The 132,293-nt window shown below is 52.9% G+C and overlaps 2 protein-coding genes across 9 annotated transcripts; both read right to left on the reverse strand.

Annotated features, from left to right (window-relative positions):
- Nucleotides 1-4,063: 4,063 nt before the first annotated feature.
- On the reverse strand, nucleotides 4,064-85,486 carry ARHGAP23 (Rho GTPase activating protein 23). Of its 6 annotated transcripts, none has more exons than XM_049702703.1 (24): nucleotides 85,463-85,486; nucleotides 51,930-52,091; nucleotides 49,344-49,371; nucleotides 47,931-48,026; nucleotides 47,652-47,730; nucleotides 47,434-47,488; nucleotides 43,226-44,390; nucleotides 41,446-41,601; nucleotides 41,119-41,230; nucleotides 40,918-40,975; nucleotides 39,355-39,498; nucleotides 34,093-34,410; nucleotides 32,746-32,807; nucleotides 32,351-32,481; nucleotides 31,578-31,699; nucleotides 29,805-29,960; nucleotides 24,828-24,906; nucleotides 22,579-22,652; nucleotides 22,265-22,354; nucleotides 21,130-21,255; nucleotides 13,926-13,967; nucleotides 13,269-13,365; nucleotides 11,161-11,192; nucleotides 4,064-6,642 (listed from the first exon to the last, which is right to left on the reverse strand). In XM_049702703.1, the coding sequence occupies exons 1-24, from the start codon at nucleotides 85,469-85,471 to the stop codon at nucleotides 5,608-5,610; spliced, it is 4,428 nt and encodes a 1,475-aa protein (XP_049558660.1). In that variant the 5' UTR covers nucleotides 85,472-85,486; the 3' UTR covers nucleotides 4,064-5,607. The 6 variants fall into 6 exon arrangements, with proteins under 6 accessions (XP_049558660.1, XP_004282749.1, XP_049558659.1 ...); XM_004282701.3 differs by lacking the exon at nucleotides 85,463-85,486 and adding an exon at nucleotides 77,278-77,387; XM_049702702.1 differs by lacking the exon at nucleotides 85,463-85,486 and adding an exon at nucleotides 56,993-57,016 and having other exon boundaries at nucleotides 34,093-34,161.
- An 8,866-nt stretch (nucleotides 85,487-94,352) lies between these two features.
- SOCS7 (suppressor of cytokine signaling 7) lies at nucleotides 94,353-127,405 on the reverse strand. Of its 3 annotated transcripts, XM_004282699.3 has the most exons (10): nucleotides 126,269-127,405; nucleotides 118,393-118,457; nucleotides 115,967-116,071; nucleotides 115,417-115,518; nucleotides 114,401-114,531; nucleotides 113,769-113,937; nucleotides 111,174-111,302; nucleotides 104,691-104,826; nucleotides 104,121-104,274; nucleotides 94,353-100,118 (listed from the first exon to the last, which is right to left on the reverse strand). In XM_004282699.3, the coding sequence occupies exons 1-9, from the start codon at nucleotides 127,231-127,233 to the stop codon at nucleotides 104,151-104,153; spliced, it is 1,926 nt and encodes a 641-aa protein (XP_004282747.2). In that variant the 5' UTR covers nucleotides 127,234-127,405; the 3' UTR covers nucleotides 94,353-100,118; nucleotides 104,121-104,150. The 3 variants fall into 3 exon arrangements, with proteins under 3 accessions (XP_004282747.2, XP_004282748.2, XP_033266607.1); XM_004282700.3 differs by lacking the exon at nucleotides 115,417-115,518; XM_033410716.2 differs by lacking the exons at nucleotides 115,417-115,518; nucleotides 115,967-116,071.
- Nucleotides 127,406-132,293: the final 4,888 nt, after the last annotated feature.

Raw genomic sequence — 132,293 nt, forward strand, 5'->3', positions numbered from 1 at the left:
GGAGGGGACTCAGCCAGAACACAAATACCTGAGCAAAATCGAGGCAGACAGTGAGCTGTGCCCAGGCGTGCAACGGCTGTGGCCTTGAGTAATGGGGACCGCTTCAGAGGGTGCGACCAGGCCCTGAGGTCACATGTGAGGGGAGATCTTCAGAATGGACAGGGTGGCTGTATGGGAGCTGGTAGCTTAGTGTCCCACACAGAAGGCCCTGAGGTGGGAAGTCATCTGTGGGTTCTAGAAAATGAATGAAACCCAAGGAAATTGAGAAGGGGAAAGGGGGCATGACATGACATGGGAGTGTGAGCAAAGCCCATCACAGGGGGTCTTGGATGAATGTGGTGAGGAAGGTGGATTTCCTCTCAGAGCCGTTGAACCAATAGGAGGGTTTTAAGTCAGAAAGTGACGTGATTTGATGCTGTTTCAGAAGTTGCCTGTGGCTGTGGCGTGATGAGGTGGGGCGAGGGCAGGGCGGGAGGGAGAGCAGAGCTGTTATTTAGGGGCAGGTACAGATGACGGCTGCCTGGACTCACTCAGAGCAAACAATCTGAGGGCTGAGGGAAGGAAACTGAATCTCAGAGACTTTGTAGCTACAAAGTGATGGAGCTAAGACTTAAACCCACGACTTCTCTCTCCCAATAGCCACGCTTTCTTAGTGCTTTATAATACTCATCACTACACTTATTAAGTGTTCGTTTAATCTTCATCACGTGGGCTCTGGGTATTATTGCCTCCAGTCTACTGATGCGGAGAGTGACTGAGCAAAGGATTTGAGTGACCTCAGGTTAGCCTCAGAGCCGGATCCTAATTCATAGGAGGAAAGGGACTGCTTTACAAATAGAAACCTGGGAAACCCACATCTTCTCTCCCTCACTGCACATCTCTGAGTCCTCTGGGTGTGTTCTTCCTCTTTGACCTCTGAGTGGCTTAAGCGATCCCAGAGCTCACAGGGTAGCTGAGCGCCATCCCCAGTGCTGGGGCCCTGGGCACGAGGCCACCATGCCCATTAGCTGACACAGGCTCCCTTGACACTCCCTGACGCCGAATGATTGACAGCACTCATAATGACACCTGGCAGGGAGCTCCATCCCATACGCCTGGCCACAGTGCCAGAAATTTCACTCAAAATCCACAGACTCTCTGCTTCGGCTCAGGCCTCCATCATGCCCACGTCAGGGAAAAATCCTTATTCCTCTTAGTTCAACCCAAAAAGATTTGGAGTTTTCCACAGAAATGTTTCCTGTGAAATATATGTCTATCCTTATGCCAGTACCACATGTCTTGATTGGTAGTAAGTTTTGAAATTGGGAACTTTCAACTTTGTTTTCTTTTTCAAGATTGTTCTGGCTGTTCTGGGTCCCTTGCATTTCCATAGGAATTTTAGGATCGGCTTGTCAATTTCTGCCAAAAAGACAAAAAGATGGGATTTTAATGGGGATTGTGCTGAATCTACCATCTTAACAACCCAGGGTCTTCTGAAACATGGAATATCTTTACATTTATTTAGATCTTTTAAAATTTCTTTCAACAATGTTTTAGTTTTCTTTCTTTTTTTTTTTTTTTGCGGTACGCGGGCCTCGCACTGCTGTGGCCTCTCCCGTTGCAGAGCACAGGCTACGGACGCTCAGGCTCAGCGGCCATGGCTCACGGGCCCAGCCGCTCCGCGGCATGTGGGATCTTCCTAGACCGGGACACGAACCCGGGTCCCCTGCATCGGCAGGCGGATTCTCAACCACTGTGCCACCAGGGAAGCCCTTAATTCCATTTTTAAATTGTTCATTGCTTACAGAAATAAAATGGTAGGAGCAATAAAGTTTTTTTCTTGAGGTACAATTGACATACAACATTATATTAGTTTCAGGTATACAACATGATGATTGAATATTTGCATGTATTGTGAAATGCTCACCACAATGTCTAGTTAACATCTGTCACCATCCCTAGTTACACAAAAATTTTCTTGTGATGCGAACTTTTTTTTTTTTAATTTTTACTTATTTATTTATATTTGGCTGTGTTGGTTCTTCGTTGCTGCGCATGGTCTTTCTCTAGTTGGGGTGAGCAGAGGCTACTCTGTTGGGGTGCACAGGCTTCTCATTGCGGTGGCTTCTCTTGTTGTGGAGCACAGGCTCTAGGAGCGTGGGCTTCAGTAGTTGTGGCTTGCAGGCTCAGTAGTTGTGGCGCACGGGCTTAGTTGCTCCACGGCTTGTGGGATCTTTCCAGACCACAGATCGAACCCGTGTGCCCTGCATTGGCAGGCTGATTCTTATCCACTGCGCCACCCGGGAAGTCCTGTGATGCGAACTTTTAATATTTACTCTCAAGGGGATTCCCTGGTGACGCAAGTGGTTGAGAGTCCGCCTGCCGATGCAGGGGATACAGGTTCATGCCCTGGTCCGGGAAGATCCCACATGCCGCGGAGCGGCTGGGCCCGTGAGCCATGGCCACTGAGCCTGCGTGTCCGGAGCCAAAAAAAAAAAAAAATTGATCTTTATACATTATAAGCCTGTCAACACAGTCTTGTAATTATCATTTTATGCAATTGCCTTTTAAAGACAAAGAGTTAAAGACAAAAAAAGATTTACAAACAAAAATGTTTATACTGTCTTTTATAATGCCTATGTGTTTCCCTTACTGGTGTTATTTCTTTGTGTGGAGTCAAGTTACCATCTAGCGCAGTGGTCCCCAACATTTTTGGCACCAGGGACCGGTCTCATGGAAGACAATTTTTCCACGGACTGGGGCGGGGTTGGGGGGTGGGGGCGGGGAATGGTTGAGGGTTCAGGCAGTTAACGCTAGCAATGGTTCGGGTGGTCACGTGAGCGATGCTGAGCAGCAGGTGAAACTTCACTTGCTTGCCTGCCGCTCACCTCCTGCTGTGCGGCCTGGTTCCTAACAGGCCACGGACCTGTACTGGGGACTGGGGACCCCAGATCTAATGTATTTCACTTCAGCTTGCAGGACTCCCTTCAGTATTTCTTATACGGCACGTCTGCTAATGACAAATTCTGTTTTTCTTTACTGGAGATGTCTTCATTTCTCTTTGTTTTTGAAGAACACAAGGTTTTGATCCATTCTCATCCAAAACCTACTACAGCTTGAAGGTGGCCCAGTTGGCAGTAACCCTGTCTTTATGTCTTTTCTCAGGGCTTAGATTTAGCCTGGCTTCACCACTTAACTAGCTGTGTGACCTTGGACAAGTGTGTCACCTCTCCGTGCCTTAGTTTCCTCATATATAAAATGGAGATAACAGCGTTGTGGCCAGAGCCCCAAAGAGTGTTGGAGGATTAGCTTAGGACATAGAAAGCCCTTGGGGCTGGTGTGGGCCCACAATAACACTGGCTCTAGCTCATTTGCCAAACAAAAACAAGCTATGGGGCAGAGGTGGAGGAAGGAAGGGGATTCGGTGAGCCACTAAGCTCTTCCCAGTTCCGGGGCTCTTCCCTAGGTTCTCTTTGACAGCTGTCATCTGTTTTTCCTACCGGTGGCTACTAGGCTCATCACAGGCAGCCTGGAAGCTGGCAGGGGCAACTATAGAGACATGACATGGAAGGAAGCCCATCCCAGGTTGTAAGGCCTACACATGTGAATAAGACAAAGGGCAAAACGCATACTGTCCTCTTGGGATATCGCCTGGATCTGGAGTGCCTATGATGACGGCTGGCCGGGATGGACCCCATCAGTGGCCTGGGCCTTGCCCGAGCCTCCTCTCTGCTCGGCAGCACCTCTGGGCCATTCTGAAGTTCCAGACAGACCTGAGAAGGAAGGTGCCTGTGCACCTTCCTGGTCTCTACAGGAAAAGACAGAACAGGTGCATGAAAATCTCCTGCAGCAATGAGGGTCAGTGCCCTTCCATCTTGCTTCTGTGCCCAAGGCATTGCTCAGGCCAGTCTCCCAGGACACCTATAAGCCACCAGGAAGCAAAGGTTTGTCTCCATTCTGCCACCACCTGGTCTAGCCCCACTGCCCTCCTTCCGTGGGCCACAGGTACCTCGCTCTTCCCCCATCCTAGCCCCGTTCTTGCCCTCTCCTCCCTCCCAAACAAGTGAGACAGCTGACTCATGCCTCGAGGAAGGCCATTTATTTCCAAGATATAGACTATACTTTTCAGACAGGACTTTTCAGAAGCAGGAAATCTTAGTTGTCGCCTAGAGAGGTGTGTCGAGGACACAGTGAAAGGAGACATGCGGACGTGGAGCAGAGGCTTATCCAACACTGTTACAGCACTTTTTTAAATGAGCAAAACATCTTTAAAAATCCTTATAAATTCTTTATAATATGTTACACATTTAGAGACAATATTTACAATAAAGGATGAGGGAGGGAGGAGCGAGAAATCTACTTTACAGCAAATCTTTGCATAAAACAAGAGGACTGATAGACGTGGCAGTGGGTTCACAACCCCACCTGGGCTTCCCTGGAATGAGTGAGGGCGTGTGTGGGGAGGCCTGTGATCTGAGGTCTATTTACAACTTGTGGGGAGAAGAGGGGGCTGGGTCCCACCCACCCTTCCAAAAGGAGCAGCCCGGCTGAGAGCTCATCAATCAGTGTGTCCGCATGCGCGCGCACGTGCGTGCATGTTGAGTGGGGGGAGAGAGAGAGAGAGAGAGAGACACCAGGGATGTTTTCTACGCCCCCTCCTAAAGGGAAGAAGGTTCGGGCCTGTGTGCTTCAGCTATGGAAGGAGCAGGCACAGCTGGAAGAACAAATAGAGGGGCAAGAGGTCTAGCAGGGGTGACCATGGACCCTCCCCAAACCGTCTGGGGAACAGGCAGATTCCCGTGGTCAAACCACTTGGGGAGTGTGATTTAGAGATTGGAAAAAGGTGGTGGTGGGGGAATAACCCTGGTGAGTCTCAGTCCTGCCTCTTGAGAAGGTTGAGAAGTCCTACCCCCCTTCTCTGGCGCTGACAAGCAGCAGGGGGGCAGGATCCCTGTGTGCACCGAAGGCAGGGAGCCCCGGTGGGAGCTGGGTTTGAAGGGGGCAGGAGTGGCAGAAGTTGCTACTGGGAACACTTTGGGACAGTGACTACACACACTCGCACACACCACGCCCCTCCCCCCATGGACACCACCACCCTGCACCTCCTCTCCCCAGACATACATACACAACCGCCCTCCCTTAGCTGGCAGCTAGGAGCTAATTGCGGGGAGGTGGGCAGAGGAAAGGAGTGAAGAGCCAGCATCACCCAGTGTCTTTTCTTTAGTGTGAGGCTTGGGGGGTCCCTATCCACACCTCATGGCCGACAAGGGTCCCTAAGTGCGACACAAAGGCCCAGAAGGGCACACTCTGTCACTTATCCAAGGGACAGAGAACCGCCCCAGGAGCCCTGCCCAGAGCCTCAGCAGCCTAGCCCCTCTCCGTCTCCTCAGCCCCGGAGCCCCCCTCCCTCCCACTCACACTCTGCGTCCAGTCCCGTCTTCTCTGCCCGCCCCCTAGCAATTCCAGCGCACAAACCAGAGACACGGCCTCAGCGCCTCCCACTTGCACCCGTATGCTCCCAGGGGCAACAAGGCGGGGCGGAGGTGCAAGCAGAGGCGATTCCTGGGAAACCAAGGGGCTCCGGGTGGGTCAAAGGGGCGCTCGGCGCGGAGGTGGAGGGAGGGGCGGTCACAGACACTGATGGAGGCGGGAGGCGGCCGAGCGGCGCGGGGGCTGGCTCTGCAGGGCCCCTGGCTCCCCGGGCGCGGGCGGCAACGAGGCGGCGGTCGACGGAACCCGCGCCTTGGTGGACTCCAGGCTGCTGAGGCCCGAGTCCTTGTTGTCACTGTGCGCCCGCGGGCCCACGGGCTCCGGGGAGCCCCCTCCGCCCAGCTCCTTCCAGTCGTTGAAGTTGAGGTCGGTCAGCGGGCTCTGCACCACCACCGTGTGGCGGCGCCAGCTGCTCCGGCGCCGCCGCGTCTCGGGAGACAGCGGCCGCCTAAGCCGCACCGGCAGCATGTCGTCCGCGGTGCCGCGGAGGCGCAGCCGCAGCGCCTCGAGGCGCGAGGGCCGCGAGCCCAGCGCCGCCGCCGCCGCCGCCAGGGCCGCAGGGGGACGCAGCGACTCCTGGCTGCTGGACGAGGCGGAGCCCGGCAGCCCGACGGCCGCGCCCGCGCCCTCGCCGTCCGCTCGGCTCCGGGCCAGGCGGCGCCGCGCCAGGGTGTCGCCGGGCATCAGGTGGTGCGAGCTGAACGAGGGCTGGCGCTCCGGGAGCCCCCCGGGCCCTGCGCCGCCCTCCGTGTCCGTCTCCACGTGGCTAAGCTCGCTGCGCTCGTCGTCCGCCTCGTCCCCCGCGCCCGCTCGCCGGCCCCCGGCGCCCGAGCACACGCTGCGGTCCATGGTGGACAGAGTGGAGTAGCCCGAGACGATGGAGCGCGTGTCCGCGGCCGGCCGCTCCTCCAGCGCCGCCGGGGGGCTGAGGCGCCCGGGGGCCTCGGGGGCGGCGGCGCCCGGCCGCTGCCCCTCCGGCCGGTCCTGGGCCCCCGGCGCCGGCGTCCCCGCCCCCGCCTCGGGCTTGTGCGCCTCCTGCTCCGAGTCGTCGTCTGTGCTGCTGCCCAGCCCCCGCGCCTCCCGCCGCTTCTTCCTCTTGCGGTTGACCGCCGAGATGAAGGAGATCGCCAGCATCTCCCGGGAGTACGGCTCCTTCTTGGGGGCCCACGAGCCCTGTGCGGGAGACAGGTCAGTGTGCTGGGGGCGCCCGGAGAGCCTCAGCGCCCTCCAACGTCCCACCCCTACACCCCAACACCACAGCACCCAATCTCAACAGGTCCAAGCCCAGCACTCTCACGTCCGCTGTTCCTCCTGGACGGCTGTCCCAACTGGAGTGTCACTATGCACTCTAGAGACTACCCCTCTGCGCCCCCCTCAATCCTGAAGCCTCCTCGGCACCTCCTCCGGTCTTAATCCAGGCTCTCAGCTCTTTCCTGCGAGCTGGGGGCTGGTTTCTCACCTCGCCCCAACTTTCAATCCATTCTCTACATCCAGTGCTGCATAAATCCTTTTAGACACAGCTCTCCTAATAATAGACTCGCAACAGCGAATGACACTCGACAGTTTGAACCCATTTCACATATACTATTCTGGGTTATAATACCAGAGCCTGCAGGGACCTTTCTCGGACCACAGCTCCTCCCTCCCTCCCTTGCCTGCCACTCACTCACCTGGGAAACCTGACTTTCCACCTACTCAGTAGGTACAGGCCTCTTCAGGGCAACCCGCCCAAGCTCATTTCCTTTCCCACCGCACCCCATGCCATTTCCACCGTCCCATCAGCGCCCCACCCTGACAATCCCCAACCCCAGATCAATCCAACCACCAGCTCTGTTGCCAAAAGTGACTTAAAAATCCCGCACAATCCGATGGTTTGGATTGAAGCTGCTCCCAAACTGTGATTTACAGCCCCACGGTGGGCAACTTTCAGCCACTGCTCTCATTGCTGAGCCCCATGGGTGTTTTTTGGTCCTGGCCTTCCAGGATCCCCCAGCAGAGCCCAAGCTGCCCATCACTGCCTCCTCCGACCTGGTTTTTAATCCTCCCTTTCTGGCCTCTCCTCTCTTGGGAGGCTCTTCTTCCTCCTCTTACTCTTAAGAAGCCGTGTTCCCAGGGCTCTGTTCTCAGCCTCTGTCCTCTCTCCCTGGGGACATCCTGCTCCTGAGGTCTCCCTTGGCCAACACCAAACTCTGTCTCTTGAGCTCCAGAACTCTTCTTCCAACTGAATCTGTCGCTACCAAGGTGTCTGCCAGCACCTGAAACTCACCTATCTGGAACCACATTACGCTCCCTACCCCCGCCCCAAACTACCTCCATCCATGTCCCCAGCTCAGGGTGATTTCTCTGCCTCCTCCTTCTTCCCTCCTCATCATCCTCTGTTCAGACCTTCACTCTGCATTCTCTGGGCCCTTCTGCCCTCTCCTAATAGAACTCCCTGCCTCCACCCTAGCCTCACTCCAGCCCTTCCTCCTCAGGAGCCCTTAGTCCTTCTAAGGCAAGGCAGAAATCTAATCGCCTCCAGACTCTGCAGGACCCCACCCCCACCAGGATAAAGCACAGACACAGGGCCCTTCACAACCTGCCTAGTGCCCCCCCTGCCCCAACACAGCCTTCACTCTGGCGATGCTGCCCTCCGACCCCTCCCTCGATAGGACTAGCATTGGCAGCCCTTAGTCCCACCCCCCCACACACCCTATTTATGGGATGAGCTCTTACTCCCTCTACGAGGCCCAGCTCAAACACGGCATTCTCTATACAGCAACCTCCCACCCAGCTCTCCCTTTGGCTGATCTGGGAAATCTCTTCTTCTCTCCTCATAGGCCTTTGAAACTACACATACACCAGCTCTTCTCATGTCAGAATAGCTTTGTTTCCATATCATCTATTATCAAACCCTGAGTTCTCTGAGGGCAAGGTCAGTGGCTTATTTGTGTTTGCATCCATGACTCCTAGTACAGTGCCTGTCACATAACAGGCACTTGAGAAATGTTAAGTGAATGGGGTGAATGGGGTCCCCTGAACATAAAAAGCCCTGTAGAAACGGATGCTGGGACTGGTCCCCAGCTGGGCTGAAATGACCTGCCCTTGCATCCCTTCTCACAGGTCACCTCCTGATTCAGCTGCAGCGTAACAGACACACCTCGGAGATGCTGCAGGCTCAGTTCCAGACTACAGGAATAAGGCAAATACTGCAGTAAAGCGAGTCACATGAATTTTTTTGTTTCCCGGAGCATATACAAGTTATGCGTACACTGTAGTCTGTTCAGCGTGTGCTAGCATTATGGCTAAAAAAAAGTACAACCTTTAATTTAAAAATACCTTATTGCTGGGCTTCCCTGGTGGTACAGTGGTTGGGAGTCCGCCTGCCAAGGCAGGGGACACGGGTTCAAGCCCTGGTCCAGGAGGATTCCCCCATGCCACGGAGCGACTAAGCCTGTGTGCCACAACTACTGAGCCTGTGAGCCACAACTACTGAAGCCCACATGCCTAGAGCCCGTGCTCCACAACAAGAGAAGCCACCGCAATGAGAAGCCCACGCACAGCAATGAAGAGTAGCCCCTGCTCGCTGCAACTAGAGAAAAGCCAGCACACGGCATCGAAGATCCAACGCAGCCAAAAATAAAATAAATTTATTAAAAAAATACTTTATTGCTACAGAATACCATTAGCTGAGCCTTCAGGGAGTCGTAATTTTTTGCAATAGTAACATCAAAGTTCACTGATCACAGATCACCGTAACAAATATAATTATCATGAAAAGGTTGAAATATCGCAAGAATTATCAAAAACGTGACACAGACATGAAGTGAGCAAATACTGTTGGAAAAATGGTGCCAAGAGACTTGCTCAACATAGGGTGGCCACAAACCTTCAATTTGTTTAAAAAAAAATGCGGTATCTGTGAAGCACGATAAAGGAAAGCGCAAGAAAACGCAGTGTGTTTGTAGTGGATGGAGACATAGAGCTGCCTCCCATGGCCACGGCACTCTCTCACATCAGTTAGTTTTGAGAAAGCCGGAGACTGTCAGTGATTCAGGATTCACAGGCGTGCAGCTCCTGGGCTGTGTCTGCCCACACAGCACGACTCCAGAAGGCACCACCTGCAGCACTGCTATGACCAGCGTGAGGCACGTGGTGGCCAGCACCGCTTTCTGCCTCTGCTCTCTGAGAGACCTGAGAGGCCGCTGGGATCATCTGATCAAATTACCCTCTCATCCTGGCTAGTTACAGAAGCAGTGAGGTCAGAATGGTCACTTTCAGGGAATGCAGAGGTCAGCAGGTTCACATAAAGGTTGAGGGGGTCAGTCCAGGAGAGGCTACAGGAAACCAGGGGTCTAGCACGAGCAAGGGGTGGAGGTGATCAGGAGCTAGATTCAGGTCACTATAATGAACTTGCTCCCCGCCACAGCAGTCTTGTGATGGAGTGAGCTCCCCATCACCAGAGGTGTGCCGGCAGAGGCTCTATGGAGAGGTTACAGGGGTCCTCTGCACCAGACTAGAGCAGCCTTCTTTCTGTCCAGTGCTTTCATCTGACACATAATGAGCTAATGAGCACCTGCTTGGTGTCAGGCACACTGATCTCACTGGGACTCAGCCAGTGCTTAGAGATCCAGAGAGAAATGAGCCCAGTTTGACCAGCCAACATTTAGTGGACTCCACTACTATGGACAGAACTGTTCCCCCATCAAATTCATATGACGAAGCCCTAACCCCCAATGTGATAGTATTTGGGGTCTTTGGGAGGTAATTAGGTTTAGATGAGGTCATGAGGGTGGGGCCCTTATGGTGGAATTAGTGCCCTTACAAGAAGAGACACCAGAGAGCTTGCTGTTTCTCTCGCATGCATGCTCGGTTTCTGCTTGCCATATGAAGACACAGTGAGAAGGCAGCCGTCTACAAGCCAGGAAGAGCGCTTCCACCAGAAACTGACCATGCTAACATCTTGATCTTGGACTTCTAGCCTCCAGAACTGTGAGAAAATAAATTTCTGTTGTTTTAAGCCACCCAGTCTATAGTATTTTGTTATGGCAGCCTGAGCTGATTAAGACACTCTCCTGGCCTTTGGGCTGCCTGGGGCAGGCATCCTGGCCTTACTGGTTCTGTCTCACAGGGCAGGCTCTGGAGCAGGCAACTCACTGCCTGTGAGACCTGGTTCAAAGAACCGGCTTGGGTTTCATTGTTTTCAATTTCATTGATTTCTGTTCTTATCGTTATTATTTCCTTCCTTCTGTTGGCTTTGGGCTCTGCAAAGACCTTAAAAAATAATTATTATATCAGACATATTTGTTGTTAACCCCACATTTGAGGATAACTCTTATCCCCATAAATAGTATGAGCAAGCTGAGGATCAGAAAGAGGTTAAGTAACTTGCCCAATGTCCCAAAGCTACTAAGTAGTGGAGCCAGGGCTCAGGCCCAGGACTGTCTGTGCTTCTAACTGCTGAGCAACACTGCCTCCAGGCCACCTAACTCCCAAGCCGGATCCTCTACTACAGCAGTTACCTCCCCAAGCACTGCCAAGGTGAGCGACTTCTCAGCTTACCTTGGACACTCGGTATTTCCCACCTTCCTTCCCAGTGACTATCAATCTTCTTCAAGGCTCCAATCACAATTCTCCCAACTCCCTTGACCAAAAAGCAAAGTGGGCTGGCTTGTACAGGGATATAACTTTCAGAATTGCCGTGGCACTTACCTTGGACTTGGCTGAACTACAGGTGGTAGAATCTATTGTTGAGAAAGGAAAGAAAAATGAAAGTTGGATTGAGCAACAGAAGACTGAGTCTTGTAAACACAATTCCCTCTCCTCAAAGGCTTCAGAAACCAGGGAGTTTGGAAACCTGAGCTCTCCCCAGATCCTGGGAGTGTGATGGGCCTCTGATGTCACTTCCTATGGGATAAGGATGGAGCGGAGAAGGATGTCAGTAACCACTTCCTTTTGAGGCAGAAAGTGACATCAGGCTGCCAGCCACTGGACCCTCATTTGCTCAGGGTTAAGAGCAAGGGGGACTTTTCTTTGGCCTAGTTCCTCTCCCCTCCCCTCCTATCCCTGTTACTCTGAAGCACTGGAGAGAAAATGCCAAATATCAGATGCAGTTCACGGAAACCACAACAATGAAACACATCAAATCACAGATGCTCTGGAGAAATGGAGACCACACGGTGCACAGAGAGGTGGATGCCCTAGATCCACCCTCCCCCCAGCCCCACTCCCAGGCATGAGAGGGCAGAGGGACCATGTGAATGATGCAGGACAGGGCAGACAGGAAGTGGGCGGGGCAGGAAGTAGAGAGGGCTGGTGATTACAGCCTGGAGAGGTTCCACCTCCAGACCTGAGGTCAGTCTGCCCTCGTGGGGCACGGCTGCTGTTAATAATCAGTTACGAAGGGATGCGGGTCCCACTCCCCTAATATCACTGGGGTGGAGAAGGAACCAGAAACAAGTCCTGGCAGTGCTGTCTCCAGGACCGGGGAGGGAGCAGGCCGATCCCAGGATCTCCCGGGGTCCCAGGGGGCAGTGGGCAGGTGCGGTTAATCCACACTCTCCGGCAAGCAAGTTAGATGCCTCCTCCCCAGCCCTCCCCTGCACACAGTGAGAAGAGCAGACGGGCCAACCACACGGCGACACACACAGGGCAGGAGAGTGGCAGCAGGTGATTAGAAGAGACCGGGGGGGGGGGGTCCTCTCTGCCATCCCCACCCCCATGTCCTCTGACCCCCTCCCCAGCCTGCCTCTTGCAACTAGGGGTGCTGTGGTATGCCTCTGTCAGAGACAGAAGCAGTCAAAATACTAAGGGCGGGTCACCCACAGGTGGTAGGAGTTAGTGGCTCGAGCCAAGAAGGGACTAGCCGTTCCTTTGGCCCTGGAGTCCTCCGCTATGATAAGGCCAGAGGCCTGGAAGCAGGACTTAGGGGCTGAGTAGCCAGGGGCTCTGATTTCGGAAGCAGGAAGAGCCAACCCTTGGAGGCGGCTGAGGCAGGAGCTATAGATATACAGAGGCTTCCAGGGTAGCATCCCTGGTGTTCGGAGATGCTGGGTCCCACTACCAGCAAGCGTCCCCCACCCAGATAACCAGAAGTGGCCGAACTCGGCAGAGAGAAAGCCACAGAGCGTGGGGGACTGCAGGAGGGCAGCCATGCAGTGCCCAGACTTCCTGGCAAGAGGGACCAGACGTGGCTCCAACAAGTGCCTCCTTCCTCCTGAGAAGGGGCTTCTGGATGGGACGTGGGTGGGGGTAAGTTGTTAACAACTGTGGGTAACTGGCATGTCAGGGTGAGGTCCTCATGGCCCCGGACCGTCCTGCCTGCCCCTCGTGCCTGCCCAGCCTTCTTATAATCACCCGCCACTGTTAGTGACCGAGGCCGCGATGCCACACTGTACCCGTTAAATCTCCAACAGGTCCGCTGGAGGAGGGAAGGGGAGGAGGAGAGAAGGGGCAGGATCCAGGGGATAGGGGGAGAGCACAGGGAGAAGAGGGAGGAGGGGTGGAGGGGTGCAAGGAGAAAAGGAAGAAAAATTAAAAAGAGGAACGTGCCCAGGACACAGCCCATGAGAAACAAAAAGCTCAGGAAAGCAATCAGTGAAAACAAAGCCCCTGCCCAGCCCGGCGTGGGCACGGCTGAGTCGCGGAGGAGGCAGCACACGGGCAGGCTGGGCCTCCCCAGAGAGGCAGAAGGCCCCACCACAGCCCAGTCCAGAGGTGCGGGCAGGAGCAGGGAAGCTGGGCCCCTGGCCAGCCATCTGGGACCCTCGGGAATGCAGATCCCACCCCCTCTCCACCCCTTCCCAGGCCCCTGCTCTCACCTGAGCCTGGCTCACCAGGGGGCACTGTCCTGCCAATGTTAGGCAGGAGGTACTCGATGTTTGGCACTGACTGAGGCTCCCTGTCGTCCACAGGGGTCTGCAAACAGAAGGAGGGTCAGCCAGCACAGCCTCAGTTGTCTGACTGCAGACCCGACGGAACGGGGAACCCTGAGGACAGGGCGCAGGTCTCCTCCATCAGACCGGGGCTCACCCGTGCAGGGAACGTCTCCTTCATCAGCCAGGCGCTCGAGTGCAGGTCCTACGTGTCCCCCATTAGACTGTTTCGTGCCTTCCCCCCCCACACCTTGGCTGGACCCTAAAGGCCGGAGCTGTGACTCCCTCATCAGACTGGACCTTCCTAAGCCCTCTATCCTCCTCGTAAGATTGGAGGACAGGGTCTGCCTTTGCTACTGGACTAAGTTTCCTTAGGGCAAGGCCTCTATCTCCCCCTCAGACTGGGGCTCATGAAGGTGAGGACTGTTGTCTCCCATCAGATTGGAAGCTCCGGAGGAGAGGGCTTATGTTCCTTCCATCAGACTGGGATGTCCCAAGGGCAGGGACCTTCCCCTGCTTCAGTCTTGCTGCCCACCCCTCCCACCTGGGACGAGGGCCCACCATCGACCAGACCCCACCCCACGGGCCCTCTGCACCACTCACTCTCTCTCCCTTGTCCTCGTTGTCGCTGAAGAACCAGTCTGACTGCAGAGGAGACAAAAGGAAGTGATGGAATCAGCGTGGGAAGGAGCTGAGGGAAGACAGGGAGACACGGGCTCCCAACCTGCTCAGTTCAGAGGACCCACTCAGACACACCTGATGGAAAAGTCTGGACCCCAGTGTGGAAAGGAAATGCAGCCTGGAGTGGGAGAAGGCCTGAGCACAGATGGCTGGCTGGCTCAGGGAGAGCTTCTCTTTGCCTGTTTTTCACTAAACACAGTCCCCTGCACGTCACCTGAAGCGACGGGGCAGCAGCGCCATCTAGTGCCAGCCAGGTCCACTGCGGGGACAAGGCCAGCCGCAGTGGCTGTAGCTGCAAGTACCCAACACCAGCCTAGGCTCCACACTGACAACAGGGGTGGAACCCCCCCACCCCCCCGGAAAAGGCAAGTGCCTAGAGGAAGGTGTTAGGAGGTTCCCTGAGGGGCAGGCAGGCAAGGTTTTCTCCTAAATGCCAAACAGAATAGAAAATAAAGTAATAATCCCACTCAAATATATTTTGTGAAATTTGAGAATCTTGAAGATAAAACTCTAAAAGTTGGGCTTCTCTGGTGGCGCAGTGGTTGAGAGTCCGCCTGCCGATGCAGGGGACACGGGTTCGTACCCCGGTCCGGGAGGATCCCACATGCCGTGGAGCGGCTGGGCCCCGTGAGCCGTGGCCGCTGGGCCTGCGCGCCCGGAGCCTGTGCTCCACAGCGGGAGAGGCCACGGCAGTGAGAGGCCCGCGTACCGCAAAAAAAAAACAAAAAAAACCTCTAACTCTAAAAGTTTTCTGAGGAACAAAAACAGATTGCTCACACGTGAACAAGTATCAGCTTTAACTAGAACTTTCAGCAGCAACAGACACAAGAAGACAAGGAAGTAATATTTTTGATGTGTTTCTGAACTACAAGTGCAGGGATTTTGAACCTAGAACTTTATACCTTGCTAAGCTCTCATTTAAATTTGAGTGTGAAATAAAGCTATTCTAAGACGTCAGAAAGTTTGCTACACAAAGACTATCTTAACCGAGTACATGAGCAAGTAAAGAAATGAATCCAGGATGGAACAAGAAGTTCTAAGAAGTAAGGATGGATAATAGCGTAGAAAAGTCAACTGTTATCAAACTAAGCAATGATGCACACACACACGTACAAACACAGACAAAGTATACCCATGACAATCTGGAATTCAAATTCAGAGGGAGAAACCAGTGACAGGTGAAAGTACACTAAGGTACTTGGCTTTTAGATGTGGTGGAAGGAAGATGTGGATACTGATAAGCTCTAGAAATTGATAGTAAAAATTAAACGTAATTACAGGCTTTTGCAATTGTATCGTTCAACGTAAGTATGGGTTTTATAAATTATGTAAGTTTTATATCAGGAAAATAAAATGAACCCATCCAAAGCAAGGTAGAAAAGACCAAAAAAAGGAAATAAAATGAAAATGTAGTAAACAGAAAATGACATTTAAGATGGCAGAAATAAGCCCTGACAGGGACTTCCCTGGGGGCACAGTGGTTAAGAATCTGCCTGCCTATGCAGGGGACACGGGTTCGAGCCCTGGTCTGGAAAGAACCCACATGCCTCAGAGCAACTAAGCCCGTGCACCACAACTACTGAGCCTGCACTCTAGAGCCCGTGAGCCACAACTACTGAGCCCATGCGCCACAACTACTGAAGCCCGTGTGCCTAGAGCCCATGCTCCGTAACAAGAGAAGCCACCGCAATGAGAAGTCCATGCACCACAACGAAGAGTAGCCCCCGCTCAACGCAACTAGAGAAAACCTGTGTGCGGCAACAAATGCAATGCAGCCAAAAATTAAATAAATAAATAAGTCCTGACAGTACAGAAATTACAAAAAAGTAAATGTGCTAAGCTCACTAACTGAAAGTTAAAACACACAGAATGTTATATATATTTAAGGATATCCTTATACTTAAAATTAGCATCTAGAAGGTGGATTGAAAATACACACATTAACCTATCAGAGTGGTAATTATTGGGGGGTGGGCAGAGTGGGCTTTGGAATGAGGCAGGGAAACAAGGAGACTTGCAAGGTTGATTATGACCTTGGGCCATGAACCTCAATTATTATTCATCATGATCAGGCATATGATTAACTCAAATAAGACAGAAGAGAAACAAGAGACAGAAGAGAAAAGAGAGATAGAGGATGAGGGAGAAATGCAGGATCTGGAGTCAGCTTCGGGCTTAAGTCCACATCGGGTAAATTACCTATTTACTTATCTTTAAAATGGGCATAATGTATGAGTATCTACTTCTAAAACTGTGGTGAGGATTAAAATAAAATACTGTATGGCTGTTATCTAAAAGACAGGAAATAAATAACAAGTGTTGGCAAGGATGTGGAGAAAAGGGAACCCTCCTACACTGTTGGTGGGAATGTAAATTGGTGCAGCCACTATGGAAAACAGTATGGTGGGTCCTCAAGAAATTAAAAATAGAACTACCATATGACCCAGCGAATCCACTTCTGGGTATTTATCCGAAGGAAACAAAAACACTAACTTGAAAACATACATGCGTCCCCATGTTCGTTGCAGCATTATTCACCACAGCCAAGACATGGATGCAACCTAAGTGTCCATCAATGGATGAATGGATAAAGAAAATGTGCATATACTGTATGTGTGTGTATACACACACACACACACACACACATATGCAGTAGAATATTATTCAACAATTTAAAAAAGGAAATCGGGGCCTCCCTGGTGGCGCAGTGGTTGAGAGTCCGCCTGCCGATGCAGGGGACACGGGTTCGTGCCCCGGTCCGGGAGGATCCCACATGCCGCGGAGCAGCTGGGCCCGTGAGCCATGGCCGCTGAGCCTGTGCATCCGGAGCCTGTGCTCCGCAACGGTAGGGGCCACAACACTGAGAGGCCCCCATACCGCAAAAAAAAAAAAAAGGAAATCTTGCCATTTGCAACAACATGGATGAAACTTGAGGGCATTATGCTAAAGTGAAACGACAGAGAGAGACAAACACTGTATGATCTCACTTATATGTGGCATAAGAAACCCCCAAATTATCCAAGTTCATAGAAGCAGACAACAGACTGGTGGTTGCCAGAGGTGAGGGGGTGGAGGGTGTTTGAGATGAGTGAAGGCAGTCAAAAGGTACAAACTCCCAGTTATAAAATGAGCAAGTCCTGGGGACGTAATGTGCATCATGGTGACTATAGCTAATAACACTACTGTATATTTGAAAGTTTCAAAGAGAGTAGATCTTAAAAGTTCTCATCACAAGAAAAAAGAACTTGTCACTGTGTGCGGTGATGGATGTTAACTAGACTTATTGTGCTGATCATTTCACAATCTATACAAATATGGAATCATTATGTTATACACCTGAAACTAATATAATGTATGTCAATTACATCTCAATTTAAAAAACAAAAAAGAAATACCATATGTAAAACATTTAGTACAACACATTAATGTATAATAAATGTTAGCTCTTTTTTTTTTTTGCAGTACGCGGGCCTCTCGCTGCTGTGGCCTCTCCCGCTGCGAAGCACAGGCTCCGGACGCGCAGGCCCAGCGGCCATGGCTCACGGGCCTAGCCGCTCCACGGCATGTGGGATCTTCCTGGACCGGGGCACGAACCCGGGTCCCCTGCATCGGCAGGCGGACTCTCAACCACTGCGCCTTCCTGGACCGGGGCACGAACCCGGGTCCCGTGCATCGGCAGGCGGACTCTCAACCACTGCGCCACCAGGGAAGCCCAATGTTAGCTATTATTAATAAAAGGTGCAGTCCCCAGAGACAGGCTGACCAGAGGGAGCCCTAAGAAGCCAGCCTCTAACTCGGGTTTGAGGGAACCTAAAAGTGCTCTGGGAACCTGGAAGTCTACAGGAAGCTTCCGGGTGGCCCATGGTTCTCTGGAAGAATTCATGCTAGCTCATGCCACCCTGCTTTTGCCCATGCTGTTCCCTCTGCCTGGAACATTCGTTCTCCCTTCTCTGCCTGGCTAAATTCTTTGTGTCTTTCAAAAACTCCCTGACTATAGTCCCAGCTCTACGCCCAGGGCTGGGTTGGGTCTTTCCACGGGGCTTCCCTGGACATAGCCCAGAGCATGAAGAAGTGATGTCTTCAGAGCAGGGCCTGAGTTCCATTCATCTCTGTGTTCCCAGCACCTGCGTTTGTATCTGGCATGGAATGACGATGTTGGTGGTGGTAGTGATGATGATAGTTAACTTTTTTTTTGGGGGGGGGGGGTGGCACGCCGTGCAGCTTGTGGGATCTTAGTTCCCCAACCAGGGATCGAACCTGGGCCCCTGGCAGTGAGAGTGTGGAGTCCTAACCACTGGACCGCCAAGTAATTCCAAGAGCTAACTCTTATATAACACTACCTAACCAGGCACCATTTTAAGTGCCTTACAGATAACGACTCATGCAACCTCAATAACATTGTGGGGTAAGTACTATTATTATCTCCACTTTACAGGTGAGGAAATGGAGGCACAAAAAGAATAAGTACTTGTCCAGGATCCCACAGCATATAAGGAGCAGAGCCAGGGTTCAACCTCAGGCAGGCTGGCTCCAGAGGCAGTGCCCTGAACCTCTACACCGGTGCTTCTCAACTGGGGCGACTCTGCCCCCCGAGGGGGCATTTGGCAATGTCCTGAGACACTTTCAATGGTCACAAGTGGAGGGATGCTCCTGGTATCTGGCCAAGAGATGCTGCTAAACGTGCTATAAGCCACAGGACAGCCCCCCACAAAGAAGAATGATCTGGCCCCAAAGGTCACTAGTGCCAGGCTGAGAAATCCCAGGGTACACATGGTGGGAATCAGCACATGTGCCGAGTGAATAAACGAACAAATGCCTTGGCACGGTCTTCGTTTGGGCTCCAGCTGACTCAGTAAATGTGAGTATGAGCTGGCTGCTGACTTGCTCATGGGCAGCTGAACAGCCGGGTTTGCTCATCTCCATTCTGCCATTATCTTGCCGTGTGACCCCCGGGCAAGTCACTGCTCCTCTTTAGGCCTCAGTATCCACCCTCTGTACGAGGCAAGGTCAGCTCTGCTGCCTTAAGGCCCCTTCCAGCTCTGCTGTCCAAGCGTTCCACAGAAACCAGGAGTCCTAGGCAGGGAGGCCAGGTGATGGTTGCAGCTGAAACTCCCAGCAGGAGGTCATGTCGCCCACCAACCGTCCACTGAGTGGCCAGGGGTTCAGAGCCAGAGCCAGAGCAGTCTCTGTCACAAGTCCCACCCTGCCTGAGCTCGTGACTACACCGCTCCCTGGCTGCAGAGCCTCTTATGTGGGCGGGCTCAGCGAGCTCAATGTGAATTGAGGGGGTAGCTCATTCCCTCGACAATAGTCCGGGGCCGATCATGTTCTAATGCCAAGGGGGCAGAGACTGGAGGGTTGCACGCTCAGTTAGTTCCCAGGAAGGAATCCCTCAGTGGGAAAGCCCAGACTGGCAATAACCGCAACAGCAATTCATTCATTCATTCATTCAACAAACACTGAGTGTTCACCATGTGCCAGGCTCTAGGCTTGGTGCTGGGATTACACGTATGAAGGAGACTGATGCGCTCCGTATCCCCCGACCCTGCCCAGAGAAGGAGCTGCCGTTGGCTGGGGACTTCCCCCGGGACCCTAAGGGAGGGTAAGTGGACACACTCTGGGCCTTCCTTCTCCCTGAAGACTGCTGTTCCTGACATCCCAGCTGACCACAGGCCTTGGGCTTCCTGGGGCTTCACTAGGAGCCAGGGCTTCACTCCCAGCTTCACTAGGAGCCTCTCTTCCCCACTGCCCCGCCCCCACCGCAAAGCATACACTCATGGGGACCCCGACGGCTCCCTGTTGGTTTGGGGAGCTGAAATTTTCCAAGAGAGACAGGCTTCCCCAGACCAAGGCCACATCAGGATCCCTGACATTGCTCACCAGCCCTGGCCTCCCTGACAGCTCCGGAGTGGGCCTCTGGGCTGGTGATCCCAATGTTAGAGTGCGAACAGGCCTCGACATACCCTCTTATGGCTCAGGGCCCTGACACGTGGTGAAGGAAGGAAACAAGCAGACAAGGCCAGCCAGCATGACCAAAGTCCACCCATGGCCTCACTCAGCTAACTCTGACCAATCTCCCTCACTCCAAAGCCCCCAGGAGTCAGACCTCCCAGTTGGTTGGGGAGTAAAGCTCAGGCTTTGGTCAAACAGTCCTGGCTTAAAATCCCGGGGCTGCTACTTGTTAGCTGTGTGACCTTGAGCAAATCACATTGCCTCTCTGAGTCCCCCAGCTTCCTCATCTGTAAAATGGGAGTAACATGACCTGGTTTCCCTTCCCTAAAGTGTTTATGAGGTAGGGGAGGCTGAGGTTTCCCTTCCCTTGACCAGCTGCCAATCTTATTTCTCCTGGCAGGAGGGTTCTGGTTCCATTCTTTGTGGACTAGACCACAGGCCACACCAAGATCTGGAAATGGAAAAATCTATGATTCATAAAAACATCTCTGAGGGCCCCAGAAGGGGGTGGTGCTGCCCTGGGTTTGGCTCTGGAAAACCAAGGTCTCCTGCGCCCTCTGCTGGCCACTCTGGGTTCTCATCCCGTGATGGATAACAATAAGAATTCTTAGAAACACCAGGCTCTTGGGGCCTCCAGGCAGCCGTGAGAGGAAGGTGACCAGCCCAAGACACACTGAACATGCAGCCAGGATCCTGCCCCAGCCCATCATCCGCCCTGCGACATCCGCCTCCCCCTATCCCGGGCATCACCATTTTCTCCCTGAAGTCTCAAGTGGGCCTGCAGGGAGAGCTCTGTCCCTACCTCTGCACCTGTCTGCCCGTTTCTGCCAGGACACCTCTCCTGGGGGCCACCTTCTGAAGGCATCCCTTCTTTCACCCCTTCTGCCCTCCAACCCGGCAGCACCTTTCCCTGACCTTTCTCCTCCCTCCGACCCTCACATGCATCTTGGAAGCGCAGGGCCTCCTGATTCTCCTGCTGGGGATGCAATATCCCGGAAAGACGGGGATTCAGGACCCATTCCCGTCTGGCCTTAAAATGCAGCCTACTGCCTCTGAAGGGCACCCACCATCTCAGCAGCATTTCATTCAGCTGCCTCATCCTTCCCCGAGCACATCCACCCGGGCAAGCGGGAGCCAGGTGCCCAGGGGGACTTGGGCCAGGGCAGCTGCTTACGTGCTGGATCAGCGTCTCCACAATCTTGTAGCGGTCAGGCATGTGGGTCACCATATCCGCCATGTTGTCCTCGGACGTCCTCACCAGCGTTGGCCCGAAGACTAGGGCCAGGTTCCGGGGCTCCATCTGGGCAGGGGAGGGAAGCGGATGAGCATCAACACCCCTGTGAGCTCTGACTGCCAGCACCCCAGGCCTCCCTCACTCTGGGCCCTCAGGCCCCCAGCCCGACCCCATCCTGAGCTGACCCTGGCTTAGGGGCTGGATGCCTCCTTGCTGGGCATGGAGGTGCCTGGTAAGTAGAGAACAGGCCAGCTTTCAGCCCCACTCACGCCAGTCCCAGCACTCGTGGGCAGTTCCCCACCTGCACACCCACGCTATGCTTGCTCGCAGTGGGAGAAGCCAGAGTGAGGACCCATTGGAAGTTCCAAGGGTGTTTTAGGACCGGGAGGAATCCTATACCTCCTCTCATTTCCCCCACCCCTCCACCGCAGAATCAGAAGATATAAGGGGTTTGCTTAGGAAAAGGCAACACAAGGGATCTGAGCTAGATCAGAGGATAGATCTCCATCAGACCCAGGGCTCTGAGGCTCTCTGCTTCAGAGGGAAGACCCTCAGAAATTCAGGAGATGGCTCTCCAGGGAGAAGCACGGGCCAGTATGCAGGGACGGGATGGGGACAGAACAACCCTTAAGAAGGAGGGCGTGGCCAGAGGGGCTTGAGATGATCTAACCTGGAGGAGCTTAGAATATGCTGAGGAGGGACTTCCCTGGTGGCACAGTGGTTAAGAATCCGCCTGCCAGTGCAGGGAACATGGGTTCGAGCCCTGGTCTGGGAAGATCCCACACGCCGCGGAGCAACTAAGCCCGTGCGCCACAACTACTGAGCCCATGTGCCACAACTACTGAAGCCTGCGCACCTAGAGCCCGTGCTCTGCTACCGCAAGGAGAAGCCTGCACACCACAACAAAGAGTAGCCCCCCCGCTAGATGCAACTAGAGAAAGCCCGCGCGCAGCAACAAAGACCCAACACAGCCAAAAATAAATAAATAAATAAATTTATTTTAAAAAAAAGAATATGCTGAGGAGACCCTGGCAGGCTTCCCTCCCCCACACTTCACATCAGGGCCTCCACCCACCTTGTTTTTCTCCGAGTGGTCAGCTATGGTCTTCAGATGGCCCACGAGGAATTTGAGTGTTTCATAGTAATGTCCTGGCAGATCCCGGATCTGGGTGGGAGAAAGAAGGGGCGTGGGACCAGGGTGTGATGACCTCCACCTCCCCACCGTACCCCAAAGGGGCCCCGCTGCCATATCTCAGCGGGTCTGGAATCCACCCTCTAACTGCCCCCCCTCGCATAGATGGAGAAACTGAGGCCCTGAGGGGAGAAGGGCTTGCTGAGGTGCTCGCCCTGCGCAGTCTGCGCTTTGCCCAGCAGCACCCCTCTCCTCACCAGCTTCCGCAGAGTCTGCATCCGCTCCCTCGAATCTTCAATGCGATTGGCCTCGATGAAGTCATTGTATTTGTCTAGAACACAGTGAGAACTCTTTAGAGAGGTGGGCCTCCAGGCTGAGGAGGCCCTGCCGGGAGGTCAGTGTTTTGTGCCGAGGCTGTTCCACTCTGGGGGGGACTCTGTGGCCTTGTGTTCATGTGACCAAACCCACCACGGCTGCCCTCAGGTGCGCAGCTGACCTGGGATAGCCCAGGTGTGTTTGTTTGGGAAGAAATAAGATCTCAGCTGCCTACTGATCCTGGAAAAGGGGTCCCTGCCCCAGCCTCCAGGACAAGGACACCACAAGGTTGGAAGAGAAAAGAGAAGGTTACCTAGAAAGAGGGAGAGGTCTTTCAGCCTCCAAATACCCTTCCCCCTCTGTGTCAACGTTCCCCCAACTCCCTTCAGAAAAAGTCCATGGGAAACTTTAAAAAATGGGATGTGTTAAGTTTATCCTAAAATTCGTCTGGAAGAATGATGAGGGAGGATTTGCCCTGTTAGATACTGAAATATACTAAAAAGACAGCACAGCTAAGGCAGGTGATGAAGGATCAGGACAGATAAAGGCAGCACTTCAAGCCAGTTATCTTGTTGGGAAAATAAATCCATTTCTAGCTCACATAATACACAAATAAATTCAACTGCGTGACAGAGCCAAAAACAGAAGTTATTAAAATATTGGGGAAAAATAAGAAAATACTTTTATAATCATAAGGCATTCTTAAACATGAGATACAGAATCCATTAACGGTTAACAGCTTGACTGTACATAAAATAACTGTTTTCAATTTCCATACTGAAAAGTTAAAAGGCAATGGCAGACCAAGAGCAAATATTTACAAAAACTAATAAAGGGTTAATATCCATAATGTACAAAGAGCTTGTCTCCTACAAATCAATAGGAAAAAAGACCAAGAACCCAGTAGCAAAATGGGCCCATAGTCTGAACGAGCAGCTACAGAGGAAACGGCACAGGCCAATAAACTAGTGAAAAGATAGTTCACCTCTTAGTAACGACAGAAATGAAAATGGTAACGATAGTGAGATGCCGTGTTCTCTCTCCGATCAGCAAACGTTTAAAATATTAATAACATCCAGTGCCGATGGGGATGTAAGGAAGCAAAATCTCTTACGCTGCTACTGGGAGTGTGCACTAGGGCCGCCTCCCCAGAGTCCAACTTGACTTTAGCTTTCAAAATGTTTTCCAGGACTTTAACCCAGCAATTCCATGTCTACGAATCCACCTCCAGGACCCTGGTCCAGGTGTGCAGGAACGTAGGCAAGGAAAGTCACTGTAACACGTTTCGAAATAGCAAAAATGCGAAGACAACCTAAACAGCTAGCAGTAGGGGAGTGATTAGACAAATTACAGTCTATTCAGCCTAGGAAAAACTATGTGGTTGATTTAAAAGAAGAATGAGGTAGAGCTCTTTGTACTGACACGAGTGAGTCTCAAAATTATAAGTCTCCTTCTGTTAAGAACTCAAGCAGTGGTGTGCTGGAGCCGCTCGTCCGCATGGGCTTCTGACAACCAGCTGTGTTTGGCTTTCATGTTGGTGACAGCAAATTGGGAGCTTGAAATCAGCCGTGGTGGGAGTATTTATACCATGGAAACTGGAAAATGCTACACATCACGGCTTTTTTCCCTTGAGAGCCAGATGTGAAACGTTTACCAGTGCGCCACTGAACCCGCCCAACTTCAAGCCCTACATATGCGAGTGTGTCTTTGTCACACGTGTAGGAGGGTCTGGAAGGAAACGCAATGCACTGTTAATAAGCAGCTCAGCAAATGGTCAAGAGCTGGGCTCTGGAGCCAGATGCCTGGGGCTGAACTCTGGCTCTGACACTTACAACCTCTGTGACCTTGGGCAAGTCACTTAACCTCTCTGTGCCGTAGTTTCCTCATCTATAGAGGGGAAATAATAGTACCTACCTCATGGAGTTGTAGGGAGTAATGCCTGGCACAAAGTAAATGCTCAGAAAGTGTGAGGATAACCTCTGCGGACAGGGAATGGGAGGATGACAGGGACCCTTGTGTTTACTTGATTCATATCTGTACTACCTACGTTTTTTACAAGCATGTGTTTCTTTTGTATTAAAACAAAAACCCCCGAAGTAAAACCAACACACCCCATTTAAAAAGTGGTCAGGATGCAACCTAGACAGGTATTCCCTCCTCCTCCCATCTTCCACTTCCACCCCCTACTCACCATCGGTGAAAAGAGGCTCAGGCAGCTTTCGGAAGAAGGACTTGAGCAGGCTGCTGATCACGTTGAGGTCCTGCCAGCGCTGGGGAGGGGCAACGACATCAGGCCACAGGCAGGGCCCCGCCCAGGTGCCCAAGCCTCCACACCCCCAGGTTCAGAGCCAGCCAGGCCCCGCCCAGGTGCCCAAGCCTCCACGCCCCCAGGTTCAGAGCCAGCCAGGCCCCGTCCAGGTGCCCACACCTCCATGCCTGTCCAGCCCTAGAGCCCAGTGCAGCCCGGCTTGGGCCCTCCCTGGGACCCACTCATAGCCAGCTCTCCCCAGACCAGGACTGTCTGGGCTAAGAAGACTCATCACAGTAGAAAAGAGTCCCCAGCTAGGTCCTAGCCCCTCCACCACCTGGCCCCAGCACCACCCTGCTCCAGCCGGCCCAGTGGGCTCGGACATTTGTCCACGCAGAGAAAGAAGCAGGTCCCTTCCCTGGTGCAGGCACTGTGGGGGACAGAGGTGAGCAAAACCCATCCCCGCACGAGCCTGCCCACTGGACCTCCATTAGGCCTGCTGGTGCCAACTCCTGCTTCCCAGCGCCCCCCGCTTAGGGGAGTCATCCCGGACCCCTCTCCTCATCCATGACACAGCTCACGTTCATGCCTGGTGGCTTCTTGTCCCAGGCCCTTTGCACTGGCTGGTTCCCTCCACTAGAACTCGCCTCCCCCTGCCCTTCACATGACTGGCTCCTCCCGAATCTAAACGTCTTCGGAGAGGCCTCCCCCGACCCGACCCTCGCGGCACAGCTGCCATCACCACTGCCTGCCGTCTGTAGCACAGCCCTGACTTTTCTTCCTTCTGTGGCACTTCGCGCAGTTGATCATTACTGTATGCATTCGTTTCCTTGTTCCTGCCTGGCGGATCTGTAAGCCACATGAGGGGCAGGGATCCTGTCTGTTTTATTCCCACTGCGCTCCTATCACCTAGCCAGCCCTATTAGCCTGGCACTTAAATGGTCTCAATCATGAATTCTCAACCAGGGCGACTCAGCCCCCAGGGACGTTTAGCAGTGTGTGGAACCGTTTGGTTTTCACAAGCGGGGGGTGCCACTGGCATCTAGTGGACAGAGGCCAGGGATACTTCTAAACTTCCTCCAGTGCACAGGATAACCTCCCACAAAAAAGAATTATTCTGCCCAAAGGGTCAAGGTTGAGAATCTCTGATCTAAATAAATGGTTGTTGAATACAAGAATGAATAAAAGAATGGCTGGCTCAGTGTCTCTCCTGTCCACCAGGGGGCACCATCAGCCTGCACAAAGTCAAGGATAACTCCCTTGAAAGGAACTGCTCAGAATAACTCATGTCCAGAAAGCAACAGAATACCCCCAACAGAGACACACAACTCAACAATATACACACTCATTACCATGGGTCCACAGCTTAATGCCAGACCGTCCAGAGGCTCGATGGGAACGCTTAACTTCCAGCACTCCCCGTGACAAATGACACAAACTGATGTCTGAGACAAAATCACACACCCAACACACACGGCACGGCCCCACCCTGGTCCCTCTTCTCCCTGGACGAGGCCCAGCTCATGTGCACACCCAGTGTGGGCTCCTGCCCACCTCCCTCCACTGCCTCCTGGCCCTCATGTGTAGGCTCTTCTCATCTCCCAGCTGCCAAACCCAAGGCCTTGCCCTGTCCTTCTTTTTTTCTTTCCCCCCATTGGAGAAAAATTTATCAAGGCTAAAGACTGGAAACAACCGAAATGCTTAACTACTAAAGAATATGTAAATTATCTGTGGAATATCTGTATCATGAAATAAAAAGCAATAAAAAATATATGAACTCTAGATTTTTCAACAAAAGATGAATTCCACCAATTATGGACGGTGACAATGCCATTTTTGTTGTTGTTCTGTTGTTGTTACTTACTCCACCTTTATTGAGGTATAATTAACAGATGAAAATTGTATATATTTACGATATACAATGTGATTGATTTGATAAATCTATACCCTGTGTAATGATTCACGCAATCAAGCTGATTAAAACACTTATCACCTCACATAGTTACCTTTTATTTTGTGCTGGGAATACTTAAGGTCTAATAGCTTAGCAAATTTCAGGTATACAATATTTAATTATCGTCACCATGCTGTACATTAGATCCCAGAATTGCCCTGTCCCTTGTGACCCCTCCTATGCCTAAACATCTGCCCCCCCCATCCCCAGCCTCACCTGAGCTGCCCTCTCCTTCTGTCCCACTCAGAGCCTGGCCCTTGCAGTCCCCATGCCCACCCTCTCCCCAGACGGCAGCTCCCTCCGTCGTCTCACCTCTGTGCCCCAGCGTGACCCCACGCTCACTCCCCAATTCACCCTCGGTCTAGTGCCTGATTATGCATCACCCCCATGTGGGTGACTTACCACCACTCCAAGTCCAATGTGGTCCCTACCTGACACATCCTCCCTCTCCTGCCCTACTCCCCTGGTCTGCCAGGGACAGATACCACCAGCCTGCAGCTCAAATTTTTAGCTCTTTGCTACCCCTCCTTCCTCCCTCTCATGCAGCCAACTCCTAGAGCTGCTCCCATCCTCCTTACCCCCTCCCCCTGGGACCACCAAGACCTCCTGACCCCTCCCACAATATCGGTAATTTCTTCCCTAGATGCCCTGCTCTGGGCCTCCCTCATTCATATCCATTAGGCATAAGCTAAAGCACTATTTCCTCAAACCCTACTCTCATTTATGCCTCCCCAGCTGAGGAACCATCAAAGGCTCCCTACTGTCCATTGGCTCAAGGTCAAAGGCTTTAGTGAAGCCATCAAAAGCCCTCTGTCCCCTGCCCTGGGCCTCACCCTCTCCACTGCCAAGCCCAGGAGGTGGGTCCATTCTCTGTCCTGACACTCAGACCCTTCTCTGGGATTTTGGAAAATGCTGTCACCTGCTGCCTGGACTGCCTTCCTATTCACCTGCCCCTTCCTATTCATCCTTCAAAGATTTCAAACACCTGCTCCAGTCCCTAGCATCCTCTCCTTCCTCATCAAACAATCTGGTCCTTGATGAGAACCAGCTTTTTCTCTTGTCCACTATTTCACACGTACTCATCTTGTCTCCCTAGCTCCTTCCCAAGGACAGGAAGACTATCTTACATTTTCACATACAGCTTCAGAGTACTGTTGACTCATGGGACTTCACTGTCCAGATCCATGGTTTTCCAAAACATCTTTTCCAGCAGAGTGCTTTTTGTCAAGTGAAACGATACATGAAAACCCAATATGAAAAAAACCGACATAAAAAAGCAGACAGAGCAAAGCAGGTTACTCTAGATGGGGGGTCCTGGCCTCCCACAGCACCTCTGGGGAACCTTAGGGTTCTGGGAAACACTGCCCCTGCTGCAAACTCTTTTTTTTTGTTGAAATATTTATTTGGATATTTTCCCCAGTTCTACTGAGATATAATTGACATATAACCTGCTGCAAACTCTTTTTTTTTTTTTTTTGGCTTAAATAACAGAAATTTCTTTTCTCACAACTCTGGAGTCTGGGAAATCTAAGAACAAGGTGCCGGCCCATTCAGTCTTTGATGAGGGTTCCCTTCCTGGTTTGCAGGCAGCCACCTTCTTGCTGTGTCCTTACAAGATGGAGCAGGTGAGGCAGGGAGCTCTCTGGTGTCTCCTTTCACAAGGACACTAATCCTATTGTACCAGGGCCCTGACTTTATGACTTCATTTAACCTTAATTACCTCCTAATCGGCCCTATCTCCAAATACACTCATCTTGGGAGTTAGGGCTTCAACGTATAAATTTTGGGAGGACACGATTCAGTTCACAGCACAAGAGAAAGAGGAGATGATTGTTAGAGCAGAATTCTGGAGGAATCCAGAATTCTCCAAAAGAGGACTGTGAACACTGTTTAGAGATATTAACATTTCTCTCTATAGCAGAAATGACGAGTTGTAGTGAAAGTACGGAAACATTTTTAGACAGGACAGGCATCTCGGAAGTCTGCATTAGATGGCCTAGATCTTTGGAATGCTGCACTCTGCCTCCTTGGTCTGCCGTTATCCACTTTTCAGAGTTATTTGATAGTTACTTTATATGTTCTGTCCAGGATTATTAGATGTAATCAGTAGGAAAGACTGGACAGAGTGTGTTTGCTCTATCTTAAGTGGATCCAGAGCCCCGGTATGTAATTTTTTATTCCTGCTCTAAACACATCATTTTTTTAAATTGAGGTCTAGTTGATGTACAGTATTATATGTTTCAGGGGTACAGCATAGTGATTCACAATTTTTAAAGGTTATATTCCATTTATAGTTACTATAACCTGCTGCAAACTCTTGTGTGGTTGTCAGATCCCTTCACGAGCTGCTCTTGTCTCATCTGATCAACGACCCACGTTGCTGTCCGCTCCAGCAAACACCATATACTCCCCTTCTAACCAGGTGTCTGCAAACCTTGGCCCGCAGGTCAAATCCAGCCAACGACCTGATTTTGTGTGGCCCTTGAGCTAAGAATGGGTTTTGCATCTTTAAAAGATTGTGAAGAAAAAGAAGGAAGAGAAGGAAGAGGATAAGGAAGAGAAGGGTTTGCAACAGACCATGTGGTAACCAAAGCCCTGGAATACTTGCTACCTGGCCCTTTACAGAGAAGGTATGGTGACTGCCGGCAAACCTTAGGGGCCCACGCCTTTCCCCAGGCTGTTCCCTCTGCCTGGAGTGCCCTTTCCTGGCTTTCGCTGGCTTTTCGTGGACTCTATTCATCCTCAAGGCCCAAAAGACTGTCACCTACCAGCCTCTGCCTCCAGGCTCTCAGGCCATGGCTGCAGCTGGGGTGATGCCCTTCCTCACGGCTGGCCTGCAAAGGCAAGTTGCGTCTTGCCTTGGGGCCCTGACCCAGTGCCAGGCACACCATAGGGTACAATGAACACAACAGACACCACCACATTGGCCCCCCTTCCATAGGCCGACGCCCCCCAGTCACACTCACCTCATCCTGCAGGTTGATGTCCCCGGGGCCACGGTTGAGCTGCTCCTGCAGGCTGGACACCACTGCGTTGTTGCCTGGCACCCGGTAAATGCCTGTGGACTCCAGCCCCCGTGCCTCCACAATGCGACAGCATGCAGCCACGATCAGGGGGACACGCTGGGGACACAGCAGGGCAGGGGTGTTAGGAAGAGTAAGAACAGCATTCTCTGGGAGAAAATACTTGCAAATGATACGACCGACTAATAAGGGATTAATAGCCAACATACATAAACAGCTCATACAACTCAACATCAAAAATACAAACGACCTGGGAATTCGCTGGCGGACCAGTGGTTAGGACTCTGCACTTCCACTGCTGGGGGCCCAGGTTCGATCCCTGGTCAGGGAACTAAGATCCCACAAGCCGCGAGACACGGCCAAAAAAAAAATAATAATACAAAAACCCGATTTAAAAAATGGGTAGAAGAACTGAATAGACATTTTTCCAAAGAGGAAATGCAGATGGCCAAGAGGCACATGAAAAGATGCTCAACATCGCCAGTCATCAGGGAAATGCAAATCAAAACCACAATGAGATATCAGTTCACACCTTTCAGAATGGCTGTCATCAAAAAGGCCACAAATAACAAATGTTGGCGAGGATGTGGAGAAAAGGGAACCCTCGTACACTGTTGGTGGGAACGTAAACTGGTGTAGCCACTGTGGAAAACAGTATGGAGGTTTCTCAAAAAAACTAACAGTAGAGCTACCATATGACCCAGCAATTCCACTCCTCAGTATATATCAAAAAAAAAAACAAAAACACTAATTCGAAAAGATACATGCACCCCAGTGTTCACGGCAATATTATTTACAATTGCCAAGATATGGAAGAAAACTAAATGTCCATCAAAGATGAATGGATAAAAAAAAAGATGAATGGATAAAGGAGATGTGATGTATATAGATATCTATATATAGATATCTCTCTCTATATATATTATACACAATGGAATACTACTCAGCCATAAAAAAGAATGAAATTTCGCCATTTGCAGCAACATGGATGGACCTGGAGGGCACTATGCTACATGAAATAAGCCAGAGAGAAAAAGCCGAATACTGTACGATCTCACTTACATGTGGAATCTAAAAAATAAAACAAACTAGTGAATATAGCAAAAAAGAAGCGGACTCACAGATACAGAGAACAAACTAGTGGTTACCAGTGGGGAGAGGAAAGAGGGGAGGGGAAGTATAGGGCTAGGGAACTAAGAGGTACACACTATTAGGTAGAAAATAAGCTACAAGGATATACTGTACAACACAGGGAATATAGCCAATATTTTATAATAACTATAAATGGAGTATAACCTTTAAAAACGGAATCACTACATCGTACACCTGTAACATATAACATTGTACAGCAACTACACTTCAACAGAAGAAACAAAGAACAGCATTCTCCACCAGTGGGCCAGAGGTAGGGAGGACAAGATGGCGGCAGTGCAAAGCCGGAGCCCAGAGGTTCTGGTGGTTACTAAGGCTTTCACTGTCTCCGGTCTGGGAGCAGAAATCGCACCAAAGCCTCGCCATGATCTGAGAAAGAGCACCAGCTGGGCGCCAGGGATTCTGGGCTCTGTCTCAACTCTGCTGCTCCCTCGCAGGGCTGCTTCCCCAGCTGTGTCTGTGAGACGTGGTGGAGAGCTGGCTCCAAAGTCCCTTGCAGCTCTGACTCTCTGTGTCTCGGTCTCCCCACTTCCCTGCTGGCTCTGGAGCACGGCGGGAACCCACCTGGTTCTCTGTGGCTGGCTGGCACTCCTCCAGTCGGACCCCAAATGCCCTGGGGGCTGCCTTCTTGTTCTTCTTGATGATGTTGATGCCCCAGGGGGTTTTGGGGGTGGAGACACTGTCATCTGGGGTTGGGGAAGGCAGAGAGAGGCAGGGTGAGCTGGGGGCCCGGGGAGGGGCAGCCACTGCACTAGGTCACACACACTCACACACCACATTCACACACTGGACGTATGAGGACTCCATCAGAGAAGCAACCGGGATGCTGAGGGCTGATGGCAAATTATAATATCCCAGCAGAGAAGGCCGAAGAGATGAGGGTGTCTACCTACCCTAGAGAAGAGAGGCCTCAGAGTAATATAAGGACTTCTGTATGGCTAAAACAACAAGGTGGGAGCCATAGATTCTGGTACAGCCGAAGGAAGAACTTTCTAATGGCCAAAAGTGTGTGAAGATGGAAAAGGCTGCCTGCAGAGAGGATGAGGCTCCTGCTCCTGAAGGGACGCAAGCGGAGACCGGAGGACCACACAGCTGGGATGTCATGGAGGGAAATCAGGCTCCGGGCCCTTCCAGCCCTGAGATCCTGAGGGCCCCCGGACCCTCACAGGCGTGCACACATGGGCAGACACACGAGGATAACCGTGGCACACACCTACAGGCACACACACCGCCTGACACACACACACACAGGCCCTCTGCTCCCATGCAGACCCACAGGCTGACCCGCCCTCCCCACACATGGGTGCACACCACCCCCTTAGCAGCCGCCTTCCTACCCTTGCTCCCTGCAGCCTGGTCCTGAGTCCTGAGGCCACGTGCTGTACTCTGTTTGAGGAACTCAGACTTGAGGCCCCCCAGGCCACGAGAGCCTTTGGGGGAGGAATCAGCTTTGGGCCCAGAGCTATGGCTGTGTGGGAAGAGGGGAGAGATCTTCACTGGGGTGACCCAGCACGCCACCTGCCCTGGCCTCCCACCTCTTCAGACCTCCCCTCCATCCCGTCCGTGCCCTTCTGGGGACTGGAGGCCTCAATGCCCCTGCCACCCTCCCTGCCCCCAGCAGAGGGCAATTCAGGGGCCACCCTCAGGTCTGAAGGTGGGTCAGGAGGACGACCTCTGCCCAAGGTGTCTCCCACCCCATGGCCAGGACTGCTCCATGAGGGCTGGGCCTCACCTCACTTTGCGATAATCATTAAGCTTCTTGCTGATCAGAGCTTGGTTGGCACAGCCGGGGTCCTGGAGGAGGCGGAAGAGAAAGCAGACCCCGTCAGTGCCCATGGCCAGCCCACCCAGGGCTTCTCCGTGGCCCCTGCCTCGGCCTCGCCTCCCCTCTCCTCCACCTGCCAGCTGAAGGGTGCAGACCCTGGAGCGAGGAAGACCAGGGCCGGACTCCCGAGCACCCCCTCACCAGCTGTGTGACCTTGGGCAATCCACTTAGCCTCTCTGAGCCTCAGTCTCCTCAGCAGTAACATGGGGAGACAACGTGGCACCCTCAGGGTTAGGGTGCGGAATTATGCACATGGCACTCATCACAGTCCTGGCAAGGCACCGATGAGGTGCCCCACAAGAGGCAGCTATTGCAATAATGAAGTTGACTTGGGACCCTCAGACAGTGCCTGTCGGGGACAGCCCAGCCAGTCCCCCCAGAAAAGGGCCCCAAATTTCAGGTGCTTTCCTCCTTGCAGTGAGGAACGACAATGTCCTGGGGAGGCAGAGCCTGGTTCAGTGAGATGGTGTCCTCAGCGTGCACTAGCACCCCTCTACCTGTGGCCAGAGCAGTTGCACATCTGGACCAGGGCCCAAGCCACACCATCCTCCTGGCAGAGACCGGCCGCCAAGCCCAGGACCCCCACATAACTCTGCGCAGGTGTCCAGAGGCACCTGGCGGAGGGGGTGGGCGGAGGCAGGAAGCCCAGCCCAGGCTCCTAGTGTGCAGCTGCAGCTGCCCAGGAGGGGGCGTCACATAAAAATGCTCCTGGAGTCCCTGCCAAAGCCCTTGGCTCAGCCCCTGCTGCCTGCTGCCAAGGCCGATCCTCTTGGCCTCCTCCCAAGGTCAATGTGTTTGTGCCCCTGCAGACAGGCCAGCCCTGTCAGAGGGGCCAGCCACAGTTTTGGCCCAGGGGCACCCCTTTCTGTAATAATTCCACAGGAGACCCCCGCCTCCCAAACCTCCAGCAAGAGGCTGAGGTTGGCCGGGAGCTGACCCCTCTGTGGCAGAGCCTGCCCAAGGCGGTCATAACGATGACGATAATAACAATTACTGTCGTTCCTGCAGCTATTATTGTTCCTGCCAGTCATGGAACACTAAAGACGCCAGGTCCTCTGTGAGCCACTGCCCCAAGCATCGTCTCTTCACACCAAACCCTTGGAGGGCACGGTTGCAAGGGGTACTCCTGTCAGCCCATTTTATGCAGGAGGGGACTGAGGCTCAGAGCGGTGAAGGGAGGATCCCGGCAGGCGAGAGGCGCCCGGGGCCTGCCCTGCCCTCCCTGGCCCGGCTGGGGCCGGGCCGGGCCCTCACCTCGCCCTCGGCCCTGCTGTTCTCTCGGATCGCTCTGATCCAGCCCAGCATGTCATCCCGGTCCTCAGCCTGAAAGAGATATTCACAGAAGTCAGCGGTGGTCAGCCGGAACACGTGCCTCCTCTTGGTCTCGCTGTAGGAGATGTCCACCAGGCAGGAGCCGATGCAGACGGGCGCCGCCTCGTCCTCACCTGCGACGGCCGCCGCCGCCCCCGCCGCCGCCGGCCCGGGCTCCCGCCGCTCCTTGCTCAGCGAGAGCGAGCGCGCCCGCAGCGCGGCGTACACCCGCTTCCACTGGCGCAGGCCGCCGCCAGCTTTCTGCAGGGAGACACGGGGAGAGGGGGAGAGAGGGGAGGGGGAGGGGGTGAGAAGCCAGGCCTGCCCTCCTCCCCGACCCCAGAGCCCAAGGGGGCCCTAGGCGCTGCAGACAGTGGACAGCAGTGGGGACCCCACCCCACTGGCCGCCGGGAGCCCTCTGCTCCACTCCCGCCGGCACCTGGGGCAGCCTCCTGCCCACAGTCCCCCAAGTCTCTCAGCCCCTCACCGGCCTGGACACCCGTACCCATCGTTCTCAGTCCCCGCAGAGGGCCCCCAACCTTCGCTTTACCGCTCCTCTGCCGTTGGCAATGCCCCAGAGAACCAGCAGGGGGCTCCAGAGGGCAATCGGGCCCCCCCACCAAACATGACCCACCTTACATAAAATCCTCCTAAGCCATTCCTGGTCCACATACTGCTTCCCTCCGGGCAAAGCTAGTCAAAAGTTGTCAACCACACTTGCTCTCCCCGCTTCTTTGCCTCTCACTCAAGACTCAACTCAGTATCCCCTTCCTGGGAAGCTGCTCGCCAGGTCACCCAGGCGCCATGTTGCCGAAGCCAGTGGCAGCATCTGGGCACTTCTCAGCCCTTTGCTTAGCCTCTCGGTGGCATATGACCCAGCGAGCGGTCACTTCTTCCCTCTCCAAACTCTCTCTTGGTACCAGGACCCTACGGTTCGTGGTTTTCCTCCTAACTCCTCTGGCTCCTTCTCTGGTCCCCTCCACCCAACATCCTCTACACCAGCGGTTCTCAACCAGGGCAAACAGCCGTCAGGGGACATTTGTCTGAAGACGTTTTCAGTTGTCGCACCTGGGGAAATGCTATGGCATCTAGTGGGTAGAGGCCAGGGATGCTGCTAAACATGTCGGATGCCCAGGACAGCCCCGCAGCAAAGAATCATCTGGTCCAAAATGTCAACAGTGCTGAGGCTGACAGTCCCTGCCCTAAAGGAAGGGGAGCTCCAGAACTTTGTCCTCGGCCCTCCTCCTCCTGCATGCCTCCCCCATGATGCCATCCACACCCATGGCTTTAAATCCTGTCTGTCTGCTGATGGTGATGCCCAGATGTACCCCTGGCCCAGCATCTCCCCGGAGCCACACTCCAGTACCTCCAACTGTGTGCTCAGTGTCTCCATTTGCATCCCACGGGCACTGCAGGTGCCGCTTGCTCACTACGGGGGCCCATCAAACCTGTTCTCCACCCCCACCTCCATCTTTTGCAGCTCAGTAAATCCACCCAGTTGCCCAGAAACTTGGGAGCTGCCCTTGACTCCTCCTCATTCTTCACCCCTGACATCCAACCCGTCAGGAAATCACAACTGTTCTGCTTCCAAAATATCACCTGCCTCCATCTTTCCTGCCACCACCTTGCCCACACCATCAATACCTCTTGCCTGGACCACTGCACAAACCATCCCAGGCTCCACTCTCCTTCCTGCAACCTCTTCTCCACGCAGCAGCTGCAGTGGCCATTTGAAAATGTAAACGAAGTCCTGTCTCTCCCCTGCTTAGTGCCCTCTCATGGCTTCCCATCGCCCTTGGAATCGAATCTAAGCTCTTCTGTGATCTGGTCCCTGCCTCTCCTAACCCATCCCTCTTTCTTTCTCACAATGTCGAGACACAGGGGGCTTTTCCAGTGAACAAGCCAAGCCTTTCCTTTCCCGGGGCCTCTGCATGTGCTATTCCTTCTGCCCAGAGCCCCTTCTCTTGCTTCTCCACGTGGCTGCTTCCTTCTCGCCCTTAAGGTCTGAGCTCAAGGTCATCAACATCACCTCCTCAGCGAGGCCGCCTCTAAGCATTTTTCCCCTAACGGCAGCCCCCGGCTTCCTCCCAACTTAAAGGCAATCACATCACCCTGTTCATATTCCCTGAGTGCCCACTGTAGTCTCAGGTTACTGGCTGTGGGTGGCTTTCTCCAGTACAGAGAAAGCTCCTGGCGCAGGGAGCTCATCTGCCCTCTTACCTCCATACTCCTGGGCCTAGAGCCATGCTGGCACAGGGTAAGTGCTCATCAATATTTACTGAATAAATGAATTAATCGGCCTCAGAACACCCTGCAGGCGGGGGTTCCATCTCCCCCATCAGATCAAGGGCTCCTTTCCTCTGGCTCACGGCCCACCTACGACTCCACACCCAGCCCAAGCTTCTATCTTCAGAGCAAACCAGATGAGGAGACTTCATGGCTGGCAGGTGAGCATAGCCACAGCCAGCCATGAACCCTGCCCATCATCACATACCTGCTGGACCAAGGCAGGGACGTTCAGAGCAGGAGACAGTAGGGCCCTCCAGGAGAAGTTTAGTGTCAGAGTGAGGTGGTGACAAGGGTGCCCCTTTGAGACTGAACCAGCTAGGTGACCTTGGATAAGTCAGGCCCCCTCCCCTAGCATCAGTATGCCCTACTGGTAAAAACGAGAGGTGAGCCAGCTGGTCTCCACGTTGCATCCAGCTCAAACGCTGGGTCTGTGGCTGCAGGGATGGGTCATACCCACCCACGCCCTCCTCCGCCTGACAGTCAGTGGTCTCCAAAAGAGACTGGGAGCTGGGGGCGGGGAGAGGCTGGACTTGCTGAAGCAGACAACATCTGGCTGGCGATCAGGACCCTGGACAGACCGAGAGACCAGATGGGAGTGGAAAGCCCTCTCCTTCAGAACCGACCAGTGAGCAGGAAGGGGCCAGGTCCTCTCCCTGCCCAGGAGACACTGCGTCTGGGCTGCCAGAGGCCACCCAGAGCTGGGGGCAGGCTATGGGGCAGGCAGAAGTCAGCAGTTGTCACCAGGCCCTCCGAAGGGCTCAAGCCTCGGGCTGGAAGTCTTCGTCCACACCTGGCTCCTCCTCCTTGGCCTCCGTCCCCCACTTCCTCCCGAGGCCCGGCCGTCTCTTGCTTTCTCCCTCAGTGTTCCCGCGCCCATGGCTGCAGGTGCTTGTGTCCTCTCCGATGGACAAATGCCCTCCCCAGGTGGACCTCCTCCCAATGCCACACCCTCAGAGCCTCTGTTGCCAGGACACCTCCGCAGAAGTGTGCGCCAGGGCCCTCGGACTCCATAGGCCCCAAAGGAACCTCTTGGCTTCCTCTCCCCAAACCTACCCCTCCGGTGCCCTGTGGCTCTGGGAAGGGTCCCACCACTCTCTGACCGCACAGCCCAAGCTGGGACCCCAGGAACCTCCTCCATCCTCCCTCACCTCCCAGCCCTCCGCCCGCCCAGGCTTTCCTTACCCCTGAATCTCTCTAAGGTGTCCCCTCCCCTTGGTCCCACTCCCCTCGCTCACCTGGACAGCAGCAATGGCCTTGTCTCCTCCTGTCACAGATGCAACACTTACCTCCTGGGCTCACACCTCCCACACCCCACCCTTAAATGCCTGCAAAGGCTCACCCTGAGCGATGCGCCCGCGCCCAGGCGCCCGACACCCCACCCGGCTTCCATCTCTTGCCCTGGCTCCCAGCTGCCCAGCACCCCCTGCCACCCTGCTCCTAGCCGTGCAGGAGGGCATCTCCCCTGTCAGACCACACCCCCACCTCCCTCCTTTGTGTGGACTCCCACACACCCTTCACAGCCTTCCAGACACCCCCTCCCACCCTGCTGAGGTCAGGGTTATACGCTAATATATGCCGCTCCCCTGAACTCCCCCATCACAGCAGTCAAGCACTGGTAACTGGTAAGCAACAAATGCCTTCTCTGCCCAGCAGGAACCCCAGCAGGGCAGGACTGGCCTGGCTCCCTCACCACTGAATCCCCGGAACCTCAACGGAGAATTGGAGCAGGGTAGGCTGTTCATCATTATCTGCGGGCTGGACGAGGGCACAGATGAGTGCCGCTCCTGCCTGGACTACACTTCTCACTTCACCCTCACACTGGCCCTTGGAGTAGAACAACACTGTCCCCATCTTACAGATCAGAAAAGTGAGGCTCAGACGTTAAGGGGGTTGCCCTAAGCCTTATGCTTGATAAGTGGCTGGGCAGGAATTCCAAGGCTGTCTGACTTCAAAGCTTATGTTCTTTTCAGGTACAAGGCCCTTAGAAGGCAGGGTGGAAAATTCAAATAATAGCATTAAGCAGGATAGCTGCTCCCGGGGGCCAGGCACTGGGTGAGCGCTTTTTGCTTAGATCATCTCATTTAATCCTCAGCAAGGGTGTATGAGCTAGTGATTATCATTTGCTCCATTTACATACGAGGAAACTGGTAGGTGAGCCAAACAAGCTCCCCCAGCAGCTCATGGCACAGTGAGGAGCCAAGCCCAGGCTCATGCTAACCTCTCTGCTCCACTCTGCCTGGGCCGCTCGGGTGACGGCAGTCGGGCGGCCTCCTCCTCCCTCTTCTGCTGCCTGGAACCCGGGATTGTACTCCATGGACCCAGGGGCCCCGCCTTCTCCCCTCGGGATCCTGCTTACCTCCCGGCCTCAGGCCCAAGCCCCCTTCATCTCTCACCTGGATCTCTGTGGCGGCCCCAAACCGGTCTTCTTGCCTCCCTCCGGCTCTCTCTTAATTCACTCCCCAGGAAGCCCAGTGGAAGAGGCCCCAGGGGCTTTTAGTTGCCCTTAGGATGAAGACTAGAACCTTTGCTGGCCTTGAAAAGGCTAACCTCTGCTTTCTTTTGGGGCTTCAGCTCCCCTAAAAGAATCACGCTGGCCTTGCTCTCATTTTCCATGAGCCCCAGTGGCCATTTTGGGGGTGATCTGCCAACCAAGGATCAACCATGGGATGGTTCTGTCAGAATTCCAAGCACAACTGGATCAGATCCACCCCACAGCAAAGACCACCTCTCTGGTTAACTCTTTTTCATGAGTTCTTTAGGACCCCCAGGAAGTTCTTCCTAGCATCTAACCTCTACCCCTCATGCTGCAGCCTCAGCTGGCTCTCCTTAGCTCCAGAGGGTGGGTGTAGGAAAAGCTGGGAGTTCTGCTGGAGCCAGCTTCCATCCACCTCCAGCTCATTCCTCCAGCCATCTTACCTTCCCCTTCTTGGTGAGGACCTGCTTATAATACAACCAGCCTTCTCTCCTGATGTCGCTGAAGGTTGCGTCCGAGAGGTCAGAGGTTGAGTGTCGCTTGGAAGGAGCGTCAGCGTCTTCGGAAGTGCCCCAGCTATCCAAGGACTGCAGAGAGACGACAGAGGGCAATTTAGGGTGGCTCCCACAGTGCCAGCATCTCAGAAGCCCCATGGACCATTTGCAGCCACAAGGGCCTGGCATATGCCTGTGCTACGCTCTGCTGTGCTGTGTGGCCTCATGGGCCTTGCTTACCCTCTCTGACCCATCTGTGTTGAGGTCATGAGACATATGTGATGGGGAAGCCAGAAAGGAGGAAAGGCTATGACCTGCAGGCCACATGCCTCACCACGCTTAACTTTATAGATTTGAAGGAACTAAGGAAGCAGAGGAAGTGATTGTGTCCACATGGAGTTACATAAACAGAGGAAGTGGGAACATCAACAAAGACCGAGTTAGTGGAGCAGGTAGTCATGTCCACAAGGGGTTAAACAGAGGAAGTGATAGTGTCAGCAGGACTCCAGCAGTAGAGGTGACAGGTCAAGGGATAGTTAAGTAAGCAGAGGACGTGATAAGGAATAAGCCAGGTGACATTTAAAATCAATATGCCTTTTCCAACCCAACCATAATCAAAAAGATTTAAGGTCATTTCAGAACTGATTCTATGTCGGGACTTCCCTGGTTGTCCAGTGGTTAAGATTCTGCTCTCCCAACGCAGGGGGCCAGAGTTTGATCCCTGGTCAGGGCACTAGATCCCGCACGAGGCAACGAAGACCCCGCACGAGGCAACGAAGATCCCACGGGCCACAATTAAGACTCGGCACAGCCAGGTCCCGAGGCTGGAAATTTCACCCTCTCCATCACTCTCAACCCTGTGTGTCCCCCCCCTTTCCAGGGTGTCCCCTGTCCCCTGAAGACACCATGCAAATACTGACCCAGTGCCTCCACTGTGTAGGCACTGTTTTAGGTATGCGGAGGGGTCAAACAGTGAATAAGACGAATGAAATCCCTGCCCTCATGGAGCTTACATTCAAGCTGGGGAGCCAGGCAAGAAAGGAGATGCACGCACAAACTGTGTAACATGAGAAGTGCTAGGAGAAGAGCAGAGTGGTGAGGGGAGGCATGAAATATCAGGCATAAAGGCTGAAATTTCACAGAAGGCCTAAAAAAATCGAAAGAAAGTGAAAAAAGTGAGTCATGTGGCATGTGGGCCGTGGAAAGGGCCTCCTAGACGGGAGATGGGGGAGCGGCGGCTGGAAGGACAGTGCAAAGGCCTTGGGAAGGAAGGCTCACGGTGTCTTTAGGTGATGACTGAGCCCACAGAGAGGGTGGGTCACATGGCCGACACGAGGTGAGTGCGGGGACAGCCGAGGCCGGAAGGAGATGGGAGCCGGAGGGGCCCATTTCGGGTTGCAGGAGTCACAGGCCGGGTCCCTCTGCCAAGGTTGGACTCCCCAGCTGAGGGGTGGGCCCCTGGGCCCCTCCCCAGACCTCCGACACCCTCACCCACACACACGTGCCGCTCACCCCATCAGTGAAGAAGCTTCGGAGCATCCGCAGGCTGGGCACGCGGTTCGGCAGGCGCCTGCGGGGTGAGGACAGAGGATGAGGGCTGTGGGAGGACCTCCCACAAGCCCCAAGGCTCAAAGGCCCTCTGGGGGTAAGCAGGCTGCCCCGGTGTGTAGACGACCCCAGGGCCAAGAGCCCCTCCACAGCCCCCATCCTCACCGCAGAGCCCGGCCCTCGTCCCGGAAGGTGTTGAGCCCGTCGTCGCAGGACTTGGAGCGTTCGGTGGTGATGGCCAGCAGGTAGGAGGAGCGCCGGCCGGCCTTGATGCTGCCTGTGAAGCCGCCCACAGGTGCCCAGGGTCAGCGGGGCAGCAGGCGGGGGCTTCCCCAGATCCCTCCTGTCCGGGCAGGGCCAAGGGGGGACTCTCCCCGTGGGTCCCCAGGAGGAGCAGAAGCCAGTCGGAAGAGGCCAGCCATCAGGCAGCGGGCACCCCTGGGACCAGGCAGCAAGGGAGTGGGTGGGGCTGGGGGTGCGGGCAGCACTCACTGCAGTCCTGGGAGTAATGGCGGCCGAGGGCAAAGGTGAAGGTTGGGGAGGAGGGGCTGGTGCCCAGGACAGGGGCTGAGTTCATGGCGCTGGAGACCACAGCAGAAGCAGGGACGTGCTTGGCTTGGAGGTCAATGCTGGGGCTGGTGGGCTCATCTGCGAGAGCGGAGGGAGCGGTGGGTGAAGCTATCAGAAGGCTGAACCTGTCTGTCCCCCCGGCCCCAGCCTCCCATCCGGGCCGGGACCACATCCCCAAGGACCCACCATGGGGGTCCCAGAGCCACCCCCAATCTGCAGACCCTCCCACTGTGGTCACGGAGGCTCAGCCTCTGCCTCCTCCATCACACTGAGGGCACCAGGAGTGGGGTCGAGCCATCTCTCTCAGTCCTGGCCGGGAGGCAGGCCTCTCTGAGGCCATGGCTGGTGTCTCCCCCATTAGACTGGGAGCTTCTTGAGGATAAGGACCATCTCCCCCATCAGCTGGGGGCTCCTTGAAGGTGGCTGCCACGTCCCCCCCCCCCCCAAGACTGGAAGGACACTGAGACTAAAGACTTTACCTCCCGCCCTCAGACTGGGAGCTTACTGAGACAAGAGGCTGCGTCTGCCCTGTTAGACTGAAGGCTGGCTTGGGGGGCCAGGGCTGTGCCTCCTCTCCTGGCCGGGGCTGCTTCTCCGCCACTCCCACGGCTGCCCTAGGGTGAGCTCACCACTCTCAGCCCCAGTTACCATCTCTGGGCTCCTGCACCCCAGTCTTCCTCCCGAGCCCCTAGACCCAGCCCGGTTCATTCTGCTCCCTCCATGAGCGCCTCTTATTCAGCCGAAACCTCTTCCTGCCTCGCTCCCTCTCTTTCCCAATATGGAGGTGAAGCTCCACCCTCCCGTAAGGCCAGAAACCTGGGAATCACTGACCCCTCCACTCTCTTGCCTCTCCCTTACCCAACATCTATTCTAAAGGCAGCAAATTTTCAGTATTCCCTCTGCTCTCAGAATGAAATCCCAACTCCCCAGTGACTGACAAGGCCCCACCAGACCTGTTCCGATGACCTGGAAGGGCATCCTACCTCTCACTTCAGGGTCTTTGCATATTCTAGTCTCTCTCCCTGAACATGCTTACCCTGACTAACTCCTTCAAGTCTTAGCCGAAATTTCCTTTTTCTCCAAGATTCTCTCCTTGGCCACCATGCCCCGGTCTATCCCTTCTCTGCCTCCTAGAGCTCCCTGTACTCCTATCACACACCCATTCAACTGGATCGTTCTTGTCTGATCATCTGTTCCCATGGTTGGATCACACACTCCAGGAGAGCACGGAGCCTAGCACAGTGCCTGACACAAATATGTGTTGGATGGATGGAGGGATGGAGGGTGGACAGAAAGAACAAAGAGTGAAAGGAACAAAGGAAGGATGGAAAAGAAAGAATGAAAGGATGGAAGGACAGGTGAAAGGAAGGAACAATGGAAGGAAGGAGGGAGGAGGAGGGAGGGAAGGAGAGAAGGAAGGGAGGGAGAAGGGAGGGGGAAGTAAAGGTGGATGGAAAGAAGGCTGGAAGGGTCAATGAATGGGAGGAAGGATGACGGGATGATGGGAGGGAGACAGAAGGATGGATGGAGGAATGCAAGAATGGACAGTTGGATGGACAGACAGATGGACGGACACAGAAACGGGTTGACCCCATCAGCACCCAACCCAGAGTTTTGCCCATGGTGGCAGGTGGGTAAAGTCCAACAGGGCACAGAAAACCAAGTCTCCCAAGACAGCCACCTGCTGTTCACCGTCACTCACCGATGAAGGGAATGGAAGCCAGAGAGTCGTCAGTAGTGGCCAAAGGGGCCACCTTTCTGCCCAGGCGTTCCCCTCGCCCACTGGCCTCTGGCTCTGGGGACTCGTCACCAAACCCAAGGTTCATCTGTCTGGAAGGGGGCAGCTGGACCTTGCGGCCCGTTGGAGGCTTCTGCCTCAGGACCACTTCGTCACGGCGATCCTCGGCGGGAGGCTCCAAGGCCCTGGTGCCAGGTTCTGGTCGGACAACTCTTGGTGGTTCAGAGGCCTCCGGTGGGAATGGTGCAGGGGACTGGGCCAAGTTGAAGGTGGGCAGCCCCCCAAAGGGCGAGTCCCGGAAGGAGAGGGCGTGCAGAAGTCCAGTCCGGCGCTGGAATGATGGGCTATAGCTCCGGTATCCGATATACCCAGCGTCATCCAGGCCCTGCAGGCCAGGCGGGGGTGGGGCCTGGGGCCCGGGCAGGTCCCTGGGTGGGCAGGCAGGGGTGCGGGCAGACGGACGCTGGGAAGCCCAGCCACAGCGCTCGAAGCGGGGCGACACCAGTGCCCCTGGCCCAAGCGCCTCGGCTGAGCGGGTGGCCCGGCTCAGGTAGTCGTCTGAGCGAGCGCGGAGCCGGCCCTCATGGCCCAGCTGGCTCAAGGCACCCTGGGAGGTGGAGCAGGGCCACGGGCGGTGGGCAGTCACATCCTCCAGCCGGTCCTGGGAGGCACTGCGGGCCCGGGGGGGCATGGCGGGGCACCGTCTCTCCCCCGCCCTGCGGGGTACTTGGTTCGACAGCCAGTGTGACAAGGCCTGCTGGCACTCCAGTCTGCTGGGGGGCACCCGGCTGCCAGGCTCCGGGAAGGCACGAAGCGTCCGGGGCTCCGAGGGGAGGTGGGGGAAGGCACCAGGGCTGGGGCGGGGCTGGCTCATCCCCAAGGAAGGGTTGTCCGGATGGGAGCGGGCAGTAGACGGGATGCGGGGCCCCGGGTCACTCCAGGCAGCAGGACTCCGGGGGTCACTGGGCAGTGCTGAGAGCGGCTCAGGCACCATAGTGGCCCAGGTAGAGACCCGGGCCGGCGGGGCGTAGGTCTTTCGGGGGTAGCAGATTGGGGGTGGCTCTGGGATGCTCCGGGCCTCTCCAGAATACGGCTTGTTCCCCTTCAGGTAGGCGTCCTGGGAGTAGGCCTGGCCAGGGACACAGAAGCAGGTAAGCAGGTCTGAACAGGCCTCACAGGGGAAGGCTACAGCAGCCCCTGGAGGTCAAGGTCTCCAGAGAAGGGGACTGAAGGGAGGGGACCAAGCAGGGGGAGTCCTGAGTGGGTGGGGGTGAGAGGGCATGCTCCAAAGAGAGTCGGAGGGGGGGGACAAAGAAATAAGAGGCCTTTGAGAGTCTTACACACACACACACACACACACTCTTTCTCTCTCTCTCTCTCTCTCACACTCACTTGAGAAAGAGCCAGGATTTTTCTAAGACTTATGACAAGGACTGCCTTTAGCCACAAACATTCCAACATCTGTTTTCTGGGGTCCTCCCCCGATGCTGGCCTCAGCTGCCTCCCTGCTTTCTTACGTCCAATGGTGCCCACAGACCCTCGGGTGGAGCTGGGAAACCTTACCAGAGACCAGTCAAGGTGGCAGACGACAGGGGAGGAAGCGGCCTAAGGGGTGTGTCCAGGGTGTGGTGGGCTGGGGGTGGGCAGGGGCTGGGAGAGCCCAGCTGTCCCTCCATCCCCTGGATGGGAAGCTGAGGGCCCGGCTCCTGGGCCACTGGGGTGAGGAGGAACTTGCTTCTCTGGGCCAGGCTTGGGGGAGGGGCCAGACTGGCTAAGGGGCCTTGGGCCACCTTCTGGCACCCCAGGCCTGGAATTTGGCGCTGGGAGCTGAGGCTGACGCTGCATTGCTGAGGAGTGACAGGGCCGGGGGCTGGGGGCCGGCGCCCAGGCCCAGCCAGAAAAGGAGGCGGCCCCCAGGGACAGCAGCCTTGTGGCCCTGGCCTAGCCTGGCCCATGATGGGCTGCCCGGGGGCCTATCTCAGGGTGAAGTATCGAAGAGGGAGGGTGAAACCAAACACACATACACACACATCACAAGGAGACACAGGAAAATACACACCCAGAGACACACTCACACACACATAGAGAAACACAATGAGACACACACACAGACAAATAACTACACCTCCAGTCCCAGGCACACACATCATGTGATGAGGACGAGCTAAACCACACCCCTACTCAGTCAGCCCGCTTCGGACCCACACGCCGGCCGGCCGGCCGGGAACACTCACGTACCTCTCCCTCCTGCCATCCTGCCGGCTCCCCGGACTCCCCACATCAGGGCAGTGGCGGCAGCATCCCGGCCCGCCTCCACCCTCCCCCCGCCCCCCGCTAAACCCCACTGATCACTGTGCCGGCCCTGGCCTCCGTCCCCCCAGGCTGCCCTCCCCGCGGCTGCCCTCGGGCCCCCACCGGCTCTCTCGCTGGCGGGAGGAGGAGGGAGGGGAAGATGGGTGTGGAGGGGCCTCGCCGCGTCGGCGGTGGCGTCAGCGGCTGCCGCGGCCCCATTGGCCTCCAGCATTGGCTCCCAACCACAGGAATGCCTGGGCCCCACCCTCTGGCCAGCCAGAGAGAGGGGGGCCAGCAGAGGCCCCCAGATGCTGACATCTGGGTCTGCCTGCCCACCCGAGCCTGGGCAGCAGAGCTCAAGGCTGCTGTCCCACCCTGCCCCCTCCGGCTGGAGAGAGCAACGCCCCAGGTCCCGCCCTGTCACACCCCATCCCCCCCAGCACACCGCCTGAGGGCGTACGGGCAGGGCCCTGGAGACTTGGGGAGGGCCGCCCACCCCTCTGGGCCCCCGCCCCTGCCTCCCCCTCCCCAGGAAGGGCAAGGGGACAATCGAGGTCACGGGCTGGAGGTTCCCAGAGGGGCATGGGGCCAAGCATGGCACTGTGATTACAGTGATTGTGAGAGCACATCCAGGGCAGAAGCCAGCACTGCAGCTCCCAGGACCTCCCAGGCTTGGCCCTAGGCCGTCTGGGGGGGGGGCGGGGGGGCGGGGCAGTGACCTCGGGGGCAAGCAAGTTGGCATCTGGCTGGCACCCAAGAGACCAGGAAACTGGGCACTGGGCAGAGAAGACTGCTCTGGACTTGGGGTCAGAGCTGGGGGCGAAACAGAGAGAGACAGCATGTGTGTGTGAGTGTGCGTGTGTGATGCGCACGGAGCGCGTGGCATAAACGGGTACACATGTGAGGGCAGGGTCCGCCGCGTGCAACGTCTGTGGTGCCTGCTCTGTGAGCGGTGGGTGAACGCCGAGTGCTAGCTGTGACAGAAAGGGCATTTGCACTCGCATCGTGATTGTGGAAGTCCGGGTTGCTGTGACACCGGTGAGCGCACGCGCCTGTGCTGGGATGGAGCAGGCTGCGCGATGTCTGTGGGCGTACGTGTTGTGACAACAGCAAACATCTGTGATGTCCTAAGTGTTCGTGTTGTGGCGATGAGAAGTCCAGGTGTATGTGGTGGGACACACTGCGGTGTTGTGTTGTTGGGATCTGAGATGCTGAGGAGTGTGTGGTGCGCTGTGACGTTTGTGGTCGTGGGTGTGGGGTAGTGGGTGCCTGTGTGTAGCACTGAGGGGTGGTGTGTATCGTGGTAAGTGCCTGGTATGGTGTGTCTGGCAGGTGGTGTACGTTATCACATACTGCAGTGTACGGTGTGCTAGTTGAAGGGTGGGCTGTGTGTGGCTGTGTATCTAGTGTTCTCTGCTTATGTATTGGGTGGTCCATGGTATGCAGTGTGAATGGGAGCACACGAAAGTGGGGTACTGTGTGTGTGTGTGTGTGTGTGTGGACACATCTATAGAAGACACGCTCACTCGAGGCCAGGCAGGGAGTGGTGTGGGGAACAGGTGTCTCACGGGAGCCACAGGAACGTGCCAGTCTGGCAGGGCCCACTGGGCCACGCTCCTTCCGAACACCCTGGCAGGAATCCTGCCGGCCAAGGCCAGCGCCTCCCCCTCCCCCAGCACAGCCCCGATTGAAGCAACCAGCAGCCCCAGCCCGGGACGGGCCTGGCATCCCCAGTTGGGCAATGCCGGGCTGGTGCTGCCCCCACACTCACTCCTCCGCCTCCCAGGGGGCCCGATGCAGGAGGGAGGCCCAAGGAGAAGGGCTGCATCCTGCCCCCAGCACCCAGGGTCCTCCACCTCAGACAGCAGGGCAGGACTCACCAGCTGGAGGATGTCCTCGTCCTTGGGCATGATGGAGAGCTCCAGGGTATCATCGCTACAGAGACAGGGCAGGGGGTCAGGCCAGGCTGAGGCAACAGGGTCTGGGAGAACAGGGATCCTGGTCGCCAGGGCACCACCAGGGCCAAGGGGGTGGGGTGAGTAGGGACTTGTGAGTGGGCTGGGGGCTCTCGTGGGAGAAGGGAGGCAGGGGCGCTCACCTATTCTGGATCAGAGCTATGACCTGGGAGTAGGTCTTCCCGATGACGCTCTCCCCATTCACCTTCACCAGCCGGTCTCCTGGGGACCAGGGACAGGGCCACAGGTGAGCAGGCCAAAGGGTGTCAATGGCCCTACCTGAGAACCCCTGTACCATGTAGGGATGACAGTGGGGGACAGGAGCCTCCCCAACACCTGGATCCCCAAATTCCATCCTAACCAGAGGGTAGGAAGAAGAGACCCAGAGCTGTGCGCTGAGCCATGAAACTGGGACAGCTCACCTGTTCGAAGCCCCGCCCTATGGGCAGGGCCATCCTCCTTCACATTCTTGACGAAGATGGTGTCCATGGGCTCCAGGCGGTGCCGGGGGGAGGGTCCTGGGGAGCATCAGCCAGGTTAGCTGGGGGTGGCTGCTGAAGGTCACACCCATGCACGCTACACACACAGGGGACACACACTCAGACAGTGATCGCACTCACACGGACACAAACACAGACCCACACATCCACAGGGACAGGGATGTACGGGATCAGACAACACACTGCTGGGAAAACGAAAACACACGGAGTCGCTCCCTAAATGGCTCCTGCGTCCCAGCACTGTGCTAGAAAGTAGACTACAGAGGATGGACAGACCTGGCCCTTGCCCTTCCCGAGCTCACGGTCTAGAGGGGCAGACAGACAGACATGCGCACGCGCGCGCGCACACACACACACACACACACACACAAGTCACAAGACAAAGGAAGGGTGCCATGAAAGCCCTGAAGATACACAGCAGGGAGGAAAACCCACACACACAGAGTGTCCACACCCAGACCCAAGGAGAGCCAAGCAAGACCCTGAGGCTCACAGAGACCCAGCACCTGCACCTCCCACCCCACTCCCTCCCCCAGGGTCAGGGCACTCCAAGCAGAGGCCTAAGGATCCCGGGACTGGCACTCGGCCCTTCATGACATCATGTTACACCCCAGCAATACTCCTCTGCTGCTAAGTGCTAACTGCTAACTGTTAACTGTCTCCACCAGAGAAACGGGCCTGCTCTAGGTCAGCTGGTTCCTCCCCCAGCACAGGCCTCTGCAATGGGGATTCGGGAAGACAGTGGCCCCATGGTTGCCCAGCAAAGGCCCCAGTGGCAGAGAAGGAAGTCTGCCTGTTCAAGGGGTTCTGTGTTGAATACCCCGGGAAGCCTGGGTTCCAGTAAGGAGCCGTTTGGGAGAGCAAGGGTGACAGCCAGGGGAGTTAGGCTCACATCTGAAAAGAGAAAGACCTCAGGGCCCCCGTCATGCCCCGAGAACCCCAGTGTCTCTATCCCCAAGGATAGCCCTTGATCAGCGGCGCACTACCTCCCGCCCCAAGGGCCCTGCAGGCCCTGCCTCTGCCTCCATCTAGGCTGGGAGTAACTCCAGGGCAGGGGCCAGGGCTTAGAAACCTATCTGCTCCCCAGAACGCCACCCCCAGCGCACAATGGACAGGCCCAGAGGAAGACAACTGTGAGAAAAGAAAGGGAGGACAGAGAGAGTGAGCAGAGGTTTCGAGCGGACACACAGGGAAGAGGCAAGACAGGGGCATCAGGCAAGGGTGGGGGGCGCAGCAGAATCCAGGCTGACCTGGGGGAGAGGGAGAGACACCAGTGGGAGGACCAGTCCCAGCTCAGCCCCAGCCCCTGGAGCCCAGCCCCCTGCCACTCCTCACCTCCTCCTCGGCCTCCATTCTCTTCCTCCTGCAGGGAACAGAGGTGGGTGTGGGCCCTCGGCAGCACAGGGGGAGGCCCAGCTCCACCTGGGAGGGCCCCTTCAAGCTCCCCCACCCAGCTGCCTCCCCTCTTATCATCTTTCAACTAGCCCAGCAGCCAGAGGGGGTGGGAGGGGTGTCCACGGGGAGGTCAAGTCCCAGGCAGCGTCCCCCGGTGACAGGAGCCCCCTCTCACGCCTGCCGATCCTGCTGCATCAACATCTCAGCCGTCCGAAAGGCCCCGATCCAATGGGGGACCCACGACCCCTTCCCTTGGGGAGCTCGAAGCCCAATGGGGGAGGGGCCAAACACACTCACACACAGACAGGACCCAGGCAGACACAGATAAGCAGGCATGACAAGTGCAAACAGTGGCTATCAGCTCTTAGAGCATGGGGAGGGAAGGCCTGATTAGAGCCCCTCTGGGAGGGGGTTTTAAGGCAAGTTTGACGCCGGCTGGGAGAAGGCATTCTGGGTGAGGTGAGTGGAGTGTGCTGGTACTTGGTGGCAGAAACAGGACTGGATCAACTGAGCTGAAGCAGAAGGAGTGTCAACACCAGCAAGTGACAGGAGTCAGACTAAAGCTTTCAGCTTTGAAAGGAGAGAAAGAGGGAGCCAGTGAAGGTTCTTGAGTGGGAGAGAGCAGATGTGAAAATACTTCTGGTGTCTAGGTGCAGGGCTAAGAAATGGAGTCGAGGAGACCCACAAGGAAGGTGTCTGGGGTCATCCTGGTGAGTGAGGGGGCGGGGCAGGGCACTGCATCTGGGGAGGAATCAGGAACAAGGGCAGGACAAAGTGAGAGAGACAGGCCAGGCCAGCAGGGTGTGGCATCTTCGAGTTGGACAGGACCTTTGGGGTCGTCTTGTCTAATCCTCTGTACAGATCATCCACTTCACAGATGACAGGGTGTGACTTGTCCAAGGCCACTCAGAGACAACAGAGGAGCCAGTGCTGGAACCCAGGACTCTTGGGCATCCCAGCCAGGACAGGAAGGCTGCTGGGCTCTGCTGGAGAGCAGTCCCTCTGGCCCTGCCCTCCCGTGCGGGGAGTGTGCCCGCTGATGTGAGCTGCCAGCACAGTGAGTGGGTCGCAGAGGCAGATGGGTGCCTTGAGGTGGGTGAGCTCCCTGTGGGCTCCCAGCCCTGGGCATGTTCTGGAAAGGGATGGAGCCCGTCCCTGGCTTGCCCTGCCCCAGGGTCTTCCAGCCCCCCATGTGAGCGAGGTCTCTCTGAGACAGGTCCACCACCCAGTCTAGACCACTCAGGCTGTGTCTGCAGGGTCACCCTCAGCAGGGCTCCCTGAGAGAAGGTGGAAGGGCCAGGAAGGAGGGACATTCTGGAGAAGGAGGGCTGGAAGGACTGGAGGGAGGTTCCAGGGAATTGGGAGGCTGGTGTCCTGGGGCATAAGGGGTGAGGCAGGGCCCCTCCCACACACCATCAGCCCCCACTTACAGCCAGTGCAAAGAGTTTATGCAGGGGCCCCAGACTCAGGGACAGGTGTGAGAGCTGCACAGCAACGTGTACACATGAAGCGTATACACAGACACGTGTCTAGATATACACGCATGCACGTACATGACTAGCATACCATGCACGCACGTGTGCATACAAAGAGACACGTGCAGGCACACAGACACAGGCAGAGAAATCCAATGCCTTGGTTCTCTGGCAGGTGGGACTAAGCTCCCCAAGGGAGAGTCCCCCAACAGCTGTGCAGGCCGGTCCCAGCCCTGGGGGAGGGGAGAAACAGGTTCACGGACTCCAGAATAAATCTTTCTCCCCTCCTGCTGGGAGAGAGGTGGGGGAAGGGAGCCGGCCCCTCCTCGGGAGCCCTAGTTCCTGCCTAGGCCCCCCTCATGTCCTCCTGTCACGGACCCCCACCCCCAGCCCACACCGTGGATTAGGCTGAGTAGCCCTGGTTCCTGGACTCAGAGAACTGGATGTTCATATGAGGGTTGGAAGGGCCCTCAGGGGTCAAATAGATCCATGCCCTCAGGAGATGGCAGGAGAAATGCTGCCCAGAGAGGGTGAGCCCACCCAACATTCACCGTGAGTTAGGAGTTGTGCCAGGACTGGAACCCAGGTCTCCAGCCCATCCCAGGGCTCTTTCCAGGCCCAAATCTGAGGCCAGCATGGGCCTGGGGCGCTCTGGGAGGGGTCCCGGAGGACAGACTCCCGGAGAGCTCAGGCTAGGTAGAGGCAACTAACCCAGCTCAGAAGTGGCCACTGGACAAGGGGTGCCCGGAAGCCCATCTCTCTGAGAAGCTGTTCACCTCCCAGAGGCTGAGAGTTGGGGGGGGCATCCCGGCTCCCCCACCTCTAGCTCCTTGCCCCAAGCCAGCCACAGCCCCTTCTCCTGAGAAGACTGAGCCCAGAGCGGGAGGCGGCTTGTCTACGATCACCCCACACAGATGACCCAGCCAGGGCTGCCCCTGCCTCTCGGTGACCCTCTTGTCCAGGCCACCAAAGCACCGGAGAGGGGACAGCACAAAGGAATCCCCCCTGAAAGCTCCCTCAGGCCAGGCCGGCAGGGGCACAGGACGTGTACCTTCAGGCTACAGTGCACGGCGGACTCAGGCGGGTACACGATGAAGTGGCGCAGGGTGAAGCCAAAGCCGTCCTGGAGGCTTTTGTGCAGCCGCAGTGTCCTCGGGCCCTGCCAGGGGAGGGGGCGCCCGGGAAAGCACCCATCTCTTGGGCCCAGTGGCAGCTGTGGGAGCACAGGGAGCCAGGGTGAGACGCCAGTCTGCACACTGCCTCCTGCAGCCCAGAGGACCTGGGGGGCTGCCAGGTGCACAGACCCTCTTGTGCCCTGACCGAACCCCTGCTCTCCCCTTCCTCCTTCCCTTCCCCCCTCATCAGCCCAACAGCTTCTTCCTTCTTTCTTTCCTCAATCCCCTCACAACACCTTGTGAGCAGGGAAATAACAGTGCAGCGAGCCACGTGTCCATTCAATTCGGTTCGGCCAACGTTCACTGACTCTGGACACACAGCCTTCCGGCCTGGGAAGTGTCTGCCGCTGTCTGAGCTCATCCCCGCCTGCTGCCCAATCTCACACATGCACACACGCACACCTATGCAGACACAGACCCATCCATACACACTCATGCAGACAGGACACATCCCAAACACCCAGACAAGCACACTCATGTGCAAAGGTGCACAGACACACCGATGAGCACATACATGCTCACTCAGGTAGACACACGCACACAGCACACACAGGCGCAAAGAGACTGACACACACGTGCATCCTTCAGGAGCAGCAGCAGGAACAGGTGGGGGACGACGAACCACAAGGGAGCGGACTGGACATCAGAGAGTCCACTGACGGGACTGAGGCTCGGAGCCCAGCCCAGAGGCCTGGCTGGTTCACCGGAACTGAGTGGAGAACCGGGTGGGGGGGGGGAGGGGAGACACTCCGCTGCCCTCTGGCCGCCGCACCGGAATACTTGGGACTCCCCAAGATGACAGGGCAGAGGGTGTCTGAAGACAAGGGTTTGGGGGCACATGGGTCTGTTTCTGAGGCAAGAGGGAGAAGAGGAGGATGGTGCCTGAGAGGGGGCTCCCTTCAAGTGCCCTGCTCGGACACAGAGGGAAAGTGGGTGACAGGAAGGTGTCAGAGAGATGGGTACACAGGGAGGCAGACGGCAGGCTGGAGGACATGGGAGCCACGGACAGGCTGCCTAGTGAAAAGCCAGGAGGGCTCCCTCGGGGGCTCTTTAACCCCTGACCTCGGGCAGCCTAACCTACCTGGTGCCCCTAACCCAAACCCCTCAAAGGGCAAGAAGCCCCTCCCCCACCCTCAACAGTCCTCACCCCCTCATTCCTCCTTGGCACCAGGCAGGAGCCTTCAGCTGCGGGAAGACAGGCGCGGCTGGGTGCAGAGGGAAGACCATCGGTTTCGGGGTGAGGGGCTCCCACTTCACTACGAAGTTCCCCTGGCTTCCCCAGCTCGAATCCGCCACTCAAATGTACTGGTACTGAGAAGTCCCTGCATCCACCCTCCTGCTCACACATCCGGCAGAAAGAGCAGGTCCTGTGCCCAGCCCTAAGCTAGGGATTTCTGCGTGGGGTGGGAGGCTGGGCTGCATGAGGCGGGAGGTTTGGGGAGGGGATATCCTCAAATCTCAGTAGATTAAAGAAAAACGTAACAGAGGCAATAGGCTTACTTGGTACGGTCCCAGAGGACACAGCCAGGTGGAAGATACGAGGAGGCCGGGTGAAGCTCTGGGCCAGGGAGACCACTCTATAATCACACACTTCTGCAAAGCTACCCGGATGAGGCTGTGAGTTCTCTGTCCTCACAAGGGTCCAAGCAAAAGCTGGACAACCCCCACCCAGGAGGCCTTAGGAGGACTTAGCTGGGATTCTGGCATCGGGCAGGAGGCCCAGTGATGGCCCCTCAGCTCCTTCCACTTGTGGCTATAGTCTGGCTATAGTCCTAGACCCATGGGGGTCTGAGGAGCCCAGAGGAGAAAATTCTCTGGGAATTCTGCTGAGGTCTGAAATCCCCTGGATTTCCTATCTCTACAGACCTGGCAAGGAACTGATCAGGGAGGGAAGAGGGCCTCAGGGGACCCTCCACTGCTCCCTCCTACCAAAACCCCTGCTCTTCCCCAGTGTGGGGTGCCTCCCCTGCATGCCCTCCACCCGGGCTCTGGGCTGAGGCTGTTCACAGGGCCTATTGTTTGCTGGTGTCCTGGATTAAGGTTTAAGCCACCAGCTGCCCCAGTGACGAGAAGTGGCTGGGACAGGTCCCCGCACGTCCCCCACCTTTCCCCCAGCACACATCCTGACTGGAGCTGCCAGCTGCCTGGGGGTGCCACTCCTGGGGGCGGCTGGGGCGGTTAGAGGAGGGGCCTGTAATCCAGGGCAGTGGGCATGCCTTTCTCTCTCAGGTCCTCTCCTCACCCAGGCACCACTGGTGCCCCCTCCCTAAGCTCTACCTCTGCCTTTCCTCTTTTCCTTCCTTCCACTGCTCCTTCCCCCATCCCTGCCAATGAGGTTCCTGAGAATGTCAGTGTGGTAATCCCCCACCACAGCTACCACACCCCTGCCTGAAGAGGAGACACTGAGGCCCCCATCAGTGGCCAGATTTCGCCGCTCTCCTGTGGGAAGCTCTTCCTTAGTTTTAACCTCAGTCCTTCATTCTGTTATACATGCATGTTTCCTCTCCTCTCCTCCCCTCCAACCTGGGACAATACTGGGTCTTGCTCTCATCTTGAAGGGGAGGGAGGTGACAGATGCAGAAACAGAGAAGGGAGCAGCAATGGAAGGTGATTAGATTGGGAAGAGGTACAGTTCACACACATCCCCAACTCTGCTGTCTGAGGTAGGCACAGAGACAAGGGGAAGGAGAGCGAGAGGCTCAGAAGACATAGGGAAATCACTGATTAATGCTCCCAGGCCCAGATCTATTTCCAAACACTCCCACTCTCATGTCAGGAAAGAAAGAGACATCTAGAAATACAACTGATGGTGGGAGAAGGGCAGGTGACCCCAGGGCCACAAATTAGACAGAACTGGACACATGGTGGGTTGGCAACACCAGGAACTAGAACCCAGGAGTCCTGCTCCTCCCCTCCCCCAGAAGCATAAAGAGGTCATTGCAGGGAGTGCAGCTTTCATGCTGGGCATGGCGCCCACTGTGACTCACGCCCTACCAGCCTGGTCGATCCCCAGGTCCCCACCCCCCTCTCCAGCCCTGTCAGTCCTCACCCTGAGATCACTCATTACCTGCTGGGGCCCATTCTGCCACCTCAGCCTCCCTGGCTCACTTGAAAACCCTTGTGTGTCTGCGCCCAGGTCCCCTACCAGGGAGACGGCAGAGTGATGCCCCTCCTGCTTCATTAGGGTACCCCTGCATGGTTCTGACTCAGGGTCACTGCCAGCCCAAACTCTGCAGGATTCCATGTCCTGGCATCTCTTCAAACAACCCTGGTCCCTTTCATTCTTCCACCGCCTATAAACCAAGAGGCTTGAGCCCACTGGAGGCCACCAGCAGACTCAGGGCTGTAATCCGGCACCGCTGGAAAAGCTCTCAGCCACGAGCCTGCCGCCCTCACCTACATCTCTCCAGCTTCTCACTCACTCTCCACTCCGGAGGGGATCGGTTCCCAAGCGCAGGGCGCACACAGCTCAAGGAACGCAGGGAGTTGGTGGCCCGGTCCCACCCGCCGGGGCGAGGCCTGCCCGGACCCCTGCCCCTGCCTCCGACCCCGCTGGCCCCCGAGGCGCTCACCCTGGCCGGGCGCCGCCCGGGCGCGCGGCGGTCGCTGTGGCTGAGGCAGGGCAGCCAGAGGCAGCGCGGCTCCGGGGCGCTGCAGTCCACGCCGACGGCGCGCTCCCAGCGCCAGCCCCCGGCCCCCGCGCGCTCCACGCGCCACACAGCGCTGCCCACGAGCGCCGCGGCCGGCGGGGGCCCCCGGGCCCGGCCGCCGCCCCGGCCCCAGCGCGCCGTGTGCCGGGCTTCCGGAGACTGGCGCGCTGCGCGGGGGCCGGCGGCCGCTCTTCGGCGCCCGGCGGGCGGCGTCCTCGGCCCCCCGGGCGGCGGCGGCGGCGGCGGCGGGCGGGCCCCAGGGGTCCCCGCCCGTCCCCCGGAGCCACGGGCCCGGAGCCCTGGGGCCCCGAGGGGACGGCCGGCCCGCGCGGACGGCGGCAGGACGGCTGCAGCAGCTCCGCGCCTCCCGCGCCTCCTGGCCGAGGGCGCCTGAGCCCGGACACGCCGGCGAGTCTCGCAGGGCAGACGCCTCCCCCTCCGGGGCGGCCCCTGTGCGCGGCCGCCCCATCCCACACACTCACACCCCCCACACACGAGAAGGCCTGCACAGAGCCCCCGCAGTCACACACACACACCCCACTCACACAAAAACTTACTGTACCTGCCGGCGCACGCTTGCTTATACTCCTTCCAGTCCAAAGCTCAACCAGCTGCCGGTGCCCCAGAGAAATACACATTCCCACGCGTACACATGTCAACACACACCCAACCCACCTTTACAGACCCGCACCACACACACATCTAGACAGCCCACACCCTCCCCGACACACACACAGTCACTCACTCCCCCTCTGTCCACATACCCTACACACACAAACACACACACACTATTCCCCTCATATAAACATTGCACGTGGCCATCCTTCTGTATGCGCACACACACTGAACACCCTCCCATGGGTACGATGGCCCACACACCCCACAGAGACACATTTGCAAGCATACCCACTGTGCCCCGGAAAGCACACCAGACCCCCACCTGCCCACCCATACATTCCACACACACCCCCCAGAGAGACCCACAAACCCCACGAAGGCACACACCTAGAGGACGTGCACACACTACCCAGCACACCCACTCCATGCATTGCTGCCGTGCCCCCTCAGGTCTCACACACACACACACACACACACACACACACACTGCCCTGCTCAGACAGCAGCGCTCTCTCATAATCACCCCACCTCAGAGTCACGTTATACCCTTCCCACCACCACCTGTGGGAGCGTGTGACGGACCCTTTTCCCCAGGACTCCCTGCCCATCATGCTCTACCCAGAGGGGCCACCACAAGCTGACAATGGGCTCCAAGCTGGCCCCCACCTCACCCCTAGCATGTGAGTCAGACAGGAAGCCCCAGTCCACGGCAGACCCTGCCCTCCGCCCCTTCCTGGCTCTCTCTCTTCCCAGGCCCCTTCCCGGGTGGGGCCGACAGAGGCCTTGGCTAGTAGGCGTGTCATGGCCACCCCCATTTCTATCCCACTTGACTGTCCACCGTGGGCTCCCCCCGCACAGCCACTCCCCGGGGCCTGGGGCCACTGCCCTGACCTAGTTTTCGGAAAACAACAGAAGCCCAAGAGCACCCAGCTCATTGGGGCAGCGCTGGGACTCCAAGTCCGGAGACCCTCATTCCAACTTCGGGTCTTATACCTAAATATAGGTATATTATTTATATAGCTATATATAAATATAAAAATATATATAAAATATATATATATATAAAATACCTATATATAAAATACCTATATATAAAAATACCTATAAATATAAATATATATAAATATAAATAAATATAGGTATATCTAGCCAGCATCCAGGTAAGGGAGGCTGGGGGCAGAGGGGAGCAGATCCAGCCCAACCCTGCTCCCAAATCTAGGAGTCGGGGGGTGGGGGGGGAAGAGTCATAGGGTTGGGCCCTTGGGGGGGAAGCCAGCAGAAGGGAGAACCAGGCATAAGAGTCAGCTCCCCCTTCCCTCCCTCGTCCCGTCACCTGCTGTCCCCAGCAAGGACAGGCCAGGATGGAGGATCCTGTGGGGGGAGGTAGAGGAGAGAGAAAGAGGGGCACAGAGAGGAAGGGAAACCAAGGGGAGAAGGAAGAGAAATAGAGGACCATGGGGGTGGGCAGGAGCGGGGGTGGGGGGTGGAGGAAGGGTGAGGGTGAGGCGTGTGGGGGCCAGGGAGCGGTTTTGTTCTCCTGTTTCCTGTTTGCCGCTTGCTGGGCCCCCTGTGCAGGAGCTGGACCCCCACCCCCACCCTGGCGGAAGCCGGAAGGGAAGAGCGAGGCTGCCACCAGCGCTGAGTCAGGAGGGCTTGGGACAGAGTGGGAAAGGACCGCGGTCAGGGGTAGCAGGACTCCTGGCATCTCCATCAGCACCTCCCCCGCCCCCATCACTAGAAAACCGAGGCTTCTGGGTCAGGATCATTCCTGCCTTTGTCACGCCCTCCAAAGACCAGGGCCTCAGACCAGCTGGAAGCACCACCGAGAACGTCCTCAGCCATGTCAGACTCTGCCGCCCCGAATGGAGGGCAATGACCACAGGGATGTCCTGACTCAGAGTCTGACCCGCTTTCCCAGCAGGCAGCCAGTTAGTCCCCCCAGCTGCCTAGCTTCCTTTCCTCTTGCTGCAAGTCCAGTCCCTGGTTCTGAGGAAATAAGACTCACTCTCCCGTCTCATGCCCCATGGAGCCTCTCATGGCCAACAGGTGCTGCTGTGTATATCTGGATCAAGAATCAACCTCCCTGGGGCTTCCCTGGTGGCACAGTGGTTAAGAATCCGCCTGCCAATGCAGGGGACACAGGTTCGAGCCCTGGTCAGGGAAGATCCCACATGCCACGGAGCAATTAAGCCCGTGAGCCACAACTACTGAAGCCTGTGCACCTAGAGCCCGTGCTCCGCAACAAGAGAAGCCACCGCAATGTGAAGCCCGCACACCTCAACGAAGCGTAGCCCCTGCTCACCGCAACTAGAAAAAGCCCACGCGCAGCAAAAATAAAATAAATAAATTCATTTAAAAAAAAAAGAATCGACTCCCGCCCTCCCTCGAAACTGCTAAGGGTTCTGAGGGCTGGCTCTGAGGGCTGCAGGGGGAGGCGAGGTGGAGAAGCAGCGCGGGGTTTCTGTATTCAGGGCAGCAGAGACCTGGGAAACGAGAAGCCATCTGTGACGCCCATCTCCTGCCCTCTAGTCTGGCAGGGGCAACAGGGCCCCCAGAAGGAGGCAACAGCCTCCTCCAACACAAACCCACACCTTCCCCACCCCACCCACTCCACCCCAGCTTTCTCCACAGGCCTGTCAGGAGCAAGGTACACACCGCAGGGCCTAGAAACTTATACATAGTTTGAATAGATGATCTTCCAGGCCTGGGGAGCCTCTCGGCCCCCTCCCCCATTTCCTTTGGGAAAGGAATGTGGGGTGGGCCCCAGAGTGCAGTGGGGGAGGGGGCCAAGGGCTGGGAAATACCAGGCGTAGCTGAGATTCTATTCCAGGCCTTCCTGCCTGGTGTGAGTCCTCCTCCCCTACACCCTCGCCAGCTTCCTCCCCCCAAATCAGGAATTACCCCGCTGAGCAGTCCCTCCCATCAATCCTCTAGTTTGACCAGCTTGCAAAATCCATTCAACCTTATCTTCCTGAAGGTCCCCTGCGGAGGGCTTGGGGACTACACCCCCAAAGGGAGGGCATCCGGTCTTCCTCTCTCCACGTGAGATTATCATCCTTTACTGTTTGAAAGCACTTTCACTTTATCTCATTTGACCCTTACCCTAAGAGTTGAATATTTGAGATTGTTTTTATACCCGTTTTTCAGATGCAGAAACTGAGACTCAAAGAGGACAAGTGACTGGTTCAAGGCTTGCTTTTACTAAGGTGGGACCATCCCAGGGTTCTAACCCCTAACTCAGATCTCTTTCCATTATCCTCTCATTTATGTATTCAAGAACCACGACTTGAGTGCCTGCTGTGGGCCAGGGGCTGTGCTGGGGGCTGGGACACCTTAGAAAAACAAGATGAGTGTAGACCTTACCCTCAGGGCGCTTACCGTTCTACTAGTGTTGTCCTAGCTCCTGAGGTCTTCAGGGGTCCCCAATTCCAGATCCAGGCCCAAGCCAGCTGCCTTCAGCCCCACCAAGGGAGACCCCCATACACATACCAAAGGAGCCCCTGTGTCAGGGGTTCAGGGCCTCTTCTCTCTGGGAGCGGACAGTTTGTTTGAGAGCGGGGTTAGGGGCCTCCCAGGTAAGCCTTTGAAGCAGAGAGTGGGCTGAGCTGGAGGAGCAGAAGGCTGCAGGCGCCAGCCTGACAGCCAGAAACTGGGGAACAGGGAAGCATCCTGCAGCCCAAGGGTCAGGTGATAGGAGAAGGAGGGAAACTGATACTGCTGAAGGGCGTGTGGCTCAGGAAGTGAGAGAGAGGGGTCCCAGGGTCAATTCGCCTGCATTTCCTTCCTCTGCTTGCTGTGTGCCTCCTCCCAGAATGCAGCCTTCAAACCACAGGACAAACAATGCCCCCAACCCAAGAGAATCATCCGGCATTTCTAAAGCTCCGACTGCTTCCATACACCCATCGCACACTATCAGACTGGGACACCCCACACGCACAACCTCACACACAGACGGAGCAAATCCCCTGCCAGCCCGTTCATCCCAGGCATGTAGGCAATGCGATACCCAAGGCATGCCCGCCCTGCCCATGCCTGGGCCTCTGACCCCTGCCCCAGTCTCTCCTCATTCAAGGGCAGCCGCCCCCTCCTTCCTCCTCCACCCTCCTGCCCCACTCAGATGCCTGCTTCCCAGCACCACTTGTGTGCAGTCCCGACGTGCCCCAACAGGCCAAGCGGATGAGCCGGCCAGGCAGGCCCGGGTCTCCCCAACACCCTCAATGTGCAGATAACCCCGCGTCACCGGGAACCTGGGAACCCCACACTCGGTCTAGCCTGCGGGCAGCGGGTGATTCAGAGGGTCTCTCCAGACCCCGTGCTTTCCCCATCCAGGGCCAGTCTTGCCCTGAGTGAGGGTGTTGCGACACTCCTCTCCCACCCTGAAACTGGGCCCAAGCCAAGGAAGGCTGGGGGAGGGGCGGGTGAGAGAAAAGGGAGGAGGAAGCACTCGTGATGCCAGAAATCAAGGAGGGACCAACACAGTCCCAAGCAGCACAGAATCCCCTAGTTCTTCTGGTGGCAGTACGGCTCAGGGGTTAGCACGTGGGCTCCAGGGTCCTCTGGAATCCAGGACTTCTGGGACTGAGTCCTATCCCTATCCCTTTCTGGCTGTGAGACCTTGGGTGAGTTATTTAACCTCTTTGAGCCTCAGTTCCTCACCAATAAAATGGGAATGACACTAAGTTCCACCTCATAGGTTCTTAGGAGAATTAAGTCAATTAAAGAAAGTCTTGAGCATATAATAGGGGTTCAATAAATGCAAACTTTTGTTTGTTTTCTTTTTTAAAAAAATTTTTATTGAGGTATAATTGACATGTAACGTTATATTAGTTTCAGGTGTACAGCATGGTTGGATGTTTATGTATATATTGAAATGATCTCCACAATAAGTCTAGTTAAACATCTGTCACCATACTTAGTTACAGAAATTTTTTCTCGTGATGAGATCTTTTAAGATCTATCCTCTTAGCAACTTTCAAACATGCAATACTCGATTATTAACTATAGCTGCCATGCTGTACATTACAGCCCCAGGACTTATTTATTTTATGACTGGAAGTTTGTACTTTTTGACTCCCTTCACCCATTTCACCCCACATCCCCGCCACTCTGGCAACCACCAGTCTGTTCTCTGTATCTGTGAGCTTGGGGTCTGGGGGGGTTTTGTTTGGGGGTTCTTTTTAGATTCACATATAAGTGAGAGCATACATAAGGTATTTGTCTTTCTCTGCCTCATTTCACTTAGCATAATGCCCTCAAGGTCAATGCAAGATGTTTTTATTGTCTTTTGAATAGTCACACTCTCACACACCCAACCACACTCACATTCAGACATGCAGACAACTCAGCCACACGTACACAAAGACAGTGACACATGCAGACACTCAAGGAGGTCTGTACAAACCCAGGCGAACCTACTCATGAGGTCATCACCACCACCTCTCACTGCCTACCCCCTACAGGCCCCTATGTGCCCCACCTCCCCCTAATAAGCAGGGAGGAATCATCGGGAGCCCCCCTTCCATAGCAGAACTTCGGCAGGCCCAGAGCCCTGTCAGTAGGCCATTTGGGAGTGAGGAAGGGGCGGGCGACATGAGACCCCAGGATGGAACCTGCTCCCAGCAGACAAGGAGGATGGCAAAGGTGCCAGGCTGGCAGGGCCCCCTCCTAGCAAGAGAACCAGTTCCCTCCTCAGGGACACCAGAGGGAGGAGAAACTAAAGATGAGTAGCTTTCCTCATGGTGGGAAATGAGTACTTGCAGAAAACGGTGAGTCTGGAGCCAGCCACAAAGTAAACAGTGGGGCCATCGCCCAGGCAACCGTGGGCCAGCGTGGGCTAGGGCCCACCACAAGCCCTCTCCAGCCCCTGATTTACGACACTCATCAGCCCCTTGACTGTCTCAAGGCATGCCCTCCACGTATCCATTCTGGTCTCTGGGCCTGTCTGGGGACACCCCAAAAGGAAGAAGTTATGCTTCCTCCATCAGATTGGGCTCCCTGAGAGCAGGATTGTTGTTTTTGTTGTTTTTGCCCCATCTTAGTCCAGAGTCTCCCAGAGGTCATGGCCTGTGTCTTTCCTCCTCAGATTGGAGACTGCTCAAGGGCCTGGCCTGAGTCTCCCACATTAGACTGAGAGCTTCCTAAGGACAATAGCTACTAAATTTTCAGAAATGTATTTGTGGGCTTCCCTGGTGGTGCCGTGGTTAAAAATCCTCCTGCCAATGTAGGGGACACGGGTTCGAACCCTGGCCCGGGAGGATCCCACATGCCATGAAGCAGCTGAGCACATGGGCCACAACTACTGAAGCCCGCATGCCTAGATCCCGTGCTCCGCAACAAGAGAAGCCGCCACAATGAGTAGCCCCTGTCATCGCAACTAGAGAAAGCCCCAACGCAGCAACGAAGACCCAACGCAGCCAAAAATAAATAAATAAGCTTTTTTAAAAAAGTAAAGAAATGTATTTGTACCGCTAGAGTGCTTTGTCCATAGTAGGCTCTCAAAAATTATTTGCTGATGGCGAGAATGTGGAGGAATTGGAACTCTTATGTCTTGCTGGTAGAAATGCAAAATGGTGGAAAACAGTATGGTGGTTACTCAAAAAATTAAACATCAAATTACAATATGATCCAGCAATTCCACATCTGGCCATGTACCCAAAAGAAGAGAAAGCAGGGACTCAGATATTTGTACAATGATGTTCATAGCAGCATTATTCATAAAAGCCAAAAGGTGGAAACAACCCAAATGCCCAACGACAGATGAATTAGATAAACAAAATGTGGCACAAACATACAGTGGAATTTTGTCTTCAAACTCTGACACATGCTACGACATGGATGAACCTTGAAGACATTATGCTAAGGGAAATAAGCCAGACACAAAAAGGCAAGTATTTTATGATTCTACTTATATGTGATACCTAGATTCATAGAGACAGTAAATAGAACGGTGGTTGCCAAAGGCTGCGGGAAAGGGGAATGTAAGTTATGGTTTAGTGGGTACAGAGTTCCAGTTTGGGAAGATGGAAAAAGCTCTGGAGGGGCTTCCCTGGTGGCACAGTGGTTAAGAATCCGCCTGCCAATGCAGGGGACACAGGTTCGAGCCCTGGTCCGGGAGGATCCCACATGCCGCGGAGCAACTGGGCCCATGCGCCACGACTGCTGGGCCTGCGCTCTGTAGCCCGCGAGCCACAACTACTGAAGCCTGCGCGTCTGGAGCCCGTGCTCTGCAGCGAGAGAGGCCACCACAGAGAGAGGCCCGCGCACAGCGGCGGCGGCGGCGGCGAAGAGTGGCTCCCGCTCGCCACAGCTGGAGGGAGCCCGCGCGCAGCAACAAGGACCCAATGCAGCCAGAAATAAATAAATTAAAAAAAAAAAAAAGCTTTGGAGGCATGTGATGGTGAGGGTTGCACAACGATGTGAGTGTACTTAATGCCACTGAACTCTACACTTAGAAATGATAAATTCTGAGTTATGTATATTTTGCCACACACCAAAAAAAATGGCAAAGTCAGAATTCAAATGAAAAAAATATATATCGTTGAAAGAAGATGGAACAAATGAATGGGTCTTCCAATGGGCCCCAGGAGCAGGCCCTGCCCACAGAGACTGCCCAGGACAGCTGGGTACCTCCTGCCGGGAGGACCTTTCCCTCCCACCCCGTCCATTGTGCCTTCTCAGAACCCCTGCTGTCATCTTTGAGGCCCTAGTAGACCGAGCACAAGGGGAGCTCTCAGGCCTCCAGGGGAGTCTGAACCTCCCACAGAGTAGGTCCTTGGCATTGACGAGGACCTACCATCTATCGGAGGCTGGACTGATGGACGCACAGCCCCTGGAGAGGCCACGTTCCAAGGTGTCAGAACCTTGGAAGAGTTTTTCTAGCAAAAGCCAGGCTAAGTATGGGGTTCCTGACCCCCTGAGGCCTGACACTCCCCCCAGCACACACGTCTTTCCCAAGTCTACATACGCTTACACACCACCCGTAACATATACACACATACCAGGGTGTGCACATAGAGGCAAGACCCCGTTCTTGCGTGCTCTCTCGTGCACACGGTCCAAGAAAACCATGCCTGAACGCTGAAGGATGCAGTCTTGTCAGGGACGCAGGCAGGTCCCGTGTGCGGGAGAGCCCCCTGGTGGCCCAGGTCTGGCACACTTAGCTCCCTCACAGCCCAGAGTGGGCAGGGTGCCCTCATTCCTTCCACCCCACCTCCCCCACTGCACTCTCCAGGCCCCCAACCAGGCCCCAGGGTCACCCTCCCCATCTCGTACAGAGGAGCAGGGTCTTCTGCAGAAGGACAGAGCAACTGTGGGAAGGGTCTCACTTTAGTTGGTCAAGGAGTCCTGGAGAGAGGCCAGAGCCCTTTTTCAGACAAGATCATGTTAGGGACAGTCATTCCTGAAGGCCAGAAAATGCCTGCAATGACTCTTCTCCAAAATCATCGTATCCATTCTTTGACTCCACACTGAACAGCTCATTTCAGAGGAGACTGGGGGAGAACTCTGGCCATGGCTCTTCCTATTGTCCCCCACACCTCTCTCTGGAAATGCTTCCTGTTATCTGACCACCTGGGCAGAGGCAACAAATGCACCTACTGGTTTCTTCCAGGGGATCGCTCAGTCCAAGTCAAGCTGAGACGTCATCCCCTCCCAAGGCAGGTCTCAGCAGATCCCCAAAGTCTCCCCAAGGGCACATGGGGCTCCCTGCAGGGAGAGGTTCTCAGCTCCACCCCTGAAACCACCCCCCCCATCACCCCAGGCCCTGCTCAACCTGCCCAGGTTATCCCTTCACCCTGCCTAAGAGTTGAACCTCTCCCTAATCCAGCCCATGATGCCGCAGAGGCAGCTGGAAGGGTGGAAGGGATGGATGGTGGCTCTGCAGGGACAAACAACCTCCCCTGGCTCCTGCCTGTGAGGGAGCTGAGATGATTTCTGTGCTGGGCTCTGTGGTCAGAAGAGGCCAGGCAGCAACGCCTTCGGCCCCAGATCCTCCCCCTTACCATGTGCCTGGCTCTGCATTTGGGGACATTGTAACGGCCACAGCAGTAACTAACATTTGTTGAACCCTCACTATATGCCAGGCACACTTCCCATGCATTACCTCATTTAACAGCAGAGCAGCCTCTTGGGATAAGTGTGACACACACCCACACACCACCTTGGCCTCTTGGGTCCCCCACCCAGTCTGGTGCTAGGTAGGGAATGCTGAGCTAACCCACAGGGCGCCTAGGGGTGGGGGATAGAAGGCTGGTGAGAGAGAGACCACTGGCCCAGCATCGAGAAAAGCTGATCTAGAGAAAGGGTCACACTTGCCAATGGTATTGGCCCTAGTCCTTTTCTGGCTGTTTGACCTCAAGGTCACACAGGTTTTCTTATTTCTTCAACTACAAAATGAAGCTAGGGATAGCAGCCTGACAAAGTTGCTAGGAAAGCATTCTGGGAACCAGTAAATGGGAGGGGTTATGGCCCCAGCCCTACATCCCACCCATCAGAGTGGACTCTGCTTCCCAAATATCTCCTGAGTCCACCCACTTCACCATGTCCACTCCACCCCAAGTCTCCATCACTCCTCTGGCCCCTTACAGTCCAGACTAATTGTTTTAATACTATGACCACCAGGCCCTGTGGGACGTGCCTCTGGGTTCCATGCCCACCACACCCCCTTTCTCTGTGCTCCAGTTACCCTGGCCTCCTTCCATTTCCTTTGCGGACCAGGCAGCCTTCCAGCCTCAGGTCCTTTGCACATGCTGTTTCTGGAATGCTGTTCTCTCTTCCCTGGCTCCCTCCCTGCCTCACCAACCCACACCCTAATTAACTCCTACCCACCCTGCAGTTCTCAGCAAAAAAGTCACTCCCCAGAGACACCTCCTCTGGCCCCCAGACCAGGTCAGGTCCCTTTGCACCCTCTCACAGCACTCTCGAGATGGTGCCTGTATATTTATGAGGTTATTTTGACCAACATCTCCCCCCTGGGGCTGTGAGTTCTGGAAGGCTGGAACCATGTCTGCTTTGCTGGCAGTCAAATCCACAGCTCCTGGCATGGCACCTGGCACAGATTGGGTGCTCGGCACACTGCTTCTGAATGTACAGGAATGAATGAGCTTCTCCTCAGAGAAAGCAGATGGTTGGCAAACCCCCTGCCCCCAGGAAAGGTCTACCTGGGGCAGAGGCTGCTTCGCATCTTTGTCCATCTTTCTGTATTCCCTGCTCCCTCCTCAGTAGGAACCAGATCCAGAAAGTGGGGGGTGCTGGAATAAGGGAGTAAGGGGTGGGGAGAAAAGGGAAGCTGCTTCATCTCTTTTGTAGGGTCCGCTGTCCCTTCACCTCAGCTGGCCAAGCCCTTGTCCACTCAGGGCTGGTCCACCACATCCACAGTTCCCTCTCCCTGGAATATAACATTTGTCTCTCTCCCTCCCCCACCTTCCCTTAACTGATCCCTTATCCTCGAGGTCTCAGCTTGACTGTTTCTGAAAAGCTTCCCGGACTGCAAGCTAAGGAACTTGCCGGGGTGCCACAGCTAGCGGCAGCTCAGATTCAAGCTCAGGTCTGTCTGCTGGCAGAGCCCAGGCTCTCAGCCACCTCATTATACGCCTCATTACTACCAGTTTCTCCCTGGAGGCCCGGCCGAAAGACACTCCCCCTCCCTAGGCCTCAGTTTCCTCCTGTGGGTTCGGCCAACCCTAGATTTCAGGAAAATTGGTGGAGATCGAAGGTGGGAGAGGAGACAGAGGGAAGAGTGAAGAGAGGAGGAAGGAAGAGGGAGGGAGGAGCAAGGAGGGGTGGCAGCCGCGGGCCAGCCAGACGTGAGTAACGCCAAATATGCGAACTACGCCAGCCCCTGAGCTATGAATAGGGCGGCCAGGCTGGCCGCCCAGGTCTGCCCCTCACGCCCCGCAGCCCCCCAGCCCAGCCCTCCCACGCCAGCCCTGCAGAGGGTCCTGAAATGGGGCGGAAGCCCAGGGGGCACTCTTGGAGGCGGAGGCTGAGTGGCAGGAGCGAAGAGGTGTGGTCATGCAGATGACATGCAAATAGAAAGCAGCTGGCTTATCTGATTGGTGGGTCTCTGTCCTTCCGGGAAGGTGGTGCTAAGGGGCACTAGACCCGCGCGGGGCCCCAGCTCACAGCGGCTTCCACCCGGGTAGCCGCGGTTCCCAAGCGGTCCTTCGGGTCACCCCTTGGCTGAAGTCGCACTGATATGTGCAGCCTCTGGAGGCCTCTCACCCTGTTCTGTCAAGGTCCTGGTAAGGCTCTGCTGCTGTGATACCATCCCCTCCCACCCCAGCGCCAGGTCAGCCTCTCCTCCTTGGAGCTCACATGTCTGACAGACAGCGGGGCACTTGGGAAATTACAACAGTTCCATCCCTGCCTCTGGACCCCCTTTCTTCATCAATGACGGAAGTGGGGAGCACTTCCCTGGCCCAGTCCAGCCCCTTGTGTGCCCCCAAACAAGTCAGTCAATCTCAGAGCCCGGCTCCTCTTTCTTTCATTCTGGCACTATTGATAGGTGTCCCGGAGGGCGAGGCGTCAAAGAGTTGTAAGATCAGGTTCCCAGCTGTGTGACCCCAGTCAAGTCTCTTTCCTCTCAAGTCTCCTCAGTTGTAAATGGGGTCCTTGAGGGGGCTTAGTGTGGAGTGCCTAGCACATAGAAGTTGTTCAACAAATCTTAGTTCAGTAGTCCACAAAGGATTTTTTTTCATTAATTAAAAAAAAAGAGATTCTATGAAGAAACAGACATGAGACAAAATTAAAAGGCTGCAGAGCGTAGTGTTTAAACATTCCTAAACAGGATTCAGAGGAATCTGGTTTTGAATCCCAACTTGAATCCCACTTCCTAGCTGTGTATCCTTTTGGACTAGTTACTAACCTCTCTGAGCTTCTGTTTCTGCGTTTATAAAATAGAGATAATCTATTCTCCATGAGGTTGTTGTTGTGCAGATTAAAGAGCTAGTGTGTATAAAGTGCTGAGCACAGCAGTGCCTGGCACTGGAATGTTCAATAAATGTTAGTTGCAACCAATACTCCTATTATTATCATGGGGTTTTCACAAGGCAGTGCGAAGTGCTATGGAAATTTTCAGTTCATCAGTCAACAATATTCATTCAACTTGGCCTGGTCTAGGAGCTGGAGATAGAGCAGTGAACAAGACAAAAGTCCCTACCCTGATGGGGCTTAAAGTCTAGTCCCCAGAGGAGGAAATCCCCATATATTCGAGGAATTGGTGGCTGGTGGGGGGAGGGGTGGCAGATTTACAGAGAAGGATATTTGAACAGAGCCTTGAAGGATAAATAGAAGTTTGTGAAATGGAGAAGGCAGGGAAGGCTAAATCAGACAAGGGGAAGAGATGGCACGGAAGCTTCTGGGGAGGGGAGGAGGGCGATGCATCCCACTCCTATCCTCTCCTCTTCATCTCCAATTCCACGTTTAGCCCTCATCAGCTCTCAGCTGGTCTGCTGCCTCCACTTCCTGACACCTTTCCACGGCTCCACAGTATCTACGGGACCAAGTCAAGTTCCTTAGTATGGCATGAAGGATCCGCCATGATGACGGACGAGAGGGACAGGATCTGGCCCTCATTGGCCTTGACAATCTCATCTCTCTTTACTCTCAGTCTTGCTTTCATTGACCCCACAAGAGGCCAGGCTGTCTCGCACCTCCTTGCCTTTGCTCACGCTGGGTCCTTCTGCCTGGAATGCCCTGCTCTCCCTTCTCCACCACCCCACCGATCCCAGCAGGCATCTTTCAAGCCTTGGCAAGCCTCACCTCCTTGGTAAAGTCTTCTTCCCCTCAGAGCTGGAGCATCTCTAGAGGAGGCAGGGACTCAGCCCCTGTTTACTGCCAGAGCCATGGGGTCCTCCACACCACTCGTGAGCAAACCCAGACTCCAGGGAGGCATAGGGAAAATCCCTGTGCAAGCAGAGTCACGGAGAAGCAGAACATAATTGTGCTGCCTGCATCCACCACCCTTCCCTCATTAGGCCAACCCCTACTTGGATTTCAAGGCTCGGCTGGGGGCAGGGGGAAGGGTCCACTTTCCCAGGGTGGCAGCTGTGCTCCCAGGCTCTTCCTTGTCAGGGAATGTAGCCGTGACACAGGACAGCCTTAGTTAGGATTCAGAAAGACCCAGATTTAAATTCGGATGCCGGGTGACCTTTGGTGGAGTAATTTAGCCTCTCAGGGTCTTGGTTCTTATATCAGTAAATGTACAACCATTTCATGATGGTCCTTGAAAATTGATCAAAAGAAGTTTCGATAAAGAATCCTCAGCTTAACTACTGTTAACTATTGTTTGGAAACGAGATGAGAGAAAGGAGATTAATCATATCACCAACTGGTTTTTAACCGATCCCTATAGCAATTCTCCCCAGTGACACTGTTTCCATCTGTAAACTCCTGTTACCACTTTTGTGACCTCATTCACACTCAAATGATGTGAAGACAGGGTCTGTCTAACTGGGTCTGTCTCCCCAGTTAGATCAGGCCAATTTTTATGATAATATTTTGGGGGGTGGCAAGGGGTGTTCTAGACCGGCAGATACTGTAGATGCGCATCTCAGAACCCCTGAAAAAATCTTAGTGGAGCTTTTGGGTGGTGAGAAAAGGAACCCCTTGAGAGCCGGGCTGTGTCATACCCACCCAGGTCCCAAGACCCACAGAGCGAGCCTGGAACCCAGAAGGCACAGAGGAAATGGTCACCAAATGAACAAAGTATGGTTGGCATGAAAATCTAGCCACTGCCTGATTTTCCCAGGCACTGAGCCTCCAGTTTCTGGAGTCATGGGCCTTCTTCTGCCCCAGGCTATAATTAGGGAGAGGACACTCTCACACAAGCCAGGCCTGGGAATGTCCTCAGAGCCCTGGGCCACACCCAGTCTCGGATAATGCTTTCCCTAGCACTGTGGGGACCATAGCACCTGGGAGCCACTGGAGGAGGAAAAGGTCCCAGTTCGAAAGGAAGAGGGCCCTGTTTCTCATCCCACCAGCAGTCCTGGCCTTGTTGTGTGACCCCCATTTCCTGGCTCCCACTCTCCCCTCTTGCAGACATCCCAACCCCTCCTGGGCTCTGGGTCCAACCTCAGCTGCCCCCTTATCCCCTCACCCACACCAGGTGCTGCAAGGCAGAGATGGGGCACGATGCCAAATGAGGGCTCAGCTCTTCGGATGCCAGTGCAAGATACAGGAAAGTACCAGAATTGCCTGCAGCCCCCAGTCACGGCCTGGGTGCTCAGCTCCCTCCTCCCTCTCTTGGGGAGGAACCAGGGGCCGTACCCTCAGAAGAGGAAAGGGAGATTTGGAAGAATCTTCCCAAGTACAGAGAGTGCCGTGGCGCCAGGGGAAGGTGGGGATGCGGGGCATGAACCAGAAAACAGCCTCAGGGTGGGGTAGGGGTCTCACCTGGGCACCGCCAACAGAAATTCGCCCCTTCCTTTCCCCCGGTTCATGGAATCACAGCAGGTCAGGGCTGGAGAGACCATGGGCACTTCTCCACTACCCTCGGATTAGAACTCAGCAGCCTGAACCCACTTCTCACCTGGCGTCCAACCTCCCTCTTCCTCCCACTTTTGCCTGTCCCTTCCCCTCTGCTTCTAGTCCCTTGGCCTTGGCCTTTCTCTAGGCCTCAGTTTCCCTTTGAGCCAAGTGGGGAGGCAGGGGAGGGGATGGTCTCCAATATCTGTCCAGCTAAAACTTACAAAGATGTTCCCTTTCTCGGGGGCATCTCTCCCCACTCCCTCGCTCTCTTTTGGAGAATGGTGGAAACTCTGTGGTGGAGGGCAGGGGTCTGCACTGCAGCCTCCCCTTCCTGCCTCTCCGGGCTCTCAGGCTAGCCCAGATCTCCACCCCTCCCTCCTACCGAGGCCTCTAAGTCCTGCGTCTACACCCAATTCTCTCCAAGGAGCTCTCACACTCTTTGAGGAAATTAAAAAGGAAAAAAGCTGTGGATTTAGGAGCCCAGAGTCAGAGATAAGTCAAGCCAGGGACTGTTGGAAACCAGGCCAGAATGAACTCTGTCCTTCCCTAATTAACCCTCACTTGGGGGCCAAGACCCTGGAGTGGTTGTCCTCCCACATGGCTCCCACATGTCCCCCTGTCCTGACCACATTCCTCCAGCCCACACACCTCCCCCCAGCCCTCCCACCAAAGGGGCCAGTCCTGGGTCTGTTTCCATCCTTGGCTTGTGGGTCTTAGTCATCCCCATGCTCCGCCCCAAGTTCTCTCCTCCCAGGGATTCAGGCTGAGCTTTGAAAGGGTCACTTCAAAGAGGACCTGCCTGCCGAGGGCCCAGCCAGACCCAGGGCTGGCTGCTCGGCCAGATTCCCGGTGGCTGGGGACAAAGGCCCCACTGTTCCCCCGACCCCCAGACGCCCCCAAATGCACTGGGCATAAGAAGTCTTTCTTTCCACAGTTCTGTTCCTTACAGGCCCCAGCTCTTTGCCACAGGGAGTAGCCCTGGCCCCTCGTCCAGGAGAGTCTGGGGGGTGGGGGGGTCAGGGAGCTACCAGTTCCCCACCCCCACCATACACCCAACCCCTTTGGGCAGCCAGGATGTGGAGGCAGCCTTGGGCTGACTTCAGAGCCAGTGGTCCAGGCATCACACCGCCCCTCAGCCACCAAGCCCTTCCTGGCCTGCAGTGGCCTCCCCACTTCTCCCACCCATCAGAACCATGCCCATCCTTCCAGGCCTCCTCCAGGCAGCCTCTCAGGACTCCCTCTCCTCATAGCCCAAACCACAGCAGCCAGCCTCTCACTCCGCTCCCCAGTTCCCAACAGCGGGAACCAGGTCTCACCTGCTCCTCTAATTTCCTACCACACGGTGCTGATCCCAAAGCAGGGTCCTTAAGGTTTTCTATGTCAACCCCTCACCCAATGCCTGAATTCTCTCTAGTCTAGTCTGTGCTTGCTCACCTCCACTGACAGGGGCCTCATTACCTACAGGGACAGCTCTTCAGATTACTCCGACCATAAAGGGTTCTCTTTATTGAGCCCAAATTGTGTTGTTTTCATTGCCATCCAGTTGCTGCTAATAGTTGAGATTACCAAATGTCAGCCAGTTTACCTGTATTACCTCATTTAATCCTCTCAGCAATTTTGAGGGATTATTTCAGGGATAAGAAAATGGAGGCTAAAAACAACTAAGTAACTTGGCCAAGGTCACATAGTTGAATAAGGGGTAAAGCTGAAATTTGAACCCCCTCAGGCTGAAGGCAGGGCCTAGACACCCAATGTGCCTCCCAATGTACCAGGAGCCGTGCCAGGCCTGGGCCTCTCATCTCCCGAGGTTGCTTGCTGATATGAGAAGGTAGACCACACCCACCACACTTCTTTTTTCCTAGTTAGCTCCCACGAGCCTTTGTCAGCAGATGAAGTGTGGCCTGGGGATAGTGACAGACCCAGCCAGTGGGGAGCAGGGGGAGGCAGAGGGGAAGAGGTCACCCGCCTAGGGGTACACGGGTTTGAGAAGGCTGGAGGAGGTGACCTTAGGACTCAGGTTTAGGACTGGAGGTGAGAGATGGAGAATTGATAACTACGAAAGGCCCTGTCCCAAACCCGACACTCCGTCCACCCTCCAACTTGAAAGGCACAGGATCTTCCACAAAGGTGATGCATTGGGCTGAACATCTCAGGGCCAGAGAGATGAAAAAGGAACAGACATCGTTAATCCAACCTGTCGTCTTTTCCCACCTGCCCATTGCTCAGCGCCATCCCCTTGGAACTCTGCAGGAGAAAGGGAGGGAGTGGGAGCAAGAGAGAAGTCAGAAAGCTGAGGGGCCCACGCGGCTTGCAGGATCTTAATTCCCGATCAGGGATGGAACCCGTGCCCGCTGCTGTGAGGGCTCAGGGTTCTAACCACTGGACCGCCAGGGAATTCCCCTGGATGAGCTTTCCTTTCCTCTCTAGGTTTGGCTCAGGCACTCCTGGCACAGATAACAAAATGATGCTCCTCTAGGCTACTTTCCTAAGACTCCAACCCAGCTACTTCGAAAGGATTACAGGATTCTGTGATTCCTCCATATACTGTCAGTGAGTCAGTGAGTCAGTCAGTCAACAAACATTCTCAGAGTACTGGCTGCATACCAGGCTCTGTGGATACCAAGATAAACATGACACCTCTGGGGCTGCTTGGAATAAGCACGGCCAACTCCCTAGCTCTGCCACTTACTAGCTGTGTGACCTCAGGAAGCCACATGATTCTTTGTGCCAGTTTCTTCATCTGTCAAATGGATAGGAATAATGTAGCCAGTGGTCAGCACTGTGGAAGTGGTTGCTATGATTATTTTCCCAGTCCGGCAGGGGAGACTGATGTGTAGACCAAGTATCACAATGCTGGGGCAGAGCTGGGCACGGGGCACCCACGAGGCCAGGGGAGGGGCTGCTCCCGGCCTGCACTTCACAAACATTTATGGAGGGCCGCTCTGTGCCAGGCACTGTGCTGGCCCCTGGGGACACAGAGATGAATGGGACACATTGTCCACTTGTCCCTGCTCCTCCCTGCCCTCCTTTTCCCTTCCTGGGGCCTAATCTCAGAACGCTGCACTGGAGGGGGGCACCCGGGACAGAACTGTGTGGGGAAAGGCATGGCCTGGGAGCCCGGGAGGCAGAACCCCTGGGTTCATGTCCACCACTCCCGGCCTATCTGACCTTGGCCACCCTCTGGCCTCAGATTCCCCACTGTTGGACAAGATGACCCCTCTGGTCCTGACCCACTCTGACAGATGATGAATACAGTCCACCCCCATAGAGCTTTAAACTTGCCCCAGAGTCCAGTCCCAAGGCCATCCCAGCCTGTCGTCCCACTGAGGCAGTGAAGAGGAGATGCCTGCCTGGTACTGACAGGCACTGCCCTGCTGACGAGCTGGTGCAATTTCACATGAAAGAGGGAGGCCTGGATCTAAAGGCGGGTTGTTTGAAGGGGATGGAGGGTACTAGGGGAAAGGCAGAGCCAGCTCCCACAGGCCCTATTCATGGCTCTCTCTGGGGAGGGAGAGAGAGCAGGATAATTAAAACCAGGCTTTGTCCAAATCCCTGACCAAGCCAATATCTCACCTTTGAACCCCTGCAGCCAATAGAGCAGGGCTGATGCCCCTTTGGAAGGAAAACACCAATGAACCAAGCCACAGCCCAAGTGCGGTGGGCTAGCATAGGGCGGGATGGGGCGTTGGTGGAGTAAATGAGCTGATTCCCCACCCACCAACCATGGATGGACACCTGAGGCTTTGCCACCCTGAGACCTCTTGTCGCCATCCGTGTCCCAGCTGAAAGCAACCAAGCTCCAATCCAGCAAGAGGTTGACCTTGATCTTGGCCTGTATCCAAGACGGACCCAGATTCAGGGTGAGAGTGACAGCAGACAAGGCAGGTCATGAAAAGCAGGGTAGTGGAGTGAGACCATGAACTTGAGCCAGACTGCTGGGTTCCCACCTTGGCTCTGCCACTAGTTAGCGATGTGATTTTGGCCAAGCTATTGGCTCTCTGCCTCAGTGTCCTCAACTGAAAAATGAGGATAATAACGGCACCCACGTCATGGTGGTTTTGTGAGTATTAAATGAGGTAACTTACATAAATCCTGGCCTAGAGTAATTGCTATCTATGTCTTAGCTATCAGCTCTACTATTAGAGCAATTCTCCATCCTTAAAACACATTTTTTTCAGGCACTAATATATATGCTCATTTGAGTATATTTGCATCTCCCATGAATCTCTCCACATTTCTACACTGGAATCCAACATTACAGGAATCTACCTATCTAACCCACTGTACTGGAGGAAACTTCCCTGCCTGATGCTCCAGGCTCACCTGGGATGCTGCAGCTTGTAAGCCTCTCCCTAGAAGTTCTCCCAAATGGCTAATTGCAGTCCCTCATTCGGTAACTTATTCCATTCTCCTTTGTAGACTCTCTTTTAATCGGATACATCATGAAGTCCTTCTTAAGTATCCCTGCGATAAAGGATGAAGCAAGAAATGCCTCTGCCCACTACTGCACGGCCCTGTTCAGCACCCTCCCTCATCCCCCACTCCATGCCAAAAATGCTGCACCCCTGGGGGCCAGACTGGCCTCCTGCTCCCCTTGCCCCTGAGCTCAGGGTTGGCCTGATGCGGGGGCATAGAGGTCCCCATCCAGGCTGCCCAAACACAAGGCCTATTCCCAGCGTCCAGTCCCTCTCTGTTTGAGCTGAGATCCTCAAAAGCCTGCCCCATTCCCCATGGTGTCCCAAAGGCACCTTCCTAATAATGGTCCCCTCCCTAGAGCTTCATCTTGTGCTGTGACCCATCAGAAGACCCAGTTTCTAGACCTGACACTGTCGCTGTGTCGTCTCAGACCCTAATACTTACCACCCTGCCTGCTCCCAGGGCTTTTGAGGCCCTCAAATCCAGCACTGAAGGATTTACTGCCCTCATCATTCCCAAGGGGAGGGAGGGGCTTCAGATGCAGGAACTTGGAGCTCCCAGAAACCTACGGTGGACCCAACCACCTTGTGAGCAAGTGGAAGAAGAGGCTGGGGCTGAGGGCCTTTGGGCTGTGTTTGGAAGCGAAATGACTGGTTATGTAATTGAGAGTCAAGTCGCAGGCCAGTGAGCACATCTTAGTGAGAGCAGCCGCTCTGGGGAATGGGGCTGTTGCCCTGGCAAGAGGGGGAGAACCCCAGGGGATCAAACACCTTCCCTGCCCTCCCACAGCTGGGCCACAGGGTGAGGCTGGGGGTGGAGATAGTAGGGGGGGTGGAGATGAAGTAGGTGTTGGTGTGTGTGTGTTGGGGGGTGGGGGGTGGGAATCCAAGGAACTCGACGATAATGACATTCACTTCCATCCCCAGTCCACTCTGAAATTCAAGTTTCTAATTAGGAAACACTTTGGCTGAAAGGTGGAGGGGGAGTCAGGGGATAGAGATGCAGACCAAGGGAGAACTGTGCCTACATCCAGCTCCTGAGATACACACCAGTCTCAGAGTTTGCAAAGCACCAGACCCCAGCTCCAACTGAGGGGATGGTTGGGGAGGAATGGCCCTAAATCCTCCAGCCCCGTCAAAAGAGGAAGAGACCTTCTCAGCCCAGGTCTTGATCCCAACCTGGACCCCCAGGAAACTTCTTTTTCAAGCTCAGAAAATGACTGGCCTGACAGTGTTCAACCCTTCGACTTGGAAAGGGATGGAGTGCATGTTGCGGCGCTCCAGTGGGACAGGGCAGTCAGGCTCAGAGGCAGGGTGCTGGCCCCAGTGGGGCCCGGAGGCCCCTGCTGGCCCTCCCCAGCCTCAGCAGCCGGCAGATGAAAGAACCCAAGCAAAGCAGCCCAGCGCTGAGTAATGCCCCTGGCACCCCGTGCCCAGACCCACCCACAGCCAGCCCGAGAGGGCTGAGGCGAGGGCAGCCGCGCCTGCAAGACCAGGGGTCCCCGGCCTGTTTCTCTTCCCCGGGGTGGGGGGCGGTGGACCCGCGCCGGACAGCTCGTCGGGCGGTCCGGCCCGGCAGCGGGGGGAGTGTGGCGCAGGGAGGGGGTGTCCGGCCACAGTGGCCAAGGACATCCCGCTCCGGGAACCCCTCCCCCACTCCCTCTCCCTCCAGCTGTGCCGGGGCCTCGCCAACGGAAAACGAAAACTCGGGCAGAGGAAACGGCGGCAGGCGCCCCGCCTGGAAAACCCGGACAAAAGGCGCGGGCCTCCCGCCCCCGCTGCCCGGCCGCCGGGGGCCTGGCACCGCCGCCCGGGTCGGTGCCCCCGGCCCTGGCAGCCCCGTGCTAGCCCCGGCCCCCTGCCTGCCTTCTTCCTTTCCGCCCCCTGCCCAGGGCAGCTCGCGCTCCGGCCCCCTCCCCGGCCACCAGCCGATGTTCCCTGCAGCCATGCCCGTGGTGCCCGCGCCGTGCGCCCCAGGCTGTGCCCGCCGAGCGGGGGCGCAGCGACCCCGGCCCCAGCTGCCAGCTTCCCGTTAGCGCCTGGATCCGCCCCCTCCCCTGGCTCAGCATCCTCACCTTGGGGGGCCGGGGCTCCGGGCGGGGCGGGATCCCGACCAGGCAGAAGGCGACTCCATTCATCGGGCGGCAGCTGCGGCTCTGCTGCCAGGGCACTGCTGGGGGCGCGGGCAGGGACCAGGGAGGGGCGGGGCCGGAGGGGCGGAGCCGAACGCGGAGGGGTGGGGCGTCTCTTCGCTCCTCCTCCTGCGCTCCTGACGGGGCGCACCCTCTGCCTCTTGTTAGGGTAGCAGACTGGTACAGAGGGCTGAGGCAGGGGTTGCCGCTGGCAGCGGAGCTAGGGGGCAGAACACAGCCAGCGGAAGAGAGATGGGCTTAGAGAGGGTTTGGGCCGGCCTCCAGGGGACCAGCCCATAGACGGTGATCCGGGCCGGCCGAGGAAAGAGGACAACGGCACAGAACACAGAACTAGCACCGAGGAGGGAGGGAGGGAGGAAGGAAGGGAAAGTAAAGCAGAGAGAAACACAGCCAGACAGAGGTAGTCAGAAACAGAGACGGAGAGACCCAGAAAGCATGAGAGAGGCAGGGACACGACAGAGACAGAGTAGAAAGAGGCAGAGAAAATCAAAGACAAAGATGAAGAGACCCAGGTTGGAAGAGAGGGAGAGACAGAAAAAAGGCTTAGGGAGCCTTCCATCCAGAGACTCACGGAAGCTGAGACAAGGGCAGAGATGGCTATACCCAAGGGGGAGGGGGAGGACGACAAGGGTAACGGGAACTTTCAGGGGCTTCATGCCCCTCAATCTGGGACACCCCTCCCAGGCAGCGTCTCAGCCCAGGATCCCATGCAGGCTGTAAGAGAGAGGCAGGTGCCCCAGCCCTTCAGACCCCCACCCAGCCAGCCTGTGGCTCAGGCCTCTAGACAGCCCACAGACCCACTCTGCAGTGGGTGACAGTAAGAGCAGAGACCCTCCAGACCTCCCAATCACAAGCTCCCACAGCCTCCCTTCCCAGCTTCACTCTGAGCTGGACCCAAAGAACCATCGGGGTCCTGAGTCAACTTCTCATTTCCCTGCCCCCACGCAGGGCCCCTGCAGCCCATCCCCTGATGATCCAGGAAGGGGCAGTGTCTCAGTCCTTAGTTTCTGCTGGAAAGTTCTTTCTGCTATCTACCTAACATCCTTCCTACCTCCTATTTTTTACAGGCTATGCTTACCTCTTTCCCTTGCCTTGTTGTAGTTTTTAAGGGCTCCTGCATTCCTTCACCCAGATTGTGAAGAAAGGAAGGCAGAGACCATAGATAAATAGCAATATGATTTGGGCAAAGCAGGCAATGAAAGTGGGAAGACCGACTCCGCCTGCTGAAATGGCCCACCCACTCTGGGGCAGTGAGCCTCATAAAAGCTCTTTGCTTCACCACCGCCACCATCCCGACTCCTGAGAGTGGATCAGCCCCAAGCCCTGGACCCCTCAGGGTCAGGGAGTCAGGCCCTGCAGGGGGCAGTATGGCCCAGACACCTACCAGAACATCCTTACTCCGGTAAACCTGAGGAAGGAGATATTGACTTGTTTTTAAATCTTATGTTTTATTTAATTTACTTTAAATTCCCTGGAAATCAATGGAAAGGGACGCTTTTGTAATAATGGAAGGGCAGTTAAGGACTCCTTCCTTCCCCATCTCTCTTCATCAAGGTCATGTGCAGCCAGAATTATGCCCCACTTCTGAGAAGTTCTTCCTGCTATCTAACGGTAATCCATCCTACTGCCTGTATTTTCTTGCTTAATCTTAAACCAGGTCCCTCTGTCTGACTCTTTCTGCCCTGCGGCTCCAACAGTCCAAGGCTTGCTGCCATCCCGGCTCAGGGGTCCTTTCCTCTCAAAACAAATGTGTAAGGGGGGAGTGGTGGCATCTGAGATCCAGACTGGACTGAGTGGGGAAGGGGAGGAGGGTGGTGGCCTCTGGGGTGCCCCTGGCTCACTTTTTCCAGAGCCTGATGCCCTTAGACACTGCAGGAGGTGGTGAGAGGAAATGAGCTCACACTGGCCGGCAGGCAATTCCTCCCTCCACAATGCACTGCACTCACCTCCCCCATCCTCTCCCACTTCCCAGAAAGTGCGCTCTTCCCCCACCCTGCTGCCCTTCCCACCTCTTCCTGCACCTTGACCTGCACCCCCATCCTGTCCCGGCCCTCCCCCATCCACCTTCTCCAGCACCTCTTTCATTCTTCCTTTCCGTCCTGGCTCCCCAACCCCTCTGACATCTGTGTCTCTTTCCCTGCATCCCACCATCCACGCCCCCCAAACCCACTCTATTCCTGGCACACTCCTTCTCTGGGGATTAGGGCAGTGAAGCCCAACATGGGATGGAGGGTGTCCCTCACTGAGGACCCTCTTTATACTCCCCCTCTTTCTAAATTCCTCTCCCAGCCCAATCACCTTCCTTCATTCACAAATGTTTATTGGGAGTCCTGATATACCATGGGTGGGAGAGTGGAGGTTGCCCCTGGGGATAGGAGATAAGGCTTAACTCCTTCCCTTGAGGGGTCCTGAGATCCCAGAAAAGGAGCCATGGGAGGCTGGAGAAGCAGAGGAATTCTTCCAGAAGCAGGTGACCATGATCTTTTGAGGGCGTCATGGATGGGATGGGGTGAGGTGGGCGAAGGGGGGAGAAACACTCTGGGGAGAAAGACTATCATGGACCAAGGCAGGGAGGCAGGAGAGAGCAGACTCTAGCAGTGTGGCTGGAGCCAAGCGGAAGGTCCGTGGGCAGGAAGCATGGAGGGATGAGGAAGGAAATGCGGGTGGGGATGTTACAGTGGAGTGACTGTGCCTGAGGCACTTAGATTCTAGCCTGGCTTGGGGCAGGGATTTAAGCGGAGACGTGCCATGGCCACTGTGGTGAGACGTGGAAGAGAACACGGAGGGCAGCAAGGAGCCAGGGGTGGGCGGCCAGGTGGGGGGGCCCTGCACCTGGGCAGGGGGCACCAATCATCAGAGGCCCCCGGATCTTGTTGACCAAATGGGAGTTGCGGGAAGGAAATGGAAGAGTCTAGAACAACTCCAAGGTTTCTCGCGCAGAATATTAGGTAGACGAGTTGTCTGGAGTGTTCTCAGGGAGAAGGGACATGCCAGGCACTGAGCTAAGTAATCCTTTGTATACATTATTCCAAATTAGCCTTACACAGGAGCTGTGAAACAGATATTATAATCCTCATTTACGGATAAGGACACTGAGGCCCAGAGGGCTTGAGTATCTTCTTACCCAAGGCCATGCAGGATTTGAACCCACAGCCTTTGGGTTCCAGAGTCCACACACTGAAACCTGCAGGCTGTGTTGCTGGTTGAGTAGTGACTGGCAGCTCGAACCCTGGGTCCACCTCCCTGAAGAGAGGCCTGAGCTAGAGAATGGCTTTGGAAGTCATTGGTGGATCAGGAGTGTGGTTCAGATTCTCCAGGGACAGCGCAGAGCAGAGACCAGATGTAGGATGGGACCCAAGGGCACTCACCTTTCGGGGCAGGTGAGGAAGGAAGAGGCAGCAGGGAGGACTGAGGAGAGAGCGCCAGAGAAAGCGGCACTGTGTCAGGCAGGGGACGGGTAGAGTGGAGGCCAGACTGTGCAGTGAGGAAGAGCATCAAGGGTGAAGAAATTAAAAAAAAAAAAGGGGGGGTGGTGGTGAAAAAGGGAGGGTGGTGAAATGGAATTGGGCCGCTGAGACGTTACCGGGAAGGGCCAGCCGGACAGCACAGGTGAGTCGGGGTGGGGCGTGGCTCCATTTGGGTGGGGCACACTTGAGCAGCCTTTTTGGTTGTGGAGGAGAAGCCAAGGGACAGAGCCTGAGGGGGTGATGAGTGGAGTAGAGGAAAACGAGCCCAGAGTCGTGCCAGAGGAAGAACCCGCCTTCCCCAGAGCCAGGTAGGGTCAGCAGGGGAGCATGGGGGAGGGCAGGGAGTCCCCAGCCCAGAGCAGTCCAGGGTCAGGATCAGGCCTGGGCCAGGAGCCAGCAAGGGGTTGTACAGTGTCATCAAGGAGCCCTGAACCAAGAGTCCAAAGACCGGGGCTCAGGTTCCCATGCTGCCCACCTAGTAGCTGAATGTCTTTGAGGAAAAGTATATTCTCTGAACCGCGGTTTCATTCTCTGTAGATGAAAACAATAGGCCTCCTCTGCCAGTCTCCAACTGAGGGCTCACGTTTGATGATGATAAAGGAATGGGTGGAAGTCGGGTTACAGGGCTGGTGACCATAAACCTGGTAATAGCTGCCTGCCCTTCCATTGAAGGGGAAAGAGCGCCCCCTGGTGGAGAAGGGCAGGAGGGCAGGACTAGAGGGAAGGGCTGAGGAGAGACCTGACTTGTTCTTGTTCCTTTGGCTTTCAGCCCCCAGATCCTCTGCTCGTCCCCTCGAAGCAACCCATGCCCACCTAAACTTTCATTTCCAAAGCAGGTGGTAGCCCAGTTCAGTCAAGTCCAAAGACATTTATTGAGTGCTGTCTACATGCAAACTGCTCTCTGTTGGGTAGCAGGGAATGAACCAGGTGATGTGCTTGTCCTCAAGAAGCTCCTATTCCAGGGAGCGCAACAAGCACAGCAAAGGATGGCTGGGATGGTGCCATGATGGTGCTACAAGCAGAGCATCGAGCAAAGCAGAAGGGAGCCTTCCATAATGAGAGGAGAAGGCAGGGGCCTTGGGAGGTAGTGTTTGACCTAGACCTTGAAGGCCCTTAACAGGCAGGTGGCAGAGAAAGGAGGCCTGAAGGCTGAGAGCTAGGGAAGGGGTGGGGCCCGGGTCTGGCAGAGCCCCAGGCATCACAGAGAGGGGACCTCAGACCTCATCAAGCTCCTTGAATGGTGTAGGGTGGGGCAACGGTCCACTCGAGATCATGCCAGTCTCTACCCTCATCCCTGCTGCCAGGTCCCTGAGGAATCCTGGATAAGAGGGATCCCACCTGAACACACCTCGAGGAGGGGGGTACAGCCCCCCTGGCCTGAGGGCTGAGAGGCACTGGCAACCTGCCAAACAGCTGGGGCCCCAGCCCAGCAACCTTTGGACAGCTGACTTGGGGTGGAGAGAGAGGCTGCAGCTTCCCTGGGCTGGCGGCAGGGCAAGCAAGCCACACCCAGCGAAACCCTGGTATCAGGACAGGGGGTGGATGAAAGATGCCCCACCCCTGCCGCTTGCAACTGGCAGCCCCTCAGGGGAATCATGTTGGGAAACGTATGTCATGGTTGGGGAAGAGGAAGAGGTTTTGGGCTGGGGTCTCAGCCCCGAGGGCTCTCCACTATGTAACACCGGGCAGTTGAAGAGCTGGTGGTGAGGACTGTGTGTATATGAGCGTGTGTGCAAGACTAAGAGACGACTTATGACGACCGTGACATCACCGAGCAGGGGCTTGAAAACACCAGGATGGAAGGGAAAGGAATTAAAATGTGTTGAGCACCTACTATGTGCCGAGCTCTTTACAAACATTACTCCCCATGACAACACTGTAAGGTAGGTATTATTAGCCTCATTACATAAATGAGGAAATGGGCTCAGAGAGGTTAAGTAATTTTGCTGAGGTCTGACACTAAGCCCTTACTCTTTCTATGAAGCACGACCCCTCTGGGAGGAGCTAGGCCATGTAGTCCCTTCCAGCTCCAGGATGCTAAATTCATGATTCTTTGGGAGGGCTTTTAAACTCTGCCAGCAACTGGCCTGCAGCCCTGCTTCTGCCACAGGCCCTCAGACCCTGCCTCGCTCTACCTGGCCCCTGCAAATCCCTGCACGGAGGAGGGACGGCTCCACTCTCCTCCCTGTCTCCCTGCCCTTCTGGGAGGGTGGGGGTGGGGAGAGGAGGAGAGAGGAGGGGAACCTAGAAGCAGAGCACAGAAGGAGGGACGGGAGGAACAGAGGGGAGGGGAGAAAGGAGGAGGGGAGGGGTGGCTCCCACCACCCCCTGGAAGCTCTGGAAATCCCCAGCAGCTGCTCCCCGCTCCTCTGTCTGGCCCTGAGCCAACCCTGGGAGGGAGTGAGGGGAGTTAAATGGAGAGAAAAGAGGGGCAGGGCACTGACCACAGGGGAGCAAGCCCTTCAGTCTTGGCACCCACCCCGCCCAGCAATTCCAGCCCCTGTGAGAGATTCCAGGCGTGCTCCCCTTTAAGGAAACCCTACATGCCAAAATCCACACATACCAAACAGACACATCAGGGCGGTCCTTGCACTATAAAAGGATTCTTTGCTTTACAAGAGGGTTGGGCACAAGGGAAACTTAAAATAGGAGCTTCCCCTGGTGTGGTGAAAGAAGCTCTGATTTCAGAAGCACCCCATACACACCATGCTTCCGGCATATCCAGAAAGCTGGCGACACCCGCGGGGCTGGCAGGGCTGCAGCTGCCTTAAGGCACTGACATCAGCGCGAGCACCTCCAAGGTTGTGCTGATCGCCAGAGTCCCCTTGTGGGTTGTGGGGTGTCTCACAGTCCAGGGGACAAGCTGGCTGCTGTGCTTCGCAGCAGAGGTGTCTTAGGACACCTAGAAAGGACTGGAAAGCCACGGCTCAGCACAGCTGGCAGGGATTTCACAGCAGCCCAGAGAGGACAGATGTCCAAGGGCTCCCAGTGTCCCTTTGATGAGGCCACGGCAAGAGCCCCATGTCCTTACTCTCCTCCATGGTCTGTCCTCCCTTCCACGATGCCAGGGCACAGGAGAGCCAGGCTCTGCCTCTGGGAAAGGGGAAGCACCTGACCCCCAGAAGAAGTATGAAAGGCTGACGGAGGAGCAACTCAGGCCGTGCTGCAGGCCCAGTGAGATGCGTTCAGAGTCCTCTAGGCAGAAAGTAATGGTGTCCTCTAGCCCTGCCCCTCCTTTTTTTAAAAAATGGAGGTGAAATTCACATAACATAAATTTAACTATTTTAACGTGAGTAATTCAGTGGCTTTTAGTCCTGTCCCCCCAACCCCTGCTTTTTTGTGCTCAGAGTGGAGTTGAGTCAGTAATGACAATAGCAGAGAATGACGAATGGAGTCCCCTTCCCCCTGCCAGGCCTGGTGCTCCAGGGAGCTGCCACTGGCCATTTAAATTAACAGCCAAGATGCCCAGCAGGCCTGGAGACTAGACCAGCCCACAGCCCTCCCCAAACATCACGCCCAGCCCAGGGAAGATGCCCAGAGTGCTTCATGACTCCTCAGAGCCCCTCTTCACGCCCCAGAACTTAAGATCACCCCATCCCCTGACTCCACACCCTCTACCCCTCCCCACACCCCTCCTCACCACCATCACAGGGAACACAAGAACCCCTCTGCCACAGAGGGGAGGGTGTCTCAGAGCCCAGGGCCCCAGGCCACCACTTTAAGCAGAGCCTGGGAGTGTGGACAGACACTTAAAGGCCCACCCAGGAACAGAAAACCCTTCCACTCCAGACCCCACCCCAAGACCTCTCACCGAGTCGGGATTAGGAAGGCAGCAAGGCAGCCCTCCCTTCAGCCCACATCAGGATTCTGTCCATCTTAGAACAGGGGGCTGCAAGTCAGGATAGAGGGCCCCCCACTTACTTAAGGGGACCAGCCCCTCTTGTCCAGGATTTGCTAAGCTCTGTGGAGGGAGTGAGGTGCTCTGACCTGAGGGGGCCATCACCCTGACCTCCTCTGATGGATACTGGCTGGGGCTGCAGGTCTGTATCTGGGGGGCATGTGAAGAAGCTGCCCAGCCCACCCCATGTTTTCACTGCCATGAAATGGTGGTAGCAGTTGCTGCACCTGCTGTAATTGGGAATGGAGGGGGACGCTGGCTGGGAGAAGCCCCTTGATGTATAGGGGGGAGGGGGACGCTTGTATCTTTAGGTCCCACAGGGTGGGGGCGGCCGGGAGGGTCAGCGGTAGTTTTGCGACCACCTTCTGTCACTCCTTCATTATGCAGAGCCTGCTAGGATCCTGGATGGAGCCGGGACCTTACCGAGTGGGGAGGGGGGCTTCTAAATGCTCTCCTTCTGCAACGGGGATGGGGAGCGAAGCAGCGTGTGAGCCCTCGGTGAGCGCCTCCCTATTTGTCAGTGGTGGGGGAGTACTCGTGTGTGTGTGTGTGTGTGTGTGTGCGCGCGCGCTCACCGGCTGTGTCACACCAGCCGTAACCCTTCCCCAGAGCTCCGCCCGGAGCTCCAGAGCCCCAACCCCTCCCAAGGTGGCGGGCCCCCCTCCCTCTCGGCGCACCCACCTTCCTCCAGTCCTCACGCCCCCCGCCCTTCCCTCCCCGACACGCACCCGCGCCCGCTGACCTGCTCCATGCTGCCGCCCGCTATGCAGTCCTCGCCGCGTCAGCCCGGCGGGGCGCAGGGGGCGGTGGCCCCTCCATAGCGCCCAGTCGGTGCAGCACCCGGCCACCGCCGCGCGCAAGGAGCGCCTGCTGTAGGCAGCCCAGACCCCCACCCGGCCCGCCCCGCCCCGCCCCGCCCCGCCCCGCCCCGCTCCGGCCCCGCCCGCAGACCCCGCCCCCGTCCCGCCCCTCCCGCCCCTCCCGCCCCACCCCACCCGCGGGTAGAGGCACAGCGTTCACACACAGACACACAATGCACACACACTGCTCACACATCCAGGGACACACAATGCACACACACTGCTCACACAGCCAGGGGCGCATCCCTGCCAACACCCACCGTTCTGCCTGTCCTGGGGGCAGTGTTAGTCCAGAGAAGATCCCCTCCAAGGGCAGCCCCTTCATTTCTGAGGTTATCAGAGTCGGAAGCGCCCCACCCTGCATTTTACAGGGCCACAGAGGGGCTTGCCCAAGGTCACACAGCAGCTTGGTGACAGAGTTGACCCCATGGCCCAGACCACTGTGACTGCCTGAGAGCGGGGCAGAGATACCCACAGCACCTGGACCATAGGGAGACCCTGCCCTGGCGAGCAGGGTTCAGAGCCATGTGACCCCATGAGAACAGGAGCTGGTGTGGAGGCCCACTCCCTGTTGCCAGGATTCAGCCTCTCTTCAAATGTGTTCTGAGGCCCTTGGGTGGGTGTGGGGAGCAGGAATGGAGATTCCTGCCGCCCACCGTGTACCATGCCCCAGGCATGTGCCAAGCAGGAGGAGGAACTGAACTGTTTGTCCACTGCCAGAGAAGGGTCATCTGAAGCTCCAGATGCCAGCTGGGGACCTGACTTGTGGGCAGTGGAGCCACCAACTCTGGTGAAAGCCAAGGAGGTGGCAGAAAGACTGCCTCCCCCACTGAGACGCCTCTCCCCCATCAGGGGTGGCTCCTGACGGCCCACTGCCCCTCTATCCTGCCCATGTCAGGGCAGGGCCACACCAAGGGGGCTATCACATGAGCAGGCATGTGAGAGGAGGGCATGCTGCCCAGGGCAGGAGTATGGAGTCCCGGAGTGGACAGGGGTGGGAATTAACCTGCCCTGAGGCGGGCAGTGGGGTTGGGGCATCGGTGCGCAGGCGCTGGCTGCCCAACACCTCTGGGCCAGTGCCCAGGCGGCATGAAGGGGATTTCACACTTCTCACTGAGCCCTGGCCTCTTTGTTAGGCACCAGAGGGTGAGGGAGCAGGGGGCTGGAAGCTGAGATGGGGAGGGTTAAGCTCCTCAGTGGGCCCAGACAAAGGGGGCTTTATAAGCTGGGTGTAGGGGGCATGCTAGGGGGAGGAATTCAGGAATGCAGGCTGGGGAGGCCCTGAGCCCCCCGGGCAGCCCCGTTTGGGGCTGAGGTTGGACTCCCCCAGCCCTCCCATGCTTTGGCCCTGCAGAGTATTTGCTGCTTTGCTCCTGGGACTGCAGCCAGGAGTCCCGGCGGCCCTTCATCCCCAGCCGCCCCTCCTCTCAGGGATCTGGGGGGCACTTCCCACGCACTTCCAGTCTTCCCCGCCCAGCTGGCTGCAGCCTCTCTTGGCTTCCCTGCCATGCCCTCTCAGCGGCCTCGTAGTCCTGTCTGCTACCAGAGTGAGTGCCCTGCTGGCTGCCAGGGGAAGGGAGGGACAGACTTGGGTAAGGTCACAAGGCTATGGGGTCAATGGGGCCCTTTGTCCCTTCAGACAGAGTCTGTCCTGGGCTAAAGAGATAGGAGACAGAGAAGAGTGCTAGCCAGCAAGCACATGACCCCAACCCTGACCTGGCCTCTCCCAGGCCGTGGTGGAGCTGGACCTTGGGCTGTGGAAGGCAGGCCCGATTCTTCCCAGTTGGTTTCCCTCCGGCTCTCTTTCAGGGCTGAAGCAGCCACTGAAAGTGAAAACAAGGAGGAGGAGGTGGCCCGGCAGCAGCCACCCATGCTGGCCTCTGAAACAGCTGTTGCTTGGCCAGGCCTAAGGTCTGGGCTTGGGCTTTGCAAGGTTGAGAACTGTCTGTCCCCAAAGATGCTGATCTGGCCCTGAAGAGTAAACTCCTACTAGCCAAAGTCATGGTGGCTAGATTGCTAGACCCTGAAGCTCTTTTATCAAAGCACCCTGAGCACCACTGGAAGCTTCACAAGCAGAGAATCCCAGTGAACGGAAGTGATGGTACTGCCCACCGTCTCTGCCCCAGCCTGCAGGGTCCACATGTGCAACCAGCCCAGGCCTCCCTCTTCCCTGGCAGGCCGGATCTCCGACAAGCTCCTACTCTGATTCCTGTATCTACTGTGCATGGGTCAGAACCTTCGACAACAGCAGTACCTCAGAGGAGCAGCAGTAGGGGTGGGGCAGGGCCCAGCTCAGGTTGTTGGACAGGTGTCTTATTTCATCTCCTTCATAAGATTAAAAAGAGGAAAGTCTTATCTCTTGATGAGCATCTTGGGCAAAAGTCCCCTTTTAGGGGGTAAAGAAAATGTCCAAGTCTGATCAGCATTGTACTTTCCATCTCGTTGAGAAGTTTCAAGTAACGATGGAGGGAGGCAGACCGAGATCAAAGCCCGGGGTCTGCCGTTTATGGTCTTGGGCAGGTATTCTCACCTCTCTGAGCTCTAGCTTCCTCACTGGTAAACCAGGAATGATAATAGCACCACCTCACAAGGTTGATGAAAGATTAAATGAGATGCGAGTATAAAATGCTTGGTCCAATGAAGTCCCCATAAATGATAAATAAAAGTTAAGTGGGCTTCCCTGGTGGCGCAGTGGTTAAGAATCTGCCTGCCACTGGAGGGGACATGGATCCGAGCCCTAGTTTGGGAAGATCCCACACGCCGCGGAGCAACTAGGCCCGTGAGCCACAACTACTGAGCCTGCGCGTCTGGAGCCTGTGCTCCGCAATGGGAGAGGCCGCGACAGTGAGAGGCCCGCGCACCGTGATGAAGAGTGGCCCCCGCTCGCTGCAACTGGAGAGAGCCCTCGCACAGAAACGAAGACCCAACACAGCCAAAATTAAATTAATTTTTTTTTAAAGAAAGGTCCACATCAAAAAAATCTCTAAAAAAGAAAAAGTTAAGTACCTTCTACAAAGAGCTGAATGAGTTCATCTTATACTGATTATTATTAGCTTTAGTTCAGCAGGTGAAAATTTCCGACCTTGTGCCCAATCTGGGAGGCCAGACCCTGGCTACAGCCAGGTGTTCCTTTTGAGGGTGGCGCGGCCTTTAGCTGGGTGGGGGAACAGGAAAGAAGGGCAGTTTCCAGCCCAGTGCTGATCCCGCCCCCCCACCCCCACCCAGCCTCCTTCTCTTTGCCTGTGTAGCCTCCGGGCCTCCCTGGGGAGCCGGAGGAATGGAAAGGGAGCTGAGAGCCACCAGGTAAGGAAGACAGCTCCCCCGGTGCCGGTGCCGTGGGCCTGAGAGGAGAGGAAGGCGGAGGAGTACCCAGGAGGGAGTAAAAGGAGTTGAGAGGGAAGCGGGGCGGTGGGCAGCGGGCCTCACTCCTCCACCTGCTGCTCTGCAAACAAAGCCAAGAATGATGCAATCCTGGCCTGGTGCAGCTGAGGCTGCAAAGCCCTGAGAGGGGAAAGTGGGCATTGGGGGTGGGGAGGGCAGGGGCAGCAGGGCAGATGCAAGGGGCCTGTGGATGCCGGACCCTGGAGTCCCAGCCCGACATGTGATTTCTTCCTATGGCTCCTGGCCACCTCCTGAAGCCCCTCACCCTGGGTCAGACCCCTCCCCAAAGAGTCACAGCTGCCTTCGAAGCAGGAGGCAGACATGATGCAACTAGGACATCATTCCACAAGGGGCGGGAGATGATGAGAGACCCAGACATCAAGTTGACTCTGAAGTCCCCGTTGGGCCCTTCACCAGCAGGCCTGGGGCTGCAGGCCTCTGTGTTCCCTTCCTCTCATCCTGGAGACAAAAGGCAAAATCCTCCAGAGAAGGTGGGATGGGAAGGCTCAGGAGAACCTCACCAAGGGCTTGCACAAAGTAGTATATATTTATAGAATTAAATAAAAACCCAAGGCAGACACTGCTCCAGGTCTGGGCCCCCAGTGCCAGGAGACCCCGGCATCCCCCTGGGGCAAGTGTACCATTAGCAGCCATCAAGCCAGCAGAGGTGGGGGTGGGGCAGGAAGGTGCCCCACCACCACCACCCAGTGCATCTGCCTCAGTTCCCCACTCTGCCTGGGAGCCAAGAGAACAAAGGCTTCCCCCTCCTCCACCTGGAGAAAGGGGGCTCGTCCCACATGCCAGGGCCATGCGGAGGATGTGTCATGGGCCAGGGTCCCCAAGGGGACAGGGCATTAAATGGGGGCAGCAGAAGAGGACTGCAGATACTGTGTTCAGGAATATTTTAGCCCGGCCTCGCCCCACCGCCGCCCAGAGCCAAGGGGACAGCTGGCTGGTGGCCTAGCCCAGAGGAGCCACTAGGTGGCAGGAAAAGCCCAACTCAGCCAGCCCCACCTGCTTCCACCACCGGCCCCAGAGCCCTACCCGCCCGCAACCTCCCCTTCTCCTCCCTCCTCCCTCCAGCCCATCCCTCACTGCGCCTCCCGTGATGGGGCCCCTGAAGTCTTTTCTTTCTTCCTTCCGCCTTTGGGAAGGGAAAAAGCTCTCAGTCCTCCTCAAAATGTGTTAATAATGATGATAATAATCAGTGCCCGTGGCTGTTTATTGAGTGCTGAAGAGGTTCCAGGCATCTTACATGCATTATCTCACCTGCTCACACATGAGGTAAGTTAAAAAAAACTCTCCGTTTTTTCAAGAGGAGACGGCGAAAGCATAAATAGATTGCTCTCAAACCCAGTGTCCTCGCTTGGGAGTGTTATTAAGTGGGTGTAGGCGTGGGGAGGACGGGAAGGACCCATCAGATGCATCTGAGTTTTGTCCACCATCCTTACCACCCCCTCTCCCCTCCCCCACTCCTTGAGGGTCTAGGAGGGTGTCTTAGTCTTGGGGCGAGTGTGAGGTTTGAAAAGGCTACCCAAGTGATTCAGGCTCACAAAAAACCCCACCCTGACTGAGAGCCACTGCACCCTACCCTGCTGCCTCACCTCCAGGCTCCACAAGGCATTCTGGGTTCTCCCCTTGCCAGCCTCGCTTCCCCTGTGAATTTCTATTCCAGTGTGGCTGCCCCCCATTCAGGCCCAAAGGTGATTCCAGCCCAGAGGACCTTTCTCCACTGCCAGTTCCTCTTCTGGCCTGGCTGTCTTTGACCTCCTGCATGGTTTTCAGCAAACATTCATGGGGGGTATTTCTCCGTGTGCTGGCACACCACTAGGTTGAGGGGGTGGAAGACAAGCCGAAAACAAACAAGACACAGAACCCACTCGCCAAGTGCAACAAGAGTTTCACATGTCTAAAGCTGGGCCTATAGTCACTCTACATACGGTGTCCCACTCAAAGCCCCATATCCAGAAGAAAAGGATAACTATCTCTATAGCTGTTTTCTTCACAGTATCAGGGCATTGGAAAAGGTGGCAGCTGTGGGGAAGGGGCACCAGTAGGTGACACCCAATGCACACTGAAACCTTTCTTCTTTGTTTTTTGGCCGCGCTGTGGGGCATGCGGAATCTTCATTCCCCGACCAGGGATCAAACCCGGGCCTCCTGCATTGGAAGCATGGAGTCTTAACCACTGGACTGCCAGGGAAGACCCGCAATGAAACTTCTTGAAATCTTCTTTAACTCTGCCAAATCTCTTACCTAAGATAGCTGTTGCCAGACTCTCCCGTCCCATTGCAAACTCCCCCCAAGCTCAGCTGTTACCTTCTCACACTTATTTTTCTCTCCCAGGATAAACCTAGCTAGCCTCTCCTATTCTCCTGCCTATCCCATCACCCCTCATGATTTGCAGAAAAAAGGCCCAGAAACAAAGCCATGTTTCTCAGAAGGGGGAAGGGGGAAAGCCAGGGATGAGATGAGAAGGCCATGTGAAGAAGGGCACCTGAGCTGAGCTCTTGAAATGCAGGGTTTCTGTTAGGTGTGAATTCAGCAGGGGGGCAGTGGGTAGTTCAGTGCAACCTCTGGTCACTGGACAAAGCCTGCTGACTCTACCTCGGTGGCGTCTTCCAACTTAAGGGGCAGCATCTTCTCTGTCATTCTCTCTGACACCACTGGCACCAGAAGGAAGCGGTCCACGTGCCCCCTCAGGAATATCTTGAGTTACAGCTATGTCACTTAGTTCATGCTCTTATTCCAGCCACGAAAAGTCCAATCCCTTAAGAAGATTCTGAAGAATCCTGACATTTAGTGGCTAAAAAAACCCACCCATACCTCCAACCGAGTTGTCCCGTGCAGAAGGGGAAGATCCAGGTTCGAGTCTAGCTGACTAGGAAAACAAGGCAGCGCTCCTGGGTGGGGGCTGACCTCATCTTTCCTCCACCACCACCGCCTTGGCACATCCACTCAACTGTGCCAGCCCTGGGGGCAGGGAAAGAGCTGAATAGGACACAGTTTCTGTCCCTCACACACCAGAGGTTACAGTCGAGTAACCGGCAGACACATGAACAGCTATTTTAACAGAGGAAGGAGCATCTGTCTGGCTGAGAGTGGCTGGTGAAAATTCCAGAGGTGACCCTGGAGGAAAATCTTGAAGGATGAGCAGTTCTGCAGGTGAAGAAGGTAGGAAGTTAGGGTCCTCCAGGCAGATGGGACAGTATGAGGGAAGGTGGAGTGGCGGGAGAAGGGATGCCATCATCTGGGGACTTCGAGTCAGGCTTTGTGACCAGCGTGCATCCTGTGTGGCAGGGGAAGGAGAAATGGCCTTGAACGTCAAGTTGAGGAGTTAAGGTTTTCTTCTCTAGGTTAAAAGTCATCAATGATTTTAAACTAAGGAAGTGACTTGAGCACATCTTTATTTTGGAAGGACTATTAGAAGGACTGGAGAGGGGAAAGAGGAAGCAGGATGGCCAGTTGGGAAGTTGCTGAAATTGTCCAGGTGAACAAGGGGAGTGCCTAAACTAGGGCATGGCAATGGAGGAGGGATGCATGATGGGTCGCAGCTTACATGGGGATCCGTGCACAGGATAAAATTGCAGTCAAAATTCCTCTTGAGAATCTCTTGGGAAGGGGCTCCATTAGACATCAACGATAACCCAGTTAGTGCTTCTTCAGAACTGGGGTCAACTCTCGTGCCTTTGGCTGAGCACCAGAGGAACATGGCTGGTTTTCAGAATCCACACGGCACAAACAGGTGCTAGAATCCTTATGCAAAAGATGCTTGCGGGCTTCCCTGGTGGCGCGGTGGTTGAGAGTCCGCCTGCCGATGCAGGGGACGCGGGTTCGTGCCCCGGTCCGGGAAGACCCCACGTGCCGCGGAGCGGCTGGGCCCGTGAGCCATAGCCGCTGAGCCTGCGCGTCCGGAGCCTGTGCTCCGCAACGGGAGAGGCCACGGCAGTGAGAGGCCCGCGTACCGCAAAAAAAAAAAAAAAAAAAGATGCTTGCACTCTAAGAGACTGGAAGGGAACCAAGACAGAAAATTCACTTTTCCCATCTCACCCTCAATCGGGGGACACAGATGAAATGGAGGAGGGAATCTCCTGCACAGTTATGATGTCACGTGCTTATAATTGAATTCAAGTTAGATACATGCATGATAAGACACCACTGAGAGGTGAGATGGAATGAAAAGTGGCAGCTGAAAGTAGACATAGGAGAGGAAGGAGGTAGTTTCAGGTTTTGGGGGTGAAGAGTGTGGGAGGGGACCTTTTTATTTATTTTGGGCTCCCTGTTTCCAAAAGAATGCCTTTACTTCTGTGCGCTTTATCATGCCAGCCAGAGGGGACTAGTACCTCTTTCCTAACAAACCTAACACATCATCACTAATATGAATGATGCTGATTTGAAATGATGAAAACCTATGTCTCTACTTTCAAGAAATGCCTACTACTAACACTCACTCTTGACTGTTGGTGTCGGCAAAGATTCTTTATGATCAACAAGCTGTGTCCAAACAGGGGACATCAGAGCATTTGAATTGCTGATTCCGAGTTAAGCATTTTCCTTTATGTTCTTCACACTTCATGGCTTGGAGCATTTTTTCTTCCAAAAGGGAAGAGAACTTTAATCAGGGGTTCATGCCTTCACCGAATGGCTATCAGAATTGATAAGACACTGTTTCATCCTCACGTGGACCTGTGACTTGGGAATGAGCTGAATAGGGCAAGTGGGGATCCCGAGACTCCCTCCTGGGGCACTTCTAATCAGTCCTAAGAAAATGCAACTGCTGAGAACTAGGGTTTCATCTCACTCAGCATGCTTTCTACTCTGAGGATGCAGAAAAGCTGCCGAAAATTCTCCAAAACGTGCCCAGGTGGTACATTGGCCCTCTAAGTGGGGAACGTGGAGAGGGACTGGGTGGGAAAGTGAAGAGGGAAGATTCGAGCAGCTCCAAGTACACACAATCAGAGAAACATTTCTGGTCCTTTCCTCTCCAAAGAGGACAGCTCAGGAGGCAATGGGCTAGAAAGGCAGGAGGGACACAGGTCAAACTTATGAAAAACCTTGACTGCCAGCCTAGGTATATACTAGGAATGACTACTATGGTAAAATAGGAACTCTCCCAAAGCAGAGCAAAAAGGCTCCAGAAAGCTCTCTGGAATTCTCCTGCATTTCCTGGGGAAGGAGAAAGCAGCTCTGAGCAATGGCCACCAGCCTCAGGAATTTTTCAACATCTCTAATTCTGACAAGACCAGTTCTGGATATGCTCTGCTTAGCTGACATCACAGGGATTCTCCAGTTGCCAGGGGTGGGTCATCTGACCCTAAGTGGGTGGTGATGGTGCGAGGAGTCATACGAGATGAGAGAGGGAATGAAAAACAATAACCCAAATAACATGAAAGAATTTCTAAACATTTTTATTTCAAATCTCTTTTCACCCCTTCCGCAAAAAGACATTGGTCAGTACAGCAATCATAAAAAGGAGATACAAACACAAGAGTCAAATGTCTCCCGCACTGACACTTACAAAAAACCGGGAATTATACATGGGGTTTCCAAACAGGACCTGCAGCAGCTACTAATGTCCCTTTACAAGAGTCAAACATGCCTATGAATACAGTATATACAGACACCCCATTCTGGAACTAATCTACAGGGACATCCCAACACCCTCCCATCTATCCCCAGAAAAATACCAAAACACACCCAAAGTGCATTTGTTTTGTTTATATCAAAACATCTTTCCCTTTCCCCAACCCACCCTCAGACCCTCCCACCCCATTTAAGATTGGCCTGCAAGTCTATTTTAACCATTTATTAATTTTTTATAGTTTATGAAAATAAATTATACAGCAACTATTTTAATAAATTAAGCACAAAAAGGTAGAGGAAAGGAGAAAAACTAAATGGGAAGACAAAAGCCAGGCCACGCTTTGGCTGGGAGGAGGGTGGCGCGGCTGAAGAGGACGGAAGTGGTTGCAGGGGCGATGTGGTCCCCCTTCCGGCGAAGAACTGGCAACCACCCCGAGCCCAGAACGACACCCCTCTTCACTGAGTTTCTTAAAAACCACCAAAAACTGTACAGCAGTGGCTGTGGCACGGGCAGCACCAGTTTGGGCCTTCCAACAAGCAGCCTGCCCACGGCGCGGTGCCTGGATTATGCTTCTTGGAAAAGGTTCTGGGCCTAACAGTGAGGGGCAGGTCCCTGTTCAAGCGAGCACCAGAGATGGAGTAGTCAGACCAGCCTTCCTGCTCCACCTGAGCTGGGTAGGGGGCTTAGGACGAAGCTCGGAGCGGGGCTGTGCGGGTTTTTGATCTCCTGGGTTCTGATCAAGAGTGTCCTAAGTTCACCTTACACTCCATCTCCAGGAGCAACTAGATCGCAGTCCAGCTGCGAGCAGACATTCAGGTCTTCCGCTGCCATGACTGGCTGCCTTTTGCCTGCCCCTCTCGGCATTTTGGAAGAGGGAGTGGGAGGGGGAGGGAGCAATTCCAGGTACCCTCTAAGGACATGAAATGGGCGTGAAGGCATGTCACAGACTCAGCATGCAGGACTGGCTTCCTGGGAGGTGGATGCGAGTGGGAAGGAATGAGGGAAGGGGCAGAGAGGACAGGATGGGAAACAGGAAGAAACTGGGGGCACCTACCAGGAAGCTCAAGAAGCATGAAAAGGACAAAGACAATATGGAATCTGTATGTAAAGAAAGGTCTTTCCCTGGCAGATTAGAGAAATCAATGATTTAAATACAATTCCTTACTCTATTTTTATATCTGCAGCATCTGAGTCCCCAGTGCCTCTGTCTCTATGCTCCAACCCCCATCTCACACCTCCCAAGGCTCCGCTATCTTTTCAAGGCCTCCTGTCGTTTTGTGCTGAGCATGAAGACTCCAATGTCAAAAGAGGATAGATCACGGGGACTGGCAGACTTGACTTTGCTTTCTTGAGCTTTGTGGCCCAATAATCCTATAGCTATCATGGGGGGAGGGGGTCACGATTTTCTTTCTTTCTTTTTTTTTTTTTTCTTTTTTAATAAAAAAGGTTTTACTCCCCAGGAGCAAATAAATCATTTTGAACTACTGATAAACACTGCTGCAGTGAAAAGAAAGATGGCTACATGTATGCAATAGCACAAATTCAGTGTAAGAACAGCTGTGTTGACAATTAGAGATAAAAATCATTTATCCATTTCCCCCTTTCCCATGAACCAAACCAAGAGGATTCCCATAGGGAAAATGTCTAACTCAAAAAGCTCCTCCCTTAGGGACAGGGGGCACGTCATTCTCTTAAAAGTGGCAACATATGGCAGGTCTCCCCCCAGTGGAGATGCTCTCAACACCCCCACTGGTGGCAAAACTTCTGCAAATGAAAACACACACACACACACACACACACACACACACACACATAATGACTTTCAGACCTCCTTCCAGCAGCCACAGAGCTATATATGCCAATGCCTAGGCCTCCAACTTCAGGGCTCAAAGCCAAGGGAGAGGCAGGAGGGCAGGGGGGAATCTAACCTAGAGGACAAGTTTCTCCTAACCCCATTTCCTGCCAGGGCCAAGGGCTTCAAGCAGGCTGTGCTCTTCCAGTCTTCCAGGGCCCGGGGTGAGGGCTGAAAAGGCTGGCACCCAGGGCATCCGGCTTTACTCCAGTCTCTCACCCCAGATCTGAGAACACTAACCACCCTGTCACTTGCCAGTGCTTCCTGGATGTGCACTGTAGCGGGGGTTGCCGCTATCTCCACATCTCTCCCAGCCTTAATAAGGGGACTGTGTAATCAGCTCCGGTGACAGGTAGGAAAGGAGGAGGAGAAACCATGGCAGCAAGCTCCCCACCACACCTCCCCCCTCAGGAACCTGGGTGCTGCCGCCCAGGGCTGGCCTTCCAGGGTGTCACACTCACTGCACCTAGGCACAGGCAGGCAACCAGGCCAAGGTCATCGCCAACTGTCCCAAACTCCTAGTTTGTCACCCATTTATCTAGTCCCCGCAGCAGAGCCCCCACCGCCTTGCGCCCTGCAACCACAGCACACGAATTTCAAGTAATAGCAAGTTGTAGCAGTAGCTGTCACTAACTCACAGTGGTTCACACCTGTCCTGAGGAAGGTTACAGTAGACCAGTCATAAACAAGCGAGGGTTACACAGGCAGGGCCTGAGGGTATTGACATCACCCATCCACAACTTAGAAACCAATGACGGGTCCCTAGAAGTGAGAACCTTTTCCAGTTTGGGACTTGAAAATACAATGACCAAAAAGCAGAGTTCCCTCTGCAGACTGCATTTCAATTAGCACTACACAGAATCGGCAGGGGGGCAGGGGCCGCAGGCAGGACAGGTGACGGGGAGCTGCTGATGAAGGCCAGCTGCCCCTGTCCCTCCCTGTTTACTCTGACCAGGCTGGTGCCCTTCCTCCTCACCTCCTGATGAAGCCTGTTTCCTCCTGCACAACTCTGTCTTATAGCCCACTCTACTAAGGAAGGACCAGGCTACGGCCTGGGCTGTGACTAATGCACAGACAGATCACGGACACAGTAAACACTACCCTTCCCGGGAGCAGAAAGGATGGTGGTGAGGGTGGGTCACGCCTCCTCAGCTGGTTTGGTTTTGTACCTGAGAGTATGGATTCTCCACTGGAAACCCCTGGCACCACAAGGGGTCCAGGGGCTCTGCCTTCCTCACCCAGGCTGAGCTGAGAGCAGTGAGGTCCTTGGCCACAGGCAAGAACCTGGCTGACTTCTGGCTTTGGGCTCCACCTCGCCATCATAACCCGTCAGCATTCAGACCTGCCTGATGACTAGGAAGTTTCCGACTAGACCACAGCACAGAAAAAGGAGTCTTTGATGCCACTGCTCTACCTTGGGACTGTGCACTGTTCCGTACACACCCTGCAGATTTCTGCTTCTGTGCTCCTGTTCTTGTGTTTCTCATCTCACTGCCCTGCCCTCACCTAAAAACCAAAGTCTCACAGCACCAGAGCTCTCCTAGACCATCTGATCTACACTGATCTTACCCACTCTGAATTTCTTTAAAGACAGCCCTTGATTCTCTCTGCCATGCTGAGTCATTCTCCAAATGCTTCACGTGTGGCAGCCACCTAAAAGCTCCCTTAGGCCAGAGAATATGTCTTCTGCCTCCTGTGTTTTCCACAGTAGCTAGCCCAGAATCAGGCAAATGAACACTAAAAAGTAGTTTAAAAAAAAAAAAAAGAGACCCCACGTAGCCGCACAACAGCCACTCGAGGATCTCAGTGGATTCCAGACAGCAGGCTTTACAGCTGGGTGGCACTGTCTGCAAGATGGCAAGTTAATTTGTACCTTCAAGAGGCAAGACCCATAGGTTAAGCCAATTCCCGGGATCACAACCTTAACTGGCTGGTGATACTACCACGGCAGCCAGAGAGAGGAGGTACTACACGACAAATCAAAGGTGGGTGGGCTGTGTTTATGCTACAAAGCTCATTTTGTGGGCCACCTCTTCACAGCCAGGTAACAATGCAAGTTTCCTCCCTATTCAGTTATAAGGAGGAAGAATGGTCATTCCATGCAGGACGTAAGGCAGAAGGCCAGTGCTCCCAGATGAGGCAGTCCTATAAATTACAAGACACTGGGGCCTCACCCCAAATGATCAGGAAACCACAAACCTGACAATATTATTTATCTCATGCGATGAGGCAGATATAAGCACAGGGGAACCAAAAGAGGAAGTCTGTTGAAATACTTACTGCAAAAGAGTAATAAAGATCAAACAGCTCAATTTTCACATCTTAATAGCAAACCTCTCCTCAGAGTAACTCTACAGAAAAGCAAACTCACAATGTTATATGATTTGACAATGGCCAAGTTCAGAAAAGCACTGGAGTTTTTCTCCCTCTTCCTCCACTTCCAACTGGAAAACAGGCAACTCTCAAATCAGTATCTGACAGACTTCCCAGTGAAAGGAGGGCAAACAGGATCTAACTCAGGAAAACGTTTGGGTCACCAGAAAGAAATCAGGAAAATAAAGAAGCCCTTGCTACCTCCTGCTCCAACAAACCTAAGAACATGAGCTGTAATGCTCTCCTCCCTCCTCATTGATCTCAGATGGGCCATTAAGGCTGAGACACTAGGGAGCTTTCTCTAGGAAGAGCACAATAGCTTCGTTTCTCACCTTCCTCCACATTCCCTCTCACTAGCTGACAGACATGTGGAGGTAAGGAACACTGACTAAGTCATGGGTATGGTTTGCCATTAAGAATCTGGAAGCACGCTCCATTAACTTCAGCAGCCGGGATTGGAGCTCTGAACTGTTCCGGTGATGAGAAAAACTATTGCCTCGACAGCCGGCGGAAGCAATAGGAATGATGCTACCATGACCAGAGTGAAAGGTACAGTTATCTCGAGGGAATGGGTTGAGGGCAGAGGAAGAACAGGGCGAACTTGAGGTCACAGAACTTAGGAATTCAGTAAAACAAAACGAACACAGCTGCTATGAGAGGTGATTCTGAAATCAGGTTCCTAAACCTTAAAAGCAAAGTATGCGAGGAGTCACTGCTTCCCCCGGCAGAGCTATGTGCCAGTTCTGTCCAGTCATCATCTATTCGAGACTAACCACTCTCCTCTCTTCCCTGCTCCTGCTGAAGCTACCCATACGCCTACAGAGAAGCAGATTCTCAGCCCTCAGAAACTCCCGACTTGATTTGCACTTCTGACTCCTTCTTTTCCCTTCCTCAAGGTCAATGGTGGAGACTCGAATTCTGCCTTTGGCGCCACCTGAATGACCCTCACTGGCAACCCCCTCTCCTCCCCTCCTCTCCTTTGGATCTGCTCACCCTTGGCACCACTTCCAAGCCAATGCACACAGACCCCAGCTGCCTTTAGGGTGAGTTTTCCATACTGAGAAATGCAAATATCCAGAACAAAACTTCTGAAAAAGGAACAGTGTTGAGACTTCTTCCAGTTTTCCAAGGAGTTCATCCAGTTCCAGCAGCACAGGGCTGGACGGGACAAGGTGGAGCCCCACTCAGAGAGTCTGGTCGTGTGCTTCATCCACGCCCCAGGGCGGCGAGGGGGACCGAAGTCTTTGCACAGAGGATCCCAACCCTTCCTACTCCTCTTGTTTCCTTCACTCCCGTTTTCATGGTAGCTTCATTTGGTTCTTCGAAACTGGAGCTTGGCAACCAAATGCCTAGGTAAAAAGGGGGAATAATTAGAGCGGCTCAATAGAGTGGAACCAAAATGGAGTGAAAGAACAGCTTCTGGAGGTGGAGAAGCACAGCTCAAAGGGAGGATGGGGCCTGGAGAGCCAAGTGCTTCCACAAACACTGCAGCCGGCTGGGGATGCAGCAGTGGCCTTTGTCACAGGGACCTGAGCAGCCTACAACCTGGCCGCCAAAAAAAGGTCCTAAAATGACTAATAAAGATGTCCTACACACTGCCTCCCTTCTCTCTTTCCCATGCCCCTTCATTTTCCACACACTTTCCCTAAGGCCCATCTGCTCTAGGCACTGAATAAAGTGAGTCCCTGGAGTAACCCCTGGTGAGCCAAGCTAGAAATAGCTGTAGGCCCTGTGGCTTCTGGCTATTGAAGAGGGCTGACATATAATCACAAAGGCCAGTGCAGCTTCTACCTTCTGATTTAAGAAGGGCACTGTTCCAGCTGTTACCCTGTGCCCTAACTCCAAGTACCCTGGCAAAAAATTCTCCAGGTAAGAGCACACACAGACCAAGTGGCCCACTTGGAACTCTGAAATTAAAACCAGCCTGACCAACAAGAAATCATAACGGCCGAATTTCACACCTGAAAGTCCTTTCCCTTGGGAAGTGTTACTTCCCTTTTTCAAAGGGTCCTAGGAGCAAGTACAGCATGATGCTTATTCTTTGCTACAAGCAACAATCCCAGTGTCACAACAAAAAGAGGCCCCGGGAGTTCAGTGCAATCCTTTGCCAATACGTGACTGCCCCCCACACTCGTGGCAAATGGTTAGCCCCAGCCTATACCTGATCATATCAGGGTCTTTGTACTTACAGGATCCCCTGCCTAGAATGCCTGCTTCCAAGATCCTCTCACGGTTAACTCTTTGATATTCAAATCTCAGCTGAAATGTCACGTCCTCACAGGAGCCTTCCCTGATCATTCAAACTTGAGTCGTATGCTACCATTAAACGCTAAACTTCACCCAGTTTTATTTTCTTCGTAACATGTACAGTCAACTGAAATTAACCTATTCACTTACTTACATGTGGCTGTCTGTCTCTCCCTACAAGAACTGCAGCTCTGTGAGAACAGGGCCTTTGACTATCTTGCTCAGCACCCTCTTCCCAATTCACACTGGCTACTTTATAGATGTCTGCTGAATGACTAAACAAGTGATGGGGAACTCACTAACTCCTGTGGAAAACCATTCCATATTTGCACCTGTTAAAAAGCTTCTTCTAAAGTCGGACTGAAATCTGTTTAAAACTTGTACTGTGGTCCTTCTCCTGCCCCCTGGAACCACACAGAATAAGCTTAATCACTCTTCCTTAGGAAAATCCATCAAATACTTCTTTTGGTCACCAAGCCCCTCGTACCCTAAAACTTCTCTGGTCCATGATAATCATTTATTCCCCACACGATGAAGTGTGGAGCCCCCCACCATCCTGAACCTTTCTGTGAATGTGCCTGTGCTCGTGGGGGCCCCTCCTAAGGCACAGCACCCACAGAAATGGTGCTCTAACTGAAGGGTCCCAATTACTCCTCAACAGCGCAGTTGCGTAGGTGGGCCCCCCTAGTTCCCCACCCTAATCAATGCAAAGCCACCAAGCAGAGAAACCCTCCTAGACATTAGAGCACTAAGATGTTTTAGGAGACACTTCCAAGGGCTTACAGCTCACCGATACAGTCACACCTCGTTTAACTTGTTTTGCTTCATTGCACTTCACAGATACTGCGTTTTTACAAATTGAAGGTTTGTGGCAATCCCACATCATCAGATGATGGTTAGCATTTTTTAGCAATATTTTAAAATTCAGTTATGTAGATTTTTTTAGACATAATGCTAGTGCACACTTAACAGACTACAGTATAGTATAGATAAAACTTTTATATGCTCTGGGAAACCAAAAAAATCATGTGACTTGCTTTATTGCGATATTTGCTCTCTTGCAGTGGTCTGGAAATGAACCCAAGGTATCTCCAAGGTATGCCTGTAACTGAAGACATGACAAAGAAACTACATCCAGCCCAGGATCCTTTAAGTTAAAACTCCCGCAGCCGCCTGGAGATACCATTTCTTGATCTTCTTCATTCCTTGTCTCCTTGCTAAACCTGGCTCACATGCTCTCCCCCGCAGTAGCACAGGATCAGGGACCACCAGAGCCAAGAGGAGACACACAGCTGGGTTCACCTGAGCCACAAAAAAACCCATAGGACAAAAACACCAGTTGTCATTTTCTCCCATTAAGAAGAGAACTGAGAGGGTGGGGAGAATTAAAGCCCACTTTTCACTCTAAGGCTGTCACTCCTGTGGGTTATTCCCCTTAGTTTGTTTTGTATGGGGGATGGGAATGGGAACAGAAGAGGTTAGAAGAGAAGCAGAAGAATTCAGTGCTTAAAAAGGACACTCAGGGGTTTCCCTGGTGGCACAGTGGTTAACAATCTGCCTGCCAATGCAGGGGACACGGGTTCAAGCGCTGGTCTGGGAAGATCCCACACAACGCGGAGCAACTAAGCCCATGCACCACAACTACTGAGCCTGCGCTCTAGAGTCCATGAGCCACAACTACTGAGCCTGCATGCTGCAGCTAATAAAGCCCGCGTGCCTAGAGCCCGTGCTCCGCAACAAGAGAAACCACAACGAGAAGGCCGCGCACCGCAAAGAAGAGCAGCCCCCGCTCGCTGCAACTAGAGAAAGCCCGCACACAGCAACAAAGACCCAACGCAGCCAAAAATAAATAAAATTTTTTTTTAAAAAAAAGGACACTCGGGACTTCCCTGGTGGTCCAGTGGTTAAGAATTTACCTTCCAATGCAGGGGACACGGGTTCAATCCCTGGTCGGGGAACTAAGATCCCACATGCTGCGGGGAAACTAAGCCTGTGCACTACAGCTAGAGAGCCGGCGTGCTGCAATTAGAGAGAAGCCCATGCACCACAACTAGAGAGAAGCCCGAGTGCCGCAACGAAAGATCTCGCTTGTCACAACTAAGACCTAACACAGCCAAATTAATTAATTATTATTATTTTTTTTAAAAAAAGGACACTCCTCAGTAAAAGGGGTTGGGGGTGGTCTCCGCATCCCAGCAGTAGATCACTAGAATGTGAGATCCTGCACATAACCCACACTACCAAAATCACCATTCTCTAGCAATTTTGTTCCCTACTCCCCTCTACCTTTCAATGTTCACATTAGTGCAATTTAAGAAGACTTTTTTTTTTTTTTTTTTTTTTGGCCGAGCCCTGAGGCATGTGGGATCTTAGTTCCCTGACCAGAGATCGAACCCACGCCCTTGGCACTGAAAGCGTGGAGTCCTAACCACTGGACCGCCAGGGAATTCCCAAGAAGACTAATTAAAATTCATATGTGCAAACCAGTATTCCAAGATATTTTATGGGAAAATAAATGAATACTCAGTGTAGCAATGGGAGAAGAGCCTCTTAGATAAATGAATTCCTTAGTTAATTCATTTATTCTTTTCAACAATTTACTTTTCAGTGGCCTAGATGGAATTCTAAATAGAAGAGCAAGCTGTTTTTTCCTCATCCCCATATTCCAAGCCATGGGACAGAGTGGAACTCTCAGTGAAGTGCATGCCTATTACAATTAAGGGCATTTTGCGTTCCCTTTGATGAAGTTTTCTTCCCCTTTGCTTTCCTGCTTTATATGTCATTTGTGCGGTATCAGGGCAATCAGCCAAAGTAGGAGAGAAGGCTGCACACTTAGCTGCACTTGTGTGTTTTCTTTATACATATTCAGTGATTAACTCGCTTGTTGCTTGGCAAATACTCTTTAAGCCTCTTGTGTCTATCTGCTCTTCTCCCAATTGGGGTATGTGCCTCCCTGGGACTCCATGATCAAATGTGGCGACTCTCTGGACAGATGCCTGGATCAGGGTATACACATGGGGTGAGAGGAAGAGGGATGAAGCCCAGTGCATGATAACCGCTCAGGCGGAGACTAGGTTGGACAGTGAGGCAGAGTGGAGGCATACCCTTGGTGGTGACCAGCAGGGGGCCCCTCGCTACGTGGAGGGTTCCAACACCTCTTGCTTCTGTTTGGAAATGAGCTGCGCTTCCTTTAGAGACAGGTATACCTCTTCCTGAGGATCATAGTAGTAGAACTTTCGGATATAAGAGATCAGAGGCCTACGAATAACACAAGAGGGATACACACAAATGTTATACATAGCTTATAAAAGAAATACCACCTTTATTCAACCCTCCCTTCTTTTCAATCCCTGTATGGTTGAGACAACACCAAAGACTCTTTGTTGCCCTGACAAAATTCCCACTTTCTCACTTATTATAATTCTGTCTCCCTCCCTCTTACCACCTCCACTCTACCCTTCACAGAGTCTGCAGAAGGGAAGCCAACACACACACACACCTTCCTCCTTCCTGGCTGTAATGTGACATTTCTAAGTTAGGTGCTAAGACATAGGAGAAGTGAAAGGACAACGCCTGTGAGTTGCCAGGCTCTGCCTGTACACTCAGCTTGCAGGCCTCACTAACACTGTAACTAACCCTCCATTCCTGCCCCACCTCTAAAGACCCCATTGTACTTAGGCAGTGGGAGATCCGGGATGTGATCTATCCGGACGAGCTGTCGGATTCGGAATCGGCAAAGGTGCTGGAGGGATTTGACATTGCTGAATCGGGACACTGGATAGAGCAGCTGGACTGGAGTTGGTGGCAGTCCTTCAAGAACGAAAACCAAGAGAAATATTCAGATGACACTATACAGCTAACTATCATTTTCCTTATGAAGAGAATCCAGGGAAGGGAAATGGGGCTTCTTTACAGTTCATCTATGTGTTCTGTGCAAAAGCTCCCCTCCACAAAGGACTGCTGATTTCCATACCACCACTACCATACTTCATACTCAAGGGAATCTATGCTCCCCTGCTGCAGGCCTCCCCAGCCTCACTCTTAACAGCTAAGAGTCTTGCTCTTCAGAACAGCTCAATGAAAAAATGCCGAGCTACAGACTTTGCTCGGAGCCAAGTGGCCAATCCCAGGCCCAAGGCTCTCAGTGAAGGGCAAGAATCAAAGGTATCCCTATTGGGAATGGGAGACACTTGTTTAGCATCTAGAGTACCCTGAAGGTGAGGACTCAGAAAGGCTGTTCAGAGGGGTCCCCACCAAATTCCACCTGAGAGGCTGGCAAGCAGAAGGCAACAGCTAGGATCAAACTTTATAAGCCTGTCACTCCTGCCATTTACTTCAAGCCGGGACAGTCAGGTTTAGCTACCTCTTACTCCCCACCAACCCTCCACCCCCACCAACCACCCTCCTTGCTTCTGAAATTTTAGGTTGGGTACAGGAACAGAAGAAAAGAGGATGATGCTTTTAAAAGAAAAGCAACTACAGTAGCTTGGGCAAGCTGGAATTGGTACTACTCTGCACACAAGTGCCTGCTGACTAATGCCAGCCACGGCTGATGGGAGCCCCACACTCTTATGTTTCATCGCAATATCAGCAGACTCTGTGCTGGGAAATTCCAACCCCCTCAGGGGTCAACACCACAGAATGGAGACACCCAGAATGGCAGGGACACTGAAACAGATTCAGGGGAACAAAGAATACCCTGGTTTCAATAAACAAAGGGGCTATGGAAAGTAAACAAGAAAAGTGCTCTCAGACAGAATCTGAGTTGCAAAACCTTTGAAAGAATTCTTTTCTCAGCCATTGCCATATCAAAAGAAATTCTGTAGACAACTTGTTGGGAAATAAAATATCTAGTATTTTTGGAGTTTAATTTCAACCAGTTTTTAAATTTTGTTTGAACGCATGAGAAGAAAAAAATTAAAGCTTGTAGATTGCCTCCCAAAGCCCTTTCATGGTCGTTAACAACTGACTTTCTAAAAAAAATTGAAATACATGTTATGCTAAACAAGTAAGCTTATCTTAAAATCATTTAACTCATTCAGTCTTCAAAGCCATATTCAGACAGATAGCACTATTATCCCCATTTTACAATGAAGAAACTGAGGCCTACTGAGCTGAGAGAATGTGCTCACAGCTCAGAACCAACAAAGCTGGCCTTCCTTGAACACCTGCTCTGTCTGAGGAAGAGTTTAGCCCAGGGAACCTCAAAGGAGGGTCCTCCAGGAGTCTCCTCAGAGTGCCTGCCCCTGTGACTGTCTGACAGGGGGGCTGTCCAGACAGTCACAGCTCCTTGATTCAGGACCAGTCTCTCTTGACTTCTCACCTCCATCCCTTCAAATCTAAGGCTTATATTTTGAAGCACTGTAGCCCTCCTCCACCCACACACACCATTAAAAAAAAAAAAATTCACACATGGATTTTTCTCTTTAATATATTTAAACTCAAGTGGTTTTAAAATGATTGGGGTTCAAATTCCTCTTTGAATTTTACCCTTTCTCTCATGTTTTAAAAATAGTCTTTAGTAAATTAAACTATGACAAACAGAAAGCTTCCTGGGGGGTTGGTTGTAATATTGCTAAACTCAACATGACGTTTCAGAGATAAAAGTAATTTATGCACCTAATTATTTATTCCCAAAGAAGGACTATAGGACTTGTGCTTAAAGAGGTCAGGATAATAAGTAGCATACAATTATCTGACTGTTTGCCTACTTGAATTTTAATGACCATATATACTTGCCTATTTAATTGTGTTACTTTTAGCCTTAAGTTCACAAATAGCAATTTGAAACCTGTTAATTCTCTGATATTCCCTGGTTTTGCCCGCAAACACAGAAAATGATTGAAGCTCTCACATCCAGAGCTTGTTAACAGATGAGGTCAGAAATGGAAATAAATCCAACATAAGACACCAGTGCAGCGAAAGTGAAAGAAAGGTAGAAGAGTGATCATCAAGAACTTTCCTCTGGTCCTCACGCCAGGGTCCTGGGCACAAATCCAGTTTCCAGCCCCTTGGCTATTTTCTCTTTCCCCAAAAAGGAGCAGGTTAGGAGTGACAAACGTCTTTCAGGTCTGAGCACCCAAACACCCAGGTCTTCCTCCCACAACAAACTGTTCCCTGAAGGCCAGAATTATCCAGCTCCAAACTTGTCAATAGGGCCAAATTGAGAAATTCTAGGATACAAGGAAGACATAGCCCTAAACAAGTAATCATGGCCTAAATGATGGTTACAAAAGAAGAAGCGACCAATTTCCTTAGAGTTATCCAATTCAAAGTGTGATTAAAAAAAAACAAAAAGTGTTTTCTCTTCAGGCACTTCACAGATGATGGAGATTCTCCCAACTAAGAAGGACACATTCACTTTGAGTTCTGGCTCTCACAGCAACAGAAGTTTTGTGCTAATCCGATCACATTCTCTTTCTGAGATTGCTGCTTGGTGTTAGGGGTTTAGTTTACAACTGTGAAATGGACCAGACTGAGGTGTAATCAGCAACCTCAGATTTACCATGACCATGCTCCAACGCTGCCATGAGAAGAGATAAGGGGCAAACCAAGCTCAGGTGCCATCATTTTTACCACCGATTCCTCCCCCAGATGCGAACTATTCCACTTATTAAATTCCTTCTGCTCCTTACTTGCCACCATCCAGAACTTTCCCATTAGTCCCAGCTTTAAAATTCCCATAAGCCCTGGCATCCTTTTACACCAGTCTGGATGTGCTGTGACTGCATCCAGCTCTAGATCTGAGCCAGAAAAACCTGACGTTGCATCCTGACTCTGCAACTCACTGCACATCAGTTTCTTAATCTGTATTTTAAAAAAGAAAAAAAAAAGGGAGACTGTAACATCCCTTCAAGGGATTTTGTAAGGGTTAAATGAAATAATACTAGCCCCTTGTAGGCATTCAGTTATCATCATCCCAAAGTCTAAACAAAAGGGCTCCTTTTAGAATGCACCGTGTTATAATCCCTGGTGCAGGCTGACAGAGCTCAACCTACATTCTAAGGACTACCACTTCCTCACGGGAATCCTCCCCCCTAATAAAGTCAGCCTCACAGAATGCCTAGACCTCTGTGATAAGCAAAGGAAGGCAGCAAACAATGGTAAAGGAGAACACTGGCCTTGCCTTCTTTGTCTCAATCCTTCAAAGAGAGGTCACTTACAGTCTAGGGGTAAATACTAATTCGCTTTGCCTTGTCAACTTGGTTACCATTTTAAGTGCAAATGGATATCCTACCTGTAGCATTCCTCACAGGTCCTAGAAAGACAGTCTCCACTAATAAACACAATTCTGACTTCTTCATGTCCTCTCCACAAATCCCAGCAAACTCAACCTGCAATTGGCTTACTGCTATTTTTTTCCCGTAACAGAGGGTGGGAAATAAAGCACAAGATTTGGAGTTAGTTCGGCCTCAGTTTGAATCCTGGCTTCAGCACTGAGTAACCTTTAGAGTAAGTGGCTTCACTTTTTTTCTTCTAAGAAAGTCTTTATTCCTCCTTTATTTTTAGAAGATAATTTCGCTTGATACAAAATTCTAGGCGAGTGGTTTGTTTCAAAACGTTAAATATTTCAATCCACTCTTTTACTTCTTGCATGGTTTCTGAAAAGAAGTCTGATTTAATTCTAATCTTTTTTTTCTTAATAGATCTTTATTGGGGTATAATTGCTTCACAATACTGTGTTAGTTTCTGTTGCACACCAAAGTGAATCAGCCATATGCATACATATGTCCCCATATCCCCTCCCTCTTGAGCCTCCCTCCCATCCTCCCATCCCACCCCTCTAGATCATTGTAAAGCACCAAGCTGATCTCCCTGCACTATGCTGCTGCTTCCCACTAGCTACCTAATTTTACATTTGGTAGTGTACATATGTTGATGCCCCAGCTTTCCCTTCCCACCCTGTGTCCTCAAGTCCATTCTCTATGTCTTTATTCCTGCCCTGCAACTAGGTTCATCAGTACCACTTTTTAGATTCCATATATATATATGTTAGCATACGGTATTTGTTTTTCTCTTTCTGACTTACTTCACTCTGTATGACAGACTCTAGGTCCATCCACCTCACTACAAATAACTCAATTTTGTTTCTTTTTATGGCTGAGTAATATTCCATTGTATATGTGTGCCACATCTTCTTCATTTTTGGGCCTCACCCTTAAGTTTCCTCACTGACAAAATGAAAATAATCTTTTTTTTTTAAGTAGATCAATCTATTAGCTAACTGTTGCAAGAAATTACAGCTACTGAAATAAAGAACCTGACAAAGTACCTGGCACATGACAGGCACTCAATAAACAGTAGCAATCACTGCAAGCTCTAACCCTTAACAATGTTAAAAATCTTACTTAAAATTTCTGCAGACAGGGCACATTTGTGGAATGAAACGTGCTATACCTGAGGAGTCCAAGACTCCATGAAGTCTCTCAATACTCTACAAGTAGATACATGCTCCAGACTTCAGAATCCTCTGAGAGGACTTCCCTGGTTCACCCACAAACAGAGCTGATTACCCACCCTGTCCCTGTCAATCACTGTCATGTCTTGTATTGAATTTAACATGTGCTCTTGCCTTTATCTTCCTACCTGTCCCCTTTTTTAAGCTAAGAGCTCTCTGAGCATACAGAAGTGGCTTACTTTTGATACTGAGTTTAAAAAATAAATGTTTGTTTGTTAAATAAATACCCCAAAAGCCACAAACTCTAAAGATTGCTAAGCAGAGTCAGTTCCTGTAAGAAAGGATCCTAACATTTTCCTTTTAACCAAGTCAACTGCATGAGACCCAACTGTCTTGACAGCACTGAGGCAAATACTAAATGAAGTGAGAATTAATACGGTTCGCACCCTGTTGTGCCTTACTGAAATCACCAAGATTATAAAACACACTCCTGTAACCTGGTTCAATCCTGTTACTAATGTTCCGCTGGAGGCTTCCCTGTAACGTCTTTTTAGAGCAATTTCTTGGCACCCAGTTTGTTTAAGAATCTTAATTTGATTCAATGGCAAAGCATGAAGTTCTCATGTAAGTTCTGTTTGTATCTTACAAATTCCTCAGTTAATGTGCTTGCCATTTTACTTTTTTCCAACACTATAAAAGCAGATTCCTGCAAACCATCCCTTCTCCCCACCCTTCAATAGAGACTATATAGCTACCTCCCTACTTGGGCAGAAAGACTACATAACCACACCAGCAAGGATGGGAACTGCCCAGTGCTCCCAAATGGAGACTAGTCTCTGTATTCAGTACTGGTAGGGATACGGGACACAACAAAAAGTATCTACTATTTGGACTTCCCTGGTGGCGCAATGGTTAAGAATCCACCTGCCAATGCAGGGGACATGGGTTTGAGCCCTGGTCCGGGAAGATCCCACATGCCGTGGAGTAACTAAGCCCGAGCGCCACAACTACTGAGCCTGTGCTCTACAGGCCGCAAGCCACGACTACTGAGCCCGCATGCCACAACTACTGAGCCCGCATGCCACAACTACAGAAGCCCTTGTGCCTAGAGCCCATGCTCCGCAACAAGAGAAGCCACTGCAATGAGCAGCCTGCGCACCACAACGAAGAGTAGCCCCCGCTCGCCGCAACTAGAGAAAAGCCCGTGCGCAGCAAAGAAGACCCAATGCAGCCATAAATAAATAAATAGGTAAATAAAAAGTATCTACTCTTTGACGGAAAGTTTCGTACAAATGGACAGAGCAGACTGCTATTAAATTCAGCCTCCTTGACACTCACCATTTCTAGTGAATACTCTTTTACTTTCCCTGTTCCCCAAGGAGATGACCTAAGAGCTCTCTGTTTCACATGTAAGTGTGAGATGCCTGGATCAGGGACAACGAGATACCTCTGCAAGTTAAATATTCACATGACTCCTGGACATCAGTGGTGGGATCAGTTTTTTCATTCATATGATCAAAGAAGCAAAGATTCCTTCTCAATATGTTGAGGGATCAATTCCTTCTCAATACAAGGGCAGGAGAGGGATCTAGGAAGAGTGGTTGCTACAAGAGCCAGGAAGAAAAGCTTCAGGTAAAAAAGCTTCAAGTGTTTTTGGTTTTGGTTTTTTTTTTTAGGGGCGGATGCAGGGGAGGGGGTAGAGATCCTACACTGGATCATACCCAAGTCAATTAAATAATTAATGTAACTATAGCCTTACCTGGAACCCTGGATCTCAAGAAATAGAGAAACTTCCCATTCTTGGAGTGCATGATGGCTCTCTTAATGAACTCCACCACTGATTGACAGCGATCCTCAAACTTGGGATGACACCACAGGCTGAAGGTTCCTGCCATGGAAAGTTAAGGAGAGGTAAAAATGCAAAACTTACTTCGAAAAGATTTGAGAGGCTGGCTTGAACATTTTAATGATTCTCACTTCTGGGAGGGTAGTTTTTAGTCAAGCTGAGTCAGACAAAGGTCCCTGTTCCTGCTTGTTCCACAACTAATGGAAAGATGTTGCCTTTAATAAGACATAAATTAGGTCTTACAAAGTTTTTGTTAAACAATAATAAATTCAAGTCAGAAAAAGAGATATAAATAGATTTTGTCGGCTATGAACATGAATCTTTAAACCACAGACCATAAAGAAAAGACTGCTATAGCAAAAGCGAGTTTAAATGACATACCCTCAAAAATATCTAAGTCTTCAAGTATGCATGGAATAGTCCAGGAAAGACAAGAACAGCAGTTTTGTGGGTCTCACTCATTCATATGTGTGTTAGGCACAAAAATCAAATTCTAAGTCTTTTCTTCTGTAACTTCTAAAATCCCATGCTCCAACGTGTTACAAAGATCCCACCCCAAACTTTAGAATCCCGAAGGCAAAAGGGAATCTGAACTCCCATGACTTAAAAAAAACAACAACAAAAAAACTCCAACAACTAAAGCACTAAATCCAAAGGAGTCACAAAAGGGATACTAATCACTCAAGAGAACTATAGATGTGAGTCTCCCTAATTACTCTCACAGGATCACTTAAAAAGACGAAGACAAATGTTCCACTGCAAGCTGGCAACTGAAAGGCCCACAGGCTTCTATTAAAAATTCCATTTATTCAAGGAAGAAAAGTCCCTTTGAACAAAAGGTAACTGGAGAACCATTTGAAAACGCCCTCCCATTCCTGGCATCTCACCTATCAGGAACCTAGAGGTCAAGCATTCATTCTTCATTTCCATGGCCTAGTCACATCATTTTAATAGGTTTATAAAAGCACTTCACTCTGAAATGCTTTGTTTTCTTTGTTTGTTTGATTTTTGTTTTTAGAAACAGCAGGAAAACAGGCAGCAGTCTACCCCACAGTTCTCTAATTCTCAGGTCTTTGGACTGAAGTTCCTTTCTCTTCATGCATCTCGAAAGCAGAGGTGGAGGGGCTTCCCTGGTGGTGCAGTGGCTAAGAATCCGCCTGCCAATGCAGGAGACACGGGTTTGAGCCCTGGTCCGGGAAGATCCCACATGCCACAGAGCAACTAAGCCCGTGCACCATAACTACTGAGCCTGCGCTCTAGAGCCCACGAGCCACAACTACTGAGCTCGTGTGCCACAACTACTGAAGCCTGTGCACCTAGAGACTGTGCTCCGCAACAAGAGAAGCCACCACAATGAGAAGCCCATGCACCACAATGAAGAGTAGCCCCTGCTCGCTACAACAAGAGAAAAGCCCCGCGCGCGGCAATGAAGACCCAACGCAGGCAAAAATAAATAAATAAGAAAGCAGAGATGGGGGCAGAGGAAACCATGGACAAAGCTATGCTGACCTAAACAGGTACTTCCTGTCTAACAAGAGAAGCAAACCAAATAAATCCCGCAGAACATGGCTAAGAGCAGGAGAGAGACAGCGGTGCCTGAGCATGAAAGAGCCCCTTACTTGAAATGCAATACCTAATATAGCTCATTTGAAGTTGATCACATGTGGGAAGAGTATGAGGGATAGGGGGGCAAGTCCCTGAAACTCCCCAGAGTTCTCCACACTTTTTAAATTTGTAGCATATTACAAATTTTTGACAAAGGATGTATTAACCAGCCCTACCACCAATGACCATCACAAGTTTGTGGCCCAAGTCAAATACAGAATGCCCATCCAGACTGCAGTGTTGAACAAGTCAGCTTCTCGACATCACTGGAATATTAAGCACAACCGGACCACAGAGGGGGAAGTACTGCCAGGAAGGAAGACAGACAGTCTAAAGTACGTTGATCCCACAAACTCTCATAGAGTTCTGATGACTATTTCCTATGAGACTACAAAGCTGACCAAAAGAAGACATAATTATCACCATGCTGCCTGGCAAGAAGAGCTGATGTGACTTCCAGGCAAAGAAATTCAGAGCAGAACAGTCACAGGATCAACAAATTCTCCTCTTTGTATATATGATTTAATAGTAAATATCTCTAGATGGTAAGTTTAATTATAAACCAAAGTTTGGAAGAATGTGTCTAATGGTCCTAGGTTATTTCTTCCTTCTACCAAGAGAGTTTTACTGGCTTTGTTCTGTTCTTCTTCAGACTCTCCAATTTAGTAGACAAGATGCTGAGAATACTTTTAAACGGCACCCTTAGGCTCCTCCCAACCCCCACCAACATTTCTTCCAGTGATCGAAACCAGTGCCCATATCAATATTCAATTGAGTCTACGAGATTTTCCTCCCCATTCACAGTTCCATTTCTATGAATCCTTCCAATGAAAAAGTCAGATAGCAAAGGTAGGAAAAGGCAAAGGGGGAAGAAGCCTTCCTTCAAATGCCAGCACCTCTCACCTCTGTAGTGCTCCATTCTGGTGTGATGGGTGATACCCTGTGATCGGAAACTGAGGCTCAGGATATAACGAGGATCAGAGCTGTCTCGTACCAGGAAAGAACCATCGGGCTTGCCTTTCAGCTTCATCTCTGCATCTTCCCAATTCATCGGCCCCCAATACCAACCACACTATCAAAGAAGAAGTGGTCAAGTAGTTAACAGAACAGAGAAATGTCAAAGTTTTCAGCACAATTTCTCTTACCACAAGAACCCCGTTTCCAAAACACTGCAATAGGTAAAAGCTGCTAGGAGTGTCCCAAGCTGCAATAGGTAAAAGCAACCATTAGCAATGAACACCAGGTTCATCACACTTTTAGGCCTCCAAAGTAACAGAAAAATAATTTTACAATTCCATTACCAAGGCCCTACAAAGAAGAGAAGAGCGACCTGGGTTAACTATGTAAACATTTCTCCATCACATTCAGATTTTTTTTTTCAGATTCAATTTTACAACATCTCTTATAGAACTAATAATAGCAGCATATTGTTTTGTCACTGTAAATACAGAGGCAAGGAAACTACTCTTCCTCTAAAAATAATAAAAGTGGAGCTGGAACAGAATTAGGAGAACGCAAGAGGAGGCACCACTTACCTTCTCCAGCTCTCGAAGGCTGGCTGCAAAGCTGCTTGAGTCGGGCCGGTAGAGGGGACACTGGAGGGGTGGCGGGGGTTGGCTGTGCAGGGATTCGGCTGCTCGGAGGGGAGCGATCCGGGGAAACGCATCTGCAGGGCAAGAGAGTGGCGGTCACTTGTCGACCCTCATTGTTCCCAACCTCAAGAAGACCGACCCCCAAAACAAAGAGGCTAACTGAAGAGGGGCAAGGCATTAGAAGATAAGCCGGGAAGGGTGGAAGCCAAAGCAGTGGGGAAGAGCTGGATGGGCTGGGACAAAAAGCTGTGTGGGCTCGTGTAAGCTGTGAAGGATGGGTGGGGGCGTTTAACCCCGGCGTAAGGAGCAGCTCACTAACCTGACTAAGGTGACTACTTCAGGGCCTTCACCAGCCTAGAGCGATTCCAACTTCTCCCACCTCGAGGTGAAGTGCCAGTAAAGCAGCCTCGGAAATAGTGACTTGCTTACTTGCCCGGGAAGAGCAATGATTTTGCCAGGCAAGTAGATTTTGCCAGGTGAGTAGAAAATAATTCATTTCATTCATTTTATGCCTTGGGTACTGGAGGCTGGCAAAGCAGGTATGGGCTACTGAATGCTTGGGACTTATTTACAAGGCTGCAGTAAATGCGAAAAGCTTAGAAAAACCACAGAACTTTGAAAACCAGCAACATATTAAACCTCCTCCCTCTACTAAAATTAAGGCAGTTTCCTAAATGATACTGACTCAAAGACTGCAAAACAGTTTCAGCAGCAAAGAGACAAAAATATCCAATAGTCTTTTATCTCTACCAAAAATCAGATTCACCTCCATAAAGAAAACGGGTTAGAAAAACCAGTTCTTGGCCTCATTTCCAAGGAGTTCTGGTCCAGCCAAGGGGATACAATTTAAGCTTTCTCATAAATTCTGTTATTTCCATAAATAAATTTCTCCCATCCTTCAGAAGTATATCACTGGGTACTCCCCACTCTTGCAAGTCCTGCGTCTAGGCTAAGCTAACCTGGGGCATGAGGTGGAGGAGGCGGAGGTAGGGGGAAAGACTGCAGGGAAGACCCCATCGGAGCCACAAGGACAGATGTAGGCAGCGTCCCACTGATATCATCTAGAAGAGAGAACAAAAGCAAGAGGTTCAGAAATACGGGCACAGCATGAGCGAGGTGAAGGCAGAGGAGGGGCAGGACGGCCTGGCCTTCGCCCTGTCTTTTTGCACACAGGGCAACAATCACCTTAATCTGGTTTCCTCGGCTTGCAAGCAGGAAAGTCAGGGTATCCCTAAAGCTGCCCACTAGCAGCAGATTCAGAGCAAGATAAATACCCTTTATAAATAAATAAAGATCGAATCCATATATGGACAGTAGATGTTATAGCATGCAGGTAAGAGACCCATTTGACCACTTCGGGAGAGGACAGGGGTGCTGAGAAAGGGACAAGAAATAACTGGGCCATCAATAGAAACCCAGGGGCTTGTTTGGCTCCTGGCAAGGAACAACAGGTCCATAGAGCTCACCCTCCCACTAGGGCAAGAAGACAGAGAGGGGAGGAAACTATACCTAGGAGGCTGAGGCTTCTTCTTGGAGGAGGAGGGGGAGTTGGAGGGTGTGGAGAGGTCAGGCCCCGCTGAGAGATGTCCACGTCCACAAGTGACACTGTTTCACCTGAGGGATTCATGGAGCAAGCATGTTACAGTAGCACCTTGCCCAAAGCCGAGGCCAGGAAGCAAAGGGAAACAGAGGGCAAGCAAGGGAGGCTAGAGAGGTCCATGGTTCTCAGAAAGCTCAAAATCTAATGCTCCTTGGCTGGAATCCCACCCCCTGCCCCAAAAAACCACCTGAGAAGTCAATTTTAAGTTCCATCATTCCTTAACCCTGTTAAAGATCAAGGATCTTTAAGACAAAAACATGGGATTGACAGTTGAAAAGCCAACTAATCCTGGCTCTGCCACTGAGGATATAACCTTGAATAAGAGGTCTTCTTTATTCAAATAGAACCCACGCCACTTATTTTTTACAGATTTGTATACCAATTTTTGCCTCGGAGAGCAAGGCAAGCAGCTTGTTACAAGCCCAAATGGACATGGAGAGCAAGTGCCATTAAAATGTAAGAGCTGTTAAGCTGAATGCAGATAGAGGCCCCAATGCTAGCTCTACCTTCTTCCCAAAGGGCTTTCCACATCTAGGTTTTCCAGGATATCCACTCATAAGAGAACCAACCATTTCAGATATCCATTAATTCCTAATAGTTGAGGCTGCAAAGGCCGAAAAGTGCATTTACAACCCTAATAATTAACTACTTCCTCAGGCAGCCAAAAGTCAGGCACATGGTTTCCTTACTTCCCAGCATGTCACGCAGTTCTGTTCTCTGCCATATACACTCCTTCTTGCCACCCAACCCCGTCTAACCTCTCTCCACTTGAATCACCAGAGAACGAAGGGTATTTTATCGACAAAAGGTTGACAGCCAAGAATAAGTTTGTTTTGGTAGGCCTGATCCACAACTCAGAATTTGGGATTTCTGTAATTTGGCCCTTAGGGTGTTATTTCCAACACCTTCTTCTTATTTGGGAAGCTGAATTACCCCTCAGCTAGAATTTTAATGTTTCCCAGTTAAGAAAATGAGGTAACAAATATCTCTAAAAGGCCAGAAGCTGGGTTTTCAGAATCTAATATGGTTTTTTTTAACAAAGGTCTTGAACACTAATTAAGATAAGCAGAAAAGCTCTTCCAAAAGTCATCAGTGGAAGTTCTAGGAACTCATCACACAGCTTAATGACTGAGGGCCTAGCTGCCCAGAGCAATGCAATGAGCCCAGGTTTCCTGAAGGGTCAGAGAGGTCTAGATTGTATGTATGCACTTAAAGGATGTAATTCAAGAGAGCTAAGGCTCTTTGAAATAAGAACGTGGAACCTGAAACTACAAATGTGGGTTTCATTACTTTAAAAGGGAAACAACTACTAACTAGAAAGACATTCTGCTACAGGATAAGATCCTTTAATTCGTTGCTTGGGATAAGAACAGAGGGGATATGAACAGAGGACCTCCTTCTCCACCTGTGCCTAGTGCAGGCACCAACTCACCTGTCCTGACAGCTCACAGCAGTCTACCCAGTGATGGGGGTTCCACTAGCTGGCTTAACATTTTCCTGGAAATGTCCAGTCCCAGATCAGAATTCTTGCAATCATCTTTTTTGAGGGACACAGTATCCAAAAGAGTTTGAAATTGGGATTCGGTTTAAAGGCTTCTCAGCCATGCCCAGTGAAGAGCACTCAGTTTCTGAGATTTGAGGCTGTGAGCTCCAGACTTCCTTTTCTACAGCTCATTCAAGCAGGAGCTTCACACCTGACTCACAAAACAAAAGGTCTCCCTCTCAGAAAAAGCCCCCCTTTAAAGGAGAAGGCAAAAGGACATTTGACCGCTTTCCTACTTTAGCAACTGTGTTCCCTGCTGCAAAAGGAGAGACTTAAATTAGATCCAGTGAAGAACCCTTTAACAGCTGCAAGAACTGCTAGCCCCTAAAATGGGTAAGACAAGAGTTCATGTGATCCCCTTTGCCCAAAGTCTTTAAAAATAGACCAGATCATCATGGATCATGTTTATTAGATAATCCATGAACTCCCTTGGAAGCAGGGACAGGAACTGTATGACTTTTGGGGAGTCCTTTATGCGTTATGAGGCTACAAATTTGTAATTTCTACTTTTAATTTATATGTGATGACCCTGAACTAAAGCCTGCATAACTGCCAGGGCCACATAATTACCAGCATGCAGTCTCTACCTCAAACTATAAAACATCCAAAGTCAAGAATACATTTCACACCATAAAAATAGCCTCACCCCAAACCCAGCAGGCACGAAATGAAGAAAATAACTGCAGACATGCTTGAAGCTCCCTCTGAGATGCATCTGCAAGTGTTTCCTGACTCGTCTCAGAACACTCGTGCTTTCAGATGTCAGAAGAAAAAGAAAGAGATCACCCTTACCTGTGAACAGGGGGCTGAAGGAGACTGGAGAAAAGGCACTTTGAGTTCTTGTCAACCTGGGTTTCCTGAGGGGTGAGAAGCACACAGAGAATGAGGTGCGGAATGAATACACATGCATTTAAATCACTGCAACAACAACAACAATAACAAAAAATCACTGCAACACTCAATTCCAGATGCACCAAAAAACAAAGCAAACCCTAGTCGTTGTCAGCCACACTTTTGTAATAAAGCCTAAAATTTAAAGGGGGAGAATAAAACAATTAAGGCAATTCCTAAATAGATTTGGCTACAGAATTCAGCAGCCTACAAAGCAATAAGAAATCTCTTTGGAGCTTTCCATACCCATCACATTAAAAGACTAAAACACCTTGAGTGGTAATTAGTAAGTCCATTTCTAGAAGAAGCAAGTCGGACACAGAGTTGATTTTCACACGGGAGCCAAGAAAAAGGTTCTTGACCTGAACAGGTGCCACCTCAGAGCACCAGCTTTCCCTCTGGGCCTGCTCCTAGGAGCAGGAAGTCCCAAAATTAATCAGGCAAGATTTTTGGACTTGAGGACAGCACTATAGGATACACATGCAATCTTCAACCAGTAAGAACTCTGATTTTTGCAAAATGCCTCCAAGCCATAGGTCAAAACCAAAGGGGAGCCTCTTCAAGTTAGGAGCTCTGCCTGGCAGCCAAAGAAGACGGCCTCTTCCCCTTTGAGAGCTGCCAGTCACAGCTCTCCCCCCAGGACTGCTCCTGATACTGCTCCCAAACCAGCTGGAAAACCCAGATCTCCTGTGAAGACACACCAATTTCAACTGGCTTTTAGGCGAGAAATGAAAGAAATCCAAAAGACTCTGACAAAGACTTTCTGGCTAGAAACGTGCTGAGCTCAAAAAACTCACCTCAGAATGACTGAATTGACTAAAAGGGAAAGAAGTTGAGGGGGTGATGAAAATATGCTATACCTTGATTATGGCAGAGGTTATGATGTTGACATCTGCCAAAATTAATAGAACTGAGCAACTTTAAAAAGGTGAATTTTAGGTGGTATATAAATGATATGTCAACAAATCAGGCTTAAAAAAAAAATTCTACCACCAAATTAAATGCCTGACTCCACACCTTGTAGCTGGCTCACTTTCCAAAATTACTCTCACCCAAAGGTTGAAATAAAACTTCAACTTCACAATAGACAGGGGCAGAAGCAAAGAAAATCCAAAATGAAATCCTATTTTAAAATATTTGACTTTGGAAGATCTTTATTCATTTATGTTTTAACAGAGATGTCTGCGCTTCTCAGAACTCACTTCAAACAGAATTTCAAAACCATACTGTGAAGACCTTACTCAGAAACAGCCAAGATGCCGGAATCCCTCTCCTGACCTATCTCACACGCCCTCTGCGGCCGCCTCCACGATGAGACTTGAGAAGTCTAATGATGGTGCCCACTGTCAACGCCCCGCCCACAGCACACACAGGAGAGGTGGCTACATCAGAACAAGACACAAGCACACACAGTCCCTCTATTTATAAAAGTTGCTCATGGCAGTCTGCAGCTTAGTTTCAACACTCCAGAGGGCTGGAATGGAAAGTTAATTCCACTGGACATTAACTTTAAGACTGAAGAGCTTTCAAGCTGATTTTTATTCAGTAACTTGTGGATACAACATTAAACTCAGCAAGCAGAAACCTAAAGCACTGGCCTTTCGAAGGGTTCACACCTCAGCCATTTGGCAGTTTGCCTCTTTTCAAAGGAAGCTGCGTTACTCTGCCATCTGCCCATACTGGGGACGAGCCTCCTCAGTGCCAAGCACTGAAGAACAGCAGTACCCAAACGCACACATCTTGCGGAGGCCTTCTCACTCCAGCTCATCTTCTCCCCGCCCCTGGCATTTTGAAGAAAATCATAGTTTCTAGGATCTAGAAAAAGAAATACATACGACTCTAAACCCAGGCAGAGCCATTTGAGAGCCCTAGGATGGCTTTTTCTGGCAAATAAGGAAGGTTAAAGAAGTAGAAGGTCTAAGAGGCTGAAAGGCTAATAAATATGAGTGCTTCCTTCTCTCTTTGGGGAGATATTGTCTAACTGAAAATCCAAAACCGTTTCTGTCTCAAGGATCCTGAGAGCATTCTAATGGCAGTCATTCATGAAAAGACCAATCTAGACAACTATAAAAAACAAAGTAAGGGAATGATGAACATAAAATTGAGGATGGTGGTTGGTTACATGGGGGAGGGCGAGATGTAATCAGGAAGTAACACACAGGGGTCTTCAAAGGTACTGATAACATTCTATTTTTTAAGCTTAGTGATGGTTACCCAGGTACACATTTCATTATTATTATTGTACATACACTTTATACATCTCTTCTTGTATATATGAAACATTTAAAGTGACAACCATTCTAAGCTGGATGTGCTGTTTTTTGGAGAGCAACATGAATGACACAGCTCCAGATAACATTTTTAACTAACCCTTCTATACTACATTCCCATATTATTCTATTCCTCCCCAGACCACCTTGACAAGCATTAGGGTACAAAGTTAAGCCACTGTAACTCTGCCAGTGGGCCACTTGCATCTTAGCAGCAGAAAAACCTGACGGGTGGTGTGGGGTAGGACTTGGTGGGCTATGCCTCAGATGGCAGAACAAGACAGGGGCAGCAGAAGACCTTAGGTAAAGGTCTTCTCTGAGGCAAGTAGTCCTTTGTGTCAGCTATGCACTGCTTGTGCTGCAGGTAACAGAGATAGGATGCCTCTGTCCATTTCCACTCTGCAAATTACTAACTGTATGGCAACAGATCTGTGGGATAAAAGGAGTTCATTAGACTAGACAGGCTGACAACACACTGATATAACCACTGGCCACTTTTCAAATTCCTTGAAGCCTAAAATATAAACAATGAAATAGTAATGCTTTCCCTCTCTTGTCCATAAATCCCCTCTATGGTGTCCTAAGACTTACACATGTCCTTTTCTAACTTCTAAAGTAGGATGTCCAAATATCAGGTTTTGCAGCCACAATTTACCTCTGCCCCTGCTAAGGCACACAGTGCCAAGTCAGCCAGCCTCTGCCATTTCCAACACATCGTAAGCTAGTGTCTGCTCTTGAGCTACAGGCACAAAAACCACATGTTCATTTTTAGTTCCAATACACAGACCTGTGCAACAAGGTCAGATCTGAAACTCCACCATAAACCAACTAAAGAACCTATGGAGGGAACTTCCAGAGAAAAGCCTAGAGGTGTAGCCCAAGGTCTAAAACCTTAGGAATGATGTCAGTGGACAAAATGTTAAGAAGTAAAAGACACAAGACTCAAATGGACAGAGATTTCTGAAGCCAGGCTGCTCATTCCAAAAGAGAGCTTGTCAACCACAACCACTTCATGGAAAAATAGTTTAAAAGATCAACAGAATATGGACCCAAAACCGAAACATAAAGTCAGACCCTCCTTGGGACTTCCCTGGTGGCGCAGTGGTTAAGAATCTGCCTGCCAATTCAGAGGACACGGGTTCGAGCCCTGGTCCTGGAAGATCCCACATGCTGCCAACTAAGCCCATGCGCCACAACAGCTGAGCCTGCGCACTGAGCTCTGAGAAGCCTGCACACCACAACAAAGAGTGCCCACTCTCCACAACTAGAGAAAGCCTGCACGCAGCAACGAAGACCCGATGCAGCCAATAAATAAATAATTTTAAAAATAAAAACACTTGGAGTTTAAAAAAAAAAAATCAGACCCTCCTCACCACACCATAAAATCATTTTGCTCTCAGCATGTCATGCTCTTTCTCAAAAAGACCCCTTAGACCTGAAGACCCAGGAAAACAGAGAAAAGGGTTTCTCATGTCTGCCAGGTCTGTCCACGACAGCAGGGCCCCAAATTGATGCCAAGGGAGCCTGCCTCTCTTTCCAGAATTGAATCTTTCTTCCCAGATAGGAAACCACTACAGAACTGTTCTCCATTTTTCCACCTCACAACTATGAAGACTGCCAGTAATATCCTCAACTGGTAAGTAAGAAAAAAACAAACCTCGAGAAATGAACAAGGTACCCATTTCCAACCAAGTATGTATTATGTGATGATTCAAAAAAGTAAGACCAAATGCTATTTCTCACCAAACACAAAGGAAGACAATCAGCTAAACATATGTGAAACAGACAAGGGAACTTCACTGGTTTTCCTGAAATAGCAATCGTATATAACACTGAAGCCCACGGGCATCAAGCCCAGCTCTCTGAATCCCAACATATGTGTGTTACACGGCCCAGCCCAGTTCTTCAGAACAGAAACCTGATTAGCTGGTGGGCCCATTTCTTCCTTCACTTCAAAAGAGTTACCTAAGCTAACTCATACTAGACCTAAGACTCTGTATATCCAGGAAGGTCAACTTAGCAGACTCTAAAGCATCTGAAAGGAACTAAAGTTTGCTTAATGTTAAAATATGTAAACTGTTAAGCCTTATTAATGATTGTAGGGGGACTTCCCTGGAGGTCCAGTGGTTAAGACTCAGCGTTTCGGGCTTCCCTGGTGGCGCAGTGGTTAAGAATCCACCTGCCAATACAGGGGACATGGGCTCGAGCCCTGGTCTGGAAAGATCCCACATGCCGTGGAGCAACTAAGCCTGTGCGCCACAACGACTGAGCCTGTGATCTAGAGCCTGTGAGCCACAACTACTGAACCTGTGCACCACAACTACTGAAGCCCGCATGCCTAGAACCCATGCTCCACAACAAGAGAAGCCACCACAATGAGAAGCCCGTGCACCGCAACAAAGAGTAGCCCCCACTTGCCGCAACTAGAGAAAGCCCATGCGCAGCAATGAAGACCCAACGCAGCCAAAAAACGAAAAAAGAATCCTCCTGTCAATGCAGGGGACACGGGTTCGAGCCCTGGTCTGGGAAGATCCCACATGCCACAGAGCAACTAAGCCCGTGTGCCACAACTACTGAGCCTGTGCTCTAGAGCCCGTGAACCACAACTACTGAGCCCGAGTGCCACAACTACTGAAGCCCATGTGTCTATAGCCCGTGTTCCGCAACAAGAGAAGCCACAGCAATGAGAAGCCAGCACACCACAACGAAGAGCAGCCTCCGCTCGCTGCAACGAAAGAAAGCCCGCACGCAGCAACGAAGAGCCAGCGCAGCCATACATACATACATACGTACATACATAAATAAATAAAAAGACTCTGCGCTTCCGCCACAGTGGGCGCAGGTTCTATCCCTGGTGAGGGAACTAAGATCCCACATGCCGTGCGGCATGGCCAAAAAAATAAATTAATTAAATAAAATTAAAAAATGATTGTAGGAGGTACTTTCTAGTAATAGCTGTGGGGAAGGTAAATGCTGAGAAGAGCAAAGAGAATCATGCCCAGAGGTTACTGTAAAAGCCCCAAATTATACAGCAAAGACTGCAGAGACTCGTAATTAACTCCAACAATAAGAAGGCAGGCATATACCTTCTGGCAAAAGACTGACATTTCTCATGGCTTCCAGGTCCTACCAATCAAAACAAGAGCACAAGCTAAAAATCCAAACTTATCCTTCCTCCCAACAGGGCGGACTTACTAAGGAGGTGTAGATCCATAGAAATCACAACTACCCTGGCCAGACTTATCAAGCTTCTCACAGCTGCGAGGCTGCCAGCAAGACTGGCACATAGTAAGCTGTGGAGAAGCTAACAAGAAAATCTAACAGCACCAAATCCTAAGCACTAAAAAAAAAAAATCACCAGTTCAATCTTACTGCTTCTCCTCCAAAAGCACAAAATATTCCATCTCAATTTCTCTTGTCTTCACTCTATTCCTATAAGGACAGGAACAAGACAGGAATCACTCCCATTTTACAGATTAAAAAACGGGGGAAGTATGAAGAAGACAAAATTGGCCCGCATCCCACAGCTGATGCTGGAGTCCTACATGGAATCTAAATGTTCACATTCTCTGTACAACATGCTGCCTCCTAACAGCAGTCAACCAAACGTTCATACATGAATACCTAGCTCTTCTCCAATTCATCAGAAAAAGCTCTTGGACCAAAAAATGTAATTCTCCAGTGCCCTGAACTAAGCTTCTTTGCAGAGCTACAGCCCAATTTGCTCTGCAGTAGAAATCTGTATTGTGCTTAGTGTGAGGGTTGGTCACAGAGCAGCCAATGACCATTAAATTCTGCTTCCAAATGCAAAAAACCGTATAATGTTATATGCCTTTTCCTCCTCCTAATCTATTAGACATAGCAGCTAATTTCACGCCACACCTCCTATTTGGCGTCTCTGGAATCTTAGACCAAGTCCTGGTCAATATGGAACAAAGGCAAGACAAACCACAAGAAAACTAGCAATCTATCCTATGTCATTACCCACAGCTTCAATCCTGCCCTCCCCGCAGCTGATGAAAATTTCATCTACACTGGTTACATGGAGCATCGAATGCAGAGCCTACCACGAAATAGCTGCTTCAGCAGCCACACTTTTCCAGACCTGAGCTCCCAGCGTGAGTTCATTGGGAGGCAAATGTGGAAACATACATCTACCTGAAGGGGCAACACGCATCAACGTACTGATTTCCTCAGGAAGTCTGGGTTTGGTCTGATCCCCAAGATAAGCCCCCCGCCCAGCTGTTCAGAAAAGGCAACAAAGTCAAACTGACCAAGGGAATTCCCTGGCAGTCCAGGGGTTAGGACTCTGCGCTTCCACTGCAGGGGGCACAGGTTCCATCCCTGGTCAGGGAACTGAGCTTCCCCCGTGCCACATGGCAAAAACAAAAAGAAACAAACAAAAAAAACCTGACCCCACACTTTCCTCTTGAAGTACAAGTTCCTTTGAAAGGATGAGTGGTTTCCAGTCCAGATCACACCTTAGGACCGACTAGGGAGCTTTTTAAAAATTCAGTCTTGGCCCTCTGATCATTTCCCAAAGCTCCCCACGTGACTCTGGGGAACAGTAGTTCTCAATGTTTTTCACCCTTGGGTTGTGGCTGCCAGTGCATCTCATGCATCCATCACATGAGCTGCATCAAAACCAATTCCAATCTTTCTAAGAACCCACTCAACGGTGCAAACCACAATGGCAGTTACCACAAGGGAAGTCTCATTTCATTGACACAAAAGTTGACAGCTTTTCTAAACCGATGTACAAATCTAACACTGGATATCTGAGAGCCGTCCACCCTTCAGAAATGCAGGAAAAAAATGTCTAAGTTTGGAATTTTCATCAATTGGCCTAGAACTCATGTACTAATGTACATGAGTATACCTCGTACTTAGACTTCTCATGTGGGTTTGAGAGCAAGGCTATTTTCTATTCTCACAGTGGTCAGCATACAGGCTTGAGATACCAAGTATATCTAAGAAACCAACCAAGAAAACATTAAAACTTTGAACAGAGATGCCCAACTGACTGGTGGCCTACAACTACACAAGTCTGTCACATCATCTGCACGCGTGAGTGTGAAGGGGGTGCTGGTACACAGAAAGAATAAGCAAGGTGGTCAAACACAACACCAACTTTTTGCCCCAAAGGCTACACCTTTCCATCAAGCCCCCTGCCAGGGGTAATGGTAGAACAGACACCTTGGAAAAACTTTAAAAGCTGGGACAGGGTGGGCGTGGGGGGGGATGGTTTGGAATCATCGCCCAACTAGAGAGATGCTAACCAGCTGATAAGTGTCACCGCGCGAGTGAATTCTTAAGAGTGAAGGCTGCTCCCACAATCAGCTCTAACCTAATGGGCAATGTCACCACCTTTCACCCCAAGTCTCCGCCTCCTTATGAAGACCATACCTTAAGAATTGTCAGGATCGTGTTAGCAGTAGAATAAAAGGGAAATGAAACAAGAAAAGGAAGTCGGTCAGCCAGCCCCACCGCCCCCCAGCCGGTCTCACCTCCCCGCGTCCAGCTCCCGGCCCGCAAAGCCTCCCACGTCTGTCAGGCTCGCAGCTGAAGCACCCAGCTCTCCGGAAGGCCTCTTGCCGGCCCCATCCCCACCGCCGGAGCCACCGTTGCAGCTCTTCGTGCGGAAGAGGCGACTGAGGCGGACTTTGAGGGAGCTCTTCCGAGAAGGGCCCGCGAGCGGCCGGAGGGGCCCAGGAGGAGGCGGGGGTGGGGGAGGTTGCTGCTGCTCCCCTCTACTCAAGCGCCCTGGAGGGACCAAGTCCTGCACCAGGAAGGGCACCGGGGGTAACTCAGGGCCCGGGGGCTGCAGAAGAAGCCGGCCGCCCCCTCCTCCTCCGCGGCCCGGGCTGCTGAGCTCCTCTTCCGAGCAGCTGTTAGTCTCCAGGCTCTCGGCCTCCGACTCCAAGCCTTCCAGGACCAGCAGCGCGTCGCTCGTTTCCGTGGGGTCCTCCCCGGCCTGCGGGGCGGCAGCAGGCGGCTGGGGCTGCGGAGGGGGCGGCTGCGGGGGGCACGGGCACGGGCAGCAACCCCCGCCGACCGTCTTGACCCCGGGCCCCGCAGGCTGCCCGAGCCCCAGAGCCGCCAACTGCGCCTCTAGTCCAGCCGCCGGGCCCCAGGTCCGCTCGAGCGCCAACCCCGGCGGCAGGGCCTTGGGGTCCAGGGCACAGCGGTGCCGAGGACACAGCAGTTCCGAGGGTCCCGGCTCCCGGGCCGCCTCCGCGTCCTCCTCCTCCGGCGGCCGACCCACGTTGCGGAACACCATCAGCTGAGGCGGCCGGGAGCCCCGCGGGCCCGGCCGCGCGAGGAAGGGTGGCGGCGCGGGGCCATGGCCCGGAGGCGGCGGCGGCGGGCCTGGCTCGGGGGCCGCCTCTCCATAGCCGAGCAGGCGGCTCAGGACGCGGTACGAAGCGGCCCCCGCCGCCGCCTCACCATCCCGGAGCTCGGCCCCCTGCATCGGGGAGAGGGAGGGAGGGCGGGCAGCTGGGAGCCGGGCTGGGGTGGGGACTAGGCCGGGCCCCTCCGGAGCCCCGCCCGCCGCGGCCCCCGGAACGACAGTGCTAACGGCCGCTGCGGCCTCTGCCTCATAGAGGGGGCGGGGGGCGCGCGGAGCCCAGCGCGAGCCCACCCTGCGCGGCGCCGCCGAGCACCGCCCCCAATGCGTCACTTCCGGGTGATGGTGGCCGCGCCTTCTACCCTGGTCGTGCTCGCGCCGGCCTCTCCGAAAAGTGACGTTACGCGGGGCCTGGGCCGCTATTGGCCGTGAGCTGCTTCTCGCCTAGCCCTTAGTCCGGTACCCCGACCCTGGTTTTTCGGGCCCTCTGGCCGAAGCCACACTTCGGGATAAGGTGGGGTGGCCCTGGAAAGCTTGGTCTAGTCCTGGGAGAGAGCTGCTGGCCTTGGGAGGACAGTACCTTTAGCTCTGGTCCCGCCTATGCCGCTTGCGATGTGTGACAGTGGCCAAGTTGTTTGTTCATTGACTAACTGTATCCCCGCCTTGGCATCCAGTGAATATTTATGGAATGACACATGAATAGCATGTTCTAGACCCAGTGCTGTGCTGATAAATGTTGAACAGCCGACTGTCGGGAGAAAAGGGGAATGTATGCACATATATAGGTACATAAGGATGTGTAGCACAGAATTTACAAATAATAGTGTACATTTGCAGATTCCTTATAACTAATTTATTCTAACAGAATGCTTTCACTGATTTTTGCCCAACTGCTGTATGGGTAGCCAACCCGTGGTTTCAGTTGTCTGGGGAATGTAATCACAACATGGATGTTGGTTGATGTCCTCTGTGTCAATGTAAGAGGAAAGTGAATAAACAAGACGTCTTACCTGTCAATTATGGGAGCGACTTCTTTGCTGAATAAGAAAACAGTTTTCAAATACTGAAAGAATATTTCCTCAAGTTTTGTGCAATACAGAATGTAATGGCTACAAACATAACACATTCACTTAAAATCTGAATTATTTACATTTTCTCATCACTTTCTTAAATCTAGATTATCGACAAAACAATCAAGTCCCTATTTGTATCGTCTGCCGATTTCTCTGGTGTAAATCCTCCCACAAAGGCTGATTTCAATCTACCATCTTGACTTTACTGAACACAGAGCATACTATTATGCAGTAGTTTCATACTATTATGTAGCAGATACAATAACACAAATAACCTCAAGAGCACAGGTAAATAACAATAGTAAAATTATTAGGAAGTGATGAGTTTTGAGAATGTATTACCTTTGTTTTTAATATATTTAATGTTTGTATAATTTTTAACAGTTGGCTGTGTTTAGCAACTGGCTTGTAGGGAATTCCCTGGCAGTCCAGTAGTTAGGACTCTATGCTCTCACTGCTGAAGGCCGGGGTTCAAGCCAAAAAAAACCCCAAAAACTGGCTTGCAAAATTTATTCCACGCCCCCTGCAGTGGGAGTGCAAAGTCTTAACCACTGGACCACCAGGGAAGTCCCAAAATTTCTGAAATTTTAACAGTTGGCTTTCACAAGCCTGTATGAGCCAGTTCCACAGTACCACTAGACCTCAGTTTTCTCATCTGCAAAATAGGAATAAGGATTGCTGCTTTGCTTACTTGCAGGAATGTTGTGAAGGTCAAGTAAGTTCAAGCTTGTGTAGAGGAGGTGTGACTGGAGGCAGGGAGACCAGTTAGGAAACCACTGCAATCTTCCCATGAAGAGATGTTGAGGAATGCAAAGGATAAGGAAGAAGGATCAGCCAGCAGAACTTAGCAACTTTAGTACCTGAAGGTGCATTTAGGGGAAGATGATCCAGGGTCTGCTATGAGTTCTACAGCCAGAGAGAACTTTTAAAAAAATATTTACTTATTTAGCTGCATCAGGTCTTAGTTGCATCATGTGGGATCCTTAGCCACAGGCATGTGAACTCCTAGCTGCATCATATGGGATCCAGTTCCCCGACCAAGGATCGAACTCGGGCCCCCTGCATTGGGAGCACGGACTCTTAGCCACTGGACCACCAGGGAAGTCCCCAGAGAGAACCTTTTAAAATGAATATTCACCAATAGCCTGTGATTATAACCCTTCATGGTTTCCCACTGTTCTTAGGCTAAAGACAAAACTCCTTAAGGAGGCCTATGGGGTCCTGTGTCATCAGACCCCCGCCTCTCTGGTCTCATCTCCCACCAGGTTCCACCTTGCTTTCTCTGCCCTGCTGTTCCACTAGCCCCGTGTCAGGCTCAAAAACATGGCCATTGCATAAGCGACTCCCTGTTCTTTAAAGGCTTTTTCCCTCCCTTTTTGCTTCATAAACTCCTACTCATCCTTCAAATTAAGCTTCTCTCTACCTCAGGGAAATCTCCCTGCCTGGGAACTTCCTCCTCACTGAGCTCCAAGACCACTCCTTTGGTGCACTTAATTGCACAGGTGTGATTTGTTCTCTATCTGCGAGGTTATTTGATTAAAGTCTGTCTTCCCTATTAAGCTGTTAGCTCTGTGAGGGCAGGGGCCTCGTCTGCTTTTTGCCCATCATGGACTCTCCAATGCCAAGGACTGCCTGGCACGGAGTAGGCCCTTGATACATAAGCATGGAACGATTGCTCCATCCTTGTAAGAAGCTCCTGATACAAATTCATCTCTAATTCTGCACAACAGAATTAATAACCTCCCTTGCCCATGAAAAAACTGAAGAGTTCCTTACCTAAGGTCATACAGTTCAAAAAGGTGAAGTGGAATTCAAAACAAGCTCTGACTCCAAAGATTATATTTTCTACCCTCTCTCCAATACCTTTTAGGTGTTACTTAGGTTTCTGGAGAAAAGAAGAGAAATTGCTATAGGACCATAGCACACCGGAGGCCTAAGAAGACCACCCAAGATCCTGGCTGTCTCTGGAAAACTCTGGCTCCAGAACAGGTTACCCCCGCGAATGCAAGGCCTGTAAGCTCCACAGCGCCCTCTGCTGTCCAGATACTTTCCTGGCCCCAGAGGGAGGCAGACCATGTCTGCGGCCTGGGGTATCTCCACCTGCCCTGAGCACATAGAGGCACAGGGGAACACACACAGGCTCTTCCTGAGGCAGGGCAAGGAATGCTGCCTTTCTCCATTTCCTTAAATGTCCAGACCTGTAGTTCCTGGAAAAAATATTGAAAATTAAGCTCCAAGCAAAGGAAGTGTATCCTTGTATGAGCTGGATTTGTTGGGTAGGTTTTACGTCTACATATACCTGTTTCCTGAGGGCTATATAAGTGGTCCCTGCAGTGGTAGAACCCTAGTTTAAAAGGTTTGCAAAGAACAATTCAGAGAATCTAAACCAGTCTTGAGTTCACTCAATCGTTCAGCAATGGGCTAGGCTTCAGTGATCAATGAGACAGGCATGGTCTCTGCCCCTCTAGACCTTGCCGTCTAGTTTTGAGTCCTAGTCATGCCATTTCCTGGACATATTACCAAGAGCAAATAATTAAACATCTTTGAACCTGTGTTTCATTTGTAAAAATAGGTCAATAATAATCCCCCCTTGATAGAGCTGTTGTAGGGATTAAATGAAAACTTACACGCAAATGCTACAGCACTATTCAAACATAAGTTATTATTATGAAAAGCTTCTTGGGGGAAAAAACAACTGACTATTATGTCTTCACCCAAGGTGTTCTGTTGGCCCTGGACTAACAGTAACCAGTAATAATACCAAGAACGTGGAACGGAGCACTTGCTCACCCCACCCCACCCCCTACCATCCCCCTTTCTGTTGGCACACAGGAATCAGAGAGGCAATGGATGTGTGGATGTGTGATAGAGGTCTGACCCCAGACCACTCGCTGGCTTTGTGGCCTTGAGGAGGTCACTTAGCTGACATTTGGTTTTAGTTTTCATTTCCTTCTCTATTAGAGGAAGGTCTGGGATATAGGCACTCTTAGTTCTGACATCATAGGGATTCTGTGGAGGTTTGTCCTCTAGCCCCCATCTCTTCCTCCACCCCTTACGTTCCCAGTGAAGGTTCCAAAGCAGAACTATTGCTTGCAGAGCCCACCAGTAAAGCAAGAGAAGTTTTTAGCCACCACCACCCAGCCCTCCCTACATAAACTCAGAGATCTGGGACAGCAGAGGTTTTAGAAGCGGGGATGGGGGCAAAGTGAGAAGGAGAGAAACTAACAGATAGCACATGCACATGGGGCCAAATCACTGGGCCAGCGATCAGCGATGGGAAAGTGGTGGAAGAGGGAGGGAGAGGAAGGCAGGGGCTTTGTTCCGTGGCTGACTTCAAGAAGCCACACCCTTCTGGATCCGAGGAGGCTGCCTCAGACAGTGCTGACTCTGAGCTTTCCAGTTATTGTGTCCGACAGAGGGAAGGATGTGAGGGGTAAGAAGACCTGGAAGAGCAAGAGAGGTTAGCCATGGTTTTCATGAAGAAAGGAAGAAGACAGGGCTTAGAATGACAAAATGAAGGTGGAAGATGCAGAAGCAAAACTGCTCATTCTCTTCCCCCCTCCCCACCATGACCCCCTTACTCCGGGCAGTGGTTAACTCTGTGATGCAGGAGAAGGCGGGCTTCCCTGGCTGGGGAGGTGGAGACCTGGTGGAGGCTCCTGCTCTGTCAAGAGCAACAGTGTGGTCCTAGGGAAGTCCCTTTACCTCTCCGGGCTATAGTTAGGTCTTCTTGAGGTCTCTAAGGATGAATAACAGGGTGATGGTGGGGGTTTGATGGGGCAGTGTAGGGGAATCAGAGCTCTGGGTTTGAGTCTCAACTCAAATGAAGCAGCGATGTGATCTTGGGTGAGTCTCTGAGCCTCACTGTCTGCATCTGTGAAATGGGGATAAGAATATTCAGCATAGGTGGGTTGGGGAAGAGTCACTGAGGTAACGGACATGAAAAACACTTTGTAAACTGCCACAGTCTGTACAAATATCAATTATGGTTCTATTGGGCTCTCTTGGGACTTCCCTGGTGGTCCAATGGTTAAGACTCTGCACTCTCCATGCAGGGGTCCTGGGTTCAATCCCTGGTCAGGGAATTTGACCCCACGTGCCGCAACTAAG

The sequence above is a fragment of the Orcinus orca genome, chromosome 19 (assembly GCF_937001465.1).
Source record: "Orcinus orca chromosome 19, mOrcOrc1.1, whole genome shotgun sequence".
NCBI classification, from domain to species: domain Eukaryota; kingdom Metazoa; phylum Chordata; class Mammalia; order Artiodactyla; family Delphinidae; genus Orcinus; species Orcinus orca.

Excerpts from the sequence above, each read along its gene's own strand:
- ARHGAP23 (XM_004282701.3), bottom strand. The coding sequence starts at position 77,340 with ATGAATGGAGTCGCCTTCTGCCTGGTCGGGATCCCGCCCCGCCCGGAG. Across the intron at positions 41,602-43,225 it reads GGCTTCCATTCCCTTCATCG|ATGAGCCCACCAGCCCCAGC; the intron begins GTGAGTGACGGT and ends CCGCTCTCGCAG. Across the intron at positions 21,256-22,264 it reads ACCACTCGGAGAAAAACAAG|ATGGAGCCCCGGAACCTGGC; the intron begins GTGGGTGGAGGC and ends TCCCCTGCCCAG.
- SOCS7 (XM_004282699.3), bottom strand. The coding sequence starts at position 127,233 with ATGCAGGGGGCCGAGCTCCGGGATGGTGAGGCGGCGGCGGGGGCCGCT. Across the intron at positions 116,072-118,392 it reads CTTCAGCCCCCTGTTCACAG|GTGAAACAGTGTCACTTGTG; the intron begins GTAAGGGTGATC and ends TGAATCCCTCAG. Across the intron at positions 113,938-114,400 it reads GCCTTCGAGAGCTGGAGAAG|TGTGGTTGGTATTGGGGGCC; the intron begins GTAAGTGGTGCC and ends CTTCTTTGATAG.